Below are 143511 nucleotides of genomic sequence, written 5' to 3'. Positions count from 1 at the left end.
TTATTTAAAATTACAAATGAAAATACAAATAACATTGTCTCAACTGAAAATCTATATCACCTCAAGGGAAAACAAAACCTATCTTGAAATGCGACGGCTTAACGAAACCACAAGCGAGAACCAACCTTCTTCAACACTAAATCTGTCAAGACTTATCAACTATGTTCATTTAATGAACACATCCGATAAACAAACATGCAAATCGGGTCAGCATTATAAAAATACTGGTGTGAGTAGCTCTAAAATACAAATTAGACTTATACATATATATACACAATAAATAAGGCAGGTAGTTCCTCCACCGAGGCACCTTAACCTCCAACGAATAATACAACATCCTTAAGTACCATAATTAAGGCAGGTAGTTCCTCCACTGAGGTGCCTTAGCTTCCCACTAACCACACAACAAACCATACGCATAATAAAAGGCATTTAGTTCCTCCACCGAGGCGCCTTAGGTTCTAACTGAACTAATCACCAACCAAACATATTCTATACTTATCTCATTCCATGCTCAATTACAGAGTGGGTCGTCTCTGCACAAGTAATTAGTTTGACCCACCCTTTTGCAAAACCATATATAATAAGAGCATGTCTTCAGTGCGCAGGTCGTATGGTGCGCAGGTAATTATGGGCCTTTGGATCAGTACATCTGCCATTAAATACACACGCACCCTTGGTATGAGTGGCCGAGATGTAATGGCGCACCATACATCTCGCGCACCATAGATTTAGCCATATAATAATATATCTAAAGATATATCATTAACCAACATATTACCATGATTATATTAATTAAGACTTTCTTTGCGTGTCCCTAAAATCACGTCGTATCTATGTCTTACCTAGTTTCCCTGGCTACCACAATCGCTTCCCAACGTCGAACATGTACATCCACATGCCTCCCCTTACATAATGAACCACTCTGTGCGTAACTACCCTGAGCGGGATGCCGCACACCAAGTAACCCTCACACGAAAGCCATTATGTAAGTACTGCCACTATTCGGCATAAACTAACTATCGCCTCTCGTTCTAATTTTGCGAACGGAATAATCAAGCCACTATTCGGCTACGCCAAAAGGGCCATTCAGATTCACTGAAACGCCAGAAGGGCCAATCACATTACTTACGCCAGAAGGGCCATTCAGATTCACTGAAACGCCCGAAGGGACAATCATATCACATACGCCCATCACTAGGCCGGGCCAAATCACATGAGTTGTGGTAGTTAGGTTTTATGATTTTCGTTACGTAATTTATTCAAGTGTCATACATTCATGACTCATAATAATTTCACTATATCACGTGCATGCCAATTAATTATGGCTAAATCTATTGTGCGCAGGTAGGGGTGCGTGTGTATTGCATGGCAAAAGTACTGATCCAAAGGCCCACATTACCTGCGCACCATACATCTCGCGCACTGAAGACATGCTCATTAATTATTGCACTAAGCCACACTATTTAGAAATATCTCAATACATCTCATAACTCCTTTCATCATTTCACGTGCCAATATATTATGGCTAAATCTATGGTGCGCGAGATGTATGGTGCGCCGTTACATCTCGGCCACTCATACCAAGGGTGCGTGTGTATTTAATGGCAGATGTACTGATCCAAAGGCCCATAATTACCTGCGCACCATACGACCTGCGCACTGAAGACATGCTCATATATTATTGCACTAAGCCACAATCCCGTGGGAAAATATTCACCAATACTATACTACCTCATAGTAGCATCTCACATATATAATAATGGCTAAATCTATCGTCTATGTAGGCTCAATCACATCTCGCCCACTCATCAATGCGTGTGTATTGTATCAATAGTGATCCACTACTTCCCTCAAGACGATACATCTCACAAGATAGTGCTCTATAATAATAGAGCATTTATATAAATTTCTCAAAGATATTGCAATTAATCGATATCTTATCATATGATATCCTTTACCGAACAACAATTTCAACATACCCCATAACGCGTCACAATAGCTCCAAACATACCGCATAACATTTTTATAACGTTTTTAGGAATATTATATCTCCTAAAATTTCACTCTTTGTCACAGGTCAAAAATACAAACTATCAACGCCACATCCTGCCTTAGATAATGACAACCAAGTTTATACAAGCTTCCCAACATTCTATCATTTGATTTGTCCATACAATTTCGACAACATTTTATTACTACATTTGTCCATATTCTTAAATATGTGAAAATCTAGAAAAAGTCAACATTTCATAGTCAATGGTCAATGGTCAAAGTCAACCCGTCATTGTCAAAGTCAAACTGTCGTTTCCATGTTCAACAGGTTCAGGGTCATAGCCATGGTTCATGGCTAAGGGCAAAGGTGCATGGTTCATGGGCCCATGGCTAAGGTCATGGTTCGGACCCACTAGCCAAGCCCAAACCCCAAACCTTATAACCCAAAAGTCTAAATGTTGAAAGACCCATTTGGATCTCTATTAAGTCCTATGGACTGGCCCCAAACAATATTAGAAATTGGCCCCCAAACACTTAAACTAACTGGCCCAACAACTTAAACTAATGTGGACCGGCCCAAACAAAACAATCTAATGTTGGCCCAAACAACTAAAAACTAAAGTCCAAAAACTGAAACTGGCCCAAGGCCCAGCCTGTCATCTTCTCCATCAGCTACCACCAGCTCCCCACCACCAACCACCAACCGTGCAACCACCAAATCGACCACCATCAAGTTCCAATCGCCCACCCATTTCAACCAACCGATTTTAACCCCCATAAAAACCTCTACAACTTTAACAAAACCAAAACCTCAAATCATTCAATTCATATACTTCATCAAAACTAGATCTAGAATTCGCGCCGCCATTAACGACTTCCACAGGCTTCGACAGCCCACACCCAATCCCGCATTTCAATCATACATCAACCAACCATACCACAACAAAAAGGAGAGTTCAAACAAAAAGGAGATTTGTAATACCTTAACACTATTGTCTTTGCATCAGGTGTTGGTGAGCTCTTACTATTGATTCTAAACATGCACATTTCATATGTTCTTCTAAATGTTGATTCGCTAAACCGTAGACCTACTAGGGCATTAGGTCTAGCTCAAGACTCTTCGTATGGAATTTCCATGGTTATGACTTCAATTAGTTACCTGGAGTAAAGTATTTTACTTAGTTCATGTTCAAGAATTAATATGTTGCAAAACGTTATGCGGACTAGTGATAGGTAGAGCAATAAAAGCAGTGAGATAATGATTGTAAACAAAATCGATAAGTAAGATTAACTACTAATTGTTTACTTGGACTCGAGATTAGATGCCATTACTTGGGATTTCATTGCTTCTCTTTTTTCATTCCACTATTTTCTTGAATTTCCTAAGAATCATATGAAACGAAAATTTGAACCAACTAACAAAATCCATATTCAACCAAATACTATATTTTGGAATTATTTATGTTCCGAAGTTACACACTTATCCAAAAAGCTTGGTGCCTAAGTATCATCTAAAATAGATCATCATATTTGTCCATCACTACCCAAAATGCTATTGTGTAGCTATTGGACTCCACCCTACTAGAAAATTTTCCTAACTCGTACCATTCATTATGTGTGCTGTGTGCAACATTCATTCCTCCAAGGCTCCATGGAAGCTGCAAAATCCTAGCTCACTTCATTAACACTCAAAACTCACAAAGCATTATACATAGTAAAGTATGCCATTAAAAACGCTTCACTAAAAATTAGTATATACAAATAATTGTCTATATCAATATGTTTGACATACATGATAGTATGTCATATGAATAGTCATATCCAAGAAAGTATGTCATGAGTATCAAATCATACTCCTAGGGTTAGATTCTTTATAAAATCCCATAGAATGTTGGTGAATTCAATGGAACCATTATGTTTCGATTTGTCGGATCCCAAATTCAACTCTGTAAGGCCTACCCGAAAGCAGATAAAACGAAACTATCTCAAAGATCAAGTATGTTGAATTGTTTGATTCCCCGGTTTGGAATGGAGAAGGTTGAACGACTTGGACTTGGCATTTTATGATGAACGATCGAAGCGACCAGCGGTGGCTGCAAAAGGATATCTTCATTGGTCTCTTTATGAGGAAGGCATATTGGTATTTAACATTGCCCTCGAATCTTGGGCGAGGATTGGGCTACCACGGACTAAATCCCCACCAAAGTCGTTATAAACCTGTTTTGATTTAATGGTACTATTGCTATTATGTTCGGTTAAAAGTGAGGAGAACAATGCTACTTGAAAATTAGAATTTAGGGTTTTACATGATTACGACAACGGGGTTGTGGAGTGAACCGAGGGCGTGTTCGTTGGACAAATTGTATTCACTATTCACTACATTACCGTCACCCATTTTTTAGTTGACCTTCCCACGAAAATATTGCAGTTTTTAATGCAACGACAAGTATCCTTAGAATGCGATTTCAGTGAAGAGAAGTTGTTATTTGTCAAAAGAATCCCAACCATCGGCAATCACTCCATTCTCCCATTCATGTCAAACATCAATCTTTCTAGTTTATTATCGATTCTGGTTTCTTATGCTTGTTCTTTAAATAAACAATGTAGCTTCGTTATATCGCCAATGTAGTACGGTTATCTTGCAATTAAACGAGAACATAATCAATTTGTTTGTTTGTAGCAGTCCTAATCAAATAGCAGTCATAATGAAATAGCCTAATCAATTGTACGAGGTTTGATGTTTAGGGACAACGACGATGACTTGGTACGAATCAGTGGAACCACGACTGATGTGTGGACCGTGTCTTGGGTGTAGAGCGAGAGTACTTACACAAGCTCCCTTTATTTTAGGGCTAAATCTCGTCGCGAAGAGATGTATGGTACGCCCTCACATCTGGGCCACTCATCCACGGGGTTGTGTGTGTATTGCATCCGCGAAATCATCGATCCAAGGCCCTCACATCCTGCGCCGCACAATACATCTTAGAGACCATAGATCACGATCTTCGTGATGCAATACACTCTCACCCCTTGTGTGTGAGTGGCCCAGATGTGAGAGGCGATACATACATCTCAACGATGGGATTTAGCCTAAAATAAAGCCAAAATAAAGTTTTGGAACACGTGTTGACGGGTTTATGGGCGAAGTTATCATTCTTTGTCATGGGAATCACGAAAGGTTTTGTCGGTTTTCGAGGTTTGTGCGGGTAAAGGGTTTTGCCTTTCTACGGTTGTGAAAGGTTTTAGTCCCTTCATTCTTCAATCAAAGGAAAGGCAGAGCGCTAGAAAGAAAGAAATTTTTTTCCATCCTTTGCTATCAGTCGCGTGCTTTTAATAAAAATTTGATATTTCTTCTTCTTTTTATTTTGCAATGTCAATGACCGATTGATAGTTTGAGTGGGGAAGTTTATGTTGATCGATGGATTGAGAGAACTTTGAGTGATGAAGATGTTAGGGTTAAGTAGTGGAGGTGAGGCTTCATCGTTTTTGCCATTGGTACTAATCAGGCAAGTCCTCATCCTACGAGGAGGAACCAGCATGTATATTCACAATAATTTTAGATCTTCCGAACTCCTAGGATTAAATCAAGAATCAAAACATTCCAGGTAAATTTTCTTCCATTAACCAACGCAGATTTCCCCACCAGCCCTCTGACATGTGATAATTTCGCAAAATTTCCTTCCCCTGAAATCACTGAAATTTCACTCCTCTCTCTCTCCAGTCTCCACCACGTCACCAAACTTAAGTAATATATCATTTTAGAAATCATTTTATTTTGGAGCATTTGTACATCTTTATAGAGCTTTAGTCTGGGCTATTAAATCGTTGAGTACTCCCCGAGTAATCAGTGAGTACTCGCAACTCGCTGCTTAGCCGACCCGACTAACAATTTAATCTCCGATCACAATCGGGCTCAAAAACTCCTCAAGTACTCAGCCGATTAGGCCCGATTAGCCGAGTAATTGTGTTCACTATTTCAATGTTAAACATTGAACTCAACATTTTGCTGATTCGACCAACCCTCGATTCTGTAAAGTTCTACACTTTAATCATATTTATTTTAGTTGATTGAGTGTTTTAATTGTTTATTGATTGATTGGGTTCTTAATTGGCTTCATTATGTTGGTATTTCAAAGTTAAATATATTTAATAATTATTTGTAAAGAAATGTAGTGTTATGAAAAATCATCCAATTAATCCCGACCGATTACACCTACTCACTACTAAGCTCTTCAAAGCCGTAGCGATTCTTACCTGCATCTTTAGTAGAGGTAGGGTGGTTGATTGGTACCTCGAGAGTTATAAAACTTTTATTTCGGGTTTAATATGGCTCGGACAAATCGAAGTGGAAATGATCTGAACTTTCAAGAAAGAAATCAACGTATCATGCGTTATCATCGTCGTTCTAGGCAGTCCTAGGTGCGGTAGCAGATTCTTCTTGAATCAATATATCGGATAGAGGCACAAAGGCGCCCAAGCTGAAGCGAGAGCCATTTGTGACTCCTCCCCAAATCAGCAGATGATCAACTTAGTAGATGAAGAATTAGGCGCTTTGGGCCATGGTAAGGATCAAAATGGTCAATCCCTTTTCAGTTGTCATTTTGGTTTATGGATTATGAAGAGGATAAATGAACTATACACAGACTTAGTTGGTAACTTGGTAAACACATGTATTGTTGGCGTCATTTTCTATGTCGTACTACTGTCAGGTATTAAGGTTATCAACTGATCGATTAATTAAATATGTCTTTTATTTAGAACGAAGGCAAAAGGTGATGAACAATGTTCAAGTCCCATCAACTAATGCTAAGAGGAATCAATCAACGCGATCAAGCAATCAATCCAATGCTAGGAAACTGCGAAAAATCACTGGAGAGGGTATGGAAGAGGCAATTCATGGCATGGAAACTGTTGCGGTTTAAAAAGGGTCGTAATATGAAGAAACAAATTACTGGTTCTAGTGTTGAACATCTGAAAGAAGCAAAGATCATTCTTGAATTAGAAAATGTGCCCGACCTAGATAGCATTACTTTCATTAAAGCTTTAGAGCTCCTTGATGATGACAAAAAAAGCAAGGGTGTTCATGGTGTTAAAAGGCTTGGAGGGCGTGGGGAATGGTTGCTATATCATCTAGCCAAAAATGATTTGGAATGTGGGAACTAAAGTGGTGATCCATTTTGTGTTTGTTCTTTGAAACCGCATATCTTTTCAGGGGTCATTCGGTGCTTTAGTTAGTTTTTGCCTATAAATTTAGAATGTGGATCTTGGATGCTAATGTGATTATCCATTATATATGGTCTTTGAAAATGTATATTTTGTTGGATCATTAGTTGCTTTGGTTGTTTATGAGTCCCATTTAGATGACTGCGGGACCCCAATTTGTGTTGGGCGGACTCCCAAAAAACAATTATTACAAGTGTGCCATTGGTTTCAAAAAATCTATAAAAAAACAATTATTACAAGTATGCCATTGGTCCCCAAAAATTGAATTGAAACCCCAAACTTAAAATCGACCTGGCTAGGTTTTGGACTAAGTCCCAAACGACTTGACCACACCGTTTGGGACTTAGTCCAAACGACCGGCCACACGGTTAAGAGCCCAAAAAAATAGAACTTTATATTTTTTTCAAAGTTCAAATCCCAAATGACATGGCCACATCGTTTTGGACTAAGTCCAAATGGTGTGGCCATATCGTTAGAGACTTAGTCCAAACGGTGTGGCCATATCGTTGGAGATTTTTCTAAGTCCCAAACGGTGTGGCCATTTTTTTCTAAGTCCAAATCCCAAACAACATGGCCACATCATTTTGGACTCAGTCCAGACGGTATGGCCATGTCGTTTGGGATTTGAACTTTGAAAAAAATTTAAAGTTAGTTTTGGGTTCTTTGTGGGTTCTTTGGACTAAGTCCCAAGCGGTGTGGCCAAGTGTGGGACTAAAATTCGTTTTGTACTAAGTTCAAACGACTTGGGGACCAAAGTCGTTTTGTACTAAGTTCCAAACGACTTGGGCAAATCGTTTGTTTATCTTGAAAGTCCCAAAAGCGACCTAGCCGAGATTTGTACGTTTAAGTTTGGGGTTTTTCGAATTCAACTTTTTGGGACCAATGGCATACTTGTAATAATTGTTTTTTTTGAGATTTTTTGAGACCAATGGCACACTTGTAATAATAGTTTTTTTTGGGAGTCCTGCCAACACAAATTGGGGTCCGTAATAACAAATACTTTAGATTTTAGAATGTGGGGACAAGCTGGACAAGAGTGATGATCCATTTTGTCCATGTTCTTGAAAATGTCAATTTTGTTAAGGATAATTTCATGAGGATTTGATTACTCATTAGGTGCTTTGGTTTTTATGACTATGTAATTATTGGGAGATACTCATGACTTAATGAAGTTAGAATTTATTTTGGATTTGGTACTTCTTGTTGTTATGTTCTCTCTCAAAAGACCTCAAAGAAACCATCTAAAAGTTTTCTCTAACTCTCTCACAAAGGAAAGAAAATGTCAATCTAACTCTCTGTCATTTTTTTCACTCTCTCTCTCTCTCTCTCTCTCTCTCTCTCTCTCTCTCTCTCTCTCTCTCTCTCTCTCTCTCTCTCTCTCTCTCTCTCTCTCTCTCTCTTAAATTAGATGCCATTATATGAGATTTCATTGCTTCTCTTTTTCGGATTCCACTCTTTTCTTCGAATTTCCTAAGAATCATATGAAACGAAAATTTGAACCAACTAACAAAATCCATATTCAACCAAATACTATATTTTGGAATTATTTATAGTTATTTATAAGTTCTGAAGTTACACACTTATCCGAAAAGCTAGGTGCCTAAGTATCATCCAAAATAGATCATCATATTTATCCATCACTATCCAAAATGCTATTGTGTTAGCTATTGTATTGGACTCCACCCTACTAGAAAATTTTCCTAACTCGTACCATTCATTGATCGTGCAACATTCATTCCTCCAAGGCTCCAAGGGAGCCGCAAAATCTCAAAACTCACAAAGCATTATACGTAGTAAAGTATGTGATTAAAATTCACTAAAAATTAGTATAGACAATGCAAATGTATATATATCATTATGTTTGACATACATGATAGTATGTCATCCGAATAGTCATCCAAGAAAAGTATGTCATAAGTAACACCTTTCGAAGGTACTATGTTTCATAAAGCGTTATATGTGATTATAAAGAACATACATAGTATCTACATACCCAACCAGCCTGATGCAGATGTATTATGTAAAAATAATTAATGGAGCGATAATTAAGAGGATAATTAATTGTTAGATCTTAATTGTTTGTAGTTTTATATGGGCTTATAAATAAGAGTAATACTTTCGTCACACTCGAACTATGATCAATCAACGTTTCATAGTCCAATTGTGATATGAACAAAGAATGTTCATAACTCATAATATGATTAACTCTTAATATCACTGTTCATAGTCCAATTGTGGTAACTCTTAATATGATTAACTCAAAACCAAAACTGAAAACTCTAATCTGGGACTACCGGCCTTTATATATAGGCGAAATACCCTGCGATTACCACAAAACTTGAAAATTTTCAAAAATGGAAAGTTTTGGGATAACCACATATTAAGAAACTACTAATCAAAATATAACTAACACAACTGGCCAAATAATAAAAGCGGACTCTCCTATCAAAAGATATAGCAAAAACAAAACTTTTCCTAAAAAGCGGCAAAAGCGTGATTTTGAATGCCTAAACGATGGATTTAAGGCCCGAGAGGGTGGTGCCCACGGCAAAGCAGTGGGTTATGCTTATTTTGACGTTTCTGATCAAATATGGCCGCGTCCATGTCTTTCCGACTTTGTTGCCCGCTTTTCCAGTTCATTGACATATGCCAAGTTCATTGACATATGCATTGGCAACCTATACTGCATCACATATGCCAAGTTCAATGACATATGCATTGGCTAATGCATCATCAATGGTTGTTCACATGAACAATGAGTGTTCATAGGTCATGTTAAGATATGAACAATGAGTGTTCATAGCTCATATTGGGGTTTGAACAATGATTGTTCATACCCCAAATAGGTATGAACAACCACAGCATAATCACTTTCATATATCAAGTAGAGGGTCAGAAAAATACCAAAATGCACAAAGCATGTGCACCCTTCTAACACATATCATAGATTATGTATTAACCTACAAACCAAGCAACCTAGCAACCAAAAAATACTTACATTTCACAAATTATGTCTTATTTTTTCTCTTGGACAATTTCTCGAGTCTTATTTTCCACGGTTTCTACACATTCTTCTGGATTGTTTAGGGCTATTTCTCTGGGGATTTCCATCTCTCTGCTTTCTTCTTCCTCCCTTTTGTTTGAGAAATGTTGGGATTCAAAATCAATATCTGAAATAAAAAGATTTGGAAGTCAAAATATATATTATATATATATTTTTATCAAATTAAACATTATAATAAATCAAATAACATTAAACACTAAACCTATATCAAATTAAACATTAATATCACAATCATAACCTTTGTGAGCTGAGGTATCAAAGAAAGACTCTTCAACTTCATTATCTTAAGTCTCCTTCGTTCGAAGCTATATTCAACGTTGAGACATGCTTAGCCATTTCATCCATCTTTTCTATAAAATATGAATAAGCCTCAACACTACTCCCCGCATCGTAAGCCACTTGAGAAGCAACCTTGATACAATGAGCCACTCTCAAAAGTTCATGGTTTTCATGGCCGACCACTAATCCAGTATGAAACTCCGCTCTATACGTGTTTGCCTTTTGCATCCACCGCTTCAAAAGAAAATGCCTTGGAATCTCTTCGATTTAAATAGCGCTTTGAAAAATCTTTAACATGTGACCACAAAGTAACCCCATAAACTGAAAATACTTACATTCACAGTCTCCCTCTAAGGTTCCTCTATTGAAACTCACTTTCCAAACGGACTTCTTCTGCGGGTCTCTGAATTTCACCATGTAGCTTCCGGTTCCATTGTTGACAATCTCGTCCCCATCAATTTTGTACTCCATCTTTGCCTTCTCTAATTGCTCCTTAAATATATTGAATGCATTAATCCGTATAGACCTTCGCATGCATAAGGAGGAAAGCATCTTTAGCCACAATTAAGTGAACTATGCTTTCGGTCGCGGTGTCGGCATCTCTTTTTCATTCCTAGCAATCAAAGCCAAAGATCTCTCATTACCATGTACAAACTCCATCAGCATAGTGCTCGAATTCATACGAATTGGTCGTAACGAGAATTCATCGATTCACTCCTCCCAGTCGTATGCATACCAGCAAAAAATGTGTCACTGAGATAACAAGGAACCCATTTCTCCCGCATATTATACATTTCTGTCAACCAAGGATTTGCAGACAACTCATTCTTCTCTATTATTGTACACCATCTTCTTTCAAAACCAGCAATCTTATACGAGGAGAGACCCTAGCAAAAGGCCAGAAGCAATGGTGGGAGAATAGACCCAATTTTGTTTATAGGTTAGAGAATCAACACTCTACTTATTTCAGATTTATTTCTTAAAAATTTAGGAAATGTATGTTGGAGTGGTCTACCCAGGGCCCTCACAAAATGTATACTATTTTTTCTTTGCTATCTAATACATACAATTACCCTTTAGCAAAAAAAATGAGGAGAGAAATAGTGTTATTCAGTCGGTTACGAATGTCTCAATTTTAGTAAAGGATAGCTTCTCTTGAAATTTCTGCATAATATGCCAAAGACAAGATAGCGATGGCGAGTATCGGGGAACACTTTTGCAATGGCTGCGATCATCGGCTCTATCACGGTAAGTGATGATTGCGGTTAAGCGCCGACCACCCATGGCTGCAAGCCGGGCCTTAAACAACCATATGAATGTATCTTACGTCTCATCAAGTAAAAGTAGCGCAACCAAATAACTGAATCGACCGCTTTGATTGACTCGATAAAAGGGGCAAAAGGCATAGAGTATGCATTAAATGCGTTATGTGGTATCAAAAGACAACATCCCGAAATACTCATACTCACTTTTCGAGACCTCCCATCAACCCGGAAAAAGTTTACTGCAGTCCCATTTTGATCTAGATCAATAAGTGTAGTAAAACTGGGGATTCTCGGCACTCTTACGCATAAAATATTTAAGCCGCGGCGGTTGCATCACCTTCTTTAGGCATCTTTCTAGTCAAACCATAATGATGGTTCCAGCAATCCTTATTTGTAATGCTAACCCAACTTCTTCCCCACTAAAACAGCTTTAACTTTACCCGGCGAAAAACGTGTTCACCAAAATCCTAGCTCATGCGTAGTAAAGTATGTCATTAAAAATGCTTCACTAAAAATTAGTATAAACAAATAATTGTCTATATCATTATGTTGATGATAGTATGTCATCGAATAGTCCATAGCCAAGAAAGTATGTCATAAGTAACACCTTACGAAGGTACTATGTAAAAATAACGATGTATGTGATTATAAATAACATACATAGTATAGTATGTCATGGAAAATATCATAGCATACCGTCATACATAACAAAGTACATACCCAACGATGCAATGTATTATGTAAAAATAATTGTAAATATGCTTTTAATTAACATACATAGTATAGTATGTTATGCAAAATTTCATAGAGTCACAGTCGTGGTCTACTACCGGTACATAAGAATTAAGGATAGTTTTATAAACGAAAGTATATCATACTTTATGCCAAATATATGCAACTAGAAATGGCATTGTGGAAGCATCGACATATGCGTGAGATGTCAACGATTGGAGTTTTTACTTGCGAAAGTATGTCACTTAAAGTAAGTGACATACCGACCCGTCGATTTTGTAAGAAGTGACATAACATATAAGTATGACAGGTTATAGTGTCATATCTACTCATGAGCTTATATACGACATTATATGGGCGACACTGAATAAGCTATGCACAACACTATATAACAAAGAAAGTTTATATCGACAATGTATAAGGTTGTCCAACAAAGAGTATGAACATTAGATTTGTTCATAGTCCGACAAAGTATGAACATTCATTGTTCATAGTCCAACAAAAGTATGAACATTCACTTTCATAATTCAATGGTATGAACACTGAATGTTCATAGTCCAACAAAGAGTATGAACATTAGGTGTTCATAGTCCACTAGAATATGAACACTGAATGTTCATGGGTCAATTTGAGATACCCCCCCTTTTGAGCCACTAGGAGTATGAACACTTAAAGTCCACTATGTAGTATGGAGGACAATAGAGTAGCATTGAAGATAAGATAAGAGAGTGAAGATAAGATAAGGGTATAAAATATATTTCGACCGGTTATAAAATTTTGGCGGAGAACAACAAATTCTAAGAACATTCAACTAGTATCTTGCATGGCGGTGGGGGGTGGCCAACTGCTTGGGAGAGAGAGAGTTGGGTGAAGGAGAAAGGGTATTGGGGTGAAGAAAAATGAGAGAGAAGTTGAGGACAGAGACGAAACCAACCAACTTGGTTTTGTCCATACCCCTTACGCCAAGATCGTTAAGCTCCGCTCACTCGACAAGCATGAAAAATGTCATAACTAAATCAAAATGAAAGAGATGAACCTACTCTAAGCTTCGATGGTTGGCAATGAAATTTCTAGTGGAGGAGTTGTCAACAATGGGAATTGGTGGCACCGTTACATTTTCTTTTCGGGTTTGGGTGCTTGATCCTCCTGCGTGTTAGGTGGAGGCATGTTTAAAATAGATGGTTTAGAACATTGATAGTTAGGGTTTAATGATAATTGTAATCTCCATGAAGTCATTGCTACATATGATATCCCAAACTTTTAAAAATGTTATAAGAGAATGTTTGAAAAACAAAAGTTTGTGCAAAAGCGTGATTAAGAAACATTTGTCGAGAGATTAAGATGTGTATTGGACTCACGGGTTGCTTTCGTTCCATTGCCAATTCACTAAATTAATGCAAGTTCAAACAAGTGCCAAAATTAGCTATAAAAACGGATTCAGAGTACAACTGCGAGCATCATAAACATACTCGACTTATGTTTACAAGAGAAAAAAAAAAATCTCTTTGCATTTCTTGTATGGCGGGGAATATCCTTGCTAGTTAAGCCCGATCCACGAATTCTTATTACAATTAAGATAGCTTGTTCTAGAACCCATCAGTCCCTCGTTCACTTTGTCTTTGTAAAGGCGGTGGTGTTCTTTTGTCCGCAACACAAGTGATAAAAAGCTCACCGCATGAAGCTCGATATCGCCTTTGGTTCCTACCTTAAACCGACAAAGCACTTACCATATTCTTGCATTTTAATGCTATTTCTGAAACAACTTAACAAAAACTAGTTAATACCATTTCTGACATATTCTAATACATTCTGCAATTTATGGCCGTATATACACATACACAAAATAGATATTAAAGCCAAAAACCACAATCGATTACAAGGATAGTTCTGAAAGGTCTAAATCCATAACATTTTTTGGAACCCTTTTATACCACTTCCACGATCCTTGGTTCCATTATAGTTGCCCAATCCCAAGCTTCTGTCCATGCAAATGACTCCCACCACGGAGCAAGTGGCGGAATAGGACTATCATCTTCAAGCACGAGTTTCACAAAATGTGTGCCTCCTCAATGTGGCCTATTGCCGCTATCACGGACCTGAGTTGGATCGGGGCGCGATCCACAAAGGAAAGTATGACATACATTCTTTCTCTCCAATGGCGACAAGGACACCTTGAAAAGTATTAGCGGCTAAAAATCCCATTGAAGGAAGTTCAAACCATTCTTTGGGGTTCATCATTATATGGAACGTACATCGTAGATTTGTCTTGATCGCTTTTTTTCGTTCTTCTCCACCCATCATTGAAGTATAATCTGCCTCATGGGAAATCAACTCTGTCAACATAAGAGCCCTCACAATAATCCATGCATCACCTCCATTAGACCCTAAGCATCGTGCAATCGCGCTAAATCCACAATGTCCATTCGGTTCAACATCTTGCCAATCCACAATGAAGTCTCGTATCAATGGATTTAAGTCACGTAGCCCATCATCCCATTTAGACCCAATTTCAGGTAAATCTACAAACACTTGAATATGAGTTCTTCTTGGTTTTCTTTTGCATGGTACCAACTTCTTGGCTTTACTATTCTTGCTTTCTTGAGTTACAATTTGTTCCTCAACTGTTTGTGCATACTCAAAAGCTGAAGGCTCTCTCTTTGTGTCCCTTTTATCTTTACAAGTCTTCACACCAATTTTTATTCGGGTGGCCTACCCCTCACATTGGTGTTGACCGAGGCTCTCCTGAAAGTTGCCTTTGGATCACCTAGTTCTACACACTTTTTCAGCATCAAAACCTTTTGTTCATCGAGGCGCGGTGAAACTTCTTACGAATCACGTTGCAAGCTCGGGCTGAATATCAAAGGACCCATTAGGAAGATCAATCAGTGCTACTAAAAATTCTCTCCACCTAGGGTGTATCAAAGATAAGGGGATGCTTCCCCTACCAATTAGAACAATTTCACATAACTCATGCGCACAAAGGAAGCCCATACATACTCTTGTAAACCGCAACGACAACGAATTTCATCTGTCCCAACTCTAACGGACCTTATTAGCTCTTTTGCTATCAAATCCAATGCATCTCTAGAAATGTACCCTCTAAGTTGCACATATGTGTTTTGTTTGTAACGATGATCCCGGAGATTCAAGCTCCTATTAAAAGAACTTTCAATTTACGTCACTTGGTTTGTCGGAGATTATTAATCAAATTAAAGTTTAGAAGTTACCATTATTGCTAGAATGCAAAATGCCTCTTCAAAGAGGAATGCATACTTTCAATTCGATTCTTGCTTTCGAAGTACCAAAATGCATATGGAGATCTATCAAGCGAGACAAACCTTTCTTTGTACTTGAAAGCCATTGGTCTTCTATGTATTCCACAACACCATAATGATCTCCGTACTCAAGTTTAAAACAAGCGTAGGTGTTCCAAGTACTCAACTTGATGCAGCTTTATCACTGTTTGAACATAAACATAAATTGTTCATACTCAACAAATTTCTCAAATGTTTTTGGCCTTTGTCTCGATGTTCCTCGATGTGAACTTCGACACAAGAAGTGTCGACTTCCGGAAACACTATAGCTATCGCATTCATAAGTGCCAACTCACAATCGGTCGTAATTATCTTCTGAAGAAGTAGCTTTGTAGTCGAATATCCGCGACCTCTTCAAAACCCATAGGTAAGAACCTTCTTTCTCAATCTCCAAATACCCAAAAGCAATACTGAGAATGTCTTCATCGTGGATGTGAACCCAACAACTTCAAACAATGGCATCTTGAAGACATTAGTCTTATGCGTGCAATCCATGACAATGACCTCGGGGAAAACACTTTGCCAAATGAATTGATTGGGGATGTGCAAACAACAAATCTCTACATTCACCTTCTTTGGATTATCCCTATGAAACTCTGTGTACCCAAATTCTTCTAAATTTCTTAGAAATTCTTGCATTTGGTTTCTTCCACTCAACCGAACCAACTGATTCTTGTGACGATAATTGTATAAAGTGCTTTTGTTTGACAAATTATTGTCATCTCTCTATTTCAAGAGGGGTAAAATTTCCACGCGGTTTAACACCACTCAAAGACAAATCTGAACAATCAATTTTTTCTTGACTTTTAACCTTCCGACGAATGCGACCACCAATAAGATGCTCCCCATAGTATGATTATGAGTTCCACACATAACACTCGGTATCCATCCACCTTCGTTTAAGTAATTCCCCTTTCAACACAAATGGACAACCACATTTCTTGAACTGGATTGCCTATATTCTTTGGTTTTTGTTCAATATTTTCGGCTTTCACGGATGGTCTAAATTTTCCACTCCTTTCGCAACTCAAAGAAAACTCTAGGTCTTAGCCCATGTCCCGAATCAGACCTTGATATCACAACCACAACTCCAACATCATACCAACCTGTCGAACACCATCGGATCAACGAGTGGCGATCTTGAAGACCTGCGTAAACCCTTGATCTTAGATACTATTGACGAAAATTGTTTTTGCTAAGTTATTGATAAAATAAATAAAAATACAAGCTTTCAAATTACATTATTACCTCAATTGTTGTAAATGATTCGGTCATATCGGGATAGCTAATTTCAACATTGTTGTAAATTTCATCATCGGAATAATAATTTGATTGCGGTAGTGTTAAAGCTGACTCCATGTCACTTTTAACACTAATCAAAGTTATCATTTTGATTTTGGCGGAGAATTTATCTTGAGCGTTGCTTCCAAAGCACATGAGTCCATTCTTAAAGTGAAAATTTGGTGGGAATAACAACAATTTTGTGGGTGACTCAAGACTAACCTAAAGAGAACAACAGGAGGGAGGGGAAAATTTCAGAGAGCATGAGTGGTAGGAGTGTTAGGTGGAGTAGTAAATCTGATGAAGAGCTCGTTTGAATTACAATGGGGTGTGGAGAGAGGTTATAATGGTCATATTAACAAAAATGGGGTGTGGAGAGTTATTTATTTAAGGTTATAATGGTCATATTAACAAAAATGGGGTGTGGAGAGAGAGAGAGCACCAGTTTTTTGGAATAAATTTGCGTGTGTAGAGAGACAATCGGGTGTGGCGAGTATTACTCATAAGTTAATATTTTATAGAGTCACAGTCGTGACCTACTACCGGTATTGCATTGTAAAAAGCATGGATATATGTTATAAAAAATGTCATATAGGATGTAGTATATCATACTCATGTTCTATAAACGAAAGTATATCATACTTTATGGATGGTACAATAAAACAATTGTTTAAGAGGATAGTATGTCAATAAGAGTTTATCGTTTTGATAGTAGTATGTCATAAAGCGTTACAATCATCGATATATATGACTATATGTCATACTCAAATGTTATGTCACTTTTTATAAGCTATGTCAATAAGAGTTTTATCGTTGGGTCTCATAAAGCGTAGCAATCACAATTAGATATATGTCATACTCGAATATTATGTTACTTTTTATAATATATGCTAGTATGAGTTTTATACAGTTGGTAGTATGTCATAAGTTCTACGATCACTGATATATATGATACTATATGTCATACTCAAATGTTATGTGACACTATATATGTCATACTCGAATGTTATGTCAGTTTTTATAATATATTTGTTTGGTAGTATAACATAAGAACCACAGATAGATATAACACTATATTTGTCATACTAGAATGTTATGTTAACATATGACATATTCCTCTGCAAGCGCTCCAACCTTCTGTTATGTTCATAGTCCAATTGTGGTATGAACAAAGAATGTTCATAGCTCACGACTATGAACAATCATTGTTCATAGTCAATTGTGGTATGAACACTCATTGTTCATAGCTCAACACTCATTGTTCATAGCATTGAGTGTTCATAGCTACCGAACTATGAACAATCACTGTTCATAGCTACCGAACTATGAACAATCATTGTTCATAGTCGAATTGTGGTATGAACAAAGAATATTCATAGCTCATGACTATGAACATTGATTGTTAAGTAATGCGTCTGATTATCTGAAAACATACCGAAAGTAGAATTGTTCATAGTTAGGTAGCTATGAATAATGAGATGTTCATAGTCCCTTTCTCCCCACGCATTTACAATCAAGAATTGGTTTCTTAATCTCATTCTGTAATTAGTACTAATCGGGCAAGTCCTCATCATACGAGGAGGAACCAAAGAGTATATTCACAATAATTTTAGATCTTCCGACCTCCTAGGAGTTATGTCATATAATTTTAGATACTCATTTGATAGATATGACATTATATATGTCATACTTTCGAATGTTATGTCACTTTTTAAATATATATACGTTTGGTAGTATACTACAATCACGAGATAGATATGACACTATATTTGTCATACCAGAATGTTATGTTACTGTTTATGGCATATTCCTCCGTTGTTGTAAAGAAAAACGAATGATCCATTTATGAACTGACATATGTCTGCTGATGGTCTTGTCTCATGGTGAGAGACAACCCCAACATCCCAACAATAAGAAACAACAAAATATACAAACAATGCTTGTCAATATATCGTATAGAATATTACTCTATTTCATTGATTAAACCAAAGAAAATAAGAAAATAACACCATAGATACCGCTACAAAATAATTTAGAAGCCAATCTTGAAATCTTCACCATTGTGCGATATTACAAAAATGCTTACAAAAATCTTGTTAGAAGATTAGCAACAACTGCTCTAAAGCTTAGCAGCATTGTACTCCTCTTTCCTAACGTCAACCATCCGTATCTGAGGAAAAAGACTCTCCCGTCGTCACTATAAAACTTTCCAACATTGAATTTCTCCGAAACCTTCCTCCCAACCTCATCCACGGAAAACGCTATAAGTTCAACAGGAGAAAAATAGTCACTCTAATGGTACAATCTAAGTTTAGTTTACTCCCTACTAGAAAAATTACGTCGGTAAAAATTGTGTCATACCTTCCAAATCAGGACACCTACACTTTGTGTGCTCCGTAGATCGACACTTGCTACATTGCTTGGTTTTTTGAGATCCTCTTGCTTCATTACCAACTTCCACTCATTCACCAAACAAGCAACATTACTTTGAACCCCATGAAAATAACAAACAAGAAACATTTTCTTGCGTTTATAAAAAGAAGATAACGCGCAAAATTATCACTTACATCCAGTATCTCTATTTAACCCGTCATCATCCTCACTCACATTGGCAACTCCTGCGGACGCTTTCGACATAGTTAAGCTTTTAGCACTTGGACACGTAAAACGATTGCACCACAAAGAAAGATATTGGCGAATACAAATCAAAATCAACAAACTTTTGTAACTATTTAATGTTAACAGACAAGTGAAATATGGCAACGGTATAAGAAACTTACCCCCATCGTTTGGATGCAAAAGTGGACATGTGGGCCTTGTGTGCCCGACGATACCACCGTGGCCACACTTCTTTTTTCTTGTCTCATTCTGACCTTTCAATCTACTACGTTTATGCGGCCTACCCTTCGATTTTACGTGTGGTGGATCATTAACAAATGGACGATGGGCGGTTTTAGGTGGGGTGAAAGGCATCTCTACCTCGGCGGTGCCTTTAGAAGACGGAATGCCATCCATTGTACCACTTTCTGGTGGAATATAAGGCATTTCAAAGGGAACTTGTGGACTGCCTTCAGAAGCTCTAGAAAAAGATGATAACATGGATTTAAAAACTTCACTGTTTTTTACTGTTTGAGAGGCCCACAAACATATCTTCTTGCATTTCCCTATAAGCTCACCGTGGACGAATAATGGAAGCGACTGCGAAGAAAAAACTTGGATCGTTATTTGGAATGACCAGATTTAGCAACTTCGTGTCCATCTCCTTAAAAAAGCAGCTCGGGGTATTTCCGCGAAGGTCCCTCGTGTTTGTAAACTGAAATGATATGTCTACATGGAAATCCAAACGACTGAAATAGCCCACATGAACATCTAGCATCCTGCTCTAAAAAGTTGTATTCCACACTCGTCTTTTTTTGCCTATTCAGATGACGGCTGATGGTGTATACACGAATATTGTCACCCACATCCGTTTATCTTCTACGGTGTACATCGATTCCTCCCAGAATGCGCTTCATAAAAGCAATAAAAGCGGCTCGAGTATAGATGGATTACGCTTTTGCTTTGCATATTCAATCAAGTGGCTACCAATGAAAGGCTTCGTCGTTCGCGGTCCTTACCTCTTCTTCGTGCTCTCGGTGGCGGATATTTGCAACCCCATTCCATTTTCCCAAATAGCTCAAACAGCCGCATCCCGGCTTAACATGATGTCTTATAACGAGTTAATAGACTTCATAGCGTTGGTTGCTTCCTCGAACCGCCAAAGAACTCACCATGAAGATCTGATTCTGCCCACCTCGCCCGTTTCTTACGTACCTTCATCACCCATGTGTTATGACTAACCGTATTTTTCCACTAGTTGTCTCCACCTTTCTTGAACTCTCCCGAGAACATTTCATAAACATAATAGAGTTGAACTCTGTTTTGCAAATCCGGGATTTTGACATTGGTGATGCAATTTTTCAATACGTGCCAAGAACACGGCCCGTGTTTCAAATCTGGAAGAATAGATTTCAAAGCTTTACGAATTGCTTTGCGTCACCATCGGTAATGGCCGATTTAGGGTGTTCACCACACATTCGCGTCAATAAATGATTTCAATACCCACTTATAAGTGTCGCCGCACTCACTTATGATCGAGCAAAACCAAAAAACTATAGTGCGTAGGTGGTTGTTGATTCCAAAGAACACAACGATCGGCATCATCGGTATCGATTGCTCACATGCGTTGAATCAAACAACAACAAATCACCAAAGCTACTGATAATCCAAAGCGGGAGGTGGAATCCGCCCAAAACAGCCCAAACAACTGCCACTCGCATTTAACTCATAGTTGTAATGAAATAAAGGATCTAACTTCACCTTGTCCTCTAAGTTGGCAAGCGGTGTGTTGGCGTCGCCATCAATCTGGCGACTTCTCCTCTCTTTTCCCATTTTGTTATACAAGTCTTTTTTTTCAGTAAAACCAACATTAAGGAAACCTCCAAATATATGTGCATAGTGACCCATCACTTGGCATTTCACGAACACCGACATCATTTAGGCACGTAGCAAATTCAACGCTTCTCGACTCACATTTCTATGTGACCGAAAGAAATATTGAACTTCGGATACCGTACAAGTGGATGTGTGTGTTCCCCAATAAACTCTTTCCGCAGTCAAAACTTTGCTTTAATCAAAACAACAACAATGCGGGCTTTACAATTGAACCTAGTGGCCATGTCGGGTGTTCTTTTTGGTGTCATCGATTGGAGTTTATCCGCATGTCGTTGACCTTGGGATGAACACACAAATCTCCGGCTTAATAGCAACTCCATTTGGATGAATTCTATAAACATCCTTACGAACACCCGAAGCCAACCGATTTGGCATACTCATTATAAATAGTGTAGGCCTCGTCCGAGGTCTTGAACTCGCATAGATAAAAATGTTGTTTTGTCTTCTATATAAGCCCTATATGTATCGGACTCTTGATCGCTATCACTATCTTGTCAATATTTTCATTCTCCATCGGAAAACAGTTGATTCCACATCCGGAGAATCACTTTCATCATACCCAAAACTTTCAAACATAGACTTCTAAGAAACTCTTCGTCATCATCGAGCCTTATTCGATTAAATCATAGGAGCGCTACCTAAATAAAGAAAAAACTTTTTAGTACAAAACGACCTAAATATGAAAAATTCTAATGTACCTTAAAGAGAAGAGGAAAGATTAAATCGACTTCATTGATTGGATGATAAACTAACCTCAATGTTCAACGTATTCAAGCCGTGTAGTGTTGTTGGTTCTTTGTCACTCTTTTTGCTCTACTTCCTTGCTGTAAACTTTAGAGAGTGAAAGAAGTAAATGATTGACCATGAATTTAAGAAGAGGTGAAAAAGGTGAGAAGATTTGGGCGCGCAATCTAATTGAGAAAAATATAAAATACGATAAATTGGGGATGAATGAAAATATGTGAAATGCCAACGCTACCCTTAGGTGGGCACTTCGGCTACCGGTTACGGGTTGGAAAATATGTGGTCAGGAATTGTGCGTAGCCATACATCACGCACACTGAAGACATGCTCATCCTATTATTTATCCCTTATTGGTAAAACTAATACTTCCAACCCTTTCCCAAAGTGAAGGGTGGAATTGATCTGTAAATCCTTAAGACTCCCCGAGGCTTGACTAATGGGTCACTGCACTGACGTATGTGCTCATCTTCTGTTCAAATTTATCACTAAAAAAACAGAGAAGAAAAGTTGGCAAATTTATCACTAAAAATACAGAGAAGAAAAGTTGGCAATATGAAACAATCTATTGTAATACAACAACATTTCTCTTTCAACAAACAATGTGTGTCATCGTCATCGTCATCGGTTGCTTACTAACAGGTGACACTGCTGATTTTTCGAATGGAACATTGCTTCCCATAAAACTCACAAATGATAAAACTATAAAAGCAACACAAAGTAACTAGCACATATGCCTACAAGAAACACAGCAACTGTTCATGTCATCAGCATATGGGCCTATATAGCATGTTCATCATGGGTCCTTGCGGAATGCGTGAGAAAATAAGTTGCATCTGTAGAAATTCAAAGTTCATCATGCATATTTTCTACATTAGGAACTAGTCTGTTATTCACTTGAATCTGATTGAAGCCATCTTCAATAGCTCCAGGTCTCATTTCTCCATCTCCAATCATCCCAGCCTTGATGGCAGCAGTAACTTGTCTCTGCAACTTGAGCAGGCCAATACGTTTCGTGACAACATAAAGGACAGCACAAGAGAAGAAGAGAAAGCCAGCCACTATTATCAACCTGTCAGAAATATAAATTTCTGTGAACTGCTCATATATAATTTCAAGAGTAGATATCTGTAAAGAAGATGTGTGCTACTTCTACTGATTTTCTTAACCTGTCAAGGACGTCCTGGCGTCGCATGGTTGATAGAAGGTTGCGAGTCCGAGACAGCAATGAGCGGTGTCCCTTGTACTCACTTTCCGCCTTCTTCAATACTCCTGTAGATTCATCTGCACTATCACAACATTTATCAGTAATCTAAGTTCCAGAGATCCAATACATAAGATTTGAACAGCATTTAATTTTGAAAAAATCTCATCACACAAGGGAACAACATAGGAAGATTATGTGGGAAAAGTACACTAAAAAGTTAAAACTCCCATTCAAAAACTTCAAAGCAATAGCAAATTATATAAGTTGCTAGGGTGCTTAAGTTAAAATTATCAACCTGAAGAACATATATGAAAGATCAACCCATGCACCCTAGCGCACCATATTCCTGATCTAAACCCATTAAGTACAAAAAAGAAAAAATTGGCGAAAGCACAGTTCAATGGAGATGGAAATGATTGTTTGTTTTGGTCTTGGATACTGATAAGTATTGCAGGTCCATGGTCCACCCTAAAGTAATCCAGGTTTATGACCAACGCTAATCATAATTTCTCTTAATTCTTCAACCTGAAGGCCCCTCTCAATTTCTTTTTCTTCTGAAGAACTAGATGTTCTAATTCATCGTTACTACAGCCAAAATTACTAGATTATACGGGTTTTTTATGTGTTCCTTACAATGATAACTCATCAATGGGTGCTTAAGTAATAAATGTAAGTGTATTAGTTATCTCACATTAATACCGTTATGCATCATAAATAAATTAGTTTGGCATTATGGATAGTGTAGTAACAAAAAGAACCTACCAAAAGTTGTAAGCATGCTCGAACTTCTTTCCACCTCCTGAAAATATTAAATTAGAGAAAACTCGAATAAGGAAATCTGGACAATTATGCAAATGAAAAACTTGATAAAGGGTGATCAGCATGCAAACTATAACCTGAACCATCAGTTGACGAGTGCGCCTCAGGCTATCTGTTATGCTCTCTGCAGCAGATGTCATTCCAGCCTTCGTCCTGAAAGAAACTTACACATCAAGTCTTTACGAAGTCCAATAAGGATGAGTGAGAGACAGGAAAACAACGTAAAATGTCGACTACAGAAAGTATGCAACACCATCAATACTTTTGCAATGGTACTAGACTACTAGTAAACTGAACAACTTACAATAACTTTTGTAGATAAAAAGAAACAGAAAACAAAAAAGTCCACCAAATTTTAGGGTGTAGCTTTCTAGAAATACATGGTTTGGATTACAAATGAAGACCTAAAACTAATTGCCAAGTATTTAAACATGAATGAAAGCTCTGCTAAAGAAATGGCAATGTAGTGAGTACATACTGCAAATTGCGTCTGCGTATTGTCGATTCTCCTCCACCACCTAAAAGAAGTTCCCTCTGTCAACACAATCACATCACAAGAATAAAAATTAAGACGAAAAATAAGATATTAAAAATTCAAAAATCAACAAATAATTCTCACCTCCGCTTGAGCAGCTTTCCTTATATTAGCCTTTGCTTGCAAATTAGCATTTCTTAGTCCCAAATGCAAACTAAAACAAATAAAATACTTATTTAACAAACAATCAAGAAAATGCCAGAAAACATAAAAAAAAAAATAGATTGGTAATTATTACAACCTTTGGTATTGATCCTTCCAAGATTTAAACAACAACTGAGCAGACTGTACATCTTCTTGAGTAGGCATTTGTGGGGCAAGAAGATCGAGCCTAAATTGCAATGATCTAAGCAATGCCAATCCATCTTGTGCAAGACCATTCAATCTCTGAAGAGAATTTCCTTCCTCTTCTGTCCCTTTTCCATACTCTTCAATTGATTTCACACGTGTTTGAGTTTGGGCATAAGTCTCGTCCCACTCTTCTTTCACCTTCTCAACAGCCTGCACAACCTCGTCGTCCATTCAATCCTGCACACTTAATGCTTTAAAGAATATAGGAACAAATTGTACATTACAAAAAGAGTATACCTTTGAATTAACTGAAGCAGTTTGCGATCAATTCCCCATATATATATACCGATATTTCTTCGATATATTTACGATATTATGGTATGAGAATATGGGCCACTCTTATGGGTTTTACTTTATTTCAAATGGCCCAAACCTGAATTTAAAAGCCCATTTACGACAACATAATTCGATGGACAGTAATTAGCAACACTAGAAATGTTTTATTTATTTATTTATTAGTAAGTCTGTTTTAAATGAGATCAGTAACTCTTTGATGCTGGTAGGATTCGAGCCCCAGACTTCCAATATCATCACCCAAAAGTTTTACCGACTTTATTAGTCGGCACCTGCCAACACTAGAAATGTTGATATTGGTTGAAAGTTGAAACTTATTAAGACTCAGTCTGCAATCTGCATAGATAATTGCACGTTGGTAATGTTAAAAAGGAAATAATGATTGATATACATAAATAGGAAAATATTCTTCTAGAACAATGACTATACATTCCGAGGAGGGAACCGAAAGGTGAAGCAACCACGATTAGACCCAAAACTGGTGCACCACTCTATGTTAAACGGCAATACCACTACATTTCTCCCCACTAACTAACAGCTACATTAGTGACAAAACTAATCAAAACCACCTTTTCCTGGCAAATATTGTGCTACCAGATTGACTTGATTCATTGGTGCAACGTCAGGCTTTCTAGGGAGAGATTGGATGTACCAAAATTACGATGTTTTCCATCTGCCAGATTGATGAGTTGAAAGCCTTGGCGAGGGAGCTGGTTTATGAGAAGAGTTTCCAATTGGCAAGCAATGCTTTTACCGGGGACTATGATGTATAGAAACGACACGTTCCCCTCCTTTGAACGATGAGCACGAACCCGTCCCTCAAGGTCGTCGGTCTGAACAACAAGTTAGAAGCAAGAATTAGTATATTGATTCTATAATAACTAGAAAGATTCAGAGAAAATTATGAATTGCACAAATGACAAGAAACAGCACCTGTCCAACATATAACATCTTATCAGGCCTAAACATTACATAAACACTTGAAGCGCCAATTGTTGATGGAGGTGGTTGTTCCCTTGAAGCAACAGTAACACAGGTGATTTCTGTAACTTCAGAGACGTTTCTCGGCATGTAGAGCTCAACCAGTTTCTCCTGGTATACTTTGGTAATTGCACTTGCAACTTCCTTTTGTAGCCTTTCTGTAGAACTCACTCTATTGGCCCTAGAATGAACGGTTTTCGTCATAATCCTACTAGGTCTATCGTTGGGTTCATCAAAATACTTCAACATTGAATTGGGACTTTGAGTTTCCACTTCTGTACCAGCATTCTCTGCACACAGGTCCTTGCCATTTAGTGAAAGATACAACTCTTGAGCTCTTTCTATTATAGTTTCAGGAATTCCTTCGCCTTGGGCCGTTTCAAAAGCAAGACTTTCTTTGCAGATTCCATCTATTAACTTCCATGTTGGTTTCGTATGACCGTCTATCTCCTCTGTTCCCATTGCTTTATACACAGTATTCATTGTATCCAGAGGTAGGTTAAAAATGCCATGTAAGTGGGTAGAAACAACTCCCAAGCAACCAATTTTGTCGAAAGTTTCAATAATGCTACCAGCAATGCACGTTCCTTTGGCAGTTTCTGTTCCTCTGCAGATTTCATCCACAAGCACAAGGCTCTTAGAAGTCGCTCCGGCAATTATAGAATGAATCTCGGACATTTCAATCTGAGTCACCAAGTAATTTAATCAACTTTTCTTGCAGATATAAATGAAGATTTTATAGAGCTAACATGGATTAAGAAAAACTATGTCTGTAACAAAACAAACTAAGCTCTTTACTTAAAATTGAGTTCCACATTTCCAACTTCACTTAAAACAGACTAAATCTTAAAATCCAGGAAAAGATGAGTGCCATAGCAGTAATGATACCTGAAATGAGCTTTTACCATCAGCAGGACTATCATATGATTTCATGTGAAGCATTATAGAATCAAAATGGGGGATGGTGGCTGACACTGCAGGAACCATCAATCCACATATCCCAAGTAGTGCAGCTGCACAAACTGATCGCAATAAACTTGATTTACCACCACCATTTGGCCCAGTAAGAAGAAACAGTGAGTGCATCTCCACTGTGTTATGTATCGCATCGCCTTGTGCTACATCAAACCAATAGGGTGATAAGCCTGTTATCTTCATTATTTTAGATTTATCTTCTGAGTTGTTATCCTGCATTGAACACATTTATTATGAGACCATCACAATGAAGTAAAAACTTAAATAAATAAATCTGGCTAATAGGCCATGATCATCATCATCAGCATCATCACCATTTATTAATAACTTGGACATATGCTTCCACGTCCAAAACAGGTACAACATGTTAAATACTTGTAAAATAAACACATAGATACAACATGCTAAATGAGATATATAATAACTAAATAATTAATAAACAAATAAACAAATATATATATATATATATATAAACTCGAGAAAACCGAGAGTGTCCTTGCTCCTTGGTATATAGTTCATTCTCCAAATTGCCCCTCGTTTTGCAATTTTCAAGAACAAGTGCTTATGCATACATTGTATTGGAACAGAGACTTCTGCCCCTTCGCCCAATACCGGCTACTCTCATTCTCATCAACATGGCCAAGTCACGAAGTGGATTTGAATCAGCATCTATTGGAGTCACTTAGCAAACTTTCTTTATTTCTTTAGATATAGGATTTAACATGTTAATTTATTTTTGGATTTAACACATTAATTTATTTTTGTTAATTTATATGTCTAGTATAGATGAGGATTATGAGACAAAAGAGCAACAAGACTAGGAGGGTAACCTTAAAAAAATTCATTTAAGATTGTAAGAGAAGTTCCAGTAGGCATCAAACTAAAGGAAGTCAAATGAGACGGTTCAGACTGTCTAAAGTTACACTGATAACATCAGTAATAACGGCTGGAGGCATGAAAAGCAAGAAGTACATCAAAGAGGATTCCGATTAGACGGAGACGAAAATTAAAGAACTAGAACTAGTCAGATCTATGTGTTCAAAGTTATAAACCATGCTAAGGTCCAAAATACCTAAACTACAATAGGTCATCAAGTAAAACAATGAGATGCAACTTAATCATCTACAGTCTGTGCATGTGTGTGTTTGTGTGAGATACTAACATTATTGTGCTCTTCTTAAAAGGAACAAATGTAACAATGGATAATAAAGAAATCTGGAAAAAAATTGAAGTTGTTTACTACAATTCTACTTTTAATTTTTAAAACCGCTCAAACATTGTAAGATATTGTAAAAAGTACCTGTGGATTGAGGATCTCAACAAGGGCTGGAAAGGCCCATTTCCTTCTTCTTCCTTCACTGAAAAATGTAAATGAGTCATGATTAAAGTTCTGAAGTGTCGACGAAAATCTGCTATTCAACTATTCAAGCATGTCTTTGTTAGACTAAGTGCTTACATTTAAAAAAAAAACAGGAGCGTATATGCAATAGAAAGAGTGTATATGCGGGTCAGCAACTAAGAGAACTGGAGACATCCATTTATAAATTTTAGAAGCTTAAAGACACACCAATTCTGTAAAGATCCTAATTCAAGTGGAAAAGATGAAGTATCACTAGCAATTTATATTGAGAGAACAATTGGGGTTCCCTAGGTACATTTGATATGCGGAGAGGACCAGAACTCCTAATCTGATTCAAATCAGCTGATTTTACCAATCTATGCTATCTACTATAAGCCACACATCTCAGTCCTTGTGGATTTGTTTTCCCTAATTGTATGAATCTGTAAAAGTGTAAAACCTACACAATTCTGAACTAACCTACATGAAAATTTTACTACGTTTGTGGCAAGATACAAATACTAGAAAAATACAATGACCAATTTCTTTTGAGAAGGTGACTTGGAAAATTAAATTCAACCTCACATGACAGAAAAGCGCTTTAGCTATGACAAGCAGCATGGAAGCATAGACAAGGATGTTTATTTTAGTCTGTAACTCAGCAGAAAGTCCTCTAAGAAGTTCCAAGACCCTGGCCTTTGCCTTGGCACACGCAACATGGTACCTGAACCAGACCAGAACAATGGTAATAAACTAGACAGAGTTAAAGATTAACATATGTAAAATGACGTTCAATTTCTATAGTGTACAACAACAGCACCTCATTAATGCATCTTCCACCTTAGTGGTGGTAAACCATTCATCTCCGACCTTTCTCCCTTTCGAATCGGTAGCTGGTCTGAGTTGTCTGATTTGTTCTTCCCCAGGGGTACCAGCCCACACAGCAGGCACAAAACGCTTTCCCTTGAACCAAACAGCTTCATGCTCCCTAGCAAAGAGAACTTCTCCTTTTGGACCACCAAGTGGTGCTGTAGTGGCTTTGACTCTCGTTACAATTGGAAGGAAATCTTCCTTCACCTAGATAACATTGAATGGACCAGAAATAATTATATGTAAAGAAGGGCAATGGCACAATCTTATAGTTCTAAAGTTCTATAATACTACTGATCGATTCCATTTTCAGTTGCTGATTTTGCTTCAAAATATGTCAGTCTTTTTTAAGAATCGAAAATCTCAATTTTGTTTACAAATGGATAAAGGAATAACCAAATACTAAGACATCCCCATCAAGATTCAGAACCACTTGCTCTAAAAGCTCAAATTCATAGAGGAAGGCTTCGACATTGTATACAAAGTGTCCAACACAAGGTAGGCACATACCATACCACAAACATAAGTGGACTCTGTTAACACACCACAGTGCGATCACAGGTTAAACACATACGACAACCATGCCCATCACAATTGAGGACCAATTAAATCTAAACACAGGCAAACTCTGTGGGTCTGGATCAGGATTTGTCCTAATAAACCCCTGATAAAGTCGAGGCAAGACCTTACATGTAAGCAAGTAGCTAGCTTATCAGCTGCCCAGACATTCCCTTCTCTAACAAAATGCGAGAAACCGAATTGCATCTGTGAAACTTAATGAAGAACAGAAACTAATTAGTGTGTAAATAACAAGGATGACCAGGTTTCAAATTGGAAATGGATCTTCAGCCTCTACCGCATTTGATTTTAACCGCATAACAGATCCCATAATTTCCAAAAATAAGGCACTACGAATGCCCAACTATCTTAATTTATCCTCTAATAACTTGCTAAAGAAGAGATGGTCAATCCGTAGGGGTCCAAAGTGTTGGGATCGAATCCCACCTTAACTTGGAAAAGTGCTTAAGAGACTAAAGAAAAATTATAACTTGCTAGAAGCTACTGGCTCTTATTATTGCTCCCTAAAAGATTCCCACATCAAAGACTCACTGCGGAGTGCGGACCCATCTTCAAATCAGAAGATAACGATCATCAGCACAACTCATATGCTTCACTAAAAGCATCGAGAACAGTCTACACTGTGCAACAAAGGATTTTTCATATGAAAACTTTGAAAAGCAATAATATGATATTTTCCTACTTAAATTAATGTAATAGTTTTCGTACAACAAACTACATAGAGTATAGCCAACTGGTTGAGAACAAGCAATCCCTATCAGACTAGGCCACTAGGGTGAACACCCCTCGAATCTGACAACGAATCATATAGATCTTATCTGGAAAAGATTTTCGAGCAATCTACTGGAACAAGTTTTAAATTCTTATATATAGGAAAGAGATCAAGCATAATAGAAGAGTTTTGAGCAATTTCGAATCTTGAAAAGATTGAGAAGACAATGCAATAAGTCCAAGAACAGATTAAAAGAAAAAAGCAAATTAAGATTTTATAACCTACTGCTCTAGACAAATCTTCAGCTGCTGCTTCCACTCCTGTAAAAGCTTCTTCTGCATGAATTCTCTTCACACGACCTCTCCATGGAGATTCTATCGCCTCAAAGAAGTCACTTGGGATTACATGAGAGGAACTCATCTTTTGATCATTTTCACCATCCAGAGATATCATTTCACCAATTTTGTCTGAAACCCATTCACACTCATTCACCTAAGGATTAACAAAAAAAAAGTACTTATTAAGAATATTAAACACTGCCACTAACATATGGTATCATTAGCACAAACATCTTACTAAGATTCCCCACAAGATGTAAATACACTGAAAATTCATAGCTCATAACTCCATTTTGGTGAAGCATCTCAACAAGTTAAAGATATTGATTGTCTCGGAATAGGACAGACCATCAAAATAGGACTGAGAAAAAATGCATGCACAATAGAAAACAGAATATTTATAAGCTAGTTATTTACCACCATAAAGTCATCCAAAAATCACAAAAAAGTAAGATCTCTAGAAAAAGAAGGGGAGGTTATAGATAAATTGCAAGTATATATTCCTAAGTAACATGGGCACTTCATATTCGTAAAAGAATCCGTGTTAGACACAGACACACGGACACTCGTCAGACACACGGACACGTTGTGCACTTGTGCATACGATTTTAAACTAGGGTTTCTTCTATACCCTGAAAGACTAAGCGAATAATCTATTACAACTCCATGATATGCAACTTTCATAGTTAATTATGTGTAAGGAGACGCATGGTAAGGTCTTGAGCCCAAGAATTCGTTGTGTAACTAAAGAATATTAATATTTTTCTTAGGTTTCTTATTAACTAGCTGTGTCCCTGTGTCCTACTTCATATAGATTGCCGTGTCAGACACTCATCCATGTCGGCACCGACACGCGTATCCTCATCGGACTACTTATATACTATCCTAATCATGTACTAGAGCTGAATCAATTTGTAAGAGAATCACTTCATTACAAATTCGAAAATAAACAGCCTTATAATTATTAGTACCTAAATGTTTAGACTCATTTGCATCCATGAAACAAAAACTGAGACCTATGCAATGTATTGCATAGAGGAGGAAGCTTAGATAGGAATATAAAATAGAACAATATATTAATGACAGAGAACCAAAAATGTTAGGTCTGAGAAAACAATTATGGAAGACCACTTAACAGTTCTCGTTGAATATCTGGAATAAAATTCCATCTGCATTCATCCACTCCTCATCTTCCTCCACTATTCTTGGCAGATCCTTATTCATTATGAAATATCTAGCATTATGTTACGTGATGGATCATGTACAACCTTGAGGACAAGGTTGTTTTCTAAGAAGGGTGGAATTGTTATGTGCACCTTATGATGGATCATGGCTACGTGGGTTATGGGGTTGCTTAGTTGTTGGTTTCCTATTATTTTGCACTATATATGGTAGTGGGTAGTTTTAAGTGTTAGTGGTTTAAGACTTATATAAGTCCTTGTAACTTTTGATTATTGTGGAAAATGAATATTATTGAAAGTTGATTACACTTCTGTGTTATCTTGGAGGTCCGGTTCTCCTTGAAGTGAACCAATTGGAGGTCATGGGTTCCTCAATCAACCCAAATACTAGTTACAATCTAGTTGATTGTAACACATTATGTAGTCTGTACGTTCATTCTCTCTATGGACAACTATGTTTACAAATGGAAAACAGAATAGACATCAGAAGATTATACACTAGGGATATGTAACCACATACCAAGCTCTCAAATTCAATGTTTAATCCAGTTGCGAACCAGGTAGGCTTAAATAGTAACTGTAGGATGCGATGGAGCTCAGAGTTTCGGTGCATCTGCAAAATTTCATCAACTACATTTTTGATTCTGCAGAACTCAATATGATTAACCTCCTTTAACTCGAGCAATTTCACAAGCTGCAAAATACAAGGCAATATTAGGCCCTCAACCAGTAAAGTCTATAATGACAGTATGACACAAAGATGATGTATACTTTGCATGCTCTAAAACAAGAGAAGATTTTTATATCGGGCTAGAATGAGAGCTGAATGCCTCTGAAGTAATGATATCTCAAAAAAGAAAACCTGCCCTCATAAAAATTAAACAATTGGATGATACAAGCAATTAATTCTTTGCAAGTATCACTTCAAAAGCCAGATACTTTCAGATGCAAACATATCTCTCAATTAGATTAAGGTGTGTTCATGTTTTACTTTACTCAAGACAGAATTCGGAGAAAGAGATGAACATCAACGTTGCCCATAAAACCGTTATAAGATTTAGGATGATGTGATTTTTCACGAAGAGAGACAATTGAATGCACTACTTACCCATAAGGATGTTTACCCTAGTGTAGAATGTAGAAAGAACCTTCTAAGAAGCTATAGCCTCAACTCTCAGGGACTTCTGATAGAAAATGGTGAATGAATTTGATGTGGTGAACTCTGTGATTGTAATCCATTAAAGTTGCTAACCATATCTATGAAGTTAATTACCCTGTGAAGTCAGGTAAATGGTATTTATACTTTATATACATTTATCACTGCAGTGAGTTATATTTATACAGAGATAAAAGATAAAACAGAAATATCTTTTTACAAATAATACATCCAATAATCAGTCTAAAATAAGTAAATAAATTCATAATAATAATGATATATGTAATAATAACAATAAAAAGTTCAACAAGTAAGGATTGATAGCATTTCCAATTCAAGAAACTTCTAATTGAGTTTTCATATTAACAATATAAAAGAAGTTACCAGAAAACAACCTTAGCAGCTGATACACATGTAAACTCAGGAATTGAGCACATTACATTGCTCATAAGCTTGCATGTTTCTGCCAAAAGACATGTGACTTAGTGTGGCACATAAAAAATTCACTCAAACAATGAAAAAAGAATAATTGGGAGAACATGTATATGGTGGACGATTTATTTGCATAAAACTATTTGATGAACAACACAGTCCTTTCAAGTGTGCACATTGAAATTGACTGATCGCGAAGGGATATGAGATGTCCCCCACAGCAGCTTTGAGAAGCCTGGCCTCCTCTTTTAAGAATATCTATATTGGAAGTTTGTACAAATAAGTACGCAAAGTAAAAGATAAATTGTGCACCACATTTTAAAGAATATTTTAATTATAATGTGAAAGCATAGTCGAACATATAAATGAGGGTACAAATGTCTGCAACATGGACTACACCAGTCATATTGTACAAGTCCTCTTGTAGTAGATAACCATTAAATTAAATAATATAACTGTTACGGACCGATTCGGGATGATTGGGCCCAAATGTTCGGAAAAGCCCATGGGCTGAAGGGTCATCACGGACTGGGGTAGGCAGCAAGCCTGGAGCAAAAATAGAGGGGATAGCGCAAAAGGTGAGAGACAGGTGTGCGAAGTCAGAGAGGACACGTGGGTTTATCAGAACAGATGGATGGAAAGAAGATGAAGGGTAGAGCGCAGACTAGGGAGGAACCAAGTATAAATAAGGGGGGAAACCCTAAGGAGAGGGGAGGAAAAATCTAGGAAAGAGAATTAGGTCACAACAATAACCTATTAGTTTATAATGTGAGTCTGAAAGAGATTGTCAGTTCATACATTTCTATAAGCATGATCCTATATGTAACATGGTAATACTTAAGATGCGTAAAGTAGACTTGTCTCCCTATAGCTTTCGAGTGGCTAAATTAGGAGTGACTCTTGAAACTAGTACATAAAGTTTCAGGGCATCACGTTTTCCAATATACCATTTTTAAGACCTAGATCAACGATTACTTATATGGGCATTCTCGTGTAAGATTTTCAGACAAGAGAGGAAGACGAGGAAAAACATAAAAATTGGGGTAGAAGAGTTTGAGACAAGAAGAGTGCAGAGTGTCTCACAGAATCACATACAACGCTTTTGAAGTAACAAATGTCGGCCTTAGGAGGGTTTCTCATACTTCTATATCTCTAGTGCATAGCAAATGATGAGAATCAAAAGGTATGCATGTACCGCTTGACAATTCCGACATACACAATGTTAGAACTCAAGGGAAAAATTGATAAGCTGAAGAACATACCATTGAAGCTACTAACACCCGTGTTGCTTCACTTTACTTCAAAACCCTGAAATTCTAGAAAGGGGGCTAAAATGTATATCAAAAGGGACCATTGGTGTAGCATGAGGCAGGCGCATGGCTAATAAAAACATGGGAGGCACACATTCACAAAATTGACAGTAAATAGTAAAGGGTGCTAATACTCTCACCCCACAACTTGATAACCTCCCCGCCCCCAAACCATAATACCCAATATGACCCTTCCTTAAACACCACCGGATGCCAACTACTCCTTGTTTCGCTTTTTATGATTTTGCCTCTCCAATATAAAAAATGAAGCAAAATGATACCCTGAAGCATGGATTTGTTTTATGGATTTGGATCCTCAATTGACGTCAATTCGCCAAACTGGTCTTCAACCACTCCTCAATTGAACTCCAGAAAGTTCTCCAATTACCTCTCATCAAGAGCAACTGCTCTTCAACCACTCCTCCAAGGTCAGGCGATACGGCCACCATTGGGTGCTGCTCGTTTAAAACCACTACACATTTTCTCAAGTTATTTGACGTTGAGTTCTTCTACTTGATCACTTTCGGACAGCCAATTTCTCTGTTTTAATCTTTGGGAGAATGGGGCTTCTTTTTAAACAATTAAAGACATTGTTATAGTTAAATCATGTCTTAATAGAGGTATGCCTGTAAAATATCGGGTTAAACTGTGAAGGTCAAAAATCACCTACTCGCCTTCTTTACAATTTAACCTGTGTAAATTGCACTCCCAAAAACCAAGTGATTACTTGATGTAGCTGAAATGCAATTTTTATAATCTGAGTAGGTTGCATTTTACTCACTTCCAAACGAGTAGGAGATAATGTCACGTTGGAGATGGCATGTTGAAGGAGAAGATAGTAGGGTGGTGTTGGATAGAGGGGTATAGAAGGTATTTTGGTTTTAGAGCGGGGAGGCTATCAAGTTGAGGGGGTGAGAATATTAACACCCAATAGTCTCCTTGAGATAAAGCAACTTCTAGTTGTATATAACTTACATCTGTGGAATTATAGAGCTTTATTTGGACAAGTTGGATGCATGCAGAGTCCTTTATCAGTTTGATATGGATTAGATGTTTCTTTTAAGGGGAAAGGCTCATTATGTCCTCCTGAAGCCACATTTGACATTAACAAACTGATAGGGGTCTGCCAACCCCTCCTCCTATACCGGAGGTTTCATTTTACATATAGAGACAGAGAAAAGCTGAAACTAACAAAATATTTGGTGCAACTACCGGATCAAAATCAACAATGTAACCAGTTGCAGATTTGAAAGACTACATGTTCTAAAAGAACAATAAACAAATGTCTTGGCTATAACAATATTAGTATTTGTCACCATAAAAAGTACCAGTACGTGTCAATAGGTACACCTAACAGATAAACAACATTCAGTTGTTTGAGAGTAATTCAAACTCAAATATATTTGCTTGTTTCTATATTAATCACTTGAAATTAGCACAATCCACATGTGAACAAATTAATTAATCTAGCATCATCTAAAATTTCCATGTATCAATACACATAGAAGGTCACCTCACCTTGAATCTCCACTGCAATCTCAAATGTTGGAGGATTGAGTAGAAGATCTCGAACATACCTGAGGATGAAAAATGATACTTTGAGGTTCTTAAATACCATGTCAAACAACCTTGGCATGTTAGTATTCAAGAAAAGGAAAAATAAAAATAGACATAATAACCTAAAAATACAACGTACTTTTCAGCTTTTTACATTAAATACAATGTATTATTTTTCTTGCCTAAAAATACAAGATACTTTCAATTTTTTACAATTGATACCATCTGTTAACTAGACCTAAACGGAATACGATTTGGCCGTTTAAAAAAGGCCACGTGACTTGCACGCACCACGTTTTCTCATTTGTTTACAATGAGCACGCAACTAAGCACCAAACCTTTCCCACGTTGCCCCTCAATTCTTCCCATTCTTTTGACTAACCTAAATATCTTTTCGCGAATTTGCTTTTCTAAATCTTAATCCGAGCTTCCGTCTTTAGTCTCTTGGTGTCTTTAGTCTTGGTCTTTTGGTATGTTACAAGTTGCAGAACCAATTTCTCAACCCTCGCTCATTGCAGAACCAATTTCTCGATCATCCCTCGCACTGTGTCTGTGTTTTTGTAATGCTAGTGTAGTACAAATATATCACAACCTTGTATGCTTGAAAAGTACAAGCATGGTCAGTTCACTGAACTAGCTGATCCAAGATTAGAGGGTAGAGTGAAGTATGAATAAGTTGAGATGCTAGTGAAAATAGCTTCAGGTGAACTCGTTAAAATTCCTAAACTGCTATGGTCGTCAGTCCATTGATCATAATATGACTGATTCGAGTGCTAAAGACGCCATGCCTCCCCTTTCTTACCTTTCCTCAGAGCAATTATCTGGTCCTAGATAAAAGTAATCACCACATTAATTAAAGAATGTTTATATGACTTCAGTATATCAACACCATTAAGATTATGATGATTTGTACCCTTATGTTTCACTTCTTGTTTTTAGCACTATAGTCGAGCTGTTTTTCTTAGTGGTTTGCCTCTATGAAGATTGTATATTTTGTGGAATGGATAGGAATTAAGTAATGATCAACTATGAATGAAGATTGTATAATGGAGTTTTTATCTCGAGAAGATGAAATATTAGTGCTTGGATCTCGATCTTTATCAAAATAGTACAAAATACCAATGTGGTGCGTGCAAGTCACGTGGCCTTTTTTAAGCAGCCAAATCGTATTCCGTTTAGGTCTAGTTAACAGATGGTATCAATTGTAAAAAATTGAAAGTATCTTGTATTTTTAGGCAAGAAAAATAATACATTGTATTTAATGTAAAAAGCTGCAAAGTACGTTGTATTTTTAGGTCATTATGTCATAAAAATAAAAGAATTACTAGGAAACAAGTTGATTTTGAAAAATAATGCTACAACTGAAAGGGTCTCACAAGAACATATATAGATAATATAGAGTTACAGTGGGTAAATTAATAAGAATAGATTCCAAAATTCAGGGGGGAAATCGCTGTTTTCAATGAACAGCATTAATATAGAGCTTTACATTTCTCTATAACTTGGTCATTGATAGAAAAGGTATTGCAGAAGGGTATGTTGTTTCTTTTAGTGGCTCATGGGATCGTCTTTGGGCAGCAAGGTATGAACCTGCACCAAGTTACAGCACCAGTCCCTTTCATGTATATGTTGCATGTGTATCCAACAGCTCGGGCTTTCTGAGTAAAGTGGTCGTTAAAATGGCATTACAACAGCAAACTAAGAGGTCGCAGGTTCAAGTCTCCAATCTAAGTGTGCTCTAGTGCTAGCTTCTGGAGTATTATTGTTAGAGTTCTAAGGGACATTTCAGGATATGATTTAAGGGACATCTCCAATTTTAGGATGTTTCTATTCTGTAAACCCTATTATTTTCTTATATACAGATGTGTGAGAAAAGGCCAAAACTAATTTAAGTCGTGTAGTCTTTTCTCACTTCTTCTCCCCATTTTCTTCTTCTTCTCTTATTCAATAACTAAAATATAGTTTTACTATTGCTAGGCATGTTATGCCCCATAGTAGACCCACTGCCCATTGGCAGACATGTTGTGCAATTGTTCCTCTCTCCCAACCTCAGACTTTGGGGGTAAAGTTGTTGCTGCGTGCCTGCGTAGATCCTGAAAGGTGAGTGGTTGAGTTTCCAGTACACACTACCGCTAAAGGCTAGAGGCTAAAGGCTAAAGTTGTTGCCCTTGGCATACATTGTTAAATATTTCTGCAAAAGCTCAGGCTTTTGGAGTAAAGTGGTCAGTTAACAGACTTAACAGTTAACACCTTTAGTCAAAGAGCCACAAGATAAAATGTGGTATTATTTTCATAAGAACTCTACATTTGATCAAAAGTAAATAGAGGTAAGTCAGGTGTTTATCAATACCAACCATTGTTAAACACTAAGACACTAGAGTCGGGCAAAAGTTTGAAACTGGGACATATCAAAGAATTTTGACGTGGAAACTGGCAAGATTTAACTCTTCTTGGTCTCTACAAACTCAAAGCAGCTTAGTTCAAGCCGACAGCTAGAGTGTCAAAAGATAAGGACACCAATCCTGCCGAACATCAAAGTTTATTTAGAATAAGCGTGTAACAGCTCCAAAACCGTACCTCAAAAAAGTATCTATATACACCCTTCAGAAAACGGAAGTTAACTATAACTGGTGAAAAGCACTTGATTATACTAAAAAGTCATTGCAAAGAATTTTGACGAAGGAAACAGGGTGGTATCAAACTTACAACATGGGAAGGCCAGAACAATTTGATGGAAACAACACCTTCAATAAACTAGGTATTCCTTCTGTTGGTAAGGCACCTAAGAATATGAAAATATAAAGATAAGTAGGTTACAATATCACAGTAATATTATGATTAAATATACAGGTAGGGGTCTGTCTAACCAACCCCCATTTCTCCCTGGACCATTTAATTAAAAAAACAGATACATATTATGATTCAATTAATCAGATATAAAATGAGAATATCATCACCTATTTGGGTGGCTGTTCCAAGGTGTAAAGGACGAGGTCTTTTCTCTGAGGAAACGGTGACATTTCGAAACGCCACTTCATGGTCAAGACCATAGAGCTCCCTTACCTATAAAATTCAACTAATTTAAAAAAATTATTACACAATTCTTCCCACACATACACACGGTGTTTCTATCTGGACATAGTCTGAAAGTTATTCAAATCCAAGGAGGATTAAGTCTTTTACCATAATCCTTACCTGTTCCACAACTTACAGGAAATTTTCTTCATATGAAGAATTTCAAAAAAGGGAGAAAAAAAAATAAAAAAACAAAACAAAGCATTAAAGACAAATAACTAAATGTGAACCTTGCACAGTAGCTGGGTAACAGGATTTCCATCAAGCCATTCAAATACTCTACCCCTACATTCCCCCCACAGAAGACCACCTTCACCAAATTCACCCCAGCGACAAGTACCTGCATAAAGAGAAATTTATTGTCATTCTCTATGAGTGTGATGCTCTTTTGGTTATTTTATTTTAGTCCCAATAAAGTGTGGCAATGGCTGGAGTTTATTCAGGGTTTAGGGTTAATTAAGGAGTTTCTACTTAGGTGGTGTCTTGAATAGCAAAATAGTCACGACTATAGAAGACACTTTTGCAATAGAGAAAACAGTATTTAGCTGATTTTATGCTGATGAATAAAGATTAAACGAGTTGCTTTAATCCTTGAAGACCCACCAATTAAATCTACATTATAGATAGTACCCATAACTATAGAAAAAAACTGGCTTGGTTTCAAGAATCTCTTAGGATGGAAAGACAAGAACTATGTGTCTATGTGGTGTACAGCTCAAAATAACATTCTTACTATAGACAAGAAGAAAGAAAAGTGTCATAAATTCCGGCCCTCTATTTCTGTCAACCGGTGAGTCTGTTAGTCATTCATTGGCAGTTCTCTTGGGAAGTCTGTAGCTATTCCGTCTGTCCTTCGAGGTAATTTAGGTAGCTCCCCGGTCGGTGAAGAATTTACTACTTTACTAGCATCCTGGGTTCTGGGAGTCCATTCAAGCAAGCTGTGGTGCATAATCTTTTGGGACCATGCAGGGGGCTTTTGGCTGGAGAGAAATGTTAGACATTTTGATGAGAGAGTCATCTTAGAAGAATATTTTTATCTCGATCAAAGGCTTGATTTTCCTTTGGTCGAAGATGCGGGGAATTGGAGAGAGATGCCTTTTGGGAGATCAGCATTTAGCTAGAAATCTATATTTGAGATGTTGTAACTCATTTGGTGTAAACAGTGGCTGTATTTGTAAATTCCATTTTTTTTTATAAGTAGCTATATCTGTATTTGCTTTGTAATAGGATATCTCGTCCTATATTTCCTTTTTTTTCTAGGTTAGCTGACAAATTTTATTAAAAAAGAGAGGATCGTCCTATATTTCCTCATGATTACTTATATTATATACCTACATTACAGACAAAAAAAAAAGATAAAACGAGATTATGTGCAATCTTAGATGTGATAACTTCTTATTAAAGAAGACTATTAGATATTGGGCATCCAACTCAAAATCAATTGGCAATTAGTGGAGCGGTCTTACGATCTTTATATTATCACGCGAGGCTTTTGATACCCAATCTAGAATCAATCATCTCAACATGCTCTCTCACGTGTGGCGAATCTTTGAGCCAAACATGTGGACAATTTTTTGAAGGGGTGTCGTGCAGTAACTGGGCCCTTTGAGACAGAGAAACAGCCCCAACTCAAAACCAATTGGCAATTAGTGGAGCGCTCAAGGATCTTCATATTATTATGCGAGGCTTTTCATACCAGATGTGGGATTAATAATCTCAATTCTCAACAAAGACAATTGTACTTTACTCTTTCCAGTTATAGAAACCGCAAGGTTCCGAAAGTAAAAAACCACAACAAGAAAGGTATCAAACCTGAAGAATTGTGCCTTAAAGATGCATGGAGATATAAGTGATGATATCGACAAGTACGGAGCTTTGTAACTATAGCCTCTTCAGTCAACCCATCCTCCTCCGCAAATGTCTTCATAGTCTCTAAAACAAAAACTATGCAGTAACCTTTAGCAGACCGAGAAATCCCTGATAAGAAGCAGATAATATGTTAAACTATATATAGACATGAGAAGAGACAATCACAATTATCCAATGACGAGGATCTTGGATACTTTTTTTTTTTATCGATAAAACTATGATAGACAGAAAGATACAGTTCAAAAGGTTACACATTACAAATTGCATATAGATCTTAGGTAGCAAGTAGCTACTCGATCATACCCATCCATACCCGTAAGTTACAAGAGTATCCCAATTACATAGAAAATCTATATAACCCACTCCCCGGAAGCTTGGACACACACTAACCCACTCGAACAACACTTCTTTGACTTCTTCCACAATCTTATGTATCTCTTTCTCTTTGTGCTCAAAGATCCTCATATTTCTCTCCTTCCATAAAGTCCACATAATAGCACTAGGGAGATGATCCACAAGTCACTTGGATTTGCTAGACAAAGGACCCGCAATCAATTTCTTTACTAAGGTTTCTCCAACATTTGATGGTGGATCCCAAGATTTATGGAATGAGAAGAAGAAATCATTCCAAACATCGCTCGCAAGTGGACAATTGACAAGAAGGTGATCAATACTTTCATCCACCCCTTTGCAAAGTGAACAAAGGTTTGGGAGATTCATGCCCCTTCTATTAAGATTATCCACCGTTTTGATCCTTCCCAAATAAGCAAGCCAAAAAGAATGTCACTTTGAACGGGATAGACACCTCACTTTGAACGGGATAGACACCTTCCAAATCCTTTTATGTGGGAAATTAAGGATCCTCTCCGTAGCATGAAGATGTTGCAAGGTACACTCATTGGCCAAGACCAAGTAAAAGGATTTCATAGTAAACCCATCTTTCTCCTCCCAAATTCAGTTCCTTGAGTCCACCTCTCCAAATTTACTCCCCTCATCCCCTCATGGTAAATGGACTCTAGGAACGTCTCAAAGTTTTCCATCTCCCAATTGTTAAGGCCTCTTCGAAGTGACATGTTCCACACCACTAGTTCCTAAAGATTTGTATAGTTGTCAGGACATAGGGTCTTACTTTATGGACAGCTTAGTCCCATACTCATAGCAACATCTCGATGTAATACAACACCATATATATATTTGGAAAAGATCGAAGAAAATGTTGGATGAGAGCAGGATTCATCGAAAGAGATGGAAAGAGAGCACAAATGAGAACTAGAAATTGGAAATTCTAAAGAACAGATTAATGATACCCCATTACACCAAGGCCAGCATTCAGAGAACATGATTAAAAGAGCGGAAACAATACCAGATATAAAAAGCATAAGTGGCATGAGACTAGACTATCTACTAAAATCACAAATACAATAGCAGAACATACACAAAGAACTAATAATTGATCTTATAAATGATAAACAGTGCATACCAACAACAGGCATTGGATCAGGAAACTCAACATCATCGTCTGCTCCAGCCAGTCCAAAAACATAAGGATTACCAGGATGTGCGTGCCTGGATATGCAAGACAAGAAACACAAGTGGACATGGTCCGAGTCAGTCTTTTCAAACTGAAGCAAAGCAGCAAGGACAAACCAAAAAAAAGAGCAATATATGTCGAGATTTCTTCACAGGCAAAGTCCCTAAATACAAGGTAATCAAAATAGCCCTTATTTCAAATGCAGAAGCAAATAACCGGTACTATAAAGGACTGCATTTTAAAAATGGAAATTGCCTTTGAACCTCTCATTTTCGATATCTAAATTTAATACATCTAAAATAAATGCAGTAATGAGACACACTTTTCTACTCAATCAGTTGTTAAAATAAAAGAGTAGGACTGACAAATGTACGCACACACACATAAATTTGCGATTGTGACTTACCAACCCATTTTCAATTGCCTTGACTTTCTAGCAACAAATAGGTTTTTAGACAGCTCTCCAGGATACCATTCAAATGATGAACAGATTCTAAAACGAACTCAAACTCAATTTTAACCTCGACCAGGATGTTTTTCAATTTAAAATAGATATTAAATTTTAAATATTCTATCAGTTGTTTATCAAGGACAATGGACCAATTTACAGGATCTCCAACTAAGACGAAGAGAAGAAATTAAATTCAATCCTAGTTAATTATAATACTCACCCTGATATAAACCGATCTTTACGAGAACGTGCTTGAACTGGACCCTGAACTTCCTCAACAATGCACTGCAAAGGGCATATTCTGAGTATAAACACTCACAAAATTGCAATTTTACAGAGAAGCACCCCACTACAAAGAGGAAACATATTTTGTGTGACCACAGGTGGTTACCTGTGCTTTCCATTTCTTTTCATACTTCTCGTCTCTTTTCATTGTTTTTGTTTCTTTAGTTTTCAATTAAGTTCGAACCCAAGATAAAACAAATTTCGCTTTAAAAAAGCATGTTTATTATTTTCAGTTTAGGATAGAAAGAGCTCACCACTGAATACCCATTGCGAGTAAGATCGTCTAATGTCTGTCGCAAGTTCTGCAAAAAAAACATTTTATCACAAAAAAAAAATCGTAATGAATAGGTAAGATACATAACTGAAAAAATCCAGAAAAAAACGTACAAAAGAAAGAACAACGTTTATCAATAGTTTACACAAGCTTCACATGGTCAATTTGAATAATCACATATTACAATCAAAGTAGAAGACTTTGATTGGCGGTGTATTTGTTTAAGTATATGATATGATTTGAGGAAAAACATTTGTTGCATATGTACACATGTATCTAGATGGTAGTGTTTTCCTCTCTCCTCTAACATTATGCAAACCATCTAACAAGAATATTGATTACAAAACGTGTACCCTCTTGGAACCAGTTTGAGGAGATCAATTGTCAACTTTTGGAGCGTGTCATTACACATTTTGATGTTTATGAAGCCGGCTCCCTGGTTTTTGTTTAAATAAACGGTCATCTTATTCATTTCAAGAAACTTAGATCTGAGGATTGAGAGAGAGGGGGGATACAAATGTATTTAACTTATTCTGGAACACCTCATGGTACCTTTAACATCCCAATTCCATGAGGGAATCTCACTTCTCATATATGTAACATGGCATAAAGATTCCATGATCTTACACTCTTGGGATAGCAATTAGAGCACATATTAAATCTCTATTTTCAGAAACAAAGAGATACAATGAATCTTTACACTAATCTCGAAATTCCATACACAACCAGGGGCATGAATATGTGCTTTTTATATAGAGATAAGCTCCTCTAAAACTGGGTTGAGGGATCAAACCCCAACAACTGTGTTCATCCAGCATTCACTTGCATCGGGATGTGTTTTTTCGGTGCTTATCTCGATGCACGTGAACGGTGGAAGAACATGGTTGTATGGATTTGATCCCTCAACCCGTTTTTGGAGGAGCTGGATTCCCTTACATATTCTTAGAGCTAATCACATCAAATCCTCTCCAAGTCGTGCCACGGCTTGTCATGGCAGAAATATAGTATATTTGACGATTAACATTGCCTATGGAACGTCCCTCAACTGTGAATTAAAGCATCTCTGGTTCCACTCCAGCAATATAGAATCAAAATAGATAAGACCTGTGTTGCACGTGTACGGTTATGAGTGTTGGGTTTGGACACCAATACGACAATTCCGACACTGCCACACAGGATAAGAGGCCTTTGCACGGCCCCTCCCATGACCAGGCCGGTAGACTCAAGGAAATCCCCAGATAGATATACAAGCTTTTAAATTAGGTTCCACCAAAGTCAATACCTTTCTAATTTAGGAATCAAGAAGCCTTCGGTTTATGTATTCATGCATTTTGACCCCTCCCCACAATATCGTGAAAATCTATTCCGGAGGTTTGTAATAGTTTTTAATATTAATACACCGGTACAGGTGGGTCTGCCTAACACTACGCTTTATCATTCATTTAAATAGATAAATAAATAATAACAATAATAATATTAATAATAAGTATAACAATACTTATAACATTAATAATAATAATAACAGGAAAACCCTAATGTATTAATAGTCTACGAGATATTCTCTCTGAAATCATTTAAACTAGAACTTTGGAAGAACGAGAAGGACAAGAGCTGACTGATATTTATAGCAAAGCACCCCTCAGATATAAAGTGTGAAACAACAGGGACTACCAGAAACAGAGAATCAGTACCATGACAGGGCAGCCAGCTCTTGGAACACTGTCCGAACGCAAACCACCAAAAGGGTTCAAGCCAGCATGCTCAACAAGAATGCAAGCATCAAATCCAATAGCTTCATAAAACTCTCCAACCTGAAATGATAATTGGCTCTGACCATCACTAGGTTGAACGATAAATTAATGAGCATTCGTCACTGAGAATAAAAATATGTGCAAGGATGGGAAGACAATTGCTTTAGCAGTCATTCCACCAAACTATAGACCCAAATTGACCTTGACAAACCGTCCCCATTCAACCCAGTCATCACGATTGGTCCAAAACAAAATCCCAACACCATGAAATTATAAATGTACTACCGGATGAAGGGAGGTGATTTTCACGTCTGCTACGGAGAACGGGGATATTAGGTGAAAAGGACATAAAACAATATACTGAAAAGAAAAGAAAAGAAAAAAGCTTACTCTACAAAGTAAAACTTCGCGAGGAAACCGCGATTTAAACTGCAATATCTCCCAGTTGAGTGTCCCTTCCTTTAAACTGAATGAAGAAAATTAAAAGAGCACCCAAGTGAGATCAAAAGGGCAAAATTAGTTATATAAAGTCACTCAAATCAACAAGTATCAAGTAGATAGAACCAAATAAAACATCAAATAAAATGCATGACAATTAGGTTGTGTTCAATTAAGATATAAATTTTATCTGAAAAGTTTGCTTCCTCAAATTTATTTCAAAACAAATCCAAAGATTAAAGTAAGCGCTCTCAATATAACAGAAGTTCCATAGGACGAACCGAAAGGCAACGATACCAATTGTCCAATTGGTAATCAAAAGCAATGTCTGTCATATAAAAATTAACAATATACAAGAAAAGAAAAGCAATTCAACGACCCGTAGAACAGTTATGTTGTCAACCATAAGAAAATCTGACACCAATCTATATTACTACTGTTTGAATAGGCTGCCCCTATGTACATACATATAGTAATGACTAAAAGGATAGACAACCAAGTACATACACTGAAACAACCTACACTCACTACATCCTACTGCCCATCGGGTCACAGCTAAATACTAACACACGCCTCGTTGCACTCTGATCGTCTTATCATTTTTGGAATGTAAAATGACTCTGATCACATAGCATACAAATGTGAATGTGGGATGCTTTTGGATCTCTATCTTCTTTCCGAACAAGTTCATGGACTGTAACACTGACAATTGATAGCCATGAGAACAAGTATAGGCCAGTCGTAGAAAATTGCATATTACTATTGTGTAAATTTGCAACTCCGAGTCCTCAAGATACTTGTTCCTCAGCATCCACACTTTAGTATTTCCTTTCGCATTTGCACAAGTCCAATCGACTACCACAAATGAGTGAATAGGTCCACAGTAAATCTCCAACACTTGCGGATCAACTCATTTCATTGAACAGAGAGATCCAAAAATCCCTGCAGGATTCAAATTTCTTCTGAGTCAAGCGCCCGCCCCCAGGGTGACTTTAAACATGTGCTTACTGCATACCCTACGTTATTCCCACAGTCCCTCCTATATACAGTCTAGTCCCACTCTCTAACAATTAAAAAGAGAAACTACTAAAAGCAATAACATAACAACAGAACATTATAAGAAAAATAATTAAGAATAATAAGAACAAAATCAGATTTCAGTATTTCATTTTCACACTCCAAATGAAATCACAAGGACATTTTTCCATTATTCTCCAAGGTCCAACAACAACAGTGAGAACAAAATAAACGAACTCACCTTCCATTTTTCAGGTTAACGTCCAAACCAAGCAAATTGGAATATGTGATCCTTTTCACAAGCTGGACAGAAGAAGGTTTCCTACACATTTGCATCCTCTGAAATAACAATGGAAACAACATATAAGAATACTTAAAAGAAACTAAGCCACTTTATGTCGCAGAAACAACGGTTAAGTGACAACTTTAAAACTACCACTTATCTAATATACCTCTTTCCACCAGTTTATATGAGATTGATTTTCTTCTTCAAGAAGAAGATATTTTGATCCATTTGGTTTTCTGGTTGCTTTAGTGGTTCCTTTAAAAGGCCTTTGTGCTTTGAAAGAAATAACACGTGCCCCATGTTTATGCCTGCAGTCAATGTATAAGACCTATGGAATTCAATTCTATATTTAAGACAAAAGAAGATCCAACAACAGAACACAAGTAACAAAAATTGTTTATAAGCTAATAACACTCATATAAACAGAACGAAGCACTAGTGTATTCCTAAGGCATAACTTAAAGAAAGGGTGTAATACATCTTTATCAAATTATATAACTCATATAAACCACTAATAACAAAAGTCTAGACAAACCCTTGTAGCTTGCAAATTAGTATAAACACTAAGAAAAACCAGTGAGTCAATGACAATGCCACCATTTCATTTGATTTATGCCAAAGAAGCCCGATTTCGAGTTGTGTTCTTGCTGTGTATCTTTAAACAGATACTTTGAAAACATATTCTTCAGCAGACCAGTTTCAAAATATTCCAAATTCATTCCTAAAGCAAACTCCTTGAACTAATTCTTAATCATTTCTTCAAGACACAATTTGCAAAAATAAGCAACTTTCTATATTCAACACCATAACTATAAAACACATCAAAGTTTAAAACTTTACTATAAACACATGAAAAAAAATGACAAAAATTCTTCAAAGAAGAGAGAGAGAGAGATTACAGTGGGTGTGGTGGAAGACCAAATGAAGTGAAGTTGAGAAGAGATGAACCACGAAGAAGAAGAGCAAGAGAACGCCATCTTGGTATTGAAACCATAACTGCCTTTGTTGTTAGCCATTGCATGATTCTCTCTTCTCTGAAATTGGAAAAAGAGCTTGTTCCTCGTTTCTCTGTTCCGTTATTTCCCGCCAGAAAAAATAAAAACGAAGGGGCTTTTGGGGCAGTGTGATATGTGTCATAAATGGAATTTAAAAGTGGGCTGCTTTTAGTTTAGAAGCCCAGATCCAAAAAGTGAAAGGAGAGGTAGCTAGCATTTGTCATTTGTTGGAGATAACATAACAGTGAGATAGAAATGGAGGAAGCGAGTGGATTGGTGAAACACGTATTGATGGCAAAGTTTAAGGACGAGATTACCCAAGACCAGATTGATCAACTCATCAAGGGATATGCCAATCTCGTTACTCTCATTCAACCCATGAAATCTTTCCACTGGTATATCTCCATTTCTTTACGATTCATTTGTTATGATGATTAATAGCAGAATTTTATAAGGTTTTTTGCAAGAATGGTTCATGGGATTTAGTAATATCAAACAGTCAATCAAATCGTGGGATTTAGTCATTCTTGTGAAGGCTTTCGATTACTTCTTCTGTCTAATGCAGTTTTAAGCAGTTGGATCCAATTAAAATTCTATTCTCAAAACGCCATTCACCAATGCCATCCGACTTAGCATTGCTTCCAAGTTCAACCACCCAAAATACCCATTCTCCTTGTCGCTAATATAAATATTTATTGTAACATCTCTTTGTGAAAAAAACATAAAGTTAATGTTTGCATCTCATATCTGCAATTGCTGTCAGGTTGATGGGCAGTGCAGTCTTTTGAGGTTCTTCCTATTCCCTCTAGCTGACTGGCCAAGTGCCCCTGACATGTCTATATATATTCTCCGTGTTAGGCAGATTTGATCTAGTCCTATATATGTCTTGTGCTGAATGTTTCTGATATAACAGGGGGAAGGATGTGAGCATCGAGAACCTTCATCTGGGCTTCACCCACGTATTTGAGTCCACTTTTGAGAGTCTAGAAGGTGTTGCGGAGTATGTTTCTCACCCAGCTCATGTTGAATTTGCAAATGAGTTCCTGACGGCACTGGATAAAGTTCTTGTTATTGATTACAAGCCGACTACTGTCAATCTTTGAAGTCAGGGTCTTTTCTTCGGATCTCCTTTGAAAGTATACAGCTTCACATCCTATGTTGAATTTTGTATCTTGACTTATTTCATACCAGACATTATATGAGTATGGTACATGAATGATCCAGCAAGCTACAGACAGTTTTTGCTTTTGAGTCGAATTTGTGTTTCACTATGATTATGTAGAAAATTTGTCAGGACTGAGGTCCTGATGCGGTGTTATTGTCAAGTAACAAGATGTCTGCCACTGTGTTAGAGAGCTACATAGTTCAGAACCATTGTTGCTTTTGGTATGATGTTTCATGACGTGATTTAATTACAACCCAAATATCCTAGTTATGTTCTGTAAGCAGACCCTAATATTTTTTACTTTTGGAGTAGTTTGATTGAACCTTTACATCAGTACTTTAAATTGAGCAATTTGCTTGAAAAAGCAGATAGAACCTCGCATTTTGGTGGCATCCACCTGAAACACAGTGATGCCTCAAAATACATAATTCGTAATTCGTAGCAACTTCAGGGAGCTGGTTCAAGGAGGTGAAGGTTCTCTCTTATTTGAAACAGGTACACTTTTTTGAACAATTCGTGCATGATCGTATCAATCAGAAGAGCAAGTATTATCATCCATATTATATTGGATTTTAGATCTCACTTGTTGTGAATTCTAAATTCCTGTTACATGTTTTTCGCCAACAGCAACTATCACGACTTCTTAGAAATTAGTCTTCTCTGATACGGATTTTGTGCTTGAACAGTTTTTACTGTTTCACCATGCTTCAGTATATATTCCACTTCTCACCGAAGTAAGCATTTGGTTTCGATCAGCAATTTTGTAGACTATATACTGCAAAGACATGCTCGACAAACTATGAGAAAAAGAAGATACGTAAAACTCAGTCAAAGGTTCCCAACTTTCAGTATCTGTTTGAAATTCTGCCTTCGTTCATTTGAATAGCAACCTTTCTGAAGTTGGGATAGCTCATTCAAACACAGCCAAAAAAAAATGGAGACACATATATGTATTTGGCCAAAGATCTTCAACTTCTAAATTAGTCAATTTTAACCTGAACTTAATGATGAGAATCCTTAATTTGTACGACCAATTTTACTGGGATAGATTGTGACGGATCTACATCCACCCAAGAGGAGTAGAAGCAGATTTGTTACTATGATCTCAGATAGTAACTGGCCAGTTTCAGCAGCTATATTGGTCACTTGCAACTAGGATCATTCACTTGAGAGTAAGTATTAGATCATTCTCTTTGTTAGTGGCGTACACTTTCTGCTGTCCAGATTTGAGTTATCTTGTTCAAACACTTTGTTGCTTTGCCTGATGCGAGTTGTATCATCATCCATTCAGATGATGTGAGCATGCAGCAGGAATCCATGGTATATAACAGCAATAATGGTCATAACTTTGTCATAAAGCTATAGTTTGATTGATGATGTGACACTCAAGGTCAACTGTTGCTTCTAACGAAAACTTTAGCATTAGCATAGTTTAAACCTTTACCTGATTGTTGATGACAAAGGTATGATTGCCTGACGCTGTCTGTCAGTGAGAGTCTTATTTCAAAGCCTAGGACTTGAAGTTTCTTCAAAGCGAACCAAGTTACACTATGCCAGTGGAAGAAGCCTGAGATTGGAACCAGTAAATTGAACACTGATGAATCTCTTACCTTTGTAAAAGGCGAATATGAAGGCGTAGTCACCACACTAGTAAAGCTGTTTTTCTGTACACAAGAAGTTGCAAGGTAGATTCAGTATTACATTTCGAACTATTATTAGCTATTAAAGCTGGCCTTGCTGGATCTATCAAGACTGGCATTCCTAGAGTGCGTATCTGTTCAGATTCATTGCTAGCAGTAGGGTGGTGTCTGGATTAACTTAGGCTCCATGGTACTGTCAGAACACTGCACTCTCTATCAACAGAATGAAAGACTTGAAGCAAGCAACATCAAACATTGCTTCAACGTAGATGCTGTCGATAATTCTATTACGCATTTCATCCCTCCTCTCAATCCTGAGCTGATTTGTATATCAGAGGAGGATGCAACTAGTGTATCTTATGTATAGTTATTGAATTTTAATGCAGGTTGGCCGGGGACTTCGATCGGGTCCGCCTAACCCCTCAACACTTCAGAGGAGAACAAAAAAAAAGTTTCGCAAGTATTTAGTACTTCAAACAAATACAACTATCACTAAGATATCCACAACAGCATCTTAAATTAAATTAGCTGAATAAGTATGTTTTCATGTCAGAATTAAGAATACATACTACTAATGGGACACACTAGTAGCAGCTATAAAGTACACAACCCCTGGTTTATTCTAATAATACCAGACCTCGGATGACATTCAATATGCATACACAAAACGGTAGAATTCTTGCAAGCACATCAAAAGAAAAGGAAGGAAGATCAAACTGTGGCTCTGTCTGAGTCAGTACAGATATCTCATATCCTGCATTTGCATGTGATGTGCTGACGGCTTGCGTACCCCTTGAGAATAAATGAGGTATAAAATTAGCAAGAAATTCTGTCCATCATAAGCTCCAGTAGTTCTCATCGTCCAAGCAATGCAACACGATCCTTCTGTATTGCCTGTGAGAGGTTGATATCGAAGAGCTCGCACCGAACAGGCATCTCCATCTCATAAAAGGGATTCTTCAACACATAATCCGTGTATAGTTCATAAATTACTTTCAAAAGACTCTCCATATGCTGTGCACCAGGCTCGGAGACCACAAAGAACTTGGTTCCTACATGAGACATAAACATATATATTATAAAAAAAAATGTTTCATTTCATTGTGAAGGGTAACAACGAAATGAGCAGAGATGCATCTTTATCTACAAAACTAGTACAATATGCGTAAACGAGTTTTAACTTATGTTACATGGACACACAATATTTCCAATCCGTGTCGGGTACGTATCCACGTGTCTGTGTTTTGTCTGTGTTAGACAAACACAGACACATATTGTATGTTATATACCTCAACTTTTTATATTTCCCCGTGTCGGATAAGGGCACATGTACACGTGTCAATGTAACTTAGGTTTTAACATAATTGTTTTTTTTAAAGGTAGAAAACAATGTTGCGCACTTGCACCTTCTTACTCGGTGACAAAGCATGAGTCTGAAACTAAACCCAATTTCCAGGCCACACATGACTATTTAACAGCTAGACAACCATAATTCTAGATTATCCAGTAACTACTACACAAGGCAGAACAACTCTTTCACATCATGTTAGAGCAGAGCGCAAGGTTCACAGAAGTTGTGACTTGTGACCACTCACAAGTCACAACCACCAATTAACAAGTAAAAGTTCTATACTTTTCATCAATGCGATGAGGCAGAAATTTGGACACCCGTTTACATAATAATAATTGTGTCTAAAAATTTGGACACCCATTTGCATAATAAAAATTTGGACACCCCAATTTTTCAGACAATATAGCATTCAGATAAAAGAGCTCGATCCGAATATTCAACAATCTAATAAACCAAGACGTGAGAGGGTTTGACTCACACGAGTCCAGACTGGAACTTAAAATACCGACTATAATCTAATAAACTAAAACAAAAAATAAACATCACATTCTAAAAAACATTCGACAGAGTCTCCTCCATATTTTCAACATTTTATAAACACAAATCCTGTCAAAACCTGAAAATCATAATAATATATATCTCATTGCTCAACCCAGCTACTTAACCATCTCGACAAATGCCTGAACAGTAAAGTAACTGACCGCTAAGTAATTAACGAGTAACATTTACGCCTCGAGACAATTTAGTTCCTTCCCTCGGAAGACATTAGTTTCTCTAGCGCGTCTAAAATCTACTAAAAACCTTGTATAATTTACATCAGGACTGTTAGTTCCTCTATACAGTGTGAGGCGTCCTTTCAAAAGTTAACCAACAAATAAAATAAATTTACCTTGTACAAAATCGTTATATGATAATCCACCCCTGTAAGAAGGTTAGTATACTTACCATCCTGCAAAGTATATTTTAAACGAGTAAAACTAGCTAACATATATAATAATTCAAACTTAACTACATAGTCTAAAATCATTATAATATAACACACAAATATCCCTAGCCATGACCACACATATATCCATCTACACACTACACACTGCTGTGACTGACACATATATCCATCTGTCCTCGCATAACCAGTCCCCACTCTTAGTAACAGGCAACCATCTCAGTCGGGATATCGACTCAGGCCCACAGAACACTGAGAAGGTTGGATCTATGTGTTTGCACGCTATATATCATATCTCTCGCCTACTCTTGAGGTCGAGGATTAAAACAGTCACTCTTGGGCTAACGGGCTATACCTATCCACCTTGGTGATCAGCCAAGGAATTTTTCTAACACCTACTATCTTGCAGGATGCATAACTCTTGCTACAATTATCCAAATGCAATTAAACTTAGTTCATTTGAAAACACAGATAGAGTGCTAACTTTTCTGCCTAGGTTATTATAGCTTAAATTTGACTCTAACTACGCTAAAACGCAACTGGAAATCAGTCCAGTACACTAAAAATTCAGTTGGAACAGTCCACCTTTCGAAACCCATAACTTCCAGCTCCGTAATCCAAACACCATGACATTGGAACCATTAGAAAGTAGATACAGAGTACTAACTTTACTGCCTAGTTCACTAAATCCCAAATGTAACACTAACTACTACAAAATCGAGCGCGAAGTCAGTCCAGCGCAGTTTTCCTGGCAGGCTAGAATACCATCTTTGAACTTGCGTAACTCCTGACTCGGATATTCAAATACTATGAAACTGGAACTCTTAGAAAATAGATTCAGAGAACTAACTTTTCATCTAAGGTCACTATATCCCAAAACCCACTCTAAGACAAATTCTAGTGCAAAGTCAGACCAGCAAGTCTGTTCCAGGACAGACAACAGGACAAGTGTTTCTCTAAATTTATCAACTATGTAGCAAGTGAACCACCAATATGAAACATTAGAGTGAATACTTACAATCTTACATGTCCCTTGCACACTGATTCCCAGAGAGTAACAAAACAATGGAATCAACCAAGCTTTCTAATGAACATAAACAAATAAGGCAAAAATCCAAATTCATCGACAACGATACCACTGTGTTACATTTCAGGCTCCAAAGATGAAACCCACACAAGGAACCTGTTTAGTTGACTATATTTAGTTTAACGACATCCACAAAAACCGGAATAACTGACTCGTTCAGAAATAATTACAGCTAGAAAACAAGCTCCTCAACAATCAACCAAAACCAGTCATATCAAAACATTGTCGTGTTCTATTAGTGTCGTTAAATTCATTGGTGTTCCATAGGTTACCAGCACACCCGAAGGAGAAGAAAAATTGAACCTAAGGTAGTATCCATACAAATCTACTGAACAAAGTAGAAAATTACCATACAAGCAATAATTAAATAATGAGTAATATGCTATTTGAAAGTGGGAAAACACTAGCACTTCTTTTCTTTATAGGCCATTTCCCCTTCCCCCCTAATTCATAATGTATTAGAAATTAATAAAAAAAAAAATGAATAAATAATCAACACCCATTTCTAAAATAGAACCAACAAGATCAGGAACCTATATCCTGAACCTTCAATTTCGATTTCTCTCCCTCCAACTAAAATATCCATCTTTTTTTTCTTTTTCTTTTTTTTGAAATATTTAGATGGTTAAGGCAAACCCACACCGGTTACACTGAAGGATCCTAGCCCGAAGGCTCACCAACCCCTAAGGGAACTTAATCCGAAGGCTCTCGCCGATGCATTATCTTTAATTATAGGATGAGCATAACTTTCCAAAGTAAATAATCATAGGATGAGCATACCTTTCCAATGCAAATAGTACTTGAACCTGTACAACCGAGAGGTGGTGTCACTCTTCTTTTTCTCCCACAACTGACCTGACTACTTCTCTTGAAGAATTCCCCTTCATCAAAGCATGAACTCCAATCGTGCCTAGAAGCAACACTTAACACCATGGAAGCTTCGCTTTATTCTTCCTTATGAACCCTTGGAAGAACTAAAAAAGAAAGAACTCACTAGAAAGGAAGCCAAGAAACCTTACTCAACTACCAGGCAAGGAAAGGAAGCTCATGCTTTGTCCTAACAATAAGGAAAGAAAATACATTCTAAGCCTTGCTTCCTTGAAACGGTTCAGCTGGTGGTTAGAGCCAGTGGACTCTTCATTTTCCCCATCATAGAGAGTAAGCAAGCTACCTCAGTGACTGGCGTTGTTGGCCATGATCTCTGGGTCTGATTCACAAAGGCGTTCTAGGTCCTCTATTTTGACTAACCTCCTGGACGGGCCTCTAGCAGTTCGCACCCACCTGCAGTTTGCAAACTGACGGTGAACCGAGTCTAAGAAAGATTCCTCGTGTCAAACCTATGGTTCAACACTCAAGATTAGGGATAAAAACCTAAAGGCTGACACCGGCTTAATAAAATAAGGTTTAGAAAGACCGCAAAGATGTGTGCTTGCTGCTGTACGCTTCCTGATTAACATCCGATGTTGCACTGCTGTATGCTGAATCAAGCAGTCCCGGAAATAAGTGCTGAGTGTAGTGCAATTTACTGGGTTCCTTAGCAGGCTATGCCTAGGTTCAGTACATGCATAAGGCTCAACCAAGCCCTGAGCGAGCTGAGTGCTTAGCACTGAATTAGTAGCACCACTTCTACCACTTGCATAGCATATCGGTAGTACCTACAAGACAAAGAGCTAACTCAAGAATGCAAGGGAAGTGCATTTACTGAGCTAACCATCTAATCTAAGCAGTAGCATCTCAATGTAGCTTTCCGCTTGGAGCTCTATAAGGTAACTTCCCCTGCCCTGCATTCAAGCCAAGGAACGGGCTCCAGGGGAACAAGAGCAAAAATTATTATCTTATAAAGGGTGTAGGTCAGGTTAAGAGTCATTCCTTGTGTAGGAGCGCAAAGGGCGGAAGTTACCTTTCTTGAGGACTAGTAACTGGTCCTGTAGCTAGAAGTCCCCATGAGCTTCCTCAATTCCTACTGAGATTGAGAAAGGGTCCATCGGCTTCTATCTCAAGAACATCGGCTTCTCTCTCAAGAAAGCGGGTCTTAGTGGGTAGTATTTGCACACTTCCTTATTGCCATGTGTTCCCAAAGGGCTATACCCAACGTCGAGTCCGGTAACGGAACGAGACAATGGCCGAACTTCTCACTGTCTCTGCCAAACTTTAAATAACGATCCACTTAACAATTATTTCACCCTCCAATGAAATTTATCCGGCCATATACTGGGCCCCCATGACCTGTCAGAGTTGGACTAAGAACACTTTGCCAATGCCTGCTCCTCCTAGATTGACGTCCACTATGGAGAGTGGGAGGTAAAATTTTGATACCATGTTCAGTGTCCCTCCGTAGGTTTGGTCCACTTACTGAATATCTTGGCCTCTCCAAGTGTCTGGAACCACAGTTTATGGTCTGAAATTCTCCTCGTATTCTGGCCTAGTTTGGTATTTCGGTTATATGTTGTAAAAATAGTAGAAAGTGAAAAATGGTACCTGTAAGTGACTGGAAACAATGTAGATCAAAAGAGTCAGCTTCGAGTAATTCAATACCGGAACAACCCACTGTCGGTGACAACTGTTGAGAAATAGCGTGCATTGAATGCCATAAACTCGCTAATCTCAAACTGTCATTCGTATCCATTCTACCCGCTGATCCATAATCCTAAATACATCATTTTCCACAGACATTAACAATTTTCAACATTGGGGGTCAAATCAAAAGATTATAAAAAAACAATTACCTTGTAGAAAATAAGTCCACCGGATTTGTTAATGATAAAAAAACTGAATATCGCGGCAGCCATCGCATCAAAATACACCCAAAATCTAAACGATCGCCAGTCCCCGGGCAATAGTGACAATATTGTACCCCCTGTTTTTTAGTCGATTCACAATATTGCCCTTCTATGACCCCTGTTTTTTAGTCAATTGACGATATTGCCCTCCTGTGCTTTAAGCAAAACTCAACGATGTGCATGCATCAATTAGTAATAATATATGCCAGAATGAAATTCCGGCAGTTTTTTAGAAATCGAAAATGTCGGTATGTACGGCTGAGGGGTATTACTGTAAATTACCAGAAAATCAATCCCGATAATTTGGTCTGTCAATTTTACATATAGAGCTTCTAGAGTAGGCATGCCACACTATAGATGTGGTGCGCAGCCTTCTCAGCCATACATAGAGCGAGGGTAAAACCGGAATATTAGCGAACAAGTTGCCCCAAAGAGGTTAACGAAACGAAAATTTTTAAAAATAAAATAGAAAGAAAATACACAAAAAATTCCGCTTTAGCGCTAGTTTCGTTTAGTCTTCTTACCCATTCTCAAATCCCTAATTCCAATCATCGAGTGTTATTGCCACATCAACCCACCGTCTGCTCGCAAAAGGTACTCTCTCATCTCTCCCTCTATCTCTTTTTAACCCAAATTCTTCATGAGCCAGTTGGTTTTTTTTTGTTTTGTGGCAATTAGTTAAACTTACTATTTCAGTCGATTTCTTTTAAAAACTATGAGTTTGATTGGGGATTGTTTGGTTTAAGATTTCATTTTGGTTTAAGCATTAGTTGGTTGTTGGGATTGGGGGTTTTAAGCATTAGTTGGTTGTTGGGATTGGGGGCTTGTTTATGTTATGTGTGCAAAATCTAGAATCGTAGGTCTATAGTCCTGTTTAGTCAGTTGGTTAGTTTCCTTCATTTTAGGCATTATCTCATAAGTAGGTTAGTGGTTAGTTATTAAGTAGCTAGTGTTATAAATTGTAGTGTATCTCATCTAATACAAATGGAGAGAAGTATATTATTGTAGTTTGCACTTGTGTGTGGATAAGGAGGTCAAAGGCTCCTCAATAAGCCTTAATGTTATGTGTTTTTGATACAATCACTTCTAGATTGTATCAGTTTCTAGTGGATATTTTGTGGTAGATGTTGGTTTGCGCGTTGATATAGAAACCCTATATCTTTGATTGATTGTTGGCCTTTGGTTTTAATAATAGCGATTCTAGAGTGCACTGGATTTAGGACTCTTGATTCAAGACTTTGTGGGCAGTACACACGCACCTTTTGCTGATAGGAGGGCCCAGAGATTCGAGAGTACAAGTACAACCTGCGTACTCTAGATTTTGCATTTTAATAATTGTTGTTTATTTCTTTTTTGGTTAATATTACTCATATGGTTTATTGTTTTTCCAAAATCTAGAAGCTTTATTGATCTATATTGTTTTCATCGAGAAAAGTAGAAAGGATTAAAAGTTACGTATAGCTTTTTTTTGTTTTTTCTTCCAGTTCTATCATCAGTTCATCACCAAATCACTATTGAGTATTAGTGAATATAACTCGAACATTACTTCTTCCAGTTCCTCAAATGAGTATGTCAAGTTGTGTATTTACTTTGAAGCAATCATGATCTAAACCAATTCATAGTCTTATCTAGTTATCTCCTTGTTTTGGTCTTCAGTAGGACAGAACAACGATTTAAACAAGTAGTGATAGCTTAGCATTATCTACTAGAAAAACCGAAAGAATGAGTGAACAAGCTGTCAAACAAGTTAACAAAAAAAACAAGAAAAAAAAAAGGTTTTCCACTTTAGCGCTACTTTCGTTCTCCCTTCGGTCAAACAAAAAATCCAACTGTTCACTTCAATTTCGACGGCATTCTCTGATCAATTTCACCCTGTGCATAGTAGAAGCTCTATAAAAATATCATCATCTCTTTCTTTCTTTTCTTTACACTCTCTTGTCTCAAATCCCTAATTCCAATCATCGAGTTTTAAGAGGGGTTCAACACGACAGGTATTAGATTTTTCTTATTTCTTATTGGTTTCAAGTTAGTTTGTTTTAAATCGACAGACCTAATTTTTTATTTCATTTGTTTTCAGTATTTCAATATAGTATATAGTATTTATTTGGGTTTCTTCTGAAGATCTGTGTATTTGATGTTTATATGCAAATTAATGTCATAATCTCAGTATAAACACAAGTTATAGGATAAATGGATTTGGACACACATTGAGAAGAAAGCAGTATCAATCAAGGTACATGGATTATTGGACTGCTTATATGCACAGGTTAAGGCACTAACTATGAGTGGATATAGAAAGGAAATGTTTAGGTTTATGGGATGTCAATTGGAAACATGTGTGCATGCTACATTTGTACTCTCCTTTTGGCTAATGGTAGATGCCTAGACGAAGGGGGATGGATAGGGCAGGGAATTGGGTTGGGTTTGACCCGAATCCGACCCAACCCGAATAGTTCGGGTTTGGGTCGATTTTTATATCCGTTTACTTATTCGTGTCGGATTCGGATTTGGGTTCGGATATATTTTTTGGGCTTTTTTTTAATTTTCAGTGTTATCCGATCGGGTTAGTCGGATATAATCGGGTTCGGGTCGGGTTCGGATTCGGATTCGGATATAGCCATATCCGACCCGATCCCTGCCCTAGGGATGGAGTCGTGGGATGACATTTCTGACAGAGAAACAGTGTTCTCAAATTATTTGTAATTGAAATTAGGAATGTAATGCGTGTTAGTAATTGAAATTGTCTCAGCAATGTTTGAATTAGCAAACTAACTTTGTACTAAAGGTTGAGTTGTTACGCTTTGATTTTTCAATTACTTTTATTAGCATTTCTAGCATGTGTTGGCTGTACTGATATGCAGGGCTAGGAGAGCCTAGATCCAGTACCTTGCCATGCAACACACCCTCACCTTTTGCTAGTGGAGGGCCTAGATGGCATGCATACCAATAAACCGGCATACTCTAGATTTTGTCTACTTTTATATTATTAGCAAACTAATAATATATGCATGTTTAGTAATAATTTTTGTTCGTTCTTTCTCGGTTCATACTTTTATCCATCATTCTTGTCATATTAGTTTATTTTACTTATCTTTAAATAATTTTGTTAGTTTTGTCTCAGTTCATAATTTTATTCATAATTGTTGTCATATTAGTTGATTACGTGTACATTAGTTGGTTTGGTCTTGTAAATACATATGAAGGTTGTTTGTCATTGTTAATCTGTTTCTATATCAGCTGGCATAAACATCCTGGATAAGGTTGGTCACGATCTCTTTGTGCCATTTGTTTAATAAAGCCTTTTTTTTTTTTTTTTAGTTTTTCTACTACTACTTTCCTCTATCCACAACACCAACGTACCACTTCTAGTTGTTTGCTCTTCCGCTCTCAGGTGTCAATTTAATAATTGATTTTGATATTAGTGAGTTAGATTTATTTATTTAATTTTACTAGGGTTTGATTTTTTTTTGTAAGTCAGAAAAGGATGGCCGAGGAAAACATAATCCCCCCCCCCCCCAATTTTTAAGATGTTATTGTCGTCTTGACTCGTCATGTTTACACGTATCAAGAAGCAACGACAATCCAGGTCAGTAGTACTACAACTGCCCCAATTGGGTGAGCCATTTTTGTTTATTGTTACTAATTTAAGTTATTGAAAAATTATATATTGGATTCTAATTGGTGATTTTAACATGTAATTTGGGTTATTTTAGAAGCCTGGGACGCTTAAATCTTCAAATAAATCCCAAAAATCAAGTTGTGATTTTTTCCTATGGGCCGACGAAGTTGTGTTATGTTCATGTGGAGGTGGTCTTTGTAAGGTATTTGGCGTGACTGGGAATGGAAAAAACAAAAAGCGGCGATATTGTATTTGTCCGAGATCAGTTGTGTATGACAGAATTGTAAGGAATAAATTGTGTATCATTTTTTTTTTCTTATTAAACATGTTTATCTAATTGGGTTGTAAACTTCCAACATTTAACTACAGGATCAATCAAAAGGTTGTGGGTTTGTCTATTAGGTTGATAGTAGAACACCAATCTCAGATCAAGGTTCTAGTTCTACTTCTAAAATATGTGAACAAGGGTCCAGTTCTACATCTGAAAGGCGTCTACGTATTCGAGAAGCGATCGATTGTATGGTACAGAACACCTTGGCTGCTGAACTTTGTGTTGCACAGGAAAGTGCTAGTGCGCATGCCACGACCTGTTACTGCAACTTCGTGATTTAGAATTGGACAAGTAATTAACTATTTGTTGTGTAATGTAATTAACTATACGTATTTGGTGGAATGTTTGTCATTGGATGACAATGACTTGTTATAATTGTGTGTCTTCGGATTACTAAATTGTTGGAATTATTTGTCTTTGGAATGCCATGACTTATTGGATTTATGTATTTGAATTACCATGTCTATAGATTTGTATGACAGGAAGCTTAGTTTAGGGGCGGCTACCCAAGTAGATACATTGATCTTTCTCATATGTTGCAGACAACGAATGACAGCCTATATGATATATTGTCTGTATCATCCTTACTTCGGCAGACCAAAGTGCTTGACCCCATCAAGTTTGACATGTTAAACTAGTATCAAGTTTGATAGGGTTAAATATCAAACTAGTTACTAGCTTATATAATATCAAGTTTAGAGTATTTAGTTCATGTTTGACATTGTCAAATACTTGTTAAATATCTGATATATCTTTGTTTTTAGGGTACACGATATATTACTCGAATTTGATATTTTGGTCATTGCCCCAAACTCTAAAGTTCCAAACAAAGGTAGCATAAACTAACTTTAATATTCAGTATAGTACAACATCTTATTTTATTCGAAAAAATAAATAGACAAATTTGACATCTATTTAGAATTTGATTAGATTTAGAAGTCTAGTTTCATTCCTTATTAATCACGTATGGCTTGGATATCTATATATATAAAGAGGTAATTGTAGTTTATTTCATTCAACACAAGAGCTTCTAGCTCAATTGGTTATGTACATATCTCCTCATAGGAGATAGAGGTTGCAAGTTCGAATCCCACCAAATGTTGGTTGGGATTTCTTTCTTGTGTAATTATGTGATGGGCCTTTGGGATAGGTGAGCCTTTGGGCTAGAGACTGGGTGCTGCTACAATGGGTGGACTGAGAAGCGAAAGCAAGTCTTCATGGACAAAGTGGAGGCGGTTGGGTCTACTCAAAATGGTGTATTGGCAAGAGCCTTCGGTCTAGGTTCCCTTTGGGGTTGATGAAGCTTCGGGCAATGTAAGCCCTCGGGCTTAGAGTCCTTCAATGTTCAACACTACAAACATCATTGAATTTGACTTTGAATTTGAATTTGAATTTCACATTCGAATTTGAATTTGACGTAGAATTTGAATATGACATTTGAATTTGATTTTTACTTTGATGTTGAATTTGAATTTCACTCTAAATGATAATGTCAGACCGCTCAAAATCACTCTAAACGATTTGGGCAAATCTCTCGGAGTCACTATAAACGACCGTTTGAGACTAATTCAAGTTGATCTAAACGACCCTGTTAGATCGTTTGGCTATATAGACAAGCGATCTAAGGAGGAGGTCGTTAAGGGCAATTTCGTCTGTGAACGATATGCGGGGATCGTTTTCTATGGTTATGTACAACATGGATGGGTTGTTAGGACCAAAATTAAAGCAAATTTACTATTTGATTTAGTTCATTTCATATCCAAACCAAATTCATATACACACATAACTTCAACTTCATATTCATATACATACAATCATATTCAAATTTAAACTCAAATTCACGTACAAAATTAAATCATATTTATATACATCAAACCATATTTCAACTCAAAGTCAGTGATTGAGACTAAATTCAAAATCAAATTATCAAATCTTCAAAACCGGCCTATTATAACTATATACTTTTCTCCCTCGAGTTCTACAATTCTTTTATTCAATCTTGTGTGTAAGAGGCAAGATGGTCAATTGTTGGGAATGGTGTATAAGAGATTCAAGGCTGGAAGTGCTCTCGAGGCATAGTGCATTAGTGTAGAGATTGCAGCTAGGCTATACAAGGACCTAAAGCTCCAACACATGCTGATTTTGGGAGACAACAAATACTTGATGCAGAAGCTAAGAGAGGAAAGAGCTGGAGCGAGATGGTAGTTTACAGAAATGATCATTAGGAGCTTTAAATTGTTTAAGACTGCTTCTGTAAACTCTAGTAACTCTATTTTTCTTTTCTGTTGGATTAGGAAAAGTGGTAATTTTTTAGCTCATTAGTTGTGTACAAATTTTGGATTATGTAAATGGGCTCTAAAGCATGCCGATATTGGTCCTCCACCTGTGTGGACCTATGAAGTTGTCAATCCTTTAAGAGCAGTTAAATACAGGGACCAAAATATCGAATTCGAGCAATATATTGTGCACTCCAAAAACTGATCGATATATATCGGATATATTGATATATTAATGGATATATATCTTTCTGTTGACCGGCTAAAATTTTGTTTTCTATGTCGATAAATTGGAAATATCATCGATTATATCATAAATATCGTTGATATATTAATAAAAATTGGTCAAAGTCAACAATTTATATCGGATATATAGTATATATTGGTCGATATATATCAATATATCAGAATTTGTGATATATATCGGGTAAAAATAAATCTATATTTGGTGGAGATATATCGAATATTTACATCTCGTGTACTAAAAAAAAAAGATATATATATCGACAATATTTCCGGAATCTCTACGCTATTTTGGGCCTTGGTTTATATATAAAAAATATGGATGGGTTATCACCAAAAAAAAAGAGCACAAAAGAAAGCGATAATAGAAAATTTCAAGAGTTTACTTACGAAATGTAACAAATCGAAAACTGCCATGGCATGTGCATTGCACGTGTATTTTGCCCCGGGTTTAAACCAAAATCTTACGGGACACGCTTCTATTTAGTCCAACCCCACTACAAAACTCACAATATATATTCCATGTTCATGTTTTCCAAATAACTTCATATTTGCCTGCGTTCCATCTTCTGAAACCAGTTAGAAGGTTGCAATATTCAAAAACAAAACTTCCATTAAGTCAAATTAAGTTCTTGAACAGAAATGGGTAAAAACAAAAGAGCAAGTGCAACTTTGGAGATGGGAAAGGGTGTCGTGGAGAGAATCCAAACGTGAGGATGAAGGTGTGTCCTAAAGTAGATAAATTACAGAAACCATCTGCTTCTAAATCTACCAAAGCACCCACTTATAAATCTCCAAAATCATCTCATCGGTCACAGGTAAAATCTTTTATAAACATGTTTTTTAAAACTTTAAAGATTTTGTTGCATATATGGGTTGAAATTTTAAATAAATTTTACAAAATCCAACTTGAAATGCCATGTTCTGGAAAGATATATATGTGTGTTTGGTCTGCGCAAAGGAATCAAATAGCATATGTTAGAGTGTTAGACCCATGCGTTATTTTCCTAACATTTCACAGCACATCCAAAAGGTGGTTCCAAATAAGAAATTTTGATTGGACTGCTCCACTATGCTCTACTTAGTTGACCTTCCGGGATTGCCAATGGGGCTATGGGCTTCCTTTTGAATATACAGAGAATTTAGGCCACTTATTTGACACACTCAATGCAAAATGTAGAAGTACATTGAACTCTGAAAAAGGCACGCAAACACGTAATTATTTGTATATCGTTGTTTGTGTTACATATCTTTTGCAAATCTTACTTAGCTTATTAAATATTGATTAGTATAGTGGCTAGCAAAGTATCAATCCTACTCTAAATAACTAGTTGATGATAATAGAAATTCCTAATCTAAATTAGTCTAATGGGTGCAAGTAAAAGATGTGGCTAAGTAATGATGAATATATAATTGATTTGATTTGAGATGTAAACTATGCATAAACTAAACTAAATTAAATATATAAATATGAATCAAGAGAAATAATATCTTGGGAGAGATGAATCCACCAAAATCATAGAATTAGTCTAATAGATCTATCTATCATGCTTAATATAAATCACCAATAGAAACTCACCATACCTACAAACCTTATGCTCATAACCATGATAATAATATGTGGCTTTCAACGTGCTTTCTAGCTTTCCATCAAATACTTCTTCAATCTCCAATGATATCTTCTATCTAACCAAATTGTACTTTAAGTGGCATTCAATATACAACTCTAGGTGCCATGGAAAATCCACATGTGGCATTAACCATACAACTAATTAAGGTGCCATAAAGAATCCAATCATTACACTATAACACTAAAAACTAGAAGAAAAGAATATAGGGTTTGTGGTATTTGGCTATACACAATCATGAATTACCATATGACCTTCTAACCTCCACAGAAGCATTAGATCAATGGATGAATAAGAAGAAACTCAATGAGGGATTTAAACTAAAACATGATAGAAGGAGAACTAAACTAAAACATACGAAAAAGGTTTCATCTCCCCTCCCAAGAGAAGGGAGATTAGCTCCTCATACTATGCGATGAACACAATATGAAAAGGAATAATCTTTATAACTATTAATGGTGAAAAGGTCTGAACTTTATTCTCTCTTAATTCTAGATCTAAGATGCAAATACTAAATTTCCTAGATCATGTAAACTGAGGTTTTTGTGCCTTATATATTGGCTTATATGCTCGTCTGGATAGAGATCCGAATCCTATATTTATTTGGTGTCAAACTCTCTGTAATATTTCTAGAAGCAATCTTGGAAAAGTTAAATTCGGTTGGACCAAAGTTGGACGTGACCCACTTTGCCCTGCAGTTATTTCCCCAAGCCGCAGCCTTTCGGCGACTTTTCGGTTTCCCTAATTCTTGTGAAACTCTGACTTCTTTTCCATGTTGACCTCCTATTCCTATGAAGTCGAAATTAAGGCTTTGAGATCAGATTTAAGACTCTTCTAACTCAATTATTATCCTCTTTTAGAGTCCCATTAGGTTGGCACTTATGGAGACAAATATGACATTTTTGCCCTAGACCTTTAGCTGTAATTCCCAGTGACTCCTTTTTTACTTGTTTGACTTCTTTTCCCTCCATATTTCATATTTAGGTTCTTTGACCTGCAAAAACTCAAATTGCATCATATTAGAATATTTAAATATAAAATGGAGACTAACATACACATAATTGGGGTTATAAATCATTACTTTTGAGCACTTATCAAACTCCCTTGAAAGGCATCCAGCAACTGGGTGTGCATGATTTTGATCACTCTCCCTTTTTGTGCCAGTCTTCTTTTTGAAAGGAAGGTTCATAGGCACTCAAACTTAATTGACAAGCAGAAAATACAATTTGCAATTTTGGGGCAAATTGTCACGCGGTAGTCACTCCTCACAAACCAGTAACAATTATACGTCTCGCCTTCTATTAATGGACTTAGCAGCCATGAAGATTTTGCTTTCGAGTGCTACCTAAAGAGAATCTTCCATGGTCCTTAAATGTCATATAGTTGATTCCTTGTGTTATACTGTTCATTTACTGTGTGTCCCAACATTCTACACCGATATCCTGTTATAATTATTTCGTGATTGTAAGCTTCTATTATACTTAGTTTGTTTATATTAGGATTTTATTCCCGTCTTTCTTTTGTCTTTGCATTCGTTTGATTTAATTATTGGTTTCATGCATTCTTATCGGCATTTGATTATTTTATGTTGCATCTTTATATGTTGTGCATGTCACAGAGCAAGCATGAGTTGTGTTAAATGCAACACGCTTGTAAGATTTTATTTGTGTTTTTTAGTCATCGATTTCTTATATGCTGTATGATGGATGATGCACCGTATATATTATGCCATGTTTATATATTATCTTATGTAGTATACAATGTTTTTACAAAACTATCCCATGTCTTATGTCTTCCATTACATTGTTCACAACAAATATCTTATATCAGGAACTGAGAAAGGACAAATCTAGAGGGAAAGACAAAGCAAATGAGCAAGAGGAAGAGCAAGAGCAAGAGCAAGAGGTAGTGAGGAACAAAAAGAGAAAGGTAGCTCCATTCCGGAGTGGAATGTCGTCTTTGGTGAAGCTTATGGGTGAACACTCTTTTAAAAGTGCAATCAAAGAGTGTCACTTGGAAGAGATGAAGAAAACCCCTTTCTTCCCACTGTTCAAATGTTGCTATGATTCGAAACTGATCGAGAAGATGGTTTCGAAGTCTAGTCAAGTCATCAAGACTATCATTGAAGCATTCAACGCAGAGGAAGGGTGTTTTGTAATACACAGAGTTAGTGTGCAACTAACTCCAGAGGATGTGAGCCTGACTTTTGGGCTACCAAAGCAGGGCAAGAATATTGTTGAAGTAGTAAGTAAACGAGACAAGAAGTTATTGAGTGGGGATGCACTTGATTTTAAAGTGAAATACTTCAACGCTAACATCATCACCACTTCTGAAATTCGGAGTGCACTAGAAGGAGTTGTGAAGAAAGAAGATAAGGAGTCAATAGCCAATTTTGCTAAGCTGATGGTGTTGTTTATGCTCAACTCCGTCTTCTTCACAAAATCAAATTTTAGTTTGGCTTCAGCATACGTGTACTATGTCTACAATTTCGAAGAAATGAATAAGGTGTCATGGGCAGCAACAATCTCTGACCACATGATGAAGCAGATTATAAAACACAGTGCTAAAAGCCCAATGAGCACTGCTACATGTGTGGTACAACTACTTGTAAGTATTTAACCTACTTTAGTGGTATTATAGGTTTTATTATTGAGTGATTGAATAATAACTGTGTTTTTTTTATTTCATTTTTTTCAATGATAGTACTGGTTCTGCGAGCATACGGTGGACTTCATCTCACCGATCAAGGATTATGAAACGCAATACCCTAGGTGCGCAAAGTGGGATCTGAGTGTGCTCAATCACAAGTTCCCACAAGTAGTAGGTGAGGGGCTGGACAAAAAGAGTAAAACAAAGGTAAGTTTTGTATTTGATAAGTTAGCACCTAAAGACGAGCATGTGAGTTGATAGCTTGAATTGTAAATTGTAAGTCAGTTTTCTAACCCACGCACTATATAAGGGATAAAGAGAGAGAGAGAGAGAGAAATAACTTTTTCTATGTGAGAAAGTTATAGTAAACTTTTCTAGGGTTTCCTTGAGAGAGAACAGAAGAGAGATTTGTGAGAGTATTTTTTGTGAGTGAGAGAGATCATTCCAAGTGAGTGAAGTGAGAGCACCTCTTTGTAATCCTCTTTCTTGTTCATCTAGTAAATAATTGATCTCGCTGTGTGGATGTAGACACATTGTCGAACCACGATTAATCCTCCTCTTGTGTGAGTAGGTTCTTTACATAGTCTCTACACTAGTTTAAGCTTGTTTGTTGATATTATTGATTGGGTTTAATGCTTGAGTTATTTGTTGGAACTTTTATCTTGTGTGAAAGATCACTCCTTTGGTGGTTAATCTAGTTGTAGTTGCACGTTTCTACAATCAGTCGCAACATAAATTATTATACCAATAATATGGTATATATCAATAAAATTATGGATTATATGTTAGTCATGATAAATAATGGGATGTAGTTGTGGAGTATGTAATTTGAACTTCTTAATTGAATTTAAGTGTCCTTTCAGGCTAAAATTCCCTTGAAAGTTAGTAAGGAGCTCAAAGATATCACCGATGATGAACAAATCCTTCTAACCCGATTGTATGAACCGAAAGAGACTGAGACTACATTAGAGATATGGAGGAGAAAACTGGTAAATCCCCGAGCTGAGAATGTGCGACTTTGGAAAAATTACCTTGAGCTGATTGAAGCAAAATGGAGCAAGGAATATGATTCTGGTCAAATAGGTGGGCACATGGAAGAGGGAGATTTGATGGATGATGATAGCCCTGGCACGAATACTCACGATGAATTCCCCAATACAAACTCCACACCAATGGAAGGATCCACCCAAATTGTGGTTAATTTGCAACTAAATGATAGTGACCCAATGATGGAAGAACTAGAAATTGAAGAGGAGAGGAAAGAAGATTATTTGGGTGAAACAGGTGCGAATGTGGGAGATGGAGGTTGGATGGATCATGACAGCCCCAACTTCGATACTCCCACAGATGAATCTCGTGCTAAATGTCTCAGTACATACTCGATTCCAGTGGAAGTACCCACCGAAATTGTGGATTATCTACGACAAGGAGGTGCCTCAGTGATAGAAGAACCACAACTTCAAGAGGAGGGGCGACAACATCTTCAAAAAGCAGAAGGTCACCCAATTACGATGGAAGAACCTCTTATTCGGGAGGAAATGCAGAAGCGAAAAGTCACAATTAGCTCGTCTACAATGGTGAAAAGAGTGAAGGGGGAGGATAGGTAGCAAGAAAGAAAAGAGAAAAGTGATAAATATTTTTTGTTCTATACAAGAAAATGAAAAGGAGACCATAGATAGAGAAGAAGAGGCAAGGGAGAAAACCAAATCTGTAATTAATGAAGGTATGTTGCACAACCCGCACTAATATAGATATATCTAATCATATGAAACTAAGATGGGGAAGTGTAATTGCCTTGTCTGGAAATGCTCGGACTTGGTAGAAGTTGGAATATGGGGTTAGATAAGGATGGATATTTGATATGTATGTGGGTGGTTAGTGAGATCTTGGGGGTGTTCTAACATCGGTCTATCGTAGTAGAGCATTGTCCAATGCATTGATGTATTTATCAATGGTTGGATGGAAGAATAACTAGGAAAACTGAAATAGTAGACCACTTGAGCATGTTAAGTTTTATGTTTTTTATTTCCTTGAGCGTGGTATATCTAGGAAAACTACAAAATGAGCCTGCCTTAGAAGTTTAAGGTGTCTCATGACAGATTTGTTAGTCTAGTTGTCCTTGTATGCTGAAGCTTAAGATGTCTTTGTAGGCAACACATCAGATGTCTAAAACAACAATATAGAGACATATAAATGTTAGTTGCAGGAGGCATATGTAGCAGTATGACTGGTGCTTACCAGCTATAACTTGTTTTGGCTCTACTATCATATTAGCATCTATTTTTTCCTTCAAACATGTCCCCTCTCCCATGTTTGCTTGAACTATATATTCCATTTCAGTTTGTGCTCTTGCAGCTAAATATGGATCTTAAACATTGGTATTCATATTAAGATTCAAATTGATTGCTTGCTAATCTTCTGCACCACCTAAGCTTTGGAAAAAATTACATATTTGCTTTATTCATTCTACTAGGTGTTTATATATTTTGCAGTCAAATATCACGTCGATGATTTACTTTTACTTTGATTCTTATATATAATTTATCCATGTGTTGCTTACTTGGTTACCTTGTATATGGGTGCATTTACTAGCTATTTTATATCAAGTTATAGTTGAGTGTCACTACCTCTTTTCAATTGCAGAACTCAAGTTTGTCGGTGTGTTAATGATGTGGTGTTAATGATGGGAGCTAGGACCAATAGAAAGATCAACTGTACCTAAATTACCTACTAGTGGTGCACATGGTGTTGGTCCTACATCTATTCATGATCTTAATATACCTTATGAGCCCACATAAGAGTACGAAACACCCACTGCCGAGATGCTCTATCCACCAGTAACGACCTTAAAGTTAATTTTATTTATGAGTTTTTAGTTAGTTTTAGGTTGTTGATTGGGAATTTGGGTTTTGGATTTTGGATTTTAGATGCCGTTACAGACTCTAATGCAAACACCGTTACCAGGGATGGCTCATACGCCTTTACTTGGAACGGTACAGACGTCGTTGCCAGGAAGTGGGGAGAATTCGATGTATCAGCTTCCCACACCTAGTGATTATATATAGTAGTGGACATGAGAGTGTTACTCCGAATGAGCTGAAACCTCGAATGCCTAGTCCGTATATGGAAGTTTTTAAAGCTATATTGATGTGGGATTTTTTGTTAGTAGTTTCTAGCATTGACCATTAAGATTTGAAATTCATTTATTGTTTGTGAAGCAAACACCTTCTCCTTGGATGAACCAAAGGCCTCTTAGAGTAGACGTTAATGTCAGTGAGTTTAGTGGCATTGGCTAAGGATAGAGACATATTTTGGGCTAAGGATAGAGACATATTTCGATGAGACATATTTCGGGAGTAGCGACCAGGCCATTCACTCAGAAAAAGATCTAGGGTAACTCATAGTTGATATTGCATCACCTTGGGGGTGCTATCATTACTGGGATTCATGAGTTGGATAATTGTAGATTCCGTGGGATTCAATGAATGTGTCACTGCTGCTGTCACTAGCAGCCGAAGGTAACAAAGGTAATAAAGTGCTTTAGAATACCTAAATGTTGATATCACGGAATATGGAAATAGTACTAGCAATGACATAATTTTATAACGCAAATGACACAATTTGTCTGGTTTGCATAATCATAATTTTGTAACACGAATGACAGAGAAGCATGACATGGTAGTGGGTGGTACGATTCAACTATTGGATAATCAATTGATACCGATGTTAGTTATCATACTTAATGGCTTATTAAGAGTTGTTTGCCCTTTTTGGTTTCTGTTGAATGCTAAGAGTTCATTATTGGAAATAGGGCCATGCTTATACATTGCACCCACTCATTGTTGACATTAATCATCCTCAATAGCATCTATGCAGCAACATATATCTCATTGTCTTCCTCATGTGAAAAATCCAACGGTGGCCTTAAGGTATTTTGCTTAATTTGTCTCAGATGAAACATGCTATTTCTTTTTGATAACTTATGTTTTTAGGGTACCCAAGCCGTCACCATTCTATTCATTAAGTTTAGATTTGCAATTTTTTTTTTGTTTGGCTCTTATCAATTTTAGGTTTGCGTCCTTCATTTATATATTTTTTTGAGTGGAAGTGTAAACTACATTGGATATCACATATATTATGAATTGTCGGGCAATGGGTAGAATTTGTTATCCTATTTAGTTCATGCTACGATCTATTCAGTGTCCTTGCTTTAATGTGATAAATCCTCATCTCTATTACAAGACCTTAAATTAGCTTATCAATCTGCAGATCCCATAAAGGGTTCAAAGTTTCAAACGAGCTGTAGGTTCAAAGTTGTGTGCACTTAGCCCAATCACACTTGAACAAAATAGTCTTGTAGTCTTCACGATAATTTAGTTGAACAATGTTTGTTAGAACGCCATAGTAATCTGCATCTTCATCAATTAGATTTTTATCCTTAGAACTAGAACGGAAAGTTGTAGGGCAACTTGTGGTAACACCGCTGTTTTGGTTCCTTTTATTTTTCTGATAGTCTTTGGTGATGAAGAGAAACCCATTGACACAATACTTATGGTACTTTGTAGCAAAGCGTGTAGGTCCCCTAACTAAATCCTTGAAGTGATCATCAGTGGATTCGAGGAACTCCTGCTGTTTTGTTAACCATGTGATGAAATCATCAGAACACAATGCCACCCTAGTGTGCCCAGTCCTCCTCCTTGCACTTGTTCTATTGTCCTCAATGAAGCTAGTGTACTTCCTAAATGATTTTTGAAGTAATAAAGTCAGTTAGGATTATGTATATAATTTAGATTGTGTAAATTTTCTAACAACTTTAATACGACGTGATATACTTATGTGTGCCATCTGTCATAACTGGGATGACTTCTTAGTACCCATTGGCGTGCTTGTTCATACTCCACACCTTCCAATAAATACTTTGCACTTGGGCCAAGTGGCCCACCCTCATTGGCAGTATGGTTGTCGTCTACACTATCCAAAAAATCTGGTAAAACATTCGGTTCATTTTCAGCCATCCTATCAAGTTTATCTAAAAGACCACCTCCTCCTTTATATCCAGCACAATACATTAGTGTCTCCTCCTTCAAGTAACGCTCTGCAATACACCCTTCCGGGCGCGCTTTGTTGGTAACATAATCCTTGAAATATTTCATGTACCTTAAAAAGTATTTTAGAAGCAATAGAATCTTAAAAATGATAAAATAAATAAATAAAATTAGTAACAAAAATCAGGCTACGTACCTTTCAAAACAATACATCCACCTAAAGAAAACAGGCCCACAAAGGCGAGCCTCATGAGCTAAGTGAATAGGAAGATGCATCATAGTAACAAACAATGATGGTGGGCAGATTCTCTCCAGCGCGCACAATGCCTTGACCATACCCCTTTCCAGTACATCAAGTGTTTCAATCTCTACTTTCTTCGAACACAAAACACTAAAGAAAGTACAAATGGTAGTAATAATTGTTCGAGTTTCTTTTCTGTTACCATCTCTATAAGCATGCTGTATTAATACCGGCAGCAAATGTTGCATTAGAATATGATAGTCATGTGACTTCATTTGTCTCAAATCCATTGAATCTCCTTTGACAATATTAGACCAGTTACCACTAAACCCAACAGGTACACTAAGATTGCGCAAGGTTTGGATGAACAACTTCTTCTCCTCCTTTCGAAGCCAAAAGATACCTTGAGGCATAACCTGTTTCCCGCCAAGCTTAGTCACCCAATATTTCTTCTTTCTCTTCATGCGCTTTAAATCTTTGCGTGCATTGACATCATCTTTAGTTTTCCCTTTCGTATTCAACATCAAAGTAAGAAGAATTTCACATACATTTTTTTCAATATGCATGACATCAAGGTTATGACGGACGAGAATGTGTTTCCAATACTTGAGCTTAAAGAAGATAGATCGCTTTGAAAACCACAAATTTCCTTTATTCCCTTCCTTATTCTTGCCGAGCTTCCCAAATTGATGGTTTTTCAAACTCTTAGTCATTCTCTTAACTTCAACTCCAGTCAACCTTATTGGTTGCTCACCTTCTTCCTTTGTCTTATCATAGGTACTTTCTCTTGTATCATTTCTAGCCTCGGATCTCAATGGAAGCCACCGTCTACTTCTCATATACACATGCTTACTTCCATGGTGAAGTCTTATAGAAGCAGTTTTCGGACCACAAGGAGGGCAAGCGAATTTTCCCTTAGTTCTACAACCAGAGATATTCCCATAAGCTGGAAAATCATGGATTGTCCACAATAAAATGGCACGCATATGGAACTCTTCACCTTTGAATGCATCTTTAACCATCACCCCATCACGCCACAATTCTTGGAGTTCTTTAACCAACGGCTGCAAATAAACGTCAATATCATTACCTGGTTGCTTTGGACCCTCAATGAGAGTTGAAAGCATGGTGAATTGAGACTTCATGCATAGCCAAGGCGGGAGGTTATAGTTCACAAGCATAACAGGCCATGAACTGTGTTGCGCTCCAAAGTTGCCATAAGGAGTAAAACCATTAGTGGCTAGTCCCAAGCGAACATTCCGTGGCTCTATAGAGAAGTCTGGATATTTTAAATTGACTTACTTCCACACTGCTGAGTCAACAGGATGCCTCATCGTGCCAGGCTTTGATTCTCCAGTAGAATGCCACCTCATCTCCTTTGCCACCCAAGGCACACTATACAATCGCTTCAACCTTTTCGTAAGTGGAAAGTATCGCAAGACCTTAGTAGGCACCCTGGTTCGCTTCCTCAAATCCTCAATGGTTGGAGTTTTGTATCTAGAAACTCCACAAGTAGGGCAGGTAACCTTAAATTCATTCTTTTCCCAATACAAGATGCAGTCGTTTCTACATGCATCAATCTTTTTGCATTTCAGTTTCAAGTCTTTAATCATCTTATCTGCCCTGTAGTTATTCTCTGGTATCTTGTTACCAGCAGGCAACACCATGCGGAGTAGTTGAAGCAATACGGTAAAACTCTTATCACTCCACCCATTTGTGTACTTCAGGTTAAGGAGTTTCACAACAAATCTAAGAACACTGAAGTCACATCCAGGATATAATTCAGTCATTGCTTCCACGAGTTAGCATTAAAAGCAACACCGTCTACGACTTCTTCCCCCTCTGTACAACCTCCTGGATCATCTCCAAGAAAAGTGTCCAAGTTGTCAAGACTAAACTCTTGAGCAATGGTGTGGAAAGCAGCATTCATGCCAACCACATGCACGTTCTCTTGAAATCCAGGCCCTCTTTCATTGTGTTGTTCTTCCACTTCTTTCTCACCATGCAAGAACCACATTTTATATGTCTTGTCAAACCCATAGCTAAAACAGTGTAGGGCAACATTATCGTGACTCATTGCTGCACCTTGGTTTCGACACTTTCGACAAGAACATGGTATGACATTCTTGTTAACGTGGTGTTCCGAGGCAAAGGTTACAAACTCTGTAACACCTCTTATAAAACGCGGATGCCGGAAATCGTCTAGATCAATCCAACTCTTATCTATCAAGCACGTTGACTCCATGATGTACTTCTAAGAGATAAGAAAGAATGAATGAAACTCAGAACAAGAAAAATAGCTAAATAGTTATGTAGAGGCATACACTAACTAGGCCAAGGAGTTACAATGCTAACTCTAAGCATACACTGACTTCAACCTAACTCTACGCATACACTAACCTAATATTCATTACCAAAGTTAGATGAAACTAGAGTCGAAAACATATATTCATGCATCTTATATAATCAGCAATACATACACAAACATATTGGTGTTGTAATAAGAAAGACATCAATCCTACAATGCTAGTAGGACATTTCTATTTGAAAAATCAATTTATTTTTCAAAGAGTAAAAAAGGTAGAATAGTTGAACTTTGTTAACTAGATTGCTCTCAAACTACCTTAGAATTTTTTTTACAGAACCAAACACAATGTGGCAATTTTATTTTGATACATCATCCTCATTTGACTAACACATTTGATTAAAGCATTACTCAAATAATAATAAGATGAGTTGCTTTAAACCAAATCAAAGTCAGTAGCCTTTGATTTGAAGGTATGATACTAGTATGTTACATATGATACTAGTCTCCATACACCTCTTCTGTTCGAATATTTTTTCGGCATTGAAGGTATATAATACTAGTCTGCTACAATTACTTCTACAATTGTAAAGCTATATAAACACGACATTTCTAATTCCACAAAATGCATTACCACTAGTATAAAGCCCGCTTAACTATCGTGTTTCATCAAACAATGTTGAAAATAAAAACACTATACTCACATTAGGAACTAAAAAATAGAATATGGGGAAAAAGAAAAATGCATTCTTACAATTGCTTATATATCAAATGGAGCTTTCAGAATTCGTATAAGAGACAAAAAAAAAAGATAGCCAGTGCATATCTATAGAATACTAAACTTTCACCGACACTAAAATATATAATACACACTTACAGAAAGCAAAGAAAAACAGCCAAGGAACATGTTTGTCATCCAAAGCAATTTAAACAAGAAGATCATACATTATGTAAGAAGCCCTTTGTCGAAACACAAATCAAATTGGACAAACTTACCAGAAATTATGGCGACAGACGAATATTCTCAGAGCTGAAATTAATCAAACACAAGTTTTAATAAAACAGCTAGAAAAGAAATCATGTTTCACTTATTGAACACAAGTTTTAAATAAATAACTAAAGTTTTCATCTTTTAAAAGCCAGTGTTCAAACGAGTAGTAGTGGCAGTGGAGGAGGAGATGCGTGGTGGCAGAGAGATGAGGTGGTGGCTTTGAGTGAAGGAAAGTGAATATTTTTTTAGGATTAAACATGCAAAAACTAGAAAACGGTGAGAATGAGGCTGAGATTCAAACAAATCAACTATATATTCAAACATTGAAATTACCTGTTCAGTTGAGAGAAGGGTCGGTCTGCAATGAAATTCAAGAGGTAATGGTCCGGCGTGCTTCGGCCTATTGCGAATGAAGGAAAAGCTGAAAACTCGGCAGTTTTAGAGTCGGGTTTATTATTTTAATTTTAGGGGTTTAATTTTTCATGAAATTTTAGAGCGTGGGAAGTGAATTCTTTGCCGCCTGATAATTGAATAGATATGCCGACGGTTAAGAAGTACGGCCATATTTTGGTGTCCGTTGGAAACAAACAATGGTTAAAGCCAGTCGAACTAGCCGATAGCTAAAAACTCTCGGGCAACCGTCGGACAGAACAAAACAATTGGAATACCTCTAGGACGGATGGCCAACTAATACCCGACGGATAAAAGGCGTTGGTAACTTCCTATGGTTATAAACCGTCGGGTAATCTTTCTGAAGTCTGTCGGGTAAAGTCGTTTTTTTGGTAGTGTCTGCTATTCCGGGTAACTTGGTTTGGAGAGAAGGAGTTCATTTGTTGCCCAATTAGAAAAAGTTATGTGATGCAACCTTAACTTCATCCTGATAACTTTGTGATCAACATGCTTTCTATGGCTCTCTTGATACCATTTTTCGGTATATTTCTCTTTTATCCATTTTTTCCCTTTGTGTGAGTACTTTCCTCTTAGGTTTTGTTGTTAATTACTTCTTAGTATATGGAGCAAAAGGGTGGAACCAACAAATGATGGGGTTATCTGACTATTGTTCTAATACCATTAATAGCGATATGTTTTTCTGTGAACATATTTATAACCTTGATGAAGTTTTAGGGAGAATTGAGATTTTGGTGTGAAGTTACAAATTTAGTTACAAATTTCAAATTTGTAACTAGATTATATAAGTCAAAACATATCAAGCCATGTGCAAAAAACATAATCTTAATAATTATGTGATTTTTATTGCATAATCTCAATACAACGAGATTAGAACGTGGTTAACTGTATGTCAACAAAAATTTGATAACCACATATTCTCAATAACAATAATCGATGTATAATCTCAATACGTAGTTATCTCAACCAATTATTAAAGGCCTAAGTCAAATAATTATCTTAGTCAAATACATAATTATCTTAGATAAACAATCTTGCTCTTAATCTCTTAACCAATTATTGTTCAGAGATTATTTCTACATAATCTCAATACTCAAATGAGATATTTCTAGCTGTAAATATCTGACTTAGGCCCTAGATTCCAAGTATCATGGATTTTTTTAGCTTATTACAGGCTGGCAGGGGAATGTATTACAAATTCATAGATTCTATGAGCCCAAGATTTAAGATGATCAAGTTATAGGAAGACTACATTGATTAGCTATTTGTATTTATAGATGAAGCTAGACATAGATTTAAGAGGATCCGAAGCACACATACATGCCCAGCCCAAAATGTTAACCTGCAAAGATACCAAGTTCTCTGACGAATAATAATGTAGTAAGAAGTATGTGCTCTAGGAGATGCATACAACTAATATATAGAAGAAAAACACAGAAAGCTCTATAGGAGCATTAGGCAGAACCTTAGTCCTCATATGGGGCATACTACATAGGTATGATTCATCTGCATAGATATCATCTATGAGCGCATTTGCGATGATGAATTTTTTTGCAGTAGATGTCCTTTGACTTGGCAGGATTATTTGATTACTCTGCATTGCCTGACTTTCTCTTCTAGGTAATCTGTTCTTGGCTTCACTCGATTTTACATTTTGTCTTTATATTTCAGTAGCAAAAAAGGTGCAAGATCCTTTGCACGAACCCTTTAGTAAGAATTTAGAAGAAAATATGTATTCAACTGAAAGAAGTTCAATTTTTATGTTAGAAGCGAAGATCCTGTACTTTGAAGTGGATATTGAAGTGATCTCCATTTGCCAAGTGCCAAACAAATGTGGCAATGGGAAATGTTGTGGTAAGTTACTGAGATCAGTATGGACAATGGTGTTAAGTGACTCACATAGTTGCATGTGCAACAGAAATATGGTCTTCTACAAAATTCAACCTACATACTGAGTTTCAAGTCAACTCACAGTGAGTGATTCACATTAGCGAAAAGCTGAAAAGGCATTTCCCTTGGATTGCTAATATTATATAGAGTGAAATGCAAATTACCCTACTATATATGCTAAGGTCACTCAATTTTCACTAAAAAGTGTTTGACTAAGCAACATTTTGGCTTACACTCTTTTATTTTTCTTAATACATTTTTTTATTATTATTATTTAGATCTTCATGTGTACTATTTTTGTTCCTTTTTTAAGGTTTGACTAGGTAATGTGTTCTTGATGTTGCAAAGAGCTATGGTTTCTCATGTCAATGTAAAAAGTGAATTTCTGGCGTTTGTTTGCATGTTGTTCATTTGGGCCCTTTGTAGAATTTCTGTCTTAAATTGATTCCGATTTTAGTTCAAGACTTGAATTATTTATGAGTTTCACGTTAACTCTGCCGGATTATCAACCCAAAAAACTTTTTGTTTCTTATAGCTACTCAAAAGGAAGCAGCAACTACATACGACGTGATAGCAATCGAGTACATCAACAAGTCATAATGCAACAAGTTTGGATAAAAGCATAAGTGCAATTTTCTTACAATTTAAATCACTTACTATGAAATTTCATTATCTCTAATATATGGATTTATACAAATCTCTTCCTGCTTTGCCAGTGACAACATTTGTTGTATTCAACAAAGAACTTTCCTGTGATATCAAAGACATGTTCCGATTAAATGTTTGGTTATTTTGCATCTGTATATGTACATGGCATTAAGCTTTCTCTTATGTGTTCTTTATTGTCTACTCCATATCTGATATTATGCATCTGTAAATATGTATGATGTTTTGCTTTTTTCCGTTTTGTTCACTGGAGAAGCATCAGAACTTTTTTTTAAGCTATTTTAAGAGTTATGCATATCTATTTTAAGTCGATAATATGAATACATGCATCGCACGTCCATGATGCTAGATCTCTTATTATATGAGCAAATAACCAATACGGTGTAGAAATATATATGTATACACAGTATATGAGCAAATGTTTTACTGCTTAAGTTTAGACACTTGGTCTATTTGTTGTTTTACTAAATACTATTCCAAAACCATTTACTACGAATAGGCAGAATTGCTATTTTCCTTAGACGGCCTGTTTTATATATCTTATGGAAACCTTTCTAACAAAAGGTAAGTATAATATTGAACCTTTCATTTGAATATTGGAGTAGCTGTATGGGTTCCCTTTCTTAATGTAAATACGCTTTGGTTGTTGATAAGCACCCAAAACTGTAATATTAAACCCCGAAAGACATAGCATTTTGATCGATTATGTGTTTAATAATCATGTAATAATTATATTTTTGTACTTTTACAGGTTTTCGCATTTAACATGAATATAATGATAAAACATGCATCGAAGTACGGGAATATTAGAATATTTGAAGTTCCCCACTCAACCCCAGTGAAGCCCAACAAAGCCTGACTAGAGCCAAAATTTCCAAAAGAACAAAACCAGTGCAGAATGGGTCCACATATAAAGAAGCAACAAACTTCCGAAGCTCACATCTGATAAATTTGGATGCCGACGTTGGCTAGTGAATTGCCGAGGCGACCCGTGGCTTAATTTAACTCTATGCAAAAAGACGAAAAAGTTGTAAAATGCCAAAAATCAGCCCATCGATGGACACACTAAGTGGACCCACTCTGCGGGCCCAAAAGGCATGACGAGTCAGCATAGGTAGGTGGCAAGTGATGGTCACAATTTTGTGCCACCTTGCAATGGGAAAGACACGTACCAATTCAAAGTTTGAATTGAATTAGGCTAAAAGACAAAACCAAACATATAATTTGGTTTGATATGGAGCAAAAAGACAAAAGCTAAAATAAAACTAGGTAAAGCCAAAACTTTGTATTTCAAAGTTTTGAATCTCTCAATTCAACAAAAGGGCCGACCCAATTAAAAGCTTTACGAGAGACCAGCCTATATATATGTAAGGGGGGTCTTCATTATTCGGCCTTCAGCATTTTTATGCTTTAGCTTATGCATTAGTTAGTCTTCATTCCAGTACTTTAATTTCCGTCCTTTTCATTTCAGAAGCTTAAATACTGTAAGTCATTTCTTCTTAATAACAGTCATTTCTTTTCAAGTTTAATTCCTATCCTGCATTTATTTATTTAATGTATACAACAAGTTTAATTATTCCTGCAATGACCATGAGCTAATCCCCCCCCCCCTCAGGGGGAGGGTTATGCTGGTCGTGTGAGAATCCAGATTGACTCTTTAATATTCTAGAATCACTGCTTAGGAATTAGGTATAGATTAGACATCCGGTCCTAAAATGACTGAGACTGTACAGATTTGGAGTGTTGATGCTCCAGAACAGTCTCGCGAGAGACCCAAAATGTCTCGCGACGACTCTGCGTGTCGAATGACTCTCAATTTGTCCAGCTGATGTAGAATCGAGCCAGGAGCTGAAATGATATTCCAGAGATGAAATATTAGTTCAACTTCTTATCTAGTGCGATGCGACTTAGAGATGTGCGTGTTTCGCTAGGGATCAATACTCGACGTCGTCTCGGGTTTGTCAATGAACTTGAGACGAGTTAGAGCTGTAGTGATGTGGTAATATAAACTGTTAAAAAATGATTCTTGCATGAGTATGATTAACCCTCTCCTTGTTTCTCTATCTTTGTTTATTTACATCGAAATCACCGTTAGTAATTTATATTATTTACATTACCGTTAATTTAATTAAACCAACAAAAAACCTAAAATCCTACTCACTAAAAGTTGTAATCCCAGTTGTGAACCTTGCCGAGTCCTAAGGTTTGGACGATCCCTGACTCGACCTATCCTACCAAACCAACGTAAGTAAGGTAACTTGACTAAACGGACAACTATATGGACTTTGGACTTTGGTCTTCGGACTTCGGACTTTGGACTGTGAACTTCGGACTTAAGTAAAAGAATAAAAACCAAAGAAACGTACAATTAACATTTTATCAGTTGTCACTAATTTCTCTCACCTTATTGGTCTTTGGTTTTGTAGAACAAGAAATATCTTTGGGAAATATTTGAAGTAGTGCCAATCACGCGGTGGTTAAGATTTGTTTTAGGTACAATTCTTATGTTATTATGCAAATAGACTTATTCTAGCACTAATGAAGGTTGACCATATATGAATTTCTCACTCTCTTTTCTTTTCTTTTTCCCCAGGATTCCTCTGTTTGGTGAATTCATATGCTAGAATGTTGTCATGGCTGAACGTTTTATTGAAGCAGGTAGCACGTACGTATCTACTTTCACATGTCCTTCCTATAAGCTTTAGGAGATCACCCAGTATAGGCGTCCAAAGGCCGGGTAAATGTTTATACTAGGTATACTAATAAAGAGAAATCAATTAGAAAATAAAAAAAGTTAGAAAAAGAAGAATAGTAAGTTGGAGAAAGATAGGAATGATATTTCAGTCTTCAATCACTCTGTTTCTAGGGATTTTTTACATATGCCCACTGCTATATGGAAATTTCAAGTAGATGATAGCACTTAACTCATGAAATATAAAACACAATCTACTAGCTGCTATTGACATTAGTAGTGGAGAGATATGCTTGTCTCTTAACCGCTTTGATAAAGTTGACTTCTCCTACCACAAGGTCCTGACAATTTTCAAATCCACCCAAGGGAGATGACCAACCTTCAGTTGCATTAGTCTTTACCCATCTGTCTGATCTCTATTATAAGCTAGGCAGGCTCCGAGAGTCTAACTCTTACTGTGAGAGCACCTTAAGAATATATGCAAAACCTGTGTCAGGAACCATAGTAGAGAAGAGTTCCCCCTGGGACGATGGAAATATCTGCCATAGTTGAAGATGTGGATGAACCTAAGTAAGCACTAAAACTTCTTCAGAGGGTAATGAAATTGCTGGAAGACACACCTGGTCAGGGAAATACGACTGCAAGAATAGAAGCACAGAGATGGGTGTGATGCTTTACATGGTTGCCAGGTTGGAAGACACAGGAAGGCTTGGTGCTCTTTTGAGATTGTTGTAGCAAAACTTAGAGCTAGTGGAGAGAGAAAATCAGCCTTCTTTGGTGTTGTAGTGATCTCGTCTGGTTAATAGGTTTATCACACTGCGCCTTCCATGCATTGAATTTATTGATGGTGGTACATACATTGAAATTATTGAGGGTATGTGTTGATCACTATGATACATTTGGATAGAGTGTGTTGTCAATTGGAGAATGAACAAAAATCTAGCTATCACTATGGTATATTTGAATAAAATGTGTTGTCAATTGGAGAGTGGACCAAAATTTAGCTATCACATGTGACCTTACCTTGCATATTCCGTTTTACTCTTCTTTTAACGTTGGTTGCTTTTGCAACCGCTAAAGAACTCACCATAAAGATACGATTCTGCCCACCTCGTTCGTTTCTTCTGTACCTTTATCACCCATGTGTTATGACTAACTTCGTATTTTTCCACTAGCTGTCTCCACCTTTCTTCAAACTCTCCCCGAGAACGTTTTATAAACATAATAGAGCTAAACTCTGTTGCAAATCCAAGGATTTTGACATTGGTGATGCAATTTTTCAATACATGCCAAGAGCACAGCCGGTGTTTCGAATCTAGAAGAATAGATTTCAAAGCTTTACGAATCGCTAGGTCGATCACCATCAGTAATGACTGATTTAGGGTGTTCACTACACATTGCGTCAATAAATAATTTCAATGCCCACTTATAAGCGTCGTTGCACTCACTTATGATCAAAGCAAAACCAAAAATTATAGTCTGTAGGTGGTTGTTGATTCCAGCAAACACAACAATCGACATTTGGTACTGATTGCTCCTGTACGTTGAATCAAACAACAACACATCACCAAAGTTACAGTAATCCAGGCGGAAGGTGGAATCCGCCCAAAATATCCCAGCCAACTGCCCACTCACATTTAACTCATAGTTGTAATGAAATAAAGGATATAATTTCACTTTGTCCTCCATAATTAGCGTCGCCATCAATACAGTGACTTCTCCTCTCTTTTCCCATTTTTTATACAAGTCTTTTTTTCGTAAAACCAACATTAAGGAAACCTTCAGCTATATGTGCAAAGTGACCTATCACTTGGCATTTATGAACACCGACATCATTTTGGCACGTAGCAAATTCCAACGCTTCTCGACTCACATTTCTATGTGACCGAAGAAACATATTAAACTCGGATTTGGTATAAGTGGATGTGTGTGTTCCCCAATAAACTCTTTCACAGTCCATAACTTTGCTTTAGAATAAAAAACAACAACAATGCGGGATTTACAATTGAACCTAGTGACCTGTCTGGGTGTTCTTTTGGGTGTCATCGATTGGAGTTTATCTGCATGTCGTTCACATTCAGCTGAACACACAAATCTCGGCTTAATAGCAACTCCATTTGGATGAATTCTATAAACATCCTTACGAACATTGAAGCCGACTGATTTGGCATACTCATTATAAATAGTGTAGGCCTCGTCCGAGATCTTGAACTGCATAGATAAAAATGTTGTTTTGTCTTCTATATAAGCCCTATATATATCAGACTCTTCAGCATCGCTATCACTACTGTCAATATATTCATTCTCCATTAGGGAAACAGTTGATTCCATATCCACAGAATCACTTTCATCATACACAAAACTTTCAAACACATAGACTTCTAAGAAACTCTTTGTCATCGAGCCTTATTTGATTCGTTATAGGAGCACCTATTTAAATAAAGAAAACTTTTTTTTTTAGTACAAACGACCTAAATATGAAAAATTCTAATGTACCTTAAAGAGAAGATGAAAGATTAAATCGATTTCAGTGATTGAATAATAAACTAACCTCAATGTTCGAACGTATTCAAGCCGTGTAGTGTTGTTGGTTGTTGTCACTCTTTTTTGCTTTACTTATTTGCTGTAAATTTTAGAGAGTGAAAAAAGTAAATGATTGACCATGAATTAAAGAAAAGGTGAAAGGGGTGAAGATTTGGGCGTGCAATCTAATTGAGAAAAATAGAAAATACGAGAAATTGGGGACGAAGGAAAATAAGTGAAATGCCAATGCTACCCCTAGGTGGGCACTTTGGCTACCGGTTACAAGTTGGAAAATATGTGGTCAGGAATTGTGCGTAGCAAAACTTCACGCGCACTGAAGAAGCCATCTTTTTCAAAACCTTTTAAGAAAAACATATCCTTACTAACCTTAAATTTTAGGGGTATTTAGCTTTTGGGCCACTTTTATAATGGATAATTTGCAGTTGGTCACCAATTGATCGTTTATTAGCCTTTGGGCCAAAATTGATTGGTTGACCGTATGTTGACTTTATAAGACCGTGATTTAATCGTTAGTCTCAAAAAGAGTTTTTATATAATGACTAAAACACCTTTGCACAGTGTCTATCACGTGAGTTTTTAAAGTGAACAAATAATGATCAAGTTTTAGATTAAATCCAACGGTCTAAATTAAACTTCCATAGATCTATGTAACTAAACAAGGCCGGGAGCACTGGATCGTGCTCTCGGTCATCTTCTCCGCCAGCATCTCTGTCTCCACCATCAGCCACTACGAATCGACCACCATTCGGTTTTGCTCTCCACTCAAAACCCAACAACATTAATTAATCAAGTAACCCCAATTATCAAACCAAAAATCCCATCTCCAAACTCAATTCAATTCGCCAAAGGTAACTCACACTCTCTCTCTCCTTCTGTTCATCAATTGCTTTTTTCAGTGTCACTCAGTAGTAGTAGTACTAGTTCCTCTCTCTCTACAAAACCACTGACCCAAAGTCCCAAACCACTCTTCTCAACAAAAGAACACTGACTCTTTCTGCTTCATCAACAAAACAAGAGCAAAAAGCCCATCAACAACCCATCGAAGTGCATCACCAATGTCAAGTTTATTAAGAAGAAATAGAAAACAACATTATAATAATCATTCATTACGCACAACCGTAACCGTTGATAGCAAGATCCGGTAGTTTAAGACCCGGTTCGGTCTTTGCGCGAGGAAAGAAAGCTATGGTCACGATCTACGACCCCATTTTCACCGCTTTAGCATGACCTCTTTCAATATCTTTACATAGAATTGATCAGATTTTTAAAAAGACATATTTAATTATTTATTAATTAATTTAATTAATTATTTTCAAAATTAAATCTGACCGGACTTTGGATACGTGGGCACAGTTTTTGGGCCCGAAGTTCGTGTTGGGCTTGGGTTTTGGACCCAAGTATATAAACACTTTTCTAGAAAATAGGGTTCATAAAATAATAAAATATTAAAAATGGAGGCGAGAGATGAAAGCCGGATTTACGGAGGGTGGAGCTGACGGCTCGGACGACGAGGGATTAAGTAGGAGTCGTTGAACAAAGTAGCTATTTTGCTATTTCAATCAACTTATGGTTTTCCTCGTGTTGATCTTCGTTCATTTTCCGTTGTATTGGACTTCGTGCTATTCTCGCTTTATTAAATTTTATTTAAATTTCGGATTTGTAATTAAACCGTAATCTTTGTCGATATATCTTTGTTGAACTAAACTCGTTCAAACTTTGAACAAAGGCCAATGGCGTCGACCTCACGAAAAGCGCCCAACATAGTTTTAAATCTTTGTTTTGTGTGGGGTGTCGATACATTTGAGAGAATCAAACTTCGACATGAAATCAATAATGGCGGCGAAAACCCCGGATTAAGCTTTTGGTTTTTGTTGTTTTGCTTTAGTTGGATTTTGGTTGTTGTATTCATTTGTGGGATGGAATGGAATACGTGGGTCGGGTATGTATTGGGAGCTTCGGGGAAGAGGCGTTAATGGCGCTAACGCCATTCTTGGATTCTTGAAAGAACTTGGGGTTTATCGTTTTTAAAATCGTTTGAACCGCTTTTGTTTGGATTTGATGTTTGTTTGATGTTGGAATGTGAGTGAATGCTGTTGTGTGGGCTGTGGGAAGCCATTAATGGCGGTCGAAGCTTTTAGATCTAGATTTGGGGAGCGATCTCAACCGTGGGAGGAAAGCGGAGGTGGTGTGGGTATTAAAGTTGTTTGGTTTTGGACGAGGGTCAAAACCGTGGGGTTGAAATGGGCGGTCGGTTAGAGCTTGGTGGTGGCGGATTTGGTGGTGTTGGATCTGTTGGGAGGGAGAAAGAGAACGCGATCCGGTGCTCCGGACGATTCTATTTTCTCTACACCCAATAGGCATTGGGCCTTGGCGGTTTTGGTTTTGGGCTATTTTAGTTTTGTTTGGGCCCGATTTTTATTAAGTTTGGGACCAGTTCTAATATTAGTCTATGGGCCCGTTTTAATTGTTTTGAGTGGGCCGAACCCATTTGTATTTTTGGATCAGTTTAATTAATTTGTGGACCAGTTTAATTAGTTTCCTTTGGGCCCGATCACTTAACTGTTTTGGGCCAATTTCTAATATTGTCTGAGGCCAGTCCTTAGGACTTAATATTGATCCCAATTGGGTCAGGTGGAATAAATAATTGGTGTAGACTTTCGAGGCCGGGTTTTAACGTTTGGGTTTGGCGGTTAAAACCAAGATCTTTACCTTATTCAGAGCCCATGAAATCATGCACCCTTGACCTTAGCCATGAACCATGGCTATGATCATGAACCCCAAAAATGGAAACAACGGTTTGACTTTGACGATGATAGATTTGACTTTGACTTAGACAGTTTGACTTTGACTAGGGCCGGTTTGACTTTGACCATCGACGATTGACTTTGACCTTTGACCATGGACGGTTGACTTTCACCTTTGACTTTGACGATGACAGTTTGACTTTGACTAGGACAGTTTGACTTTGACCATCGACCGTTGACTTTGATGGTTGACTTTGACCTTTGACCATGGACGGTTGACTTTCACCTTTGACTTTGACGATGACAGTTTGGCTTTGACCATGACATGTTGAGTTTGACCTTGACCATGAGGTGTTGACCTTTGACCTTTGACCGCCGACCGATTGACTTTGACCGCCGACTTTGATCGTTGAAATGTTGACTTTTTCCAGTTTTCATATGTTTGTTTATATGGATATATATAGTAATAAAAATAATCGGCCGGATATTGATAACTTGGTTGGTAAATTATCTAATTTAGATTTGACGCGTGAGTAGTGTGTAAAAGCATATTGGGCTTTGATTGTGGGTATGGATTGTTTTAATTGTCTTCGTTTTTATGTGTATATTATATGGACACATATAGTAATAAAAAATCGCTTATGGAAGCTTGTATATATTTGGTTGTCATTATCTAATAAAGATTTGACATTGATATTGTGTATTTTTGACACGTGGACGATATTGAGATGTTATGAGATATTATATTCTAATAATGTTATAATGGATGTGATACGTTGAAGATCATTGTGACATGATATAATATCTTTAGGATAGTTGTATTAATCTTATCTTGGAGAAATGTATTTACACTCCATTATTTTATATGTGAGATGCTAATATAGCATTGGTGAATATTTTATTCACCCGAAAAAAAGTCTGCAATAAGATATTGGCACGTGAAAGTATGAAATATGGTTATGAGATATATTGAGATATTTCTAGAGATTGTGGCTTAGTGCAATAAGGTAATTGACCGCGACGCGATATATAGTAGAAATGTTTATGAGTCATAGATGTATGACACCGAATAAATTACGAAACGAAAATCCTAGAACCCGACTACCACAACTCATGTGATCGATCGGCGTTTTGATTAAAATTTTCATTTCCAATGGCCTTCCGGCGTAAAATCGAATAGTTAATAGTTTTTATTCCGTTCGCGAAAATAGAACGATGATCGCAATATTTTATGCCGAATAGTGGCGGTTTTTACCGATTTGGCTTCCGGTGAGGATTTACATGTCGGCGGCATCCCGCCAAAATTCGCACGGAGTTAACTCATTATGTAAAGGGAGGCATGTGGATGTACATGTTCGGCGTTGGATTCGCGATTGTGGTAAAACTAGGTAAGACATAATCTGACGTGATTTTAGGGACACACAAAAAAGCCCGAAATAATCTAATTATGGTAATATGTTGGTAAATGATATATCTCTAGATAGATGATTTGTATATGGTTGGTCGGTTTATAGTTTAGTTAGAACCTAAAACCTCGATGGAGGAACTACATGCCTTATTTATTATGAGTATAGTTTGTTGTGTGGTTAGTGGGAAGTTAAAGAGCCTCGATTGGAGGAACTACACCCTAGATTAGTGTACTTAAGAATGTTAAAAGGCCTCGATGGAGGAACTACCTGCCTAGATTATTGTACTTAAGAATGTTGTATTAGTCGTTGAAAGTTAAAGCGGTGGAGGAACTAACTGCATTATGGATTGTGTATATATATGTATATTATATGTTGTATTTTAGGACTACTCACACCAAAGATTTTTATAATGCTCACCCGATTTGCATGTTTGCTTATCGGGTGTTCATTCAATGAACATAGTTGATAAGTTTTGACAGTTTAGTGTTGAAGAAGGTCATCACTTTGTGGTTTGCATTAGCGTTACATCTCCCGATACGTTTTGTTTTTCCCTCGAGGTGATATAGCTTTTCGGTCTGAAAATTCTCATTTGTATATTTTAATTAAAGAGTTATTGAAAAGAGATTTGTAACCTAATCTTAATTGGGAATTTTTGTAATGAAGAGGACTTATGTATAATTGAAATTTTTATTGGTTTTAATTATCCGCGATATTTTAAACCCAATTTTATGGGTTTTGGGAATGGAGAGTCGTCACACCTCGAGATCGAAGAGTCGGGAACAAATAATGTTTTTCCGAATTCTGTCACACCATTAATGGAAGGACCGGAAAATGGAGATGGGTGTGGTGGTAATATTAATGGAACGCTAGCATGCTAATTTTTTTTCATCACGTACTGCAAAAGGTAACATATTAGAGTGTTAGGATTTTTATCTTATTACTTAATAAATGTTCAGGATCAATAGTCACGGTGGCCATTGATTTGAACAAAAAATTGATCTTAGCCGTTTATTTCAATCACGTGTAATACACGTGCAAGGGTAAATGTGTCAATTTAAAAATATGGACGGATCACCGTTAATTTTGGCCCAAAATCTAATAAACGATCAATTGGTGACCAACTGCAAATTATCCATTATAAAAGTGGCCCAAAAGCTAAATACCCCTAAATTTTATACTGATCTCTATTAAGACTATTGTCAATGCAAACAACAACTTTTTTCCTCTACATAAGCTCTACATAGGACTATTTTCTCTCATAGCTATTTTGTTGGTGAAAAGCTAACAGAAGTTTAGGACCGAATGTTTCATTTTGTCCGAAAAAGAAGTTAAAAAACACACGGTACGGGATGATGCATGGGCTTACTCAATACCTCGATCTTGTGTATTTCAATTCATGCCTTTTTTTCCCGTAAGGTCCTTGACTAAACTAATATACAGGGGAAAATAAACTTATTACAAAGTACACATTAATATATTACAACGAGAAAAGTAGTGGTACCTGTCATGCTAATTAATCTTCAATCTCATTATATTTTTTAACCAATTGGAACTTAATGATGTTCCGATTCCACCAACCAAGTGACTAATTCACTTGGAATCTCGGTGTTTTTGTGTTTTCTAAATTAGTGGTCAATATATATTGAAGTTAGATCACCATCCATGATCCGTGCGTGCATTGAAATTATTCTTATAATTTCCAAAAGCATCCAAACATTTCCAAAAGCAAGAATGAATGATAAAAGATTAGCTACGGCAATATCATCCATATCCGATCCACTCATTTAGGACATCGATTTGAATGTGTAAATTTCTACACGATGTAAGAGCTAAGAAGATGAGACATATTCTTCTTAACAATAAATTTTTAGGTTGTTCCACAATGTTCGTAACAAATAAGTTTAGTTCATTGTCTAATGAACTCGTTTATGTGGTTTATATTCATGGTTCTTGTAAGTTATTGATAGAAATGGAACAACCTCCACCTGGTCAGGGGCGGATTCAGGATTTCCATTCAAGGGAGCTGCTACAACTAATATATACTACAAATATATTTTTTGGGTGAATTATACACTATTATAACTAGTATTTTTTTTTTCGACAGAAAAATTGAGTGTGCTGCAACACACCCCCGCCCCCCTGGATCTGCCCCTGCACCTGGCTAACGTATTATTAATTAAATAAAGCCATAAGCTAACCAATAAAATAAAATAAAATAAAGTCATAAGTATAATCCAAAATCCAAACTCATCTAATGGAACAAAATATCACTCTGACTGCTTTTATGGCCTCCCTGTCATGATACATTGATTTGTATCGATACAATTTTGTGATTAATTTGCGAGTCCCTTAAAGTTGTCTAATTAAGCACAATTTCGGCACTATAAAAAAACCTAGATTAATGCTACTTTCTTTAGTTTCTATTCAAAAGCAAAGCGAACCACTTTTTCAGAATATTTTGTCAAAGAACCACTTTTTCTTTTTTAAATTTATGTTACTCTACAGAATTGTTGTAAATTTCATCGTAACTGTTATAAAAGTAATTAAAAAGCAAGAAGAAGTACGAGCTTAGTTGAGGTACTTAGTCGAGATCTTCTTGTAAGTTTGTAAGCCATTTGCCTTTTAAAGGTTCACAACGTACTTCACATCAGTGCAAAAGATAATTGTTGTGTTTACAAAATAATATAAAAAATACTTAAGTTATTATAATAAAATTGAATGAAGTTGCAATTAACAACCTGATCCCTGATTCCTTGAGTCATTAATAAAATGATCACCATTTTTTTCCCTCCCTTCCAAATTCATGGAATTTAGGAAATTCGATCTACATATATGGATGTACTTTTTTTTCCAACAAAAACCAATGTGAAATGTGTAAAATACTTTTGTTCACACGCTTCATTAGCCAAAGCGCCATGCTATGGCTGTTTCATTTGCTGATTTGGCGTGTTGTGTGTGTAATTGCAAAACATTGAGATCGTCTAATGTAATTGACATGTTTTGTATCTGTATATATTGATGCAAGCCGACTAATCTAGCTATCTTGTTATTTAATGAATTGAAGTTGTACCGGTGTGGGCGAGATTCGAACCTAATCACATGACAACATCGCGCCAACAAGTACGCAAGAAAAATATTCAGAGGATCACGTTAAATCACAAAATTCCTTCGGTCCGTACCTTAGATGAGCCAATTAGGATTTCCAAACCCACCTCCCACCCATACAAAAAAAAAAAAAAAAAAAAAAACACACACACACACACACAGTCAACCCATCTTGGGGGAGGGGGAATATCCTAATTTCCCATTTAGTTTGGGTTGGGTGGGGGTAATACTATTAGAAGTTGTTCTTCACAACATAGTACAGAGCGCGCCCCGCGCCTCGTACATAAAGCAATGTCCAGTACATATTGCGCGCACCACGCTCTTCTTTAACACAAATAGAGCGCACCCCGCGCCTTGTGTTTCTCAAGTCACACTGACTATTTTGTTTATATTTTAATTTGTAATATCTATTTAGAACTTATAACCTATATATAAACAATTGTAATATCTTTAGAAATCAATCAAGTAAATATTTTCAAATCTCTCTCTAAATATTCTGCAACCATTGTAACCGAATTGGACATCATATTGGTACATGTTACAAACTGCACGGTTATCCACCTAAGCCTGCTCAGGTTAATTCGGTTGTTACAGACTCCAATTCTCCTGTTTTCTCTATACAACAATACAACCAACTTCTCAGTTTGCTTGATTCAGGTAGTACCTCTTCACAAGCAAACCTGACAGGTATATCTCTCTCGTGTTTTTCTAAATCCATATGGATCATTGACTCTGGTGCTACCAATCATGTCTGTTCATCATTACATCTGTTTTCTCATTATCATACTTGTTTAACACATTCTACTTTTAAACTTTCGGATGGAACATACCATTTAATTACTCATGTTGGTAGTGTTATTCTCTCTCCCCTTTTGCGTCTTGACAACGTTCTGTTTGTTCCCACCTTTCATTTTAATTTGCTTTCTATTAGTAAACTAGTCAAATCTCACCCTATCTCTCTCACATTCACTAATGATTCTTGTCTTTTTCAGGACCAGTTAACTAAAAAGAAGATTGGATTGGGACGGCTTAATGGGGGACTCTACCATCTCTAACTAGTTTCCGTTTCCTCATCCCACAACTCCACCACAAATAATTTATGGCATTATTGCCTAAGACATCTATCTTCCATGCCTTTGCAGATTTTAGCTACGCAATTTCCTTTCATCTCTAGTTCCAATAATGCTACTTGCACTGTATGTCCGCAAGCTAAGCAAACACGTTTATCTTTTTCTCATAGTTCAATAAAAATTATTAGACCTTTTCAAATGATTCATTATGACATTTGGGGTTATTTTCATTTACCATCATATTCCAATGCTCGTTTTTTCTTAACTATTGTCGATGATTTTAGTCCTGCTACATGGATTTATCTTATGATTGTCAAATATGAAACTGTCATGCATTTACAATCCTTTTTTGTTATGGTTCATACTCAATTTCATTCTACAATACATTCACTCATATCTGGCCATAACAACATTGATGACCATTTTCATGAAATCTAAGTTCTTCGATCTAACAATGGCTCTGAATTTATATCCCATAACATGCAACAATTCTTTTCAAAACATGGTGTAATCCACTAACGTAGTTGTGTTGCTACTCCCCAACAAAATACTGTTGTTGAAAGAAAACATCGTCACTTACTCAACGTTGCACGAGCATTACATTTTCAAGCTCATCTCCCATTATCCTTCTGGGGTGAATGCATTCTCACCGCAGGCTATCTCATTAACAAAATCTCTAGCACCTTATTAAATGACAAATCACCTTATGAGCTTTTATTTACAACACCTCCCACTCTTGCCCATCTTCGTGTTTTTGGTTGTTTATGTTTTGTTCACAACACTTCCATTAAAAATAAGTTTGATTACCGCGGAAAACCCGACATCTTCATTGGTTATCCTTATGCTAAAAAAGGCTATTGCATTTATGATTTATCTTGCAAAAAAATTTATACTTCCCGTGACGTGATTTTCCATGAGACTGTATTCCCCTATCAACATTTATCTTCCCCCCCCCATCACATTTGCCCGTTTCTCTCTTACCCATCCCAGACAATGAAACCTTCGATATTCAATCATCTCATGTAATTCCAATGGACGGAGCGCGCCCGTGCCCTACTCCAGCCCAAATCGAGCGCACGCTCCCTTCTTCCTGACAATTTTCCCACTCCTACAGCTCCGTCACCCGCACGTACTTTTGGAAGATCCTTAGCCATCACACCTCAATCCTCTTATCTCACCTCGATCTGTACTAGAGTGCGACAACCCCCACCACTCCTCATCAAAGATTATCATTGTCCTACTCTCACCAAGGCACCTACAGTCCCTCGTTCGACCAACCTCCTCCAATCGGACTCTAAGATAACACGGTCTTCCACTCCATACCCTATGACTTTTTATATTTCTGACATTAACTTTTCTCCTTGTCATAAAGCTTTTTTGTCTAAAGTGTCTTCTTTAGTTGTTCCTACATCCTTTTCTCAAGCTATCAAAATTCCAAAATTGAGAGTTGCTATGGCTGCTGAAATTGTAGCTTTGGAACAAAATAACACATGGACTCTTATTCCGTCATCCTCTCATCATAAGCCTATTGGTTGCAAATGGGTTTTCAAGGTTAAATATCATTCAGATGGTTCTATTCAACGTTACAAAGCTCGTCTTGTTGCCAAGGGTTACAATCAGATTGAAGGCCAAGACTATCATGACACTTTTGCACCCGTTGCAAAATTAGTCACTGTTCGATTGCTGCTATCAGACATTGGACTCTTCATTAGCTGGATGTTCACAATGCCTTTCTCCAAGGCGATTTGGATGAAACTGTTTATATGACATTACCTCCTGGATTCGCCAAACAGGGGGAGAACAGGATATGTCGCCTCAATAAGTCCTTATATGGACTCAAGTAGGCTTCTCGGAAATGGTTTGCCAAACTATCTACCACTCTTATCACTGCCGGCTTCACTCAGTCTAAGTCTGGCTATTCTCTATTCACTAATATTTGTGGTTCTGATTCTACATTTGTCCTTGTATATGTGGATGACATTTTGATCACAGGCAACAATCCATCTCTCATTCAGAACTTGAAGAAATTTTTAGAAGCAAAGTTCTATATCAAGGACTTGGGATGTCTAAAATATTTCTTGGGTATCGAGGTTGCTCGTTCCAAAGAAGGATTATTTCTTACTCAGCGCAAATGTCTTTTGGACATTTTGTCTGATTGTGGTACCACTGGTGGACGTCATATTTCTGAGTTCCGGAAAAAAACATCAACCTCCATACCGATGATGGCACATTACTTCAGGATCCTACTGTCTATCGTCGCTTGATTGGGCGTCTCTTATATCTCACAATTACACGTCCAGATATCACTTATTTTGTAAATTATCTCAGTCGTTTCATGCAGTCCCCACGGACTCCACATCTAGATGCTGCTCATCGTATACTCCACTATCTTAAAGGTTTGATCAACAAATGGATTCTCTTATCCGCTAATAGTTCTTTATACATATCTGGTTTCTGTGACTCTGATTGGGCTGGCTGTCCTGTCACTCGTCTTTCTACTAGTGGTTATTGTACTTTTTTTGGTTCTAGCCCTATATCTTAGAAAACAAAGAAACAAAGCACTGTATCCCATTATTCTGCTGAAGCCGAATATCGTTCCATGGCTACTCTGGCGTGTGAACTTCAATGGTTGAAGTATCTTCTCTCTGACTTAGGCATTTCTCATCCTTCTCCGATGCACATGTTCTGTGACAATCAAGCGGCCCTTCATCTATCTCAAAATTCAATTTTTCATGAACGAACGAAGCACATAGAATTGGACTGTCATTTCTTACGCAACAAGATACAAACCAAGTTATTATCTCCTATGTTCGTTCCATCCTCAGATCAGGTGGTTGACGCCTTCACTAAACCTCTCGGCAAGGACACCTTTTTGAGATTAATTCGCAAGTTGGGAGTTATTCACTCTCCAACTTGAGGGGGAGTATTAGAAGTTGTTCTTCACAAGCGCGCCCGCGCTCGTACATCACACCAATGGAGCGCCCCCTGCACCTCATACATAAAGCAATGTCCAGTACATATAGCGCGCCCCGCGCCTCGTGTTTCTCAAGTCACACCGACTGTTTTGTTTATATTTTAATTTGTAATCTCTATTTAGAACTTGTAACCTCTATATAAACAATTGTAATCTCTTTAGAAATCAATGAAGTAAATATTCTCAAATCTCTTTCTCTAATTTATCAAATACTAGTTAATCCTAAACTAAATCTTCAACTCATTCTGTTGACGACAAGTGCTATTAATTCAAGTTCCACAATAATATATGCTTACTATCTATCAGTGTGTGTATAAGTACAACTGGTACGTTAGTGATTTCATATAATTGTTCAAAAATTCTAGTTGTCCACGTAACTCTGATCTGTTTGTCACATAGTTTGAACTGTAAAACTGTTTATGTATCACTTCCATCACATTTTATAGGTGCATTTGGCTCTGGCCGGCTGGACATTTTATAGATGCTTTTGAGGACTTGTTTCTTCATGAAGAACTTGTTCACATATATATCCTCAAAGTTAATCTTATTATTTGTTTTCCAAACTTGAACTAGCAAATTGATCACAATCTCAATCCAAAGGTCTTGGACAAGAGAGTTTTTGTTCTTCACTGCATTCACCATGCCACTAAAACAATATCTATAACCTGAGACTTGAAAGAGCTCAGCCAACCAGTCCCAAAAACACTTTAACTTCGCAGCAGTCCCAGAAGAGATGTGTAGCAGATTTCTCGTGTTGTTTACACATTCTACACATAGATGCAAGCTTGACACCTTTTTTTTGAACTATATCATCAGTAGGAAGCGCATTGTGATATCAGTTTCAACGAACGTACTTTAAGAATATAATCATCTCATTCCCAAAATTTTCAACTTATTATAATGTGATATCTCTAATAAAATATCAATGATTCTTTGATAAGTTTATAGAAGTATAGAACACGCAGGTGGGAGGAAGAATCTCAACGCCCCCATCAGCGGAAACAGATGGGCATAATTCGTACAACTAGATGCACTTGGAGTGGGCAATAATATTGTTCTCATTACCTCACAATCTCCTAAACCAAAAGCTTTGAGCTAAATACTCTACATAGTACATATCAAACCTCAAAAGTACGCCAAATGGATAGAAGGTAGGTGGAATACACTTCAGAAGTGGAGATGAACAATCTCAGCATATTGTGCGACACAAGAATCTCGTGTTAACGAATTTGTCATATCATTTCTCTTTGAAAAATAAAAGTATTCCACGTCAGACATCCATAGTCCAATCCACCTCATACATGTAAGTGGGAGATCCCAACTTTGAACTGCCTTTTGATCTTGCATTGTTGAAAGTTTCTCAATATTTAAAGGAGAGAACGTACAGTTCAACTTTTTCTTTTTCTGATGTGTAATTATGCCTTTGGTTGATCCGTCTATTTCCAATAGGAACTAAGAAACTTATACTCCTATATAAATATATGTAAGAGTGTAAGACTTATCACTTGTCCTTAACAGTTTGAGATGTTATAGCTAAATTCCTCCTTTTCCTCCCCTTCCCCTTCCTAGCCTCTTCTTATACTTGGAGGCCATCGTCGTCGTCTTAGCTTCCACTTTGGTTGTACTTAAGCTTCCGATCCTTTGCTGAGCTAGCTCCATATCTGTCAGGTTGATTTTAAGAGCAACAATGCAAAATGGTCATCCATTTCTGGAGGGGGGTATGTATTCGAAAGAAGTACTGGCCCGATCGGCGCTGAGGACTAAGACCGTTGTGCTTGGGAGGGAAGAAAACAAAATAAAAAAGAGGATCGACTGAAGGAATGTGATCATTAGGCAAGTCTGATTCTTGGCTTCTAAGTTCTTGTGTGTTATGTTGTTTCTTTTATCCGTTTTGCTTTGTTTTGTTTTTGTTTTTTTTTCCCTTTTTTTTTAATGTATGTTTTTTCCTCGAATATTGTTTGTTTCTTAGACAGAAACATCTATAGGGGAAGATTTTTCTCTTTTTTTTACGAATTATTTTGTATTTTCTTATGTTTTAATTTTCCACTTTTTTTTTTATACTTGAGAATCATAGATTCATAGAGGGTTTTGTATTCAATAGATAATGCAATATAAGTAGCTAGAGTGCAGGTACGTGTTATATCTCACAAATTGGCAAGCCATCTTTCTTTGGAAATATACATTAGAGCAGTATTAGATGGAGTAGGTGCTTTGCTAAGCTACGAAATAGTAGAAAAATATATCTATGTGTGCAGTGGACAATGATCATATCATAGCATCATTTAATTAGTAAATTATAACAAGCTAGATTCCTGTTCGATCTGTCAACAGTTTGATGCTGCTGTTTGTCATCATCCATGGTTTCTGATTAGTGCTTACTACATTCCATGCCGAATCTCCTGATAGAGAAGGAGCTGAGCTAGAGTTTATGTAAGCTTTTGTGAGGGGCGGATGTGTCTTCAGCACAAAACAATGCCATTCTTTTTGTATATATTCTGATTAACTGATGAAGGACATGACATATTTAAAAAAAATCAAAAAGAAGAAGGGAAATGATCGACACAGTATATATTCTTGAAAGACTAGAGCAGAGATTTGATCGAGTTCTACTCCTCGACGTAGAGAATTGCGTTTGCTTTGCCATAGTTTCATTCTAGCTATCATGCATCATATCTTAGTATACTCAAACTCATTGATAACCACATCATTGAGCCTTTTCTTTTGGATACCAGAAGTAATTGCATGTGTTAGTCATGCAAGCGAACCTATCTCAACTCGATCTACTATACGCGTCAAGTTGAATTGCGATAATTCAATCCAGAATGAAATTGTAAAGGAATATTGTCAGTTGAAGCTTTTAATTAAGGATTACAGGCTTACAGCAATACATTATGTAGTTTGTGAATTAACTAACAACATATGTACTCAAGCCAAATGGCTCATTCATAAACATTTGATCCATAAAGTGCGAAGTTCCGGCCTTTTTCAGTAAAATCACGTTTCTAATGTGCAAATCCAGTCCAGCCAATGTTTTGAAAACCGAACCAGTGATCGAACCGATTTTTTGTTAAAATGGTTCAACCAGGTTTAACTATGGTTCGACTCGGTCAGACCGATTGATGTTTATTTAACAAATTTTTTAATAATTACAATAATAAAATGAATAAATACATGTTTTAATTCAATATTAATTGGTATTATATATCAAAATAAATTTATTATACAAGAAATACATAGTAGTATATTGGTTTGGAGTTTGGATTATCTTGTTTAGCTGTTAGGTTCAACTCCCCACATTATCAATTTTTCCAAAAAAAAAAAAAAAAATTATATAAGGGTGATCCGGTTTAGAGCTGAACCGGTTCGCCGGTTCAACTACGGTTGAAACTTAGACCGAGGATCCAACCATAAACTCAAATTTTAACTGAACCAAACCGAAATTTACCGGTTCTGGTCGGACCCGGTTCAACCACCAGCCGGTCCGGTTTTCTAAACACTGAGTCCAGCTCTAAGGTATGGGCTGCAGGTAGGTGCACAACCCCCTAGTATGAGTATATGACAGGCGTTGTAAGAAAGAATAAACTTTATTTTGTAGGTGTATTTCACGAAACGGATTAGATCGAGCTTGTTTAGACTTTCTAATGAAACCAACGTACGATGTTTTCTTGGGGTCCCTTTTCATATGATAAAGTAAATAATAATTGCAATTAGGCGTTTAGGACTTTAGGCCCCACATTTAGATAAGGATGATGACAACTAAATTTTCAACTTCTCTTTTTTGCTTATATATTTCTCTAGACAGATTCTTCTTACTTTTATTAATTATGTCGTGAATATAGTTGTTGTCAATGTCGTAATTAGTGGGAAAGGACCAGCACATTATTTAGTTAAAATAGCTAACAATGACAAATAAATTGGTAAGCATTTTCCTATTGGTTAGTGACTCATCAACTACTAATGACATATTATAAAAACTAATAAAAATGTGTGTTAGGTCAAAGGAGTACAGTTCAAATGTTCAATTAACATAACTTCTAGCTTGTAAGAAACAATTAAATCGGCAAAGGCGCAAATATACTGTTCTCAAAGTATATATTTCGTACAACCACTTTACAGACCTGAAATGTCTAGTGTTTGACCTGGCATCCAAAAGTTGGTATTGGAATCTTGGTTGTTGTCTTTGGATCTTTCCCATGGTGGGTGGAGACTCGTGCATTGTCCCAGGCCAATCACTAATTAAGACTTAAGTTATTACAAAAGATAAAAAAAAATGCTAAGCTAGAGCATGCAGGATTGCAGGGTGCAGCCTCACCTTCGGCAGTTCGCCATCAGTCATTGTCCGCGAATCCCCAATGGCCACTGCATAGTGCATGCATATAAACTATATGCTTCACTTAGAAAGAAGAGTGTGTTTGTTAAATTTTAACTCATGGAAAAGAAAGGAAATAAAATGGGTGGTCCACTATGGAATGGAATGGAATAGAATGGAAATAATTTTAAATGGTATGTGTTTGGATACTTAGGGAAATGAAAGTAAAAACTGGGAAAAGGAATAATCATGTTTGTTTGCAAAAACTATGGAAAGGAATAATTGTATTGTTGGGTCATGGGTGTATTAGTAGTAAGTCCCTATCTATTTCATTTTCTTTCCTTTCCACAAAATTTTCGCGGTTTATTTTAAGGACAAAAACCTTTTCCATTTGTTTCCATATAGAAAAGTCCATTTCCTTTCCACGAGTAAACAAACGCCTTAAAAACTATGGAAAAGGTGGACTTCTCTTATTTTCCTTTCCTTTCCATAGTATTTCCATCATAACAAACACACCCTTAGAATGCAGCGGGCATTCTCAGATAAGGTAGCCTATTACAGTAATACCGGCTCGTTGCTGTGTGTGTGTGTGTGTGTGTTTTTTTTAGAATGGTTATGGGTTAAGACAGACCCATCTGTATTTATTGAACGTTGAACTTTACAAAACCTCCCTAAAAGTTGGATCATTAGGGAAGCATATAAAGCCTTACAAAATCAACAAGCAACAAGCTTGACATAGATGAGATTACTTACTAGCTACACATATCACAATGAAGTTAACGTGTAGGCACCCTTTCGATTTTTTAGCTAGTGGCTTGGGCTCTAATAGTCTAATGTCGTAAAAGTGTGGTCATGTCATTGTACAATATACAATTGTAAGTTATTCTCAAAAAAAAAAAAAAAAAAAAAAAAAAAAAGAATTATATATATATATATATATATATATATAAGGGATCAATATACCATGGTTTTCATACCATGGTCTATACCATGGCCTATAACTTCACCTACAAGATGAACTAGAACCTAATTTTTTGCGGATATGTCCAACAAACTATAAAGATCACCTTCATAAAATTTCAGCTCATTTGATGATGTTTAATAATGTCAAAAGATGATTGCAAAATCGAAAAATCTGGGCCGTTAAAAAAAATTTAAAGTTGTCAATAATTTTTAAATATATTAGAGATTTCCAAATGAGCCGAATTTTTGTGAAAAATCTATCCATAGTTAGGACATCATATCCACAAAATATTAGCTTTTAACTCATCTTGTAAAGGGGCGTGGTATAAACCATGGTATAAAAACTATATATATATATATATATATATATATATATATATATATATATATATATATATATATATATATATATATTTTTTTTATTAGTTCCCTTTTTTTTTATTCCTTATTCCAGGTTTTAGACCAAAGTTTTAAATTGGAAGAGTACCGAAAAATTGGACAGCCACTTCTTTTTTCTCTTCGCTGAAAGGGTAAATTGGTAAATACGCTTCACCCTTTACACCCCTTAAATAACAACCGCAAAAAAAACTGAACAGATGTACCTTTTCGTCGCTCCTTTAAATCACCGGAAACAAATAACGAAAACGAATTATCTTCATCGTTTTTTAATCATCGACCCAACTCTCCTCTCCTCGTCATTCAAAAAAGTGCCTATCGTTTCGTCGCCCTTTCTCCATCTTTGAAAAAATTCATTCGATTGCCCGTTGCAAAGAAAAGAATTCCTTCGATCTATCTTTGAATTCTCAGTTTTAATGTATCCCTCTAATCCTCCTCTTCTCTTCCTTTCAAACGAATTTTTTTGCGAGGAAATTTTGACATGTACAGGAGGCGTGGTAGTCTTTGGTTGACTTAACTTTGACACTTCTACTAAATAGTTCAAATGGCATGTGGCAGGAACATCATAAGCAAGGAGGGTGAGCATTTGCAACTTTTATTTCTCTTTTGAACATTAAAATTTTTGTTTTTCGAATAAAAAATCGATTTACTTTGCACTTATTTATCATGTAACTATTCTATATGAACAACTTATATGAATTTTCAAAGTTATGATCGCTTTCCAGAATACCCTTCAAATCCATGTGTGCTTCTTCATTTTGTTTGGAATTGCTTACTCCATTTAGCTAATTAAAAAAAAAGTTAAAAATTATAATAAACAACAGGGAAGAAAAGGGGGGAAAAAAAGTAGAGTTGTTTTTGTTGTTAGATTCTTTACTGTCGAATGTGTAATGGTGAATCAAAGAAAGCTTCACATTTGATTCATTGATCACATGATTTTTACTGAGTTTGATTATGAAACTATAATAAGTACCGATATAAAATCAAATTGTAAGTAGCTATTCAAGATGCTAGCTCATTCATTACTTTTCTTTTACAACTGAGTACGAGTTCATTTATAGTTTTGTTATGACAATTATATTGGAGTGGCTAAATTCCTTCAAAATGAGAGATGAACATACGGACATGTACTTTTTGCGACTATTCCTTTCTGAGTTTCATCTCATACGTGTGTATACTACTACTTGGAAAGAAAATTCTTGGTTGCAATTTCTATTAACTCCAACTCTGATCTTTAATCTTTTGACGTTTGTTATCATGTAATCTCTCTCTTTTCTATCATGCTCTCTAAATTTCTATATGTTTCTTTTGGCACGAGGGCTTTATTTTTGGAAGGGGATTTGGAGCAGAGGATGATTTCCAGTAAACTTGGGATACACATGTAATGACTGGGAACTTTCCTCCCTTAAAACCTGTCACAGCCCGAATTTCTAAACAATTAAAAAAATGAATATTTGAAATATAAATATCTCAAATATCACTATATTCAATTGTCTAAAAACTCAGGCTATGACGGGGTGGATACTACACATGTCAAAACCTAAAACCCACATCATAAAGAATCTTAACAACAACAAAAATCTCCAAAAATCTCTTTATAAAAAGTCTATCTTCCATCCCAATAAAACATCAAACCACTCTAAGAATAACAGGTCTTCAACATCGTATTTTTCATGTCATATGAAAAGAAAACTACGTTATTACATACTTCCAAAAGATCAGACCTAATAAAAGGACTACCCGGATTGCTCCAGGCAAGAATCCAAATCACACGCCGCGGTTCCACTGCCTTCCACCTATGTTCCCAAGAACACACCCATGTTGCCAAAACAAAGCAAACATGGGTCAGCAAAATGGAATTTGCTGGTATGAGTAGACTAACCACATATAAACATTATCATACTTTAATTATCCAAACAATCACTTTATATTTTCCCATTACTGAATCATTCTCACTTGGAAGGCGATGTAGTTCCGTCATTTCAACCGCATAGTTTCTTCCCAAGCAAAACTTCCATTATATTAACTTATTCTAATAACTTCGTTTTAATATCTAAATCATTGAATTAAAACTTACCGATATCCATCGGCAGATAAGGGTAGGACTGCGGCCCTCCACACAAAATGTTATTAAGTCCTACCCTCCTGCAAAAGAAAGTTAGAACTTCTATATAACATATGTAGATATCCTATAGGTATTCAAAAGTAAACCCAAACACTCGCATAATCAAAGAATACAACTAACCCGCAAGGCGAATACCTTAGTTCCTCTCTAGTAGGTCGGTCAAACAATCTGGTCATTCATGGCACATTCAATGAATACCCCTATATAACGCTAACGGGCCATTTATAGCACATTCAATAAATGCCCACCTAACATATGACATCAACAGTCATAAAACTCAATTTCCAAAACTTGAGGCGTGGAGAGTTCTAAAAGAAATGGTAAATTTGCTTACGCATTATTTTTGAACTTAATTGTACATATTATTTCAGAGAACGTAGGAGTATCTTGATTCATGTATTTTTGGTTTACGCGTTATTAATATATCGATGTCTAAGTGTCATAACGTTGCATATCATAAAAACTGAAATATCACATAGTAGTTAATACACATACACACGTATATATAACAGTCTTAGCCTAAAGCCAAGCATGCTAAAAGCCCTAGACCTATCCTAATAGCCTAAATCATAATCCGAGTAAAAGGTCAAATTGGGTCAACTGGTCAAAGTCAACCCTAGTCAAAAGTCAACAGTCAACTCTGGTCAACAGTCAACATTGGTCAACCAGGCCTAAACTCCTCTAATCCAAAAGCCCAAAGCCTAAGGCCCATAGTCTAAACTTAAGTATAAAAATAAAATCTAAAATTTAAAACATAATCCCACCCACGAAATTCGGGCCCAAGCCCAACCAAAACAAAATTTAACTCCATTGTTCATCTTCTTCCTCACCACACCTTCCACCGGTCAGCCACCACCACCAACCAACCTATCTCCACTATGAACCCCACGGTTCCAGTCCCCTTCAAACCCCCAATCTGCCGATACCCAAAAATCCCAATTCCCTTATACTGCGAAAACCCCCAAATCGACGCCATTAATGGTCTGCTAAAGCTTCACTCGCCGGAACACCACTCACCTCTCCAACTAACCGAAATTAACCTACAACAAAACCCCTACTACTTTAATTCATACCCTAAACCCAATTCATTGTTTCACAATTTCGTCCTCCCAACTGGACCTCCATTAACGCGCCTATTTATGCGCCTGTTCCAAAGCTTCCCCTCACCCAATCAACCCAAACACCAATTCAATACCCAACTCTTCACTACCACAACCAAACATCATCAATAAAAATTCAAATTAAACAACACTACATCACCACAAAGTTCCAACAAAACAACCATTCCAACACACAAGAAAATAGGACTTTTTGGGTTCTGAGGTTGACGCCATTAACCACCGGTGTCGAGTCTTCGACATCTCAATGCTAAAATTTGTCATAGTTTTATTTACTGTAGTGTTTCAAAAAATTTGTATCTAACAGCCAACAGAGTTGACAATATCGCAAATATGGAAAACGACATTACTGATATGATTAATAGAAACAAATAAAAGAAATATAAACATATTATGACTACTCACCTTTTATAAACCGAACAGCGAGAAAACTCGAAAAGACCAAAGTCGACTGTTGCGCGAAACGACGATCTTCCTCGTTCAAAACCTTTTCTCCTTTCAGTAACTTTAAAAAAAAAAAAAAAAAAAAACTCTATGTTTTTCCCCCAGAAACTCTCGTGAGAAAACTCTATTTTCTAGTTTTTTTAAAAACCTCCCCGAAAAACAAGGGTTAAAACTTATCTACTTACTTACGGGCTTTTATCCGTAACTGCTGGATATCCTATCTCTGTTTTATCTATTTCATTATTATTATTATTATTATTTTATACTAGGAAAACAAAAGAAAAAGCCGGGGTGTTATAAAACCCCTCGCTAATTGACACGAAGAATTCACTTCATCCGCCACCACAGCAGCATCGGGTATCCTTATTCCCTAAAAAAATTTCTTATTTTTCTGATTTAACTTGCTGGGAAATTTGTTGGACTTTATGCTCGACTTCTTATCTCCAATTTGCAAGTGAAGGTAGATGTCTTTTGCTTTGTTTCCTGCACCATTACACTAATAATTGTGTAGACTACTCAATCTGTACTTTAAAGTTCATTTAAAGTCATATTTTTATTACAACCTGTTGTCGTGGCATCGACAATGGCCTGAAAGGCTGTCTAGTCAACAACTTATGTTTGCTCATGTTTCTCATTATGTGGTATGCAAATGCCGGATTTGTTTTATAATATAGGATTTTAATTTCAGTTTTGATTATAAGATTGCTCTGATCTTTCATATTTTTGCAGTTTGTGCTTTGTACTTTGTACTAAACAATTTGTGGTTATTGGTGTCTTATCACTGAAAATGTTGCTTCTAAATGAACTGGTAGTTTAGTTTCAAATGATGAAACCTTTATGTTTTTTGTTCTCATAGGTCAGATCATTTTAACACAAACAAATGTATGCTTTTCTCTGTAGTACGTATTCTAAATTAGTTACTCTGTCTTTCATTATGCAAAAACACTTATCAAGTGGAAGATCTCCTTTCAAGTAGTCAAGTACACACTAACACGGTATTACCATCAATTTCACTGAATTTTTCTTTTAAATTTGCTTACCCATTTTAAGGTTCGGTTAGTAGCCTTCCTGGTAGGTTTATTATTTGGACTAAGTCGGCTTTTAAGAAGTTGGATTCGATTTATGGGTCGTTTGATAAGCCATCTGAGAAGAAGAAGGGTTATGTATTGCCAAGGTCTAAGATGGTTAATGCTGATTTGTCGACCAATGAGATTCAGTCTTTGGTCAGACCAATTAACAATAAAGTGAATAGGGCTCCAATGAAGACGAACCCATTGAAGAACTTGAATGTTCTTCTCAAGTTGAACCCGTATGCAAAGACTGCTAGGAGGATGACACTTCTTGCCGAGGCGGAGCGTGTTAAGGCCAAGAAAGAGAAGCTTGAGAAAAAGAGGAAAGTTGTCCCCAAGGTATATCACAACTCTATTTTCAATTAACTTATTTTAAATTTAATACTACACTGCTTGAGTACTTGGCATGTTCGTTTGGTTTTATAATGTTAGTTGGCTGTAAGTTTATGTAGTATAAGTCAGAATGCACTTCCATTACTTCTCATTTGAAATACGTGTTATGTATATGTTAACACTATACATATAGTTGAAGTCTGAAATTGAAGCGCACTTACGTTGCTTTGCATTTTAACACTATACATATAAATATGTTTTAATATCTGGAACCTATATCACTGATTATTGTTTTTATCACTTGGACTTGATTTAAATTTTGTTTTTAATTTATTCATCACAATTGATGCTAAATGGTTTGCAGAAACATGTGTTTTTTTTAAATAATTTGGTTTGCCCTAAAATTTTACTCTCTAGCTTTCAGTTTTTATCCAAATGAGGTTGTATATTTGTATTTGCCTGCAGGACTTAGATAAGTTACCTGAAAAATGCACCTACTGTTGACTATTACAATAGACAAAAGAGGCTAGGTCAGAACCTCCTATCCTAAGAGTGTGATCAAGGTGCTAATGTAGGAGCAGATGGGGATAAAACAGAATAAAAAAATCAAGTTGTGGAGATAGATTAAAGATGAATTGTAGAATGGCGATATGTTATCTTGACACTATTATGCGATCCTTAGTTGCTTCATTTTTCTGTTATCATGTTGCCACAATATAGAACAGAAATCCCTTGCAGTGACTGGATTGAATGACTCGAAGTCTTACTGTTTGTATTATAAATAGTACTATAGGAAATTCCATATTAAATAGACCAGCAAATCTTGTTGAAAAGAGGAAGGAAGTGGATGGGAGAGTCCCTTACCCTACAACAAAAGCAAAGTGTAAGAGTCGAGCAGGAAGAGAAAAAGAAAGAAATACAAGGATTTTACTTAATCAATCACGCTTATTTGCCATGTCACATTTTATGTAGATGATAGCACTCATCCATCTTTTTTTTTCATGACATTATGTGCATTTGTCAATTAAATATGCTGCTGAAATTTAAATCCCATATGTTTGGGTTCCAAGCCAAAACCATAAAAAATGACCCCCGAACTGCAACTATGTTAGTACCATAGGACTTTCCAAATGACCGTCTGTTCCTGGGCGGAGCATGCTTAATTTGCAGAACCAAGACAATATTCCCTGAAAATAGTTTCGTTAACATAAATAATAGGAAGAATGACGGAACATGCTCGATAGCAGCTCTTAAGGAAAGAAAAGAAATTTTATTGGATAAGAATGAATGGATCCATCACATCCAAGAGGTTTAACCTTGCATTTTCTTGCAAGTAGCAACGAGCTTTCAGAAAAATGGCACAACGTAAGTTTCATTACAGTGCTTTTAGATAATGGATCGTATGTTTGTTTTGTTTTCATTCATGATCATATCAAAGTTTCATAGTTCCATGTTTATGTTCGATTGATCCGACTTAAGTGTGTTTATGATGCAACTCTCATGCACTTATGGTCTCTTCTCTTTGCAATGGGGCAGAAAGATGCATGTGTGGGAGATGAAGTAAGCCCAGTCTAAAAGAGGTATCCTTATGTTGAAATACCCAATTGAGCATGGGATTGTTAGCAACTAGGCTGATATGGAGAAGATATTGCATTATACCTTTTTACAAAGCTTCGTGTGGCTCCAGAGGATCACCTTGTTCTTCTTACTGAAACACCTCTTAGTCCCACGGCCAACAGGGAGAAAATGACATAGATCATGTTTGGAACATTCTACGTCCCTACCATATATGTTGCAATTCAGACTGTGCTTTCTCTCTATGCCAGTGGTCATACAACAGGTTAGTGTTTTTAGGATTTAACACAACCGTATCTGACCTTCTGTCATTACGTTTGGGAACTATAAAGATATATATATATATATATATATATATATATATATATATATATATATATATATATATATATATTATTAAGGTATTGTGTTGGGTTTTGGTGATGAAGTTTGCCACGCGATCCCAAACCATCCTTCATCTTGACCTTGCATGACAAGATCTAATAGACTCTCTGATGAAGATATTAAGTGAGAGAGGATGCACATATGTTCACCAACACTACTGAATGCAAAATTGTCCGAGCCATGATATGCGTCTCAATGTTCATAATTTTTTTTTTTGAATACTTGGAATACTTTGAAGCCTAAATGTTAGATTTATACTATACATGTTTGAAGTAATTACTTGTTATTAAATGAAACCATTTCAAGGAATTTTGGTACCCATTGGTCTAAATGTCTTACTACACCAATCATATGTAACAAGTCATAAGCAACTTACTAACCAACACTCTCTTCATTTTCCGCTCTCATCTCATTTCTTCTTTTTTTCCAAGGACTTCTATCATGGGTAAAGAGAAGTTTCATATCAATATTGTGGTCATTAGTCATGTTGACTCTGGAAAGTCGACCACTATTGGACATTTGATCTATAAGCTTGGAGGTATTGACAAGCGTGTGATCGAGAGGTTCGAGAAAGAAGAGGCTAAGATGAACAAAAGGTCATTCAAGTATGCCTGGGTTCTGGACAAGCTCAAGGCTGAGAGGGAACGTGGCATCACCATTGATATCGCGCTATGGAAGTTTGAGACCACCAAGTACTATTGCACTGTTATTGATTGATAAGATCCCAAAACTGTAGTTTTAACCCCTTAATAATATTACATTTAGACCAATTATGTGTATAATAAATAAGAGTTAATATTGTTTACGTGTTTTTGTGTCTTGGAGTCAAATATGTGAAGAAAAATATCACTTTTGCACTAGAAAGGAGCAAAGGTTGGTTGCTAAGAAGTTCTATGACTAAAGGCCAAGATTCAAGGAGAAAAAACCTTTTTAAAGTCCGGTCAAAGCTGAAAAGTCAAAGTCAACGTGGGCAAAAATAGAGCAAAAAAGTCAACAGAATTTCCGCAGGCCGTATCTTTGGACTCAGACCTCAGAATTGGGCCTATTATATGTCAAAACGACCGGCTCGGAAAGAGCTTTCTAATACTCTAGACCATGACCCAATCAAAAAAGTAAAAGTGGACAAAAAGGCTGTTGCAATAATTTTCAATAGAAAAACCCTTTTTGGACTTAAGTAATTAGGTTTTGGGCTTGATTTCATAGCCCAAAACATGGCTCCAAAGCCTATACATGAAATTGTAAACCTAGTCCTCTCTTATATAAAGAGGACTAAGGCATAACTCTCACTACTTAGTTTTTAGTTTGTAGAATAATTCTCTCCCTTTCAATTAGTTAGTTAGAACCCTATAATACTTAGATACACTTAGATAGCTAGATAATTAGACATAGACTTAGTTATTAATTAGTTTAGACCTAATTTTTAATTCATTAGCTCTTCCATTAGTGTTAAATTAATTATTTGTTCTTCATTATTCAATAAGATCAATAAAATCAATGTTTGTTCTTCATTATGTCTTCTTCTTATTTATATATTAATGATAGTCTAATGATTTTTAGCTAAACCTCCATTAGAGGGGTTTGATAAAGCATGATGAAGACTTGATGTGTTAGTTAGGATTATTGCATTTTAAGAGTTTCACTCTAGTAGGTTAGTTGATTCGCCATGAGAATGGGTTGAACTTCCTCACATGCTAATTATTAGTTGGTAGAGATTGCCATAAATAATTAGGGATCAATCACTTAACCTTATTTGATTAGGATTGCAATAATCTACACTATCATATTAGGAATATATCAAGTGGAATAAAATCCCCCTAATCCCTTCTCCATATTCACATTTTAGTATTCAATCACCATATTAGTATAAGTACACTTCATTACTCTCATTAGTTTTGGTAGTATCAATTGAACTAGGAAACCTTCCGTTTAAACAAGCTAGGAGTGGAACGAATTCTCTACTCCACATTCTTCAAGATAACCGAGAGTAGATAACTTTGATAGTATAGTAGTAAAATAGTTTTAGTTTTACTTATTCGTAGCATAAATAGTTAAGTCTAGGTAAAACTATCGTTTTACACTTTATCAAATGGCGTCGCTGCCATCTTAGTTCTGTTTAGATTCGTTTTCTTTAATATTTTCGTCCCTACCAAAATCCCATTAAACCCACCCACCATTGTTTGGTTCTGACTGTGTTTATTTGATTCAGATATATATTTTTTTAAATTCTACACGGAAGGCCACTACCATAGTAGGCTATCTCTCGAGTTCTCAATTTCAAAAACACTAGACATTGGTTTAGGCAAGCAGCACGCACTAAATTCGGTACAACCCGATATTCATAGGTTCGTTTCCAACTTTCTTCGTTCAAGTTATTCAGTGTTTCCAACTTCGTGAATACACTGTGATTTCGTATACAAGACGCTATTCAAACGAGTAGCAAAGAGGCATTCAGGTACTCCTTCTTTCACTCCTCGCCTCTTCTGTCAGAGGGGTTTTTAATTCTAGTATATCAGGATTGTTTGACTGTTGATAATGGTTTGTTTTATATTGGCCTTAGCTTTGTATGAGATTAAGGTCCAATACTAGTAAACCATATTCTGTTATTTATCGCAAGCATCAAAGCACACGCCTATCTAGAATACCACACACTACACCTGCAACAATGGCTGACGAAATAGAGACTCCTCTCTCTGATTTTTATAAAGCCCTTAACGATAGCCCTAAGTCTTGTATGGTTCTTGCAGACCCAGTAGAGGATTTTCGAATCCCCCTGAATATATTTAATTTGTTACCCATTTTTCAAGGTTTAGACCACGAGAAGTCTTATAAACATATGCGTAGGATTGAACAAGTTCTTACCACATTTCATCATCCTACCATTGGTTTGGAGCAAATTAAATTGAGGGTGTTTCCTTTCACCCTAGCCGATAAGGCGACATCTTGGTTAACTGCCCAAGCGCCTAATTTTGTGGACTCATGGGCCAATCTCATTCAATTGTTCATGGAACAATTTTACCTACCTCTGAAGACAGATGAAATGCTTCAAAAGATTCATTTCTTCCGCCAGAATCCTCATGAATCCTTTTTAGAGGCTTGACATCGCTTCACTGATATTCTCATAGAGTGTCCACATCATAACCTTGCGAAAGACATGCTTGTTCGTGCTTTTTTTGAAGGGCTTTTATATCACCATAAGGAGGTTCTTGACATAATGGTTGGGGGTAGTTTTCTTAGTAAAGGTGCCTCGAGGCTTATAGGTTTTTGGAAGATCAATTTAAACATCAAAAAATTGGGGTAATGACATTCCCTGGTCTAGTAATTCTTCTTCCACAGTTAAGGCTGCCAGTATGTTTGAGGTTAAACCTGATCCTGAGCTTAAAACTTTAATCGAATCTCTTACTAAAAAGGTAGAAACCATTTCTGTCCAACAAAAGCCTACTTATGTCATGAATGTCAACTATGTTCCTTATAATTTCTGTTTGAGTCCTGAGCATCCCGACTCCTATTGTCTTCTAGTCTATGAACAACCATCCGCATAACCAGACAATGTTTGTTCCATTAATAGCGAACCTAATGCACCTTGGGGACAATATCCCAACTTCAGTTGGAGAAATAATCACCAAGTTACACCTCCATGGTTTACTAATCAACCCGTTAGGCCAGCAAACACCTACAACCAAACTCCACCGAGACAAGGACAAGGTAATTATAATGCTAATAGAGGTATCATTCCAGTTACTAATAACTATCGCAACCCACCCGTTAATAATTAACGTGAGATAGTTCCAGTCACACCACCTGTGGCCACTACACCTTCACAACCGGATCGTTTCGACACCTACATACAGGCTAACCAGTAGATGTTACAATCCATTAATCAATCTAACCAATAGATGTTACAAGTCATTAATCATTCCATCAAGCAGTTAGCCCAAGAGAAAACCCAACCGAAAGGCGTGTTTCTAGGTCAAGCCATACCAAATCCTAAACTACCAAACACAGCCTTTGAAGTAACCGGTAATCCTAGTAATGAAAATATAAACGTATGTGAGCTAAATGCCATCACCACTCTCCGTTTTGGCAGAGTGGTTGATAACACCATCACTATGCATGTGGTTATCCCACCAGTGGTCCCTACACCTGATATTTTACTAGATATCGAAGTAGTAATTGATGATCCTATTCCTGTATAGGTACCAATTAAACCTCAACCCAAGAGGAAATCGGCCAAGGTTAAATCTCCGATCGATTCGTATGCTAAATATAGAGAGAACTCACCGTTTCCCCAGAGACTAGCCATGTTAGACAAAGATACTAACTTTGATGAGATTAGGAAGTTTTTAAAAATCTAACGATAAGCCTACCTTTTCTTGATGCTATTAAAAAGTTACCACAACATGCTAAGTTTCTAAAAGAGTTGTACACTACTAGGCGGAAGACCAATATACCAAAAGACGCCTTTTTAACTGAGCAGTTCCTAACTCTATCTGAACATAATGGAATCGTTAAGTACAAGTTAAGGACCATGGTCATCCTACTATACAATGCACCTTGGGGGATACCTACACGACGACCGCGTTATTAGACCTGGGGGCGAGTGTTAACTTACTCCCTTATTATTTATATAAACAAATAGGTCTACAAGAGATGCAACCTACTAAAATGATGTTGCAATTAGCTGAACGATCTATTAAGTATCCTAGGGGTGTTGTTGAAAACGTGCTGGTTAAAGTTAATAATTTTTATTACCCTGCCGACTTCGTTATGCTAGATACTGAAGTCACTAACGACTCTGTTCCTATCATTTTAGGGCGTCCTTTCTTGGCTACTGCCAACGCGCTCATAAACTGCCGCGATGGTTCGATGTCCATGTCTTTTGGCCATCTTTCTGTTTAGATAAATGTTTTCAAAATGATGAAACAGTTATCCGATTCGACTATCGATGATGAGGTTAGCATGATCAAGGGATTAGCCCATGATTATTTCAACAACACGTTTCCTGAGAATCAGATGCATCAATTCCTTTCTTTCGGTAATTCCGACTTTGACATTTTCGTCCCTACACTAATAGATACCCTTCTTATGGACGAGGACGAAAATCACGATTTCGACTCCTTGGACGAGATTGATGACTTTCTCAAAGATGCAGAGGAATACCATAATCATGTGGATGCAACCAAGCTAGATGAGGAATTCGATGAGTTTCTTAGAGCCTGTGATGATCCACCCTATCAAGAACTACCTTGCGCACCACCCGCCTCGATTCTCCACCCTCCACCTTTTCAAAGGACCCTTGAGTTTGCACTTGACCCTCTTGTTTCTCCTGTGCTTCATAATTTTCTAAACTCTCCTAGTAAGAAAATACTACCTAAAAAGCCATCTGGTATTTTCATTTTCAATTGTGTGATTATACCAACCCACTCCACCACTAAATTTTGTGATAAACCCACACTCTCATTTCTTCCATTCTTTACTTCTAAAATTCACCCATATCCACCATATCTTCCACAACCATCCATTTTCTCACAATCATTCACTTGGCCACCCTTTCGTTGGAGGAAAAAGAAAACTTTGCATGCTAGGTTAGGTGCTAGGTCTATCTGTATTCACTCTCATTCCGCTACGCCACGTCATGAGAAATTATGGTGCTTGATTGTGTTTGGGGGTGTTTTCTGTGATATTTATTTATGGCAAGATCTGCAATTATTTCAGTTGTTGATATATGGTAAACTGCTGGTTATCTATATATATTTTTATTAGATAAAGTCTCGAGTATCTGACTATAAACAACTCATTTTCTTCTTCGGTGTACTCCATTCCAATCGTATATTTTGGTAGTGCAATATTAAGGTAATCGGGCCCTCTCTTTGGAGTGTGTGGTTGTAAGTACCGGTTCCTAAGTCTACATTTAAGATAATTCATGCTTTTCACTCTTGTATGTTTTCTCGGGTTTTGAGTCATGTTTATCTATGGTGTGAATTATGTCTTTGTTGCTTTATTGTTTTCCTTTATTTTAAACCTTATTCATAAAAAGTAAAAAATATATTAAACCATAAAAATAGTAATCTAGCAAGTCTCGGGAATCTGACTTTAAAAGACCCACGTGTTTAAACAAATTTTCTAAACCCTGTTTTCAAAATTTGTTTGGGGGTGGGGTGTTAGTCTTTCCATTCTTGTTCACTCAACTCTCTATTCTTGTTGTTTATGTCGTTAGTCGTATGTTGATTCGGGTTGACACTATCTATGAATTTAGATTCTTTTTGCTCACATAACTTATATCATGCACGCACTTTGAGGCATTTTCCATGTTATTATATGTCAACCACGGTTAGATTTGAGTTTTTTTTTATAGATCATTGCATTGTACTCTCTTTGATGATCGTTTTCATAGTTCATTCGCAAAAATCGGACCGTTAACGAATCGGAAATTTTAGTTTTAATTTTACGCGGCATAGGACGAAATTGGTATTTCCGAATTTGTTTTGGGCTTGGGCCTAACAGGTTACCCCTTGCATTCTTCATCTTCTCCACGCCTCCAAGAACAGCATCAAACCATAACATTAAAAAAAAAAAAAAAACAAACAAAAAACAACCGCGACCCACTCCAATTTTTTTTTTTTTGATAGAGTTCAATTAAAACTCTTCCCCACCTCATTAACCCCAAATTCGAATTCCAAACCCCAATGGCTACCCAAAACCGAAAAATTCTTCCGGAACAAGCTTTTGTTTCTAACCAATTTTCACCATTTTATGATACCGAGATGACTAGTAGGAGGTGGAAAGGGTTGTGGTATTCGACGAATGATTTTTATCACCCCGATTTAGTGTTGAATTTTTATAAGAAGAGGGAGATTGAGGGTAGGAAGATTTTTGTGAAAGTGAATGGTAGGAGGAGGGAATTGTGTACAGATGTGTTGTCTAGGATTCTTGACATTGCGACAAAACGCCTCACATTTACAGTGCAAGAATCTATCCCAGTTCGAAGGAATCGAGGCTTTGATGAGAGAGACTGTATTAGAAGGGTAGTACAATATGAAATCGCATTGTGTTCGACAATCGTCTCTAAGAACCAACCAGCTGGCTGTAGCTAAGTGGATTGGTTGGAATGTCATTTGCACTACGAAAATCAGTGACATTAATTCGAACTGTCTGCACGTTCTCTGGGTTATGCAGGAGAAGAGGTATGATTTTTGCATCCTCGACTTTTTGTTAGCTGAGATTCGATGTGTTGGTATTAATAATGCACCATTCCCTACTTTAATTACAAAGATTAGGATTATGTTGAAGTTGCATGCAAATCCATGGATTTATAAGGAATGTATTCAGAAGAAGTGGAAATTGCCTAAGGATAAGGGTGTTGAGACGGAATCGAGTGAGGAGGATGAGGATGAGACATCTCACACCCCAAATTTTGACAAAATTTGGAAAACAATATTTGTTCCCGACTCTTCGATTTTTGAGGTGTGATGCACTCTCCACTTCCAAAAACCCATCATCTATTTAATTACGCGGATAATTCAAAACTAATAAAAATTTTCAAATAAACAAAAGTCCTCTTCATAATAAAAAACTCACAAATAAGATTAAATTACAAATCTCCTTTCAACCCTCTTTAATTATAATTACAACTGAAAATACAAAACAACATTTGTCTCAACTAAAATCTATTACACCTTAAGGGAAAACAAAACATATCCTGAATACGACGCTAACGCAAACCACAAGCAGCAACCAACCTTCTTCCACACTAATCCTGTCAAGACTTATCAACTATGTTCATTTAATGAACACACCCGATAAGCAAACATGCAAATCGGGTCAGCATTATAAACAATGCTGGTGTGAGTAGCCCTAAAATACAACATATACTTATACATATATTTACACACTAAATAAGGCAGTTAGTTCCTCCATCGAGGCGCCTTAACATCTACGAATAATACAACATCCTTAAGTACAATAATTAAGGCAGGTAGTTCCTCCACTGAGGCGCATTAGCTTCCTAACAATAATACAAAGGCATTTAGTTCCTCCACCGAGGTGCCTTAGGTTCTAACTAAACTACTAACCAGCCAAGTATATTCTATACTTACCACATTTCATGCTCAATTACAAAGTGGGTCGTCTCTGCACAAGTAATTAGTTTGACCCACCCTTATGCAAAACCATATACAATCATATATTTAAAGATATATCCTTAACCAACATATTACCATAATTATATTATTTAAGACTTTCTTTGCGTGTCCCTAAAATCACGTCATATCTATATCTTAACTAGTTTCCCTGGCTACCACAATCGCTACCCAACACCGAACATGTACATCCACACGTTTCCCCTCACATAGTAGACCACTCCGTGCACAATTACCCTGAGCGGGATGCCGCACACCAAGTAACCCTCACACGAAAGCCATTATGTAAGTACTGCCACTATTCGGCATACAATATCGCGTGTCTCGTTCTAATTTTGCGAACAGAATAATCAAGCCACTATTCAACTACGATTGCCCAACACATGGGTCAATCAACATCTTATATATACACCCTATACAAGGGCCAATCATATCACATACGCCCATCACAATGGCCAAATCACCTAAGTTGTGGTAGCTAGGTTCTAGGATTTTTGTTACGTAATTTATTCAGGTGTCATACATTCATGTCTCATAATAATTCTTGTTCTATCTCATGCCAGTATACTTAATGGTACTGAAGCTCAACGTTTCTCGTTATAATAAAATCCACATTATCACGTGCCAATACTATTCATTGCACGATATCCAAGTATCTCTATATCAAATCTCAAAACTTATTATTTCACGTGCCAATCATATATTGCACTACACCATATGGAATATCACAAGCCTTCATAAATACTACAATTCATTTAAGTAGCAACTCATAATAGTAATCAATCATGTAATGTATTCGTTCAATATATTTATGTGAACTCAATTCACTATCAAAGGCACGCATTATTTCCATTTGTGCACCATATAAATAATAAATAAATAATCAAAATATATGTCCATTCTACCAATGTCAAAATGAAACGACTTTAAAAAGAAAGAACAACTCAAGTCCAAACATCACACATAATTATTCGAGTCCAAATCACAAGTCAAGTCAAACTGATCAACCGTCAAAAGCCCAATACTATAGTCCATGAATCTGAGTCTGTATATAGTTTAATTCTCATAAAAACGTATATATCTAAGTCTTATAAGAATTCCCCTCTTGTTACGTTCCAATATTTATATTCTTTACACACTACTCACATCAAATCTTAATTAGATAATGACAAACAAGGTTATACCATTTTCGACAACATTTTTATTTTTACAATTGTCTAGAAATTTTAAATATGTGAAAATTGGGAAAAAGTCAATATTCCACAGTCAATGGTCAACAGTAAATGGTCAATGTCAAAGTCAACATGTCATTTCCATGTTCAACAGGTTCAGGGTCATAGCCATGGTTCATGGCTAAGGTAAAGGTGCATAGCTCATGGGCTCATGGCTAAGGTCATGGTTTGGACCCAACTAGCCAAGCCCATGACTCAAACAAAAGATTCAAATAGTGTTAGCCGGATCCACATAACTAAAAAGACCAAGCCCACAAAATAAAAGAAAAATCGGCCCAACAACAAAACTAATTAACCAAATTGGCCCAAGGAAACTAATCTAAACTGGCCCAAAACAAAAGATTAATTTCGGCCCAACAACTAACAAAGGTTTAGGCCCAAGCCCAACCAAGGGAACAGACACAGTATCGTCTCCCTCAACAGCTCTCCTTCACCACGTTCCAGCCCGAATTCCGGCCACCAATTCTCCTCCTCCTCCCCATTCATCCCAGCGGTTTTGATCATGATGAAAAACCCAACATTTTGGTACCATCAAAACTCAAAACCCTCGCTGCTCCAAAACTCCATTGCGCCACCATTAATGCCTGTTGAAGCTTCATCCGCACCACTGCCAACCTCCAACCACCACCAAACAATTGGGTTTTGATCCCCAACAACAACCAAAACTTTAAGGTATACTCAAAACCCAAAAATCCTCATTGCTCACCAATGGCGATCGACGCCATTAACGCCATTTCCAAGCTTTTTTCCCAAGCTTCAACAGCCCCGACATCACTCAACCAATATACCACAACAACCCAACATTCATCCCTTTACTACCACCAATCTTCAATCAACAACAAAACAACAAAAATAGTTCACATAAATTTTACTGGCGATTTCTCAGTGCCACCATTAACAGCCTCGTCCGAGCTCCAACAAATTAAATTCAGAGTTTCAATGATTAAGTAAATAAATATACTAACATCTAACTAGTCCCAAGAATTACACAGGATGAGAAAAAATAACCCGACATAGGAAAAACAGAAATTGAGTGAGAACAAAAACTCTGACAGTAAATGTTTTTATTCTAAACTCTAGTTTTATGAAAAAGAAAAACATAACTACTCACTTTAATTAAAAGCTCCACGAACCCCTCCTAGTCCGAATCGTTGCGCTCCAACTCTCTAGCAAACGAGCCACCTCCATTTTATTTTTATTTTTATCTAAAAACCCTATTCTCTGGAAAAAATATGAATATATACCTGGGTTTGAAACCTAAGCCCAACATAGACTCGAGCCCAGCAATCAGACCCACATATCCCAAATCCAATCCAATAAATTTTAAATAAATAAATTAATAAATAAATACATATTACAAATACGGGCGTTACACGTCGTGTTTTGATGCCGGAGGTTGGGAAAAGGCTACTACGGATGAAGCATGTGCCTCCTTACTGTATCGTGGCATGCGTTCTCTTAATACCATTTGTGAAGATCTTCGACTAGGTAGGTTACCATCCATGAGAATTTTGAAAAGATCAGCGATAGTCACCGGGATCTCCAGGCTAACGTGGAGACTCTCATCCAGCGTAAGAATGAGCGTTGGGAATCCATGAATGTATTTATAGAGCAACAACACCATTTCCAAGTAAAAGTTCTACGACTCTTGCCACCTCATGAGGGTTCTTCTTCTGATGACTCTGTGAGTCATGAACGTCGCCGACGAAGGACGGATGACTCTGGCCCATCCTTGTCTCGTGGCTAGTAGTTTTAATGTATTTTTTGTTGTGTTAAGTCTTACTTTTCTTGTTTTTAGTAGTTTTTGTTTCCGAATTGTTAGTTAAGTAATTAATATTTGAATTCTGTAATTGTTTTTTTTTTTAATTTGAAGTTGTTATTCCGACATATGATGTGTTTTGTATCGTGAATCCCACCCTTCCAAATTGTTTTGGGGTGGAATTATTTATGTAGCAATGTCTCTAATCATATCCACGTATTTTTGTCAAAATATTGTCGCCTGCTTGATAATGATTGAATTATGTGAGAATGTTGCTATTTTGGTATAACTAGAATTAGCAAGTGTTGTTTGGTGCAACCTCAATGAGTCATAATTAGATGATTGCAATTTTAATTCCAGCCAAAAAGTTATTGGTTTGGTTTTGGAGTATGCCTCTTGTATGTTTCTATTTTGGATTTAGAACTGTCTTATTCCATCATGTTGTCTTAACTAGTTGGGAAACTTGTGGAACTTAGAAACTAGTTCTCTATAAATCCTTGGTTCACTCTAAACTTCAAATCACACCTCTCACTTTGCATCTCTCACTTTACCTTTGAATTTTCACTTCATAGCACTCATCATACACGGAGCGCGCACGCCCTTTGTTTTACCTATACTCAGAGCACGCGCACCCTCAAATCACTGGACTTCGAGCAAGGCAAGAACGTGCCCGCGCCCCCGCGCCCTATCACAGTCAATCTTGAGCGCGCACGCGCCTTGCACCTCTCTGCATCCACTTTCAGTTCTGATTTTTTGTAGGTTTTTCTGAGGTTGTTTCCAACAGTTCTAGAGTGTGTGTGTGTAATATGAAGTCTCCTCAGATCATTCTGGAGCAGTACTTCGAAGACTTATTCGCGAGTGACACGTATGGATCTTGGTTCCGCGACGTGATTATATAGGCAGGATGGCAGCCTCTAATGGTAAGCTCGGATGAACTATACTCTCCTACACTTACAACTTATTTTTATGAGCATTGTAAGTTCTTTGAAAGACCAGATGGAGAACAAGTGTTCTCTGTCACCATTGGCGACGAAACAATGGACTTCACCAAGTTCTTGTTGGCTTTTGCTCTTGGACTGTCTATGCCTGCTAAAATCCAAAACCCATAGGGCCATTGGGTAGATAATATGTATGTCTACACCTATGAATTTTTTCATGAGGCCTATGGGGCGGGGATTTTTCGTGTCGAGGACCAAGGGCAATATAACGTAGCCCTTGGTAGGCTGTCCCTAAATATGGGCACAGTGATTTTCTTTATAATTCTAAACATATTAGGGGAATGATGTTTTTCTTCAGTGTATAGTATGACGCCACTTGTAACGTCTTCTTTGCTATAGCTACGGGACGTATGCTCTATGACCTTCCCCGAACCTTAGTTTCTAGTTTAGCACGAGCCCATAGTATGAGGCATAAGTTTCTTCTTATGCCTATCTTAGTTTGTCTAATCATGCTATGTTTCTTTCCGGAGTTTTATGCCCATTTCACGAATTGGGTTGGGTTGAAATTATGAGACCCATTAATTATGTTATACGTTCTTTCCGTGCAATGACTTGGCCGGGGTGGAGGATACAACCTAATTGGGTTGCCCCTTACACCCCATCTGACCAAGTGGCGCTTAACATGTTAGCTATTGTAGATGATAAATGGTGTAAGGCCTGGCAAATTATCATGGCGTGGCAGGATGTCAAGGACCCTCAATTCTTTATTGAGGAGGAGGAAGACGAGTAAATGCGAGATATGAGGTAAGTTTTAATTTTTATTCGTGTATGCTTATGTCCCAAGCAATTTTATTTTATATTAGAATAGTTTTTAGAAATTTAGGTTAATATGTAGGTAATAATTATTGCATCTTTCTATAAATATATTACATGAGTATCTATGATTGTTTGACAGTAAGTTTCTGAAATATAAGTTAGAGTACTTCTTCTACAAATCCTGTGAGAATATAGCCTAAAGCCTTATATGAGTGAAATATTTGAGAAATGACACAAAGGAGAAGTAAATTCCGAATAGAGAAATCACACGTCCACTTGCTTGATTACTAAACTATATCCTAAGCGAGAATTTAGGCTATTTTTGGATCGATATAGCAAGAAATTCAAACCTATATGAAATTATTTTCCACTAGTCGCCCCTCTGAGCCTTTCTTTAGCTTTTTCATAAACCATAATTCCTTTACCCTTTTATAAAAAACAAAACAAAAATAAAAATCAGCTTACCCAATTTTTGAACAAGTTTGAGAATAGAGATGAAATGAAGAATAGAAAAGAGAAAGACCTGTGAAACCAAGAATTTGTTAGTTGCTTCAAATAAGAAAATAAAAGAAAGTTTCCATCCAAAGAAAATAAATAAATAAATAAAAATAAAAAATTAGAACTCCAAAAACAGAATCAAAGGAGTCAAAAGCCAAAAGAAAAAGAAAAAAAACTGGCTAAGGATGGAAACAAAGTGCAGAAGCAAAGTAAGAACAAGGTTTTCTCTAGTTACATAATATGAAGACTCTATCATCTTAGACTTGTCCTTTTTGAATATTTATTTCCTTTATTCTTAAGTAATCACCTAATCCCCGCAACACCTAATAAAGACCTCTAGCTCAATTAGGAATAAGTTAGTGTGATAGTAAGTGGCAGATGTGTTTGATCGACTTCGGCTTCTTGTATGTCATTGAGATTGTAAGGTAAAGTGTGCCCACTGCGCACTAGAGTGAGCGAAACTTGAGTGGAAAAATCAGAGTGTTTTTGTCTTGACATATATGTGAGGACCTACTTAAGGACGGTATTCCAAAGTTTCAGAAATGGACATGTTATTACATTTCATAGCATAGTTCATTATATATATGTTTATCCGTAGATGATTGATTATTATGCACGTATTAGCTTAGATTTTGAATTGATTATTCTGTATTTATTTCTAGTGAGATGTATAGATATCTGAGAATAAATTAGGAAACAGTAATATTTATTTCTTATTCGTTGTAATATAGATGAAGTTTGTGAGTACCTTCTCTGGAAAACTCTCACAAGGCTATAACTCGTCTACTAGGGAATTTCTAGTGGTTTAAGGTCTTATTGCATATGATAAATGCAATCGCACTCAGTGAAACGAGATTAGTTAAAACTCCATTTTTGGTCACTTAGTTTAATTTCTCATGTTTGCTTGAGGACAAGCAAAATGCTGTTTGGGGGTGGTTTGATAAGAACCCACAACTGTAGTTTTTACCCCTTAATAATATTACATTTAGACCAATTATGTGTATAATAAATAAGAGTTAGTATTGTTTATGTACTTTTGTGTATTTCAGATCTTGGAGTCAAATATGTGAAGAAAAATGTCACTTTTGTACTAGAAAGGAGCAAATGTTGGTTATTAAGAAGTTCTATGACTAAAGGCCAAGATTCAAGGAGAAAAAGCCTTTTTAAATCCCGGTCAAAGCTGAAAAGTCAAAGTCAACGCGGGCAGAAATAGAGCAGAAAAGTCAACAGAATTTCCACAGGTCGTATCTTTGGACTCAGACCTCGGAATTGGGCCTATTATATGTCAAAACGACCGGCTCGAAAAGAGCTTTCTAATGCTTTAGACTATGACCCAATCAGAAAAGCAGAAGTAGACGAAAAGACTACTGCAATAACTTCCAATAGAAAAACCCTTTTTGGACTTAAGTAATTAGGTTTTAGGCTTGATTTCATAGCCCAAAACATGGCTCCAAAGCCCATGCACGAAATTGTAAACCTAGGCCTCTCTTATATAAAGAGGACTAAGGCATAACTCTCACTACTTAGTTTTTAGTTTGTAGAATAATTCTCTCCCTTTCAATTAGTTAGTTAGAACCCTAGAGTTAGTTAGAACCCTAAAATACTTAGATACACTTAGATAGCTAGATAATTAGACATAGACTTAGTTATTAATTAGTTTAGACCTAATTTTTAATTCATTAGCTCTTCCCTTAGTGCTAAGTTAATTATTTGTTCTTCATTATTCAATAAGATCAATAAAACCAATGTTTGTTCTTTATTATGTCTTCTTCTTATTTATATATTAATGATAGTCTAATGACTTCTAGCTAAACCTCCATTAGAGGGGTTTGATGAAGCTTGATGAAGACTTGATGTGTTAGTTAGGATTATTGCATTTTAAGAGTTTCACTCTAGTAGGTTAGTTGATTCGCCATGAGAATGGGTTGAACTTCCTCACATGCTAATTATTAGTTGGCAGAGATTGCCATGAATAATTAGGGATCAATCACTTAATCTTATTTGATTAGGATTGTAATAATCTACACTAGCATATTAGGAATACATCAAGTGGAATCAAATCCCCCTAATCCCTTCTCCATATTCACATTTTAGTATTCAATCACCATATTAGTATAAGTACACTTCATTACTCTCATTAGTTTTGGCAGTATCATTTGAACTAAAGCATACTGACCCGTCCTCCAATTCATGGATCGTTTACACGGATGGCTCACATAATAAATTCGGCTCTAGATAGGATGTGTTTTTATCAAGCCAGATAAATTAACCATTGAGCGCTCAGTTCGTTTCGGGTTCAAGGCCTCCAATAATGTAGCAGAATATGAAACTATTATGTACGCCACACATAGCTTTGGACTTAGGAGTTCAAAAATTACAAATTTTCACTCACTCATGGTTGGTGGCAGGGCAATTCTCCGGCTCTTTTGAATCCCGAGACGATAAAATGGCAGCATACCTAGATCTAATTCACAGACTTGCTCACCAGTTTGAAACCATCCAGATTATACAGAGGCCTCGGAATGATGTTCGACATGCAGACGCCTTAGCATATCTATCCACAACAATAGACATTGATGGACCAATACAAGTTAATGTTGATTTCCAGCAAGACCCGAGCATTGACTTGTCTGTAGAACAACTCGCAGGCATCTATATCAATGCGTTTTGCTTTTTCAGTGTTGATATGGAATGTCTACCATCAGACATTAATGTTGTCAATACGAGAAAAAGGAAGTACGATATTCCCCTACAAGACAAGCCCAGCGAAGAAGCTTCCCAGAAAGATAGAAACATGATTCTTCAAAAAAAAATGATGCAGACTTCTTCCCTATACCTGCCAATAACAATCAAGGTAACGATGAAATTGCAGAAGAGCTTGACAACTTCACTTACCCAAACGTCGTGGCAGATATCGACGATTGACACACACCATTTATTGCATTTCTATGCAATGACATTGTCCCTTCAGAGCCCAAGATCGCAGATAGTGTTAAAAGAAACGCATGGAAGTTTATACTCGTATCTTCATCCTCAGGAACTCTACAATTGTACATGAAAGGTCATTCATTGTCTCCTGATAAGAGCCCAAAACTGTAGTTTTAACCCCTTAATATTATTACATTTAAACCAATTATGTGCATAATAAATATGAGTTAGTACTGTTTACGTGCGTTTATATATTTCAGGTATTGGAGTCAAATATGTGAAGAAATATGTCACTTTTGCGAAATAAAAGAGAAAAAGTTGGTTGCTAAGAAGTTCTATGATTAAAACCCAAGATTCAAGGAGAAAAAACCTTTTTAAAGCCCGGTCAAAGCTGAAAAGTCAAAATCAACGCAGGCAGAAATAGAGCAGAAAAGTCAACAGAACTTACGCAGGCCGTATCTTTGGACTTAGACCTTAGAATTGGCCCTATTATATGTCAAAATGACCGGCTTGGTAAGAGCTTTCTAATGGTCTAGGCCGTGACCCAAATCAGAGGAGCAAAAGTGGACGAAAAGGCTATTTTAGTAATTTCCAACAAAGAAACCATTTTTAGACTTATGTAAGTAGGTTTTGGGTTTGATTTAAAGGCCCAAAACATGGCTCCAAAGCCCATGCACGAAAATGTAGACCTAGCCTCTTTTATATAAAGAGGACTAAGGCAGATACTTAGATATACTTAGACTTAGATAGATATAATTAATTAGAGATAGATAATTAGAATTTAGACTTAGTTATTAGTTTAAATCTTAGTTAATTATTGTTCTTCAGTATTCATTAGATTAATAAAAGTTCATTATTGTTCTTCATTATGTCTTCTTCTTATATATCTGTTTATGATAGTCTAATGACCTCTAGCTAAACCTCCATTAGAGGGGTTTGATGAAGCTTGATGAAGACTTGATATGTTAGTTAGAATTATTGCTTGTTAATAGTTTCACTCTAGAAGGATAGTTGATTCGCCATGAGAATAGGTTGGACTTCCTCATATGCTAATTATTAGTTAGCAGAGATTGCCATGAATAATTAGGGATCAACACTTAATCTTATTTGATTAGGACTGTAATAATCTACACTAGCATATTAGGAATACATCAAGTGGATTCAAATTCCCCTAATCCCTTCTCCATATTCACATTTCAATATTCATTTATCATAGTATAAGTTAAACATCTTATTTAAGTTCAATTGTCATAATAGTATAATTTCAAATCATTACTCTCAACTGTTTTGTTAGTATCGATTAAACTAGCGGAAACTTACATTTAAAGGACTAGGAGTGGAACGAATTCTCTACTCCATTTATTGCATGATTCACAAGAGTAGATAACTTTGATAGTTTAGAGTAAATTATTATTCTTTACTTCTGTTTAAGTTTAATTAGTTAAGTATGAGTAAAGGATAATTTCGACATTTATAATACTGCAAGAAATTAACATCAAAGAACAATTAACGGGAAACATAAAACTAGATGCAAATACATCGAACTAACCTCAAATAATATTTAACGGGAAATTAAAAATTGGATGCACATACAAACATTAAACTAACCTTAAGAAGTAATTAATGGATAGTCCGAATATATGGATATAACTGCATTAAACTACCCTCAAAGAATAATTAACGTGAAGTCAAAACTTGGATGCAAATACATCGAACTAACATAAAAAAATAATTGTCAGGAAATCAGAAACTGAATACAAATGGATTGAACTAACCCTTAGAGATTAAATTAACGGAAAATCAGAAACTGGATGCAACTATATTGAACTAATCTAAAAAAAATAACTATAAATTGGAAACATGATGTCAATGCGTGGAACTAATCTTAAAAAATAATTAGCGGGAAATCGGAAACCAGATGCAACTACACTGAACTAATCTCAAAAAATAAATTGGATGCAAATGCATTGAACTAACCTCAAGAAATAATTAACGAAAAATCAGAAACTGGATGCAAATTCATTGAACTAACCTCAAACAATAATTAACAGAAAACTAGAAACTATGCAACCTTATCGAATAATAAACGAGAAATCAAAATTGGATGCAAATGTATTAAACTAATCTCAAAGAATAATTAACGGGAAATCGGAAACTGGATGCAAGCGCATTGAACTGACTTCGAAGAACAATTAACAGAAAATTAGAAATTAGATGCAAATGTATTGAACTAACTGCAAATAATAATTAACAATAAATCGAAAATTGGATGCAATTGCATTGAACTAACCTCAAAAAATAAATAACAAAAAATCAGAAACTAGATGCAAATGCATTAAACTAACCTAAAAAAAAATATATAGTTGTATTATATGTTGTAGAAATGTCTCGATAAGTATATTTTTGCATTTAAAACGGTGTTTATCTTATCGTTTTTCGTATGATTGAGAACATCTTGCTATTCAAATAGCTTCAATATGAACTTCGTCTTATTAGACAATCTCACAAAACTTTAATCAAACTTCTATTATTAAACAACAAAATGAAGTTGAAGGGTTTTATTAATGGTGAGTTATTTTTTTTTAATAGAGAGTACCTAAGGTTTTCATCTTATAAGAAATTTGGATGAGTAATCAATATAATATTTGTATATAATAGTTTTGCATATATAGTTGCATATATTTTCCAGAATAATTAATATGACAGGACCTGTTCAATTCATAGATAATCTTTGAAAATCCCACATAGTGAGTCAGGTATAATTTAAAGAATAATTAACAGAAAATCAAGAATTGGATAATCTTTGATGATCCTAGATAATAAATCAAGCATAATTTATTTTTATGTCATGTTTGCAAAGACACTATAGATGGATCGGTAGAAAGTTGGTATTACACACCACATTGGATAATTAAAAGAAAATCAAAAGCTGGATTCAAATACATTGAACTGAGCTCAAAGAGTAATTAACAGAAAATCAGAAACTTTATGCAAATGCAATAAACTAAACTCAAAAAGTAATTAACTAGAAATCAGAAACTAGATGCAAGTGCATTAAACTAATGTTAGATAATAACTAACTAGAAATTAGAAATTGGATGCAAATTCTTGAAAAATATTTAACGGAAAATCGAAAACGGTATACAAATGCATCAAACAAACCTCAAATAATAATTAACGGGGAATCGGAAACTGAATGCAAATGCATTGAACTAACCTAAAAAAATAATTAACATGAAATCAAAAACCGAATGCAACTACATTGAACTAACCTCATAGAATAATTGACGAAAAATTATAAACTAAATGCAAATGCATTGAAATAACCTCAAAGAATAGTTAACGGAAAATCAAAAATTGGATGATCGAAATTGCATCGATCTAACCTCAAAACATAAATAATCAAAAATCATAAACTAGATGCCAATGTATTGAACTAACCTCAAAGAGTTATTAATGAGAAATTGGAAACTGGATGCAAATGAAATGAACTAATCTCAAAGACTAATTAACGAAACATCGAAAAATGGATGCAACTGCACTGAACTAACATCAATAAATAATTAACGGGAAATCATAAATTGATGCAACTGCATTGAACAAACCTCAAAAAATAATTAACTGGAAATCGAAAACTTGATGCAAATGCATTGAACTAACCTAAAAGAACAATTAATGGGAAATCGAAAATTGGATGCAATTGTATTGAACTAATCTCAAAGAATAATTAACAAAAAATCGAAAACTGAATGCAACTACATTAAACTAAAATCATAAATTAACTAACAGGCCGGAAAATTAGAAATTGGATGCAATATCCTTGAAGAATATTTAACAGAAAATCAGAAACTGAATACAAATGCATTGAAATAACCTCAAAGAATAGTTAACTGGAAATCAAAAACCGGATGGAACTGCATCGAACTACCCTCAAAGCATAAATAACCGAAAATTAGAAGCTAGATGTAAATGCATTGAACTAATCTCGAAAAATAATTAACGAAAAATCAGAAACTGGATGCAGATGTATTGAACTAACCTCAAAGAGTAATTAACGGGAAATTGGAACATGAATGCAAATGCAATAAACTAATCTCAAAGAGTAATTAACGAAACATTGAAAACTAGATCCAATTGCACTGAATTAACCTTAATGAATAACTAACAGGAAATCGTAAACTTGGTGCAACTGTACTAAACTAACCTCAAAGAATAATTAACGGGAAATCAAAAACTTGATACAATTACATTGAATTAACCTCAAAGAATAATTAATGGGAAATCGGAAACTAGATGCAACTACATTGAACTAGCCTAAAAAAATAATTAACATAAAATCGAAAACTTGATGCAAATGCATTGAACTAACCTCGAAACATAATTGTATTAAATGTAGGGAAAATAGAATGTCTTGACAAACCTAAGTATAGGTTTGCATTTTAAGTAGTGTTTATTATAATTTTTTTTATTATGATTGGGAATGCCTATTCAAGTAGCTTCAATCTCATCTTCGCCACATTGGGCATTCTAACAAAACTTCAATCAAACTTCTATTATTAAACCTAACAACAAAAATAAGTTGATGGGTTTTATCAAGGTTTGATGTTTTCCTTTAACAGAGAGTGGTGCAAGAAATTTGAATGAGTGATTAATATAATTTCCATATCTCATAGCTATGTATAGTTGCTAATATTTTTTAGAACAAGTTAATATAACGACACCGGTTCGTAAAATGGGTTGGAAAGCTAGTATATATGTTATGGATATACCTTCTTGCTTGTTCTATTTCTTGAACTTAGAGACTATGGAGTGACAATTTATTAAAAGACGGTCTTATAAAAGCCATTGGCATGTTAACAGTGTACAAGATTGGGAATTGTGCGTTTCAATCGGATTTAGTACATACCTCCAGCAAAGGAGCAACAGAAATAGTGATACAATTGCGACTATTCATAATGTTGAAGAGATCAACGCGTATTCTCATTTAAATTCTATACAGTGAAGTCCCAAGACCCAGATTTTAAGAGTTCTTATAATTCTATGGATTTTGTGTGCCGACCAAAGTTAATTGGAACCAATGTAACAAGCTCTCGTGACATGGCCGATATTTTTTTCAGATCATAACAAAATTTCTCTATGGATGTGGCCCTCAAATGTCATCTGGCTTTGACATATTGCAAAGAGTACTTGCTCCAACAGGTTGTTCAATGTTTTCAAGATAAAAAAATGAATCCATATAATTAGGCATCTTGCATTGAACACTTATGTCAAAACTCCTTACTAGATACCATCAGTCCTCCTCTGTATAGCATTTCCATTAAGATTAGCAACTGCTGATAAACAGGTGGACTTGCTTTCCTCACTTTCAAGGGTGGAATAACTCATGATCCTTTACAATTCTGGAGGTGGGAGGATCCTCTGTGCAAAATCTTATGGTTTCTCACTTGTTCATGGAGGATAAGAGTGGTTGGGATGAAGTGAGCTCAAGTTGCAATCCCCTCACTATAAAACAAGCTTACATCCAAATGTTTATTTGGAAGATGTACATGAATATATATTGCCTATGGGTGAAGGGGCTTCTCATGCCCATGCCCTTTCTGCTACAAGGAGATTGAATGTGCTGAGCATCTATTCTTTACAAATGGATAAGAACAGTCTGGTTTAGTTCCCAAGTTGGTATGAGATTACACAACAATAAGAACCAACAACCCATTACACAAGAACCAACAGCCTACACAAGAACCAACAGCCCACTATGAGAGAAACCATGTCCAGCAAATTTGGAAAATGGAAATGAGTTCAAGTTTGAAAACAGAAATGAGCTCAAGTTTGGAAACAGAAGAGCAAAAAGGGAAAGGATTATCACAAAAAGCAAAGTTCTGGCATTCAAGTGCTATTTGGCATTCACAGAAGAATATCTCACTCCTATCCCTTCTATTAATACACATAATACCTTTGAGAATTTATTTCCTATTATTTCGAAGATATAGTAATTAGATTTGATGCTTCGTTATAGGCAGACTGGATGGGCAGGAGCTGGGGCTATAGCTACTGTAGCCAAGGGTGCATTGTGGGAGTTGCAGTTAGGCTGTTTAGGGCACAAGCAGAAGAGGCAGGAAGCAACAGAAGTTGGCCAAGCAACTAAATTTCAAGCATTTTGTGCTTGAAGGAGACAATATAGAGGTTATTAGAGGTTTAGAGGGTCGGAAGCTTTAAGAACCAATATAAACTCCTTAGTTTTGGGCTTCAGCTCCCTATACTACTTTTAGGTGGTTAAGTAGGGAGTTTAATGGGATGCAGATTCACTAGCAACTTGGGAACTTAGCTCTTCCAAGTTGTAAGTTGTATGTGAAGTATGAATATTGTTCCTATCTTAAAGTTTATGATATAAAGTAGTATGATTTGCATCTAAAAAAAAAACTCAATAGCCAATTTCTGTAAGACACTCAATGCACTTTATCTTAAAGGAAATCAAATATCTGGAAGCATTCCTCACAAAGTTGGTAACCTCGTCAACTTAATTGTCCTCGACGTACAGGTTAACTTGATCACAGGTACTGTCCCCAAGAGCATTAGAATGCTTCAAAAGCTTCAAGTCTTATCTCTATGGAGAAACGGATTTTCAGGACAGATTCCATATTCGATTCTTAAAGATATCAAAGAGCACTCCCTGTTAAGCTATTTAAACCTTTCCTCCTTTAATTACTTTGAAGGTGAGGTACTAATGAAGGGGATTTTTCAAAATGCGAGTGCATTTTCAGTTATTGGAAATGGTCATTTATGTGGAGGTATTCTTGAGCTTGATTTACATAAATGTCAGGTTCCAAAATCCCATAAACAATCCTGTTATTTATTTATTGTAGTGTCCTTGTTGTTTGCACTTTGTTTTAGGAAAACGCAGAGAATCAAACCTTCATCCACCCAGTCTCTAGGATCCTCACAGTATTCAGGAAATCATCTAATAACAATTTCTTATACTGACCTTTGGAATTCAACAAATGGATTTTCTTCAGAAAATTTGATTAATTGGTAAGGGAAGGCATGGATTTGTATTCAAAGGAGTTCTTGCTAAAAATGAAGGCCCTATTGCAGTGAAGGTATTCAATCTCACGGAACGAGGTGCTTACAAGAGTTTTATGGCCGAATGTGAAGTTTATAAAAGAGCAAGACATCAAAATATATATACTGAAGCTCAAGTGTGGACTTCAAAGGTAATGAGTTCAAAGCTCTAGTCTTTAAATTAATGCCTAATGGAAGTGTAGATCACTGGTTGCATCCAAGTTCAAGTTCAAGTTCAGATGGAAAAGATTTCTCAAGAAGTCTAAATCTTCTACAAAGGTTAAACGTATCCATTAATGTTGCTTCCGCATTAGATTATCTTCATAATTAATCATGGTCAGATACCTATTGTTTTGTTTATTGTTCTGATCTATAATGAGCAATCAAAGTCACTAAGTCAGACTCAAAGGAATGAAGACTAGTCAACTTAAGATTCTGTTGTCACAATAGTTTGTTAGGCTAGTGAAAGTTTAGCTGTATATAAATATAAATATAAATATAAATATAAATAGAGGATTGTAATCATAATCTGAATAAACTTTCAATTTCTCAATTCTTTGTTCTTCTTCCTTCATTTTATTATCGTATCTTTATTCAGGGAGCGACTCTAGAGGAGAAATCGGCCGAAAGAGAAACTCTAGAGGACACGTTATTTTTGTAATCACTCACAAGGACCGGGTGGATGAAAGTTCAAGTTTACCTTCGACGCAAAATAAGAACGGCTCGGGTAGATGAAAGGTCAAGTATACCCCTGAAGAAAAAAAATAAATGACCCAACCCAACTGAAACAACCCAGTTATGAACATTGATTGTTCATACCCACATTGTTCATACCTATCCATATATGAACAATAGCTATGAACATTGATTGTTCATACCCCCAATTATGAACATTAGCTATGAACAATGAGTGTTTATACCTATTTGAGCTATGAACAAGCATTGTTCATACCTATCCATGTATGAACATTGATCCAGTTATGAACATTGATTGTTCATACCCACAATAGGTATGAACATTGATTATTCATACCTACCCATGCTGAACACCAACTATAAACATTGATTGTGGCTATGAAAATATGAACCCAAAACAGATATGAACAATAACTATTCATACCCCAAATTATGAACATTAGCTATGAACAATAGGTCTGAACAAAACAGATATGAACATTGATTGTTCATACCTTCTTATACCTTCTTTAGATATGAACAATCTGTGTTCATACCCAAAAAAAACATGAACCCAAAACAAATATGAACATTGATTGTTCATACCCAAAACATATATGAACATTGATTGTTCAAACCTACTTAAAAAAAACATGAACCCAAAACAGATATGAATATTGATTGTTCATACCCAAAACATATATGAACAATAAATGTTCATATCCAAAACATATGTGAACATTGATTGTTCATACCCAAAACAGATATGAAAAATACGTGTTCATATACCAACAAAAAAACATGAACCCAAAGTAGATATAAACAATAAATGTTTATTTCCAAAACAGATATGAACAATATGTGTTCATACTTAAAGTAGGTATGAACAATACGTGTTTATACTTAAAGTAGGTATGAACAATACGTGTTTATACTTAAAGTAGGTATGAACAATACGTGTTTAACAGTAAAAAATGAACAATCATTGTTTGATTAACATTAAAATTTTAGAGGATCTCGGTGGAATCTAACCACCATCACCTTTGGATATCACTTTTACCCAAATTTGAATAAGTTATTCACATTAGCTATAAACATTGATTGTTCATACCCCCAATTATGAACATTAGCTATGAACAATGAGTGTTCATACCTATTGGAGCTATGAACACTATTTTGTTTGATAATTAGTCTGGTGCCGCCATCTCTAGCTTTGTTTGATAATTAGCCATTGATATTATCGTATAAAAAGGGTTATTCTTCGCAAGGAGGTGTTATTATCGTCTAAAAAGGGTCTGGTTGGTTGGAGAAGAAAGAGTTTTGGCCTTTTGGGTTTTCTCTCTCGTAGTTTTGTTTTATTCACATAAGGGTAAAAGGGGAAATAAAATTAAAAATTAAAAACCGGGCCAACTTTTTTTGTCCTTGAGAGTTATTTTAATTAAAAGACTGGGTCCGTAAGTGATTAAAACAGGGAATTTGGTTTTGTGAGTGGTTTCTAAAATAGGTTGTCCTCTACCGTGATTTTGGCTCAAAATTGGCCCTCTAGACCAATTTCTTGTATCTTTATTATGGTATGGGGCATTATGGCTTAGGCTCAAAAGGGATAGGAACGAACCTATCGCCGCTTAAAGCTTCCATTATTCATATGCCATTAAGGTGTAAAAAAGGTTGAAATCATGTAATCAAACATTTGTGAGACGCCCGTTTTCTAGCCTCTCCTCTCCATGTGTCAAAATTTCTGAAACTTCCATATTTCACTGATCCGTCTCAACTCTCAACAGTCAAACATGGACACGGACACGGATGGATGATATCTTTAAAATAAATAAATTTTAGTGATAGGCAAATTTGAGATATTTAAAGTAAATAAATATCAGAGATATTTTTTTTTGTTGAGTGGTCAAAATATTATTTTGTGTATCTCCATATATCCAAAAATATTGTATATATCACTGATATCACTCATACAAGAAATATTAATGAAAAATAGGTCAGTCAAAATCAATAATAGCGATATATATCAATTCAAAATTATGTTAATATATTTAAGATATTTAGATATTCCTAAAAAAAAAAGTGAGTTGGGACCGAGTTCAATTGACCAAGTTCAATCCCAACTCCCGCTTATAAATACCCTGAATTCAATTCAAACAAGTGTTACTTCTTCTTCTCCACCCACTTTTTCTTCTCACCAATTCTAGTTTTTCAGGTGAACACCTCCTCTTTCTTCTTCATCTTTCATTAACAAACCTCCACTTCTCTTCTTCAACAACATAAACACCACTAACACCGCACTAGATCTACTAGCTTCTTCAACAACATAAACACTAACACTAGATCTTGAATTCTTCTTCTTCTTCATTAACAAACCTCCACTTGTAGATCTAGTTTATGTTGTTGAAGATGAGAAGTGGAGGTTTGTTAATGAAGATGAAGAAGAAGGAGGAGGTGTTCGCCTGAAAAACTAGAATTGGTGAGAAGAAGAAGTGAGTGGAGAAGAAGAACTGAGGCCTTATTTGAATATGAGGGGGTATTTATAGGCGGGAGTTCGGGTTGAAGTCGGTCAATTGAACTCGGTCCCAACTCACTTTTTTAGGGTTTGACGTGGCGTATCTAGAAGATGACGAAGAAGAATTGTTCAGGCTGATTAGCGAAATGACACAACATAAAATCTTTGGAACAATCGGTTTGTTCCTCTTAACTAAACCAGCTATATCTTTTGGGTTTTGTCCTAATTACTTATATTTTTTGCAGGCCGTGCTGGTCGTGGTCGTGGTCGTGGTTGTCTTCAACCTGGTCGGTCGTGGTCGTGGAACCTCTTGATGATGTTGTTCTAGGTATACTTAGTACTCATTATTCTTCTTGGAGGCTAGGTAAGATGGGAGTTGTGAGTTGTGAGATAGAAACAATTAGATTTACAAGTTTTTATGATATAATTAAGACAAGTTATTAGAAGTACCCATACAATAAGTGATAAATTACAAAAGACAGTGTTATTTTAATTGGAAATATTTAACAATGAGTTGGATAGTTATAGTATATACATTTATAGTGAAACTATAACTAGGGCTTGGTTAGGGTCGGGCTAATGAGGGTCGGGCCTATTTTTCAGAACATTAGCCCTAACCCTGCCTTAGAAGGCATTAGGGTCAGGCCGGTCAGGGCCGAGTTAGGGTCATTAGGGCCAAATTCCCACCCCTAGGCTACACTAGGAGTGTAACAAAAAAACTGTTGACCTATCACCCAACAGGGCACCCAGTCTTCACCCGCCGCCCAAACCCGCACCAACCCGAAACAAACCTGTCCCGCCCTGCCACCATTTCTACGCGATCGGGCTATAGGTGTAGGTTCTTGTCTCGATTTCAATTATGAGTTTTTTTGTTTTTTCCTTAACAATCATAATTTGTGGTACAAAATTTAAGCATACAATCTATTGGATCCTAACAGTCTATTAATGTCATTGAACAAGCTCATAGTATTAGATTTTGGGTGGGTGGTATCAAAGCATATTTCGGCCTGAAATTGGATTGGGTTTTCTTCTTCATAAGGATTTTAATTTAATTGTCAATTTTTTTTGCTAAGCAAAATCGGGTTGGAAAGCAAGATTGTCATTGAACTTCATTAAGACTGAAATTTTGGTTTTTGCAGTGGAAGACTATGTTGTTTTGTCATTGGAGAAGAGTAGAAGAAGTGCATTGGGTATTAGTGGGGGTTTTGTTCGCGGTTTATTTATTGCAAGTTTAAAAAGTAAAAAAGAAAAGTAAAGGAAGATACTTAACGGGCACGTTAAGGGCTTCACCAATGGGGCATGTATCCAGGTCTTGAACTTCAAATTTGAAGGACTGATAAAAAAACCAGCCTCCAACACAACCTCTAAATGGGCCCCCCAAATTTATAAACCTGTATATCTCTCTCTATTTCTATCGATGATTTTAGAGGAGCTGAAGCCCAAATCCGTTCGCACGTGACCAAAAATGTGACTGCACTTCACTCGGTTCATTTTTTTTTCTGCAAAACCCCAAAACCCTAACGAACATATTTTGAACTTCCCCACCACCACCTTCTGCACCTTCAACACTTTGCTTCACAAGCACTCATTTCACCACTACTACGCCATTAATTCAACACAAATCTCCTCACTACTCGTACTGGCAGCTTCACGTTCAATTAATGTTGGAAGGAGGGGTCCGAATTTTTCATTGGAAGAAGATAAGGCATTGTGCAAAGCATGGGTGGCTATTGGTGAGGATTCGGTTATTGGAACATGCCAAACTAGAAAAATGTTTTGGGAACGTGCACTAGACGTGTTTCATGAGATCTTGAATCACCAAACCTGTCGAAGTTTGAAAGGGATAAGTGATCGATGGGGTGTAATTCAACTCGCACTCAACAAGTTTTACGGATTTCTCAGTCAATTAGAAGCAATACATCAAAGTAGGATGATCATGCAAAATCGGGTAAGGCATCTGTTTGCTTAAATTTATATAGTATGTGTATATGTCTTTGATGAAATGTCCAACAAGATATATTCACTCAATGGGAGCAATCCTATATGTATTTGTTTGTTCGGATCAACAATAATCCTCAGACGTGAAATGTGTGACATGATTTTGTAAGGAATGACACCCTTTTTATACTATGTGTATGGTTGTGTTGGAAAGAGGAGAATCTGCATTGGTGTCGTGCATTTTGATTTCGTTTAGACCTTTGTACTAGTAATTTGCTTTTTAGGTTCAAATGAAAATCGAATAGGAAGTTATAATTATCAAGTAGGATATGGTAGCATGATTCAGTGTTCGAGGTATTTATGATTTCTTATATATACTTGAATTGTCATTGATGAGTTATTGTTCTTGTCATTGTGATACTGATTAGTTGAACCTCATAGTGTACTTTTTGTCATTATGGTAGTTTGTTTGCTTTTATTGTCAAGGCATGATATTAATCATTAGACAATTCTTTTGTGTTTTTTTTCTCATACTATCTAGATCATGGTGGCAAAATGTGTTTACGCTACTGTTCAAGGAACACAATTCAATTTCAATACTTGTTGGGAGATTTTGAAAACTACTCCAAAATGGAATCAGTTGATGACGAAGAATGAAAGTACCAACAAATCAAAGAAGTTTAGAGTTACCATTGAACCAAATGGTGGAGATTCTTCATCATCCAATCCCACTACTCCGGGATCCACAAACTCTTGCTTTGATCCAATGCTAACAGAAACTTCGACGGCAAAAGAGAGACCAATCGGATGTAAAGTGGAGAAAGATCGAAGGAAGAAACATGCCGACACAAATCGAAACCTATCGGAGTCTAATGCAATAATGAAAAGTTTCACATCTTCACTTGATGAAAGACTAGAAAGATCGGAAAAAATGCAAATGGAAAATTTGCAGTTGAAGAGAGAAAAAATGCATCACATTCGGCTAATGAATGAAAAGATGATTATGGACACCAAGTTAGATGGCATGACTTTAGCGCAGCAAGAATGGTACCAACTTCAACAAGCTGAAATTCTTCAAAGGTGGAAAGAGTCTAGCATGGGAGGGGGGAAGTAGCAGTGGTGGGAAAAGTTAGAGCATATGGGATTCTCATAGGATTAGAATTTGTCTTCATGTCAGAGATATGATGTTGTTGTGTTGCTGATTAAGGGGAACGTTGCTGTGTTGCTCTCATGATTCTTGGATATAGTTCCTATCATGATTCCAAACAATTGTACTGTTTTGTTTGTTTTATGTTCTTATTCATTGGTTTACTATCGAATCAATTGTTTTTGTATGTTCTTTGTTTTCCTTTGGCAGTTGGAGAACAAATGTGGTATGTCTGTGTTTTGAGATTGTCGAGATATACTTGGCGAAGTTCTTTGGTTGAGTAGGGTAGACTTATCGTGAGTATTAGTATATACTTGCTGAGTTCTTTGGTTGAGCTGGTAGACTGTTAGAGTGTTAGTATATACTTGAGGAGTTCTTTTAGAATTGTCAGTATATACTCTTATTTTTTCGGTTCTTATTGGCAGAGAGGAAAATCACTGAGACAGGTTCTTTACATGCTTGCAGGATACTTGGACTAAGCCATCCTCTAGATGAACCTTAATCTTCATAGAACTCCTTACTTTTGTTATCATTTACTTTTTTGTTTGCCAGTTTCTCCACCTCTTTGAACTTAAATTCTTTGAAATAGTACATAGAATTTGTGGTAGTAGCAGTACTGGCTAAGTGGATAGTCAGACTTAGAATAACACAATTAGAATTAATAAATACTTTATGTATACATGCATACAATATCTATAAGGGGGATTTTCCGTCATTGGATAGATGACACGTGTATGGGAAAGAACCTAAGACTATAGATGTCCAGAATGAGACGAGGATCAGTTTTGTGAATAAGTGATCTCGTGCTTAGCAAGAGTGTTTAGTGGACATGTGCCAGGCATGTGACTAACTGCCTCTCTAAACATAATAGTTCTCCAAGTCGTTAGGAACTGATATAGATAGTTCCTGAACAGAAGGAAACTGAAGAGGACGATCTTTGATGATAAGTGATAAGAGCCCAAAACTGTAGTTTTAACCCCTTAATAATCATACTTTTAGACCAATTATGTGAGTAATAAGTAAGAGTTAATACTGATTATGTGTTTTTATGCATTTCAGGCTTCAAAGTCCATTATGTGCAGAAATGTGCCACTTTAGCGAGATAAAGGAGCAAAAGTCAGTGAAACTTCCTAATGCCATATCTTTGGACTCAGACCTCGGAATTGGGCTTACCTTATGTCAAAACGACCGGCTCGGAAAGAGCTTTCCAATGGTCCAAGCCTTGACCCAATCAGAGTAGCAGAAGTGGACGAAAAGTCTGTTGAAGCGAACTGCAGCTGAAGAGGCCTTTTGATCGAAGAATTGGGTTTTGGGCCCCGATTCTCGCCCAAAAACATGGCTCCAAGCCCATGCACGATTTTTGGATCTAGATGTATAAAACAAAAGCTTGACTCATTGTTAATGGCAGTTAGGTTAGGTAGCTAGTTAGACCTAAAATAAGATAGATAATTCTAGATCTAGATTTAATTGTTTTAATTAAGTTTAGTTCCATTTAAATTATTGTATTAGATTAAACCTTTGAATCTTGTTCTTCATTTGATTAGATCAATAAAGTAGTATTTTTATCAATTTCGATTTTGTCATTTCCATTTCTAGATCTAATTTCAATTCTTGTTCTTATTTCATTTTAGTCATTAATTTAGATTTCATTATTGTTTAATTAAGTAAATTTCAATGCTTTATATTATGTTTAGATTTAATTTAAATGGAAATGATTATGAATGATTCAAGGCTAAACCTCCATTAGAGGGGTTGAGAAACCTTGATGAAAGCTTGATTCCAATTATCGGAGATTGTCGTAATTTCCTTTCCACTCTAGAAACGCGTTTAGTTCACCATGAGAATGGATTTAATCGTTCACATGCTAATTATTAATTGGTAGAAATGCCATGTGTAATTAGGGATTAGGAAGAACCGATTGTTCTCGCGTGGCGAGTTCAATTCGATTACTTACGACTTCGTCGCTAGTGGATTAAGTTGAGTTAAGGTGGAATCAACCCCCCTCTAACTCCTTATCATCGAATCAACGTAGCATTCCCTTAGTTGTCTGATAATCGACTAGTTGCATTTCGTGGGTAGTTGCATCTTAGTCTAATTCCCCTTCGTAAAGCTCTCATTGACTTAAAAAATGATTTCTTAGACTTAGAAAACAATCCATGCTAGGGAACTAGGAGTGGAACGAACTTCCTACTCCACTTAGTGCAATTCGCATTGAGAGTAGAAGCTTTGATAATTGAGACTATTAAGTCCAGTTTTAGTTTACTTACGCATTTGAATTAATCGTTCATTTCGTAGGTAAACTATACATTTTACGTTTATCAAATGGCGCCGCTGCCATCTTAGTTTCACTTTCGTATTGTTTTCGTAGTGTTAGTACTGTTTTTAAAGTCCCATTTCACCCACCCACCCTTGTTTGATTCATACTGTGGTTGTCCTTTCAGAGTTGAAAAATTCCGGGCAAAATTACACCGAAGCGACCACCCCTAACTTATCGACAATCGACCCGACCCCCATGAGGAGCGACCAGCCCTAAAAACACCGTAATTTGAAAATTACCGGGCCTTGCCGAAGCGCTTCTATGCCTTGGAAATACTCGCTTTAAATTTTTCGGATTTCGACGGTTTTGATTCGAACTTTGCTCTTTCATATTTTTCGTTGTTCTAACCTCGCTATATACACCTAACAAGCGTAAACAAAACGCTATTCATAAAGCCCGAAGCAAGGACTAATCGGTATTCCTTTCTTCCACACCTCGCGATCTCCCCGTTAGAGGTTTATACTAGTATATCGAATTGTTTGGAGTGTTGCATGTTTAGTTAAGCTCGACTTAGTCTTGCATGAGATTAAGGTCCGGTCAACAAAACACCTAACGAAATACACAACAACAGCAACAAACAAGTCTATCTAGTATACCACACACTACACCTCTAGCTACTATTTCACACACACCACCTGATATAATGGGGAAGAAAGAGAGACTCTCTCTCGGACTTCTACAAAGCCTTGAGCGATAGCCCCAAATCTTGCATCGTTCTAGCAGACCGGGGATTTCGGAATCCTCCAAATATTTTAATTTGTTACCCGTTTTCATGGTTTAGACCATGAAAAACCCCAAATCTTGAACAAGTCTTAACAACATTCCACCATCCTACGGTTGGTACCGAACAAATTAAATTAAGGGTATTCCCTTTCACCTTAAGGCCTTGGTTAATTCTGCCTCGGGAATTGGTGGACTCGTGGGCTAAACTTGTTCACCGTTTATGGAACATTTTACCCACCCCTAAAGACGGATGAGATGCTTTCCAAGATTCATTTCTTTTCGACAAAATCCTCATGAATCATTTTCAGAGGCTTGGAATCGTTTCACCGATCTACTTATAGAGTGTCCACACCATAACCTAGCAAAAGACACGTTAGTTCGTGCCTTTTCAAAGGACTTCAACATCACCATAAAGAAGTCCTTGACATAATGAATGGGGTAGTTTCCTAAGTAAAGGAGCCTCGGGAGGCTTACAAATTTTAGAAGAACCAAACTAAACGGAATAATAATTGGGGTAGTGATGATATCCCCCCAACAATTCGGTTCTTCTTCTTCAAAGAAAGTCAGCCGTATATGTTTGAGAAGAAAACCGATCCGAAACTTAAAAACTTTACTCGAATCTCTAACTAAAAAGTAGAGGCTATTTCGCTCAACAAAAGCCTATCCCCGTCATGAATGTAAACTCCAACCCATGTAATTTCTGTTTGAGTCCAGAGCACCCTGACGATTATTGTCCTCTAGCTTATGAACAACAACCACCAGAACAAGATAATGTTTACTCTATTAATAACTATCCTATTCCTAACGCCCCTTGGAGACAACATCCCAACTTCAGTTGGAGAAATAATCAACAAGTAACACCTCCAGGGTACAATAATCAATATGTTAGGCCAACGAACAGTTTTAACCAAGCTCCACTACGACAAGGACAGGGTCAGGGTAATTTTAATAATTATAACAACCAAGTGCAACATCGACAAGGTCAAGCACAAGGTCAAGGTAATTATAATAATTATAATGCTAATAGAGGTATCGTTCCGGTCAATAATAATTATCAAAATCCACCCATAAATAATTCACGTGAAATAGTTCCAGTCCACACCACCCGTGACTACTACACCCACACAACCGATCGCCTTTGACACCTTCATACAAGTGAGCCAAAAACTTTTCCAAACCATGGCTCAATCTAACCAACAAATTTCTACAATCCGTTAATAATTTAACCCAACAGGTTGGCTCAAGATAAAGCCCAAACCAAAGGTGTGTTGCCAGTCACGCAATACCTAATCCTAAAACAACAAACCACGACCTTTGAGGTAACCGAT

The 143511-nt window shown here is 36.5% G+C and overlaps 5 protein-coding genes and 1 long non-coding RNA gene across 10 annotated transcripts; 2 read left to right on the top strand and 4 right to left on the bottom strand.

The window, feature by feature from the left end:
- Positions 1 to 22935: 22935 nt before the first annotated feature.
- ATSEC20 (Sec20 family protein) lies at positions 22936 to 25633 on the bottom strand. The gene is made up of 8 exons (XM_086558512.1): positions 25538 to 25633; positions 25191 to 25477; positions 25034 to 25103; positions 24893 to 24948; positions 24492 to 24567; positions 24358 to 24394; positions 23558 to 23672; positions 22936 to 23460 (listed from the first exon to the last, which is right to left on the bottom strand). The coding sequence occupies exons 2-8, from the start codon at positions 25469 to 25471 to the stop codon at positions 23235 to 23237; spliced, it is 861 nt and encodes a 286-aa protein (XP_086414638.1). The 5' UTR covers positions 25472 to 25477; positions 25538 to 25633; the 3' UTR covers positions 22936 to 23234.
- Positions 25634 to 25956: 323 nt separating this feature from the next.
- On the bottom strand, positions 25957 to 49218 carry MSH1 (MUTL protein homolog 1). The gene is made up of 22 exons (XM_086558511.1): positions 48901 to 49218; positions 48168 to 48309; positions 47957 to 48054; positions 46651 to 46726; positions 46201 to 46320; positions 44490 to 44537; positions 44171 to 44235; positions 43449 to 43534; positions 41912 to 42076; positions 40330 to 40439; positions 39982 to 40087; positions 39731 to 39806; positions 36986 to 37044; positions 34121 to 34188; positions 33090 to 33263; positions 31336 to 31542; positions 29710 to 29966; positions 29470 to 29613; positions 28851 to 28908; positions 27464 to 27763; positions 26528 to 27259; positions 25957 to 26427 (listed from the first exon to the last, which is right to left on the bottom strand). Exons 1-22 carry the CDS (start codon positions 49020 to 49022, stop codon positions 26203 to 26205), a joined length of 3438 nt encoding a protein of 1145 aa, XP_086414637.1. The 5' UTR covers positions 49023 to 49218; the 3' UTR covers positions 25957 to 26202.
- On the top strand, positions 49195 to 50436 carry LOC147506277 (stress-response A/B barrel domain-containing protein HS1-like). Its single transcript, XM_086558514.1, has 2 exons — positions 49195 to 49391; positions 49910 to 50436. The coding sequence occupies exons 1-2, from the start codon at positions 49252 to 49254 to the stop codon at positions 50097 to 50099; spliced, it is 330 nt and encodes a 109-aa protein (XP_086414640.1). The 5' UTR covers positions 49195 to 49251; the 3' UTR covers positions 50100 to 50436.
- Positions 50437 to 52299: 1863 nt separating this feature from the next.
- On the bottom strand, positions 52300 to 58121 carry LOC147506276 (SNARE-like superfamily protein). Its single transcript, XM_086558513.1, has 3 exons — positions 57909 to 58121; positions 57661 to 57829; positions 52300 to 52853 (listed from the first exon to the last, which is right to left on the bottom strand). Exons 1-3 carry the CDS (start codon positions 57969 to 57971, stop codon positions 52657 to 52659), a joined length of 429 nt encoding a protein of 142 aa, XP_086414639.1. The 5' UTR covers positions 57972 to 58121; the 3' UTR covers positions 52300 to 52656.
- A 249-nt stretch (positions 58122 to 58370) lies between these two features.
- LOC147506275 (uncharacterized) lies at positions 58371 to 62310 on the top strand. 5 transcript variants are annotated; one of them, XR_015220773.1, is made up of 4 exons: positions 58371 to 58556; positions 59158 to 59260; positions 61281 to 61864; positions 61951 to 62310. It is a non-coding gene; the product is annotated as an uncharacterized LOC147506275 (long non-coding RNA). The 5 variants fall into 5 exon arrangements; XR_015220772.1 differs by having other exon boundaries at positions 59158 to 61548; positions 61676 to 61864; XR_015220774.1 differs by having other exon boundaries at positions 59158 to 61577; positions 61676 to 61864.
- Positions 62311 to 73016: 10706 nt separating this feature from the next.
- LOC147506274 (uncharacterized) lies at positions 73017 to 75121 on the bottom strand. The gene is made up of 3 exons (XM_086605731.1): positions 73950 to 75121; positions 73626 to 73865; positions 73017 to 73446 (listed from the first exon to the last, which is right to left on the bottom strand). The coding sequence occupies exons 1-3, from the start codon at positions 75119 to 75121 to the stop codon at positions 73017 to 73019; spliced, it is 1842 nt and encodes a 613-aa protein (XP_086461857.1).
- Between the last annotated feature and the right edge of the window lie 68390 nt (positions 75122 to 143511).

Source organism: Coptis chinensis, chromosome 4, assembly GCF_015680905.1.
Source record: "Coptis chinensis isolate HL-2020 chromosome 4, ASM1568090v1, whole genome shotgun sequence".
Classification (NCBI taxonomy): Eukaryota; Viridiplantae; Streptophyta; class Magnoliopsida; order Ranunculales; family Ranunculaceae; genus Coptis; species Coptis chinensis.
The sequence above is the reverse complement of the archived record's forward strand: the minus strand, read 5'-3'. Positions and strand labels throughout refer to the sequence as shown.

Bases quoted from the DNA above. Each gene is read 5' to 3' on its own strand.
- MSH1 (XM_086558511.1), bottom strand. From the start codon at position 49,022: ATGCAATGGCTAACAACAAAGGCAGTTATGGTTTCAATACCAAGATGG. The intron at 48,055-48,167 runs GTATATTAGATA...TTGTTATTTCAG, and splicing joins ATATAAACTGGTGGAAAGAG to AGGATGCAAATGTGTAGGAA. The intron at 44,236-44,489 runs GTGAGCTCTTTC...TGCCCTTTGCAG, and splicing joins CTCGCAATGGGTATTCAGTG to TGCATTGTTGAGGAAGTTCA.
- LOC147506276 (XM_086558513.1), bottom strand. From the start codon at position 57,971: ATGGCTGCCGCGATATTCAGTTTTTTTATCATTAACAAATCCGGTGGA. The intron at 57,830-57,908 runs GTAATTGTTTTT...TGATGTATTTAG, and splicing joins GTGGACTTATTTTCTACAAG to GATTATGGATCAGCGGGTAG. The intron at 52,854-57,660 runs GTACCATTTTTC...TGTCTCATGTAG, and splicing joins TTGTTTCCAGTCACTTACAG to GAACCAAGTTCTTTGTGGTC.
- LOC147506274 (XM_086605731.1), bottom strand. From the start codon at position 75,121: ATGCTTTCAACTCTCATTGAGGGTCCAAAGCAACCAGGTAATGATATT. The intron at 73,866-73,949 runs GTACGTAGCCTG...ATACTTTTTAAG, and splicing joins TGGATGTATTGTTTTGAAAG to GTACATGAAATATTTCAAGG. The intron at 73,447-73,625 runs GTATTTATTGGA...AAAATCATTTAG, and splicing joins CCACTTGGCCCAAGTGCAAA to GAAGTACACTAGCTTCATTG.
- ATSEC20 (XM_086558512.1), bottom strand. From the start codon at position 25,471: ATGGACGACGAGGTTGTGCAGGCTGTTGAGAAGGTGAAAGAAGAGTGG. The intron at 25,104-25,190 runs GTTGTAATAATT...TATTTGTTTTAG, and splicing joins TGGAAGGATCAATACCAAAG to TTTGCATTTGGGACTAAGAA. The intron at 23,461-23,557 runs GTTAAGAAAATC...TATTTCTGACAG, and splicing joins CGCCAGGACGTCCTTGACAG to GTTGATAATAGTGGCTGGCT.
- LOC147506277 (XM_086558514.1), top strand. From the start codon at position 49,252: ATGGAGGAAGCGAGTGGATTGGTGAAACACGTATTGATGGCAAAGTTT. The intron at 49,392-49,909 runs GTATATCTCCAT...CTGATATAACAG, and splicing joins CCCATGAAATCTTTCCACTG to GGGGAAGGATGTGAGCATCG.